The sequence below is a fragment of the Euleptes europaea genome, chromosome 4 (genome assembly GCF_029931775.1).
Source record: "Euleptes europaea isolate rEulEur1 chromosome 4, rEulEur1.hap1, whole genome shotgun sequence".
NCBI classification, from domain to species: Eukaryota; Metazoa; Chordata; class Lepidosauria; order Squamata; family Sphaerodactylidae; genus Euleptes; species Euleptes europaea.
The window spans coordinates 70,250,959-70,354,508 of NC_079315.1; the positions used below are offsets into that span (position 1 = coordinate 70,250,959).

At 42.0% G+C, this 103,550-nt stretch overlaps 2 protein-coding genes across 4 annotated transcripts; both read left to right on the forward strand.

The window, feature by feature from the left end:
• The first annotated feature begins 19,664 nt into the window (after positions 1-19,664).
• On the forward strand, positions 19,665-33,933 carry CCDC112 (coiled-coil domain containing 112). The gene is made up of 9 exons (XM_056848266.1): positions 19,665-19,776; positions 20,532-20,653; positions 22,809-22,898; positions 23,748-23,823; positions 25,246-25,630; positions 28,195-28,608; positions 30,286-30,381; positions 33,696-33,814; positions 33,890-33,933. The coding sequence occupies exons 2-9, from the start codon at positions 20,536-20,538 to the stop codon at positions 33,918-33,920; spliced, it is 1,329 nt and encodes a 442-aa protein (XP_056704244.1). The 5' UTR covers positions 19,665-19,776; positions 20,532-20,535; the 3' UTR covers positions 33,921-33,933.
• Positions 33,934-36,492: 2,559 nt separating this feature from the next.
• PGGT1B (protein geranylgeranyltransferase type I subunit beta) lies at positions 36,493-80,726 on the forward strand. Of its 3 annotated transcripts, XM_056848269.1 has the most exons (10): positions 36,496-36,611; positions 41,559-41,677; positions 54,059-54,126; positions 61,586-61,737; positions 65,540-65,672; positions 69,853-69,898; positions 70,721-70,905; positions 71,716-71,824; positions 73,494-73,553; positions 80,255-80,391. In XM_056848269.1, exons 2-9 carry the CDS (start codon positions 41,596-41,598, stop codon positions 73,517-73,519), a joined length of 801 nt encoding a protein of 266 aa, XP_056704247.1. In that variant the 5' UTR covers positions 36,496-36,611; positions 41,559-41,595; the 3' UTR covers positions 73,520-73,553; positions 80,255-80,391. The 3 variants fall into 3 exon arrangements, with proteins under 3 accessions (XP_056704248.1, XP_056704247.1, XP_056704245.1); XM_056848270.1 differs by lacking the exon at positions 73,494-73,553 and having other exon boundaries at positions 36,493-36,611; positions 80,255-80,726; XM_056848267.1 differs by lacking the exons at positions 36,496-36,611; positions 73,494-73,553 and having other exon boundaries at positions 41,573-41,681; positions 80,255-80,726.
• The last annotated feature ends 22,824 nt before the right edge of the window (positions 80,727-103,550 follow it).

Below are 103,550 nucleotides of genomic sequence, written 5' to 3' on the forward strand. Positions count from 1 at the left end.
ATATATTTCCTTAAAGAAAAGCAGGGTATGCTGACTAAGGGATTACTGATGATCTCTGAAATTCATCAGTACTACCAGTAATTGTAAGTCATGACAGCAAAATAATGCCCACCCACCCCCAGCTACATCTAGTTAGGAAGCTGACTGACTATTTGTAGAAGTCTGACCTGGCCATGCTGATCCATGCGTCAGTAAACACAAGGCTAGATTACTGTAACATGCTGTACAAGGGGCCGCCCTTGAAGACTCTCCAGAAACAGTAGCTCATGTAAAATGTAGCGGCTTATCTGTCATTGGGGCTAGATGGGACCATGTTACTTCCATCTTGAGGTCCATTCGCTGGCTACCATTTAGTTTCTGGGTCCATTTCAATGTGTTTGTATTCACTTTTAAAGTCCTTCATGACGCAGGGCCCACATTTTTGAAGAACCACCTCTCCCTGCATGCTTTTGTGTGGTAGCTCTGATCTTCTCAGCAAGGTCTTTTATCAGTTCCCTAGTTGTCTAAGAGCCTGACCTGGGTGGACCAGGCTAGCCTGATTTCATCAGATTTCAGATGCTAAGCAGGGTCAACCCTGGCAAGTATTTGGATGGGAGACTTCCAAGGAATAACAGGGTCATGACATGGAGGCAGGTAATGGCAAACCATCTCTGAACATCCATTTCCTTGAAAACCCCACCAGGGGTCGCCATATGTCAGATGTGACTTGACGACAAAAAAAAAAGTTGTCTGGGCATGTCCTGCCACAGTCTGGGCTTAGGCTTTTTCAGTGACTGCCCCATGCCTCTGGATCAGCCTCCTGTGTCAGGGTCCTACCCTTCCGGCTTTCTGGTGAGGCTATAAAACAGTTGTTCCATACAGTTTTGGGGGGCAGCCTGTGTCTGAACAAAGGGGGGATATTTTGCTGGTTGGGGAGTAAGTTGTTTCAGTTTTTGTTTATCATGTGTTGTTTTTAACATTTTGTTTTATTGCAACGTTTATATTGTTTTTACATTGTTACTCACCTAGGGTCCTGGGATGCCTGGGAGAAAGGTGGGTATATAAATATTTTAAAGAAAGAAAGAAATGTTTCACTGTTAAGACTGGCACACTGAAAGATTCCCATGTAGTTTTCCTGTGTGGGCAGAAGCACAGCTGCAGTCAATCAGGAAACACAAGTGCAAGCATGCTGTGCTCATTGGCAATAGCATTTGTACTAATGAAAGGATGAGTGGCAGACTCCACTAGTGTGCACGTATGTATTTTCAACAAGCCATCTCAACTGTGAGTCTTCATAGCACCACAAAGCTCTTTGATATTTTTGTTACAATAGACTACTGTAGCTGCTTCTCTGGAAAATGTTCAGTGGTAGGCCAAGCAGGTAAGAGCTCTAATTTGTGTTTTCATGGTTTTGCTTTAAAAAAAACACACACACTTTTGTGAGGTTAAAAAATAGTGGTACCATCATTGCTTAAACCTCAGGGTAGAACCTGCCTGGGGAAGATCAATGGCCTACAGGCGGGCACTAGTTTTCCGGTTTTAGTACCTCATGGCTCTAAAGGCCAATGGTGCTGGTAAAGAGCTGAAAGCTTGCCTTGAAAACCCTATGGGGTCACCATAAGTTGGGTGTGACTTGATGGCACTTTCACCATCAGCATCTATAGTGAGTGAGAAATCCAAACTCCTTGTTAAAACTGGAAGATAGTACTGGATTTCTTGATTAATTCAGCATTTTCACATTTGTTTCTTCCTTTGAAATTTGTTAGAAGGAGAATCATGACTTTTGGATCAGTGACAGAATTTAATTCCTTCTCTGCTAGTAAGTCTTTTTCCTGATGCTAAGGGCATCTTTTATCTGGAGCTGACCAAAGTTCAAGCCACATGCAAATCAAGTTTAAATTTTTTGAACTAGTTTGAAACAAAAAGAGACTTGGGACAATATAAGCTTTGGGGATCTGGTCTAACATTCTGTTTTTTCCAGGTTGTGGAAAAAGACTTATGGGATCTTGGGGGTGGGGCAGTGTTAAACTGCCTTACTTACTTATTTAAGAAATGTGTATGCTGATTCTCACACAGTCTTGTTTGTGGTGATTTACAAGTAAAAACTATACCATAACTCTATTAATATTACTATATCTAATTCTCAACATGGCCCCATCTGTGGATACTTAAATCCGTGGATTGAGGCCACATAAAAAGAAAGCAGATTTTTCTACGAACTTGGGGGTCCCCCAGGCGTATAGAAAAATCTGAAAAGTTTAAAAAATGGAGGGGGGTTGAAAGCCCCCACAAATAGATGAATTTACCAGCAGAGGGGAGGAGAAGATTGCTTGCCCTGACACAGCCCATCATTTCCTCTCCTTTGGAGGCTGGTTGGCAGGGGAAAGCAGCAGAACCCCCCTTGTGGTGGTGCTGTGGGCAGGAAAGAGAAGGAGCCACCCCCTGCTTCAGACAGCCTGGCAGCAGGCAGGCGAATGCATGGGGGAACAAAAGCTGCTGGACCCACAGGTGATAGCTCTGGAGTTGCCACCCCTTCCCACTGCTGCTGTGTAAGTCGTGGAAGGGTGGCAGAGGAAGGCGCATCCGCTGCAAGTTGTGGAGGAGTGGCCATGGAGGCAGGTGGGAGAGCAAAGGAGGCGCCACCAATACTGCGGCTACCCTACTGGGAGCCAGTGAGTGAGTGGGTAAGCTGGGTGACTGGAGAAGTGGTGTAGCCAGCAGGCGGGCTGCCCAGCAAGTGGCTGGCTCAAGGGGCAAGTGGGGTCTGTGGGTCCCTTCCATGAGTCTTGCAGATCCCAACTTTTTAATTTATATATATGCCATGTGCTGTCTTATTTCCTTATACTGCAGAAACTAAGAATAAAGTCTTAATATACTTTGAGTATTGTAATGGCCTTAATTTTGGTTTTCCTATCCCCCATCTTCAGCTTCTGAAGAGAGCCAGCGTGGTATAGTGGTTTGGAGTGGTGGAGTCTAATCTAGAGAACAGGGTTTGATTCCCCACTCCTCCACATGAGTGGTGGACGCTAATCTGGTGAACTGGGTTGGTTTCCCCTCTCCTACACATGAAGCCAGCAGGGTGACCTTGGGCTAGTGACAGCTCTTTAGAGCTCTCTCAGCCCCACCTACCTCACAGGGTGTCTGTTGCGGGGAGGGGAAGGGAAGGTGATTGTAAGCCGGTTTGATTCTTCCTGAAGTGGTCGAGAAGGTCGCCATATAAAAACCAACCCCTCCTCCCTCTTCTTCTTCTTCCCACTTCTTCTTCTTCCCGCTTCTTGTTTTACCCTGTTGCTCAGCATGTTGATCCTGCTTCTGGCTTTGATTACACCACTCCTTTTTTCTTTCCAAAGAATTTCTTTTACACAGTATGTTAATGTGAAGTGCCATCTTTTGGTCTACAAATGTTTGCAGTCTGCTTTGATTTCTCTTTCTTTCAGCTACCTCTTTGTTACTCTGCCAAATAAGGTTTCTTTGTTTCCCATCACCCCTTCTCGTTTTGAGTTCCCTTTCTTTGAAATTCCCTCCCTTGCAACATCAGATGAGCCTGTCACTCCTTAAGTTTTTTAAAAATGCTTAAAACACAAGTGACTACTCTCATAGCAATTGCAAAGTGCCTGTTTGTAATAATAAATCCTTCTAGGAACAACAGTGCAGCCTTGAATGCAGGTTTGCATTGAGTCTTATCTCCATGAAGAAACACTTCATTCTAGTCTCTCTTCACACAGCCACTGTATGATGGTTATTTCTGGCTGTAATTTCCCCCTCACTACAGCAGAGCTGCTATTCCTGCTTTAGATCCTGCTTTAGACACAAACCACTGTGAATAGGAGCAAAGGTAAAAGGGAAGTTACACAAGTTACAAAGTAAAAGGGAAGTTACACATGCACAGATCTGTGGTTTGGGCTAGGGCTGCACAGAAGGGAAGAAGAAATCTAACCTTTCAACTCGACTCAATCTTGCTAATTGAAACTGGGCACCCCACACTTTTTATTAGCAGTTTAAAGGGGGGGGGAAGATGGAGGTTATTAGCAGGAGCTGGCAAAAGGGGAGCCCCTGCTTTTTGAATAAAAGGATTGTTGCTTTAAGAAAGAAGTGGATGTTGCTTATTGTTAAAGAAATCCATACTGTAATACAAAAGGCATTATAAGTGGTATAGCTATCTAGCTATAGGATGGAGAGAGATTCTGAGAGCTTTCATAGAAATCAGAGAGAGAAATTTCTCTGACTGCCCTTTTAGTTGACCAATCCCCTTTCACTAGTGTACAGTCAGCTCCTGCTAACATGTTACAGGACCAGGAGAATCTTAACAGCTTTCAAGGTTTTTAAAGTTGCTGTTCAAATATAAGGATAAAGGAATGCTGTTTGTGAATGTGGATAACCTTGCTCTAGGCAGGGGGAAAGCCTGTTTGTGCCTTTCAAACATAACAACAGACAATGTTCCCTCTAACAGAGGAGAGGGAATCCATACTGTTTGAAGGGGGGGGGGGAATTTAAAAATAAAGATGTTACTGAAATGGCAAGGCATTACTGTTGGGAAACAAGTCACCTGGCACTTAGCTTTGAAAGAGTTATGCAGGTACATACATAGATAAGTGCTCATCCTTTAAAGATTAAAAAAGAAGCTTTTATGAGCAGTTTCAAAATGACTCAGGATAGGAGCAGAGGTGGAGGCCATGTTTAACTCAGGCTGCAACTAAAACGGGCCCACAACAGTCAGATCTTAATGTCAGTTTGGCCATTGTACCAACATTTACTGTATCCCCATAGTCCAGTGATGGCGAACCTTTTAGAGACCGAGTGCCCAAACAGCAACCAAAAACCCACATATTTATCGCGGAGTGCCAATGCGGCAATTTAACCTGAATACCACCCCCAGAGGGGGCCCAGAGGGAAAGGCTAGGGTTGCCAAGTTCCTCTTCGCCATGAGTGGGAGGTTTTTGGGGTGGTGCCTGAGGAGGGCGGGGTTTGGGAAAGGACTTCAGTGCCATAGAGTCCAATTGCCAAAGTGGCAATTTTTTCCAGGGGAACTGATCTCTATTGGTTGGAGATCACCCGGGGCGGGGCAGAGCCGGAAAGGCCAGCGGCTTGGAGGAACTGCGCGTGCCGGCAGAGAGGGCTATGCGTGCCGGAAGTGGCACTCGTGCCATAGGTTCGCCAACACGGCCATAGTCTATTTGGGCAAATGACCAGACACTATAGCAGGACAACAACAGAAAAGAATGGAAATGATGAAGTTGACCTTTATAACCAAATATGTTGTTTTTCCGTTCCAGTAATGTGAAATTAAAGTGAGCACGTTCCAGCCAAAGTTAAGCACCTTGAAACTCTTATTAATTTCAGTGGAAGAGAGTATATGGAAATAATCACAAGAACAAGATAAATGATCATTGTTTCTATGTGTCTATCATATACCTTTGCCTCATATGCCACACTTTTACAGTGTAGAGCAGGTGTACCATGCGAAAGACAGGAATATAACAATTACAATAAAAACATTGGAATATTGTTGATGTTGATCATTTGGTTATGTATGAATATTTTAATATGCAACTTATATCTTTGGTTTGTCTTACATATACCATAGTATGGATAGAGACAAATGTGAGTGGTGTTCACCTGCTGTCCTTCCCCTTCTTTCAGTTGCTTTGGGACTCCCTGCCATTCCTGGGGTTTGAGGGACCCTTGGAAATGACAGGAGGTTACACTCTGGAGGATTGCTATCAGAACAAGGAATCAGCAGAAGTAGTGTTACCCTGGGCACCAAGGAGAAGAACATGTATTGTGCCATTCACACATACACCTCCGATTGTGGACCTCTTGAGACCTGAGCCTTTGTATACACAGGCTGCAGACTGGCATGGTATTTTCTCATAAATTAACGAGACCATTTTTAAAGGGTTTTTATTAATTATAAATTGATAGACTGAAGACTCTAAGGCAGTTTTCAATCAAAATATCAGCGAATCAGAATAAAAAACTATAACTATCTACTTCGTCCTAATCAAACAGTTATTACAATCTTTGGTTAAGATGCTCAATCATTGCTAGTCCATGAGAGAGTTGCGTGAAGCTGTCAATGTCACTGGAGAACACGAGAGAAGGAAAGCTAGATGAGAGAGGGAAAGGAAACAGAAGATAATGAAAGGAAGAGGCTGGAAGATCTGAGAGAGTGAGTTTTCTGGGCATGGAGTAGGGGTCATTGGGGGTGTGAGGGGGAGGTAGTTGTGAATTTCCTGCATTGTGCAGGACTAGATGCAGGGGTTGTGCAGGGGTTAGACTAGATGACCCTGGTTGTCCCTTCCAACTCTATGATTCTATGTTGGACCGCTGGACAAAAAGGGGGGCTTGTAGGATCCTGAGAACAAGGGGATCTGGACAGGGATGTTGGGAGACACAAAAGTAGGCTCCAAGGCAGGAACCAGGAATGGTGTCAGAGCAATGGGGGGAATGAGTATGAGCCTATGGTTCTAGTGAGAGAAAGGGGGAGAGATTAAGAAAAAGGGAGAAGTTAGATAATAGCTACCCAACTTGAAGAGTGTGCTGTCTTCTTGCTGGCAGAAGTAGGTTAGATGGAAAAACCTGGCCAGAAGTGTATGGCTGAATCTCACATCTTGTATACTTAATTTTTTATCTTTGGAGAAATCATCCTGTGATAGTGGAGTCACATTAAATTAATTTATTTGCTGGTTTCAGGATGGAGGAAACTTATTTCCTTGGCTTATATTTGTTTGGGACAAAGCTAACTATGACCTGAAATTGTGCTGCTATCCTGAATAAAAACAACTGAATGTTCAGTTGCAGATGTGCTGGGATTCTGGAGATGTGTTTTTGCCCTTACAATCAACTTGGGGAGAAGACCCGCTTGCTTTTTTTGAGGTGTTAGTGTCTTTAGAATCCCTTTAGGCCTTCTGTAATATTTGTCCTTTGGTGCCACAGATATTGACCACTTTTTGTGGTCAATATGAAATGATCTCACATAAAGGTGTTTGCTTTTAAGATGAACTTGCTGGTAAAAAGAGTCCTTCACTTTACATTTTAACTAATTTTAAATGACCATTGACTTCTTTGTAAGACTCAAAATCTGATCCATGCTGTTTCTTCTCCTGGCTTAGATCTGCTGAATCTAAAAGTGTGTGTGTATGTGTGTGTGAGTGAGTGGAGGGTGCCTTTAGCTGCCCTTTCCCTACATTCTTGGGTGGCCTGGGGGCCCAGTTGACTATAAGGGTGCTGGTATAACAGTAGTATTTCCTTGCCCTTGTATGAACTATGAATTCTGCTCCATTTGCATCCAAGGGCTTGTGCAAGAATGGTGGTGGAGTTTCTCCCCCCCCAACAATTCATTGCAACTCCCACTTTAAATCCCACTCAGAGGATTCCCTGATCCTCAGGAGTGTGTTTTCTGTTAATGCAAGTGTTTTAATGAGAATTTAGGAAGATCCTCCAGATTCCCCATAGAACTGATCCCATTTCCTTGTGAAGGAACTCAACAGGTGTTTTTTTAACATATAATACAACTTGGGCCTAGAGGCCCTAACTGCAACACCTCCAGCAGTCACCTTACCAACATCAACAGAGCTTCTTCCCAAACCAGGAGGCAGATGGTCTCTCCTCAAACATGTAACTTTAAAAAAACAACCATATTGTCCTTTGTCATGCTTTACTACAGCAGGGAGTTATTGGAAGAAGGAAAAGATAGCAAAAAAAAAATCCTTTCCATGAGCTCTACTCTGCTTATGGTCTCTGGACACACCCCTACATTCTGAGAGAATTATACTTCTACTGGTTCTACAAATTGTTAAACCATTTTCATATGTAAAGCATGGAAGGGAGTCTTGTTGAGAGGGATATCCTTTCTACCACTTTTTTAAAAGACAGCGGAGAAATGTGCTGCAGGTCAGATCTAGATTTGTCTAGATTCTCTGGTGGTGAATTGACTATTTTCAGCCAACTTCTAGACAAACGTATTCCCACTATGTTATTTCAGATAGGCCAATTTGAAATAACCAGTGTCCAAAGTTCTTTTTGTTATTACAAAAGAAAATATGTTCATTGAAAAAGTTTTGCTGCACCTATGAAATTTCAGAAGTTTGGTTTTGTTAAAAAAACGTTTTGTTGAAATACAGCTATTGACTGCCATAGGGACATCATATACAATCTCCTTTTAAAGATATTAGAATGTTTCTGGCAAATCTCTTTTGATGCTGAAGACAACCTTTGCCTGCCCCCTTTCTTTTGTAGGAGGAATTATTTTCTGGACTTGGGTTCCTTTGTTCTTTCTGTAGGAATAGCTTTCTTTAGCTATGTAGGAAACCAGCAGCCTCCTACTTTCATTCTCCCATCAGTTTTAAAAAGCTCAGACCTTGCAAGAGTTCACTCTTTTATGGTTTCCTTTGAAAATACTGAACATTGTAAAGGAGCAAGAGGAATGCTGGTTGTAGCTGCCATCGTTATGATTCTTTGGAAGGCATCTCTTCTTTTGCCGTTACAGTAGATAAATGTGTTTGCAAGTTTATTTGAAACTGAACACAAATTAGGATGAAAAATCCTCAGTGCCTTAAAACTGTCACTGGCAAAAAACATTCCAGTCCTTCCCAAAAGGGATGCTGATCCCCCACTTCAACATGTCCAAGAAGCTTTCTGTGAATTCTGTATTCAGAATTTTAGATGCTCAAGTCCTCTCCCTGGAGAATTTGCCACTCTTGTTTACTATTGGACAGAGAGAACGTGTTGAAGTTGAGTGTGGAGGGGAAACAATTCCAAACCAGTGGAAGCAGCTCTCAAAGGTCATACAAATTCATCAATTTTTGGATAAGATGCTCAAGCAAGGGGTGACTATGTAACAACAGGTAGTCTTGGATGGTTTATCTAGATCTATTGCAAACTGGATTTAACCATTGGTTTGGGATGAAAACAGGTCTCCTTGACTGACAATCAACAAGGAGTGTGTCCCTGTTGATTTTCTTGGACCTCTCTGTTTTTTGATACCATCAACCATGGTATCCTTCTGGCTGGGTTATGAGAGGAAGGGTCTGTGCTTCCTCTTACTTGGCTGGGTGGTTCTGGAAAGTGCTTTCTAAGGGATTGTTGCTGAGCAGGTTGTACAGGGATCTACCTTGTCCCCTCTATACAAGGAACTGCTGGGAGAGATCATCTGGAGATTTGGAGTAAGGTGTCAACTTGCAAAGGGCACCCAGTTCTGTTTCTTCCTAACAGCTGAGTTGGCTGGCTCTGTGGAACTTGGCTGTGCTGCTGGATCCTGGCCCACATCTGGAGGTCCAGTCTCCTCGATGGCACACATTGCTTTTTATTAGCTTCATCTGATATGCCAGATACAGTCGATCCTTGAAAAGTGTAATCTGGCCATGGTAATCCATGCTCTGATCACACCCAGGTTAGATTACTTTAATGTGCTTTATGTGGGGCTGCCTTTGAAAACTGTTTGGAAACGTCAGTTGGTTCAAATGCAGCAGTGAGACTGTTGTTGGGGGCTGGGTGCAGGGATCATATTACTCCTGTGGTGAAAGATATGGAAAGAACAGGAGTGCAGTTGCCCACAACAAGAAAACACAAGCTCAGACTGTAAGCTTCCAGAAACAATGACCATATGTTCTTGGACCAGTGTTCAGAGGCAGAGATCTACCAGAGAGAGGGCCTTTTCTGTGGTTGTGACCCACTTACAGAACTCCATCTCAAAGGACGTTCATCTGGAACCATCTTTGTGATCTTTAAGACGCCGGGCAAAATTGTCCTTTAAACTAGAACATTTGGGGGTGTTTTTTTTTTACTGTTAAGAAGCACGAGAAAAACTGTTTCAATGTTGCAACCTTCAAGGATATTTTTAAAACACTTTTATTTTTCAGATTATTCTATTCCCAGAATTCAGAGACAGATTGGGTAAATGTGGGAGGGAAAGAAAAATAAAGTATCAATTAGTAAATTAGGATTTTAATAAGGCCATTTAATGTCTTCATTTCATTTAACATATAAAAACAGGCTCTCCTTTTTTTTTAATAACATGCAGAAATCTCTTTAAAATCCTAATGATGAAGCTGAAAGGAATGTTAATTGTGGAGTTAATTGGTTGCAAGCATAACATCACGTTATACTGCAACTGACAAACTAGAATTTACTCTGTTTCTGTTGAAGACATTTGCCAGTGAATGAATACATATAATTACTCACACATCCTGCAAGACCCACTGTGTATCTAAGAAACCCTCTTTCATCGACATCTGTTAAATGACTAAAGTTGTAAAAATATATCTCCCAAAGGCATTCAGCAGAATTCAGTATATTCCTTTCTGATCAGTTTTCAGTGCAATAAGTGTGTGATTGTGTTGTCCAGTTGTGACAGTCAGTCCAGACATCCTCCTTGCAGGTTGCACAGAACTTCTCCTTCAAGCATATCACTGTCTGCTTCCATTCCTCATTTCCCACATTGGCCAGAGTGGTGGTTGCATCCCCACACTTGGAAGATGTGTGTATTCAGGAAGTGACATCTTTTAAGTGTGTGCACGTATGTGTGTCAGCTGTATGGGGAGCCAGAGAAAAGGGGTGAAAAGCCCCCACCCCCCTTTCTGTTGGCAAATGTGTGGTGGGGGAGAAACCAGAAGCTCCTTCTCCACCCACACAGCATTCCTTTGCAGCATCAAACAAACAAGCACTTTTTAAGGTATTTCTTATGATGTATGTCTGCAAGCCTAGTAGTACACTCAGGTTCCAGCAAATTATGCCCTAAGACAATACATTTTGGGTGATGTTCTAGAGCTGATAACCCTAACCCTTTCCTAAAATGTGGCAATGATCCAGAGCAGATTGTGTAAACTTTCATCTTGTAACTCTTATAGATGGATCCAGAGGCACAGAATAGCATGTTATTGGTGTCTTTTATGGCACTGTCAGTGAAAGAACAAAAGGGGAGGCACACTGCTAAAGTGCAGAAAACAGAAGGACTAGTCTTTAGATGCTACGAAGTTTCTTTAACGACACTGTCTTCAATTTATCTACACATCAGTCAATATTTGACATGACTTATAGAAGATTAAGAAGAGTTGGCTTTTATATGCCGACTTTCTCTACCACTTAAGGAAGAATCGAGCCAGCTTACAATCACCTTCCCTCCCCACAACAGACACCCTGTGAGGTAGGTGGAGCTGAGTGTGACTAGCCCAAGGTCACCCAGCTGGCTTCATTCGAGACCTTTTAGCTAATTCTGTTTGTTTTATAACGGAAAGCAGCCAACAACCTCAACAAACTTTTGAAGCATCATTTAAAAACAAAATGCAAGCCCTAAACAAAGGAAAGGCTGTTGACAAACAGCTACAAACCTCCTTTATCCATTTATTTCAGCAAGCAAGGCTATCATCCTGCAGTGGCATTGGAAGGTTTCAGCAACTGGCCTGCCTAATGGTTTCATAGGCACAGACTAGCCACACCAATTTGGGCTAAAGCCCTTGTGGGCCTGGACTGCCGGAATCAGAAGCCCTGGACCAGTCAGCCCGTCTGTCAGGAAATTCACTGTGTAAAAGAGCCCCTGGGATTTTGAAATACTGTACAGAGATGTTTAAACATTGTTTCATTCTTATTCAAGCCCTTTTCCCGTTCTTTGTAAATATTCAGTTTAGTAGAGAAAATATCTCTATGAAAAAACTTTAAAAGCAAATATGTGGGTACCAACTGGTATAGTATTTTCTCAATGACATCTGCTGGTCAAACCCTAGAGAGGCAATTTGAACATTAGCACATATTTTATTTCTTTCATTCACTATACAAATGACTGGTTCTTAAATGTAGATTGTCACTTGAATTGCTTATTCCTAACTTCTTCTTCTTTTATTCCTCCCCCTTCTTTATGAACATAATGCTTAATGCTTCAACTATTATCTGTGATTGATTGTGAGTTTCCAGTGAAGCAACAATCAGTGGCGGAACAACAAAGATACAAAAAGAAATGTAAGGGAATTCAAAGAGGGGGAAAACAGAAAAGACACCCAAGAATGATCACGTGGATTATGTATTGCACCTATAATCCCTTCAAATTAATGACACCGTGTTATAGTACTACATACGATAAATGTATTATAAAAGGTGGCTTGCTACTCATGGGTTGTTCATAAAAAATCCTGGGTTCTAGGCAACTAAATCTATTCTTACAGCCTTTTCACTTTTAAAAAGTGCATGCTGTCATTTAGGCTTCTTCCACACAGTTGTTTTCCTGCACCTTGATTTCCTTACTGCATTACTTGATTTAAGCTGCATCCACATAACGTCGCCCTCTTCCTGTCCTGTTTCTGTGTTTCCCCCCTCTTTTCTACAACCTTTCCCAAATCCTCAATCTATTTTGTAACACCACATGGACAGGAAAAGGCTTGTTTTTGTGGGGCCTGCCCACATCAGGGCCACTTTCCTAACCTGAGCCCCCAGCCACTATCTTTACCACACACACCATTCCCTCTCCACAAAGCTGGGAACTAGTACCTTGTGGCAACAGATCATTGGAACAACGTTGCATTACGTTTTTAAATACAGCTAGAAAAAAGGCTCCTAGTGACCCATGGGGGTGGGTGGCAGTTGTCGGGGACTGAGCCAGAGCAAGCGTGGGGAGCACAACCACAGAGATGCTCCACTGCCAACGTAAACGCCTGTGTTCACAAGGGCACTGAAAGCTCCACGGAGTATCGTCACCATGTGGAAGCAGCTTGCATTGTTTTGTTTTAGGTATAATATCCAAGAAGGCTGTGCGGGGAGGGGGTTCTTCCTGACATAGCAAGGCTGATTACAATGAGGTCTGAAAACCCTTGCAAAATAGTAATCTTAGAATAGAATGCTTGATGACTCAGTATGAAAAATAAAGCAAATGCATCAGAGGGTACAACATGTTCCCCTGGCATTACAGCATGGCAACTTAAGAAAAAGAATTAAATAACACTGAAGGGAACAAATAAAAAGATATTTTCAATCCCTTCTGGGAAGTAATCAATAAGAACAATTCCCTAGAATGTGCCCTGATGACTATTTGCGGGCTTTAGAATGCTCCATACGACTTGCTAATTCCTATTCAAATTGAGCTACATAAAAATCACTAGCACAAAGGAATAAAAAATAATTGCAGTCACACAAACAAAAGGGAAACATACTGCAGGAAAGTACTCTGAAAAAATCCATTAGACAATACAATGTCTAATTGGCCGTGAACCTATGAACACTTTTTGTGTTCTACAGCTGGGAAGACTATAATTCCCTAAAATGTTTTCCAGTAAGTCTCTCTTCTGAAAGCTCATCCTCTTCAGGACGTTTGGCTGATAATGTTTTACAAGCTTGGTTGAGCTAAAGGAAGTGAGGCAAAACAAACAAACAACAACAAAATCCTGAACCTCTAGCCATTCACTAGAAAATGAAGAGACAATATCACAAGATCTGTTCTCCTCCCCCTGCCCCCGTTGGTTCTGCACTGTATACATTTATATTAATGATGCTGCTGACTGAGGACAACAGAGCAAAGGGAATACAACATGTTGTGTGGTGGTTAGAGCATCTGACTAGGATCCAGGAGGCACAGGTTCAAGACCCCGCTTTGCCATTGAAGCTTGCAGGGTGACCTTGGGCCAGCCACACATGCTCAACCTAGCCTCTCTCCTATGATTGCTGCGGGGATAAAATGGAGGAGGGGAGAGTGATGTAATCCACTTTGGGTACCCCCTTTGGTGAGAAATTCAGGGTCTAAATTAAATAAAATACAACCTGTATTTTTTCTTACAGCACCACATGCTTAGAGAGCCATTATTGGGTTCCTATCCTTGTTGACCTGCAGCCACTTCAGAAATTTTGAAAAAAGGTAGACGGTGCCAACACAAAATGGCTGCCACAAGGGAAGGACAACTACAGAACACTGGGACAGTCTGCAAAATGTTGGAAAATTTCAAGCCAAGCATCCTCTGTAGTTAAGGAAGCTGCTTCTGCAGGGATGCTCCCTGCACACACAAAGAAAATATTATATATTGAACACTTTCTTGATAGATCTTTGTGTGTCTTCTTAAGGAAAATGTGCCTTTCCCTCAGAAGCTGGCATTATGATGCTCAGAGGACTGAAGTGCAGTAGCTTTGTAGTAAAGGCTGCATGTCAGGCACAACATGAGACAAGCCTCTAGGTGCTGGGCTCCCACAATCTGCAAGGTAAACAAGGTGCTGAGCCAGGAGTATTGCAGCTGGGAAAATAAAACAGGCATGTGAAGAGGAGAGCAATCTTTCAAAAGGTACGCACTTAACCACCTACACAGCAAGCACTACTAAGTGTGGCAGCTCAGTGACATTAATACACACAGAGGGATTCAATTGTTCAGAGAAGCAGTAGGATGCTGAAAACAGACAAGCCGTGACAGAGAGCTCCAAAACACGTTCACCGTCCTTTTCAGACTACAATAGAATCAGGCACTCAGGATGCTCTGTGAAAATGGAACAACGAATTCCACAGTTTTGTGGAAACTAAATCCATTATTCTATACAATTCGCATAAAATCTCAATTGTGTGGGCTTATATTTTTCTTATTACTATTAATAAACATGTCAGTCTTCTTTCCTTGGGGTTATAATTCACAAGCCACTTACTGTGGAGCAGAAATGGAGAATTCCTTTGACCAGAACTGCAGTTTCTGTGTGGGAATTGGATTTGTATACTACATACTGGATTCCACTTCCTCTAGATCAATGTACGATTAGATGTAGGTCCATTTCTAAACACAGTGGGGTCTACAGGCTTCAACCCACAAACTATTTAAGCTGGAGTTAGTTCTATGTATCTCTTGGTGGGAAGGAATAGGATTTTATTAAGGCTTAGGCAGGGGAGGTTCTAGGCTGCAAGCCTCTTATCACAATAGCATAGTTGCAACTTTTTTGAAACAAGGAAGACATTTCTCTTTCATAATGCGTAAAACAGTATGGACAGATTATCTATGTGCAGTGGCCTGTGTTGTAAGTCTGTGGAACAGAGAAATTATGTGAGTTTGTGGTGTGATGAAGGACTAGATGCCCAGAGTGCCTCAGTCAATGACTAAATACAAATGACCATTTTTGCCACACAGCAATTTACCACAGCGTACATGTAACTACTCAACAAGTTGGTGGATTCTTTTACCCTGCCAGGGTGTTGCAATGGAGCATTTACACAGCAATCTTCTCTGTATTTTGTTTGCCTCACCTCCTTTTTGCTGTTATTCCTCCACTACTGTTGGAGGGCTTCTTCAGTGGCAATTCAAAGACTGCCATACAGCAAGAATGTAATAATGATCTATTGCAACAATGTGCAGGCTGCACATTTCCCCTTATAACTTCAAACAAAAATACTGGAAACTTACTGTTTAAAGTGGAAACCAGCACATTGTTGCAATAGATGCTCAATAGTGATGTATCAATTACGGGTTTTAAAAAGCTCTCAAAAGACTTTTGGTGGCAGGAGAAATGGCAGACATGTGGGGAGGTGGCTAAGGAAAATGGTACGGGCAGTGCCTGCAAAAATGTGTACATTTCCATACACATGGTGACCAAATGCACTTTGACTACAATCTTTCAAAAAAGACTATCTTGATTTAGGAAGATTTGCAGCAAAGCAGGGGAAACCCCAGAAACAGAACAAATGGAAAACGTCATGAGGCTGCTCCTCAAAATTTCCATGTGGAAACAGCCCTGGTTTGCTTTGATCTTTTTGGAAACATTGTCTTTACACACTGTGTAGATGGGGAAGTACATATTTTTGAAGGTCCTACCCACACTGGCACTATGGTCCTTGCCTCCACAGCAATTAACTCCCCCCACACACACACCAGAGGGCTTTTAAAAAAATCAGAAACTGGTGGATCATTATGCTATGGTAATATTGTAACAGTCTACTGCCATTGCCTTCTAGCACCTCTAAATTCACAACTTTCTTTTTAAAAGTCTCTAGCTGTCTTCCCTGTAGAGATGGTGTAATCCCAAGCAGTTATACCCTTCTAAACCCACTGATTTCAACAGACATAAAAGGGTGTAACTCTGCTTAGGATGGTGCTGATAATGTGTACACCAGGGGTCTCCAATGTGATGCTTATGGGCACCATGACACCCACCAACACCTTCTCTGGTGCCTGCCAAGTGTTTTTTAGGAAGTGGATGGGGACAGGTAAGCCTTTTGCCCAGCAAGGCTTCTTATTGACTACTGGAGATTTGCTTTGCTGTGCAGATTTTTAAAAAACTGTTGTTTTGGCAGCAGCTGCCATCACAAGAATCTGCACTGTTTAACTGAAGTTAAGCTGTGGCGATCATTTTGTGACTGGCTCCGCCTCCTTCAGCAGCCATTTTGTTGCTGCGCCCACCATGCCATGTTAGAATTCCAAATGTGCCCGCAGGCTCAAAAAAGGTTGGGGACCCCTGGTGTACACTTTCCCCATTATATATCAGGAACAAAAAAGGGCTAGAGATTCACTTTTGAAAATTAATGCTGAGAATCTAGAGAGAACAAATCTGGCAACAGCGCTCTACGTTATTGCTCAACAGCAATCTAGCAGTTGCTCATTTTTAAAAAGCCCACAGTGAGTGGGAAATGGCAGCTGCATGGGGCTGAGGCAAGGAAAGTGGGTGGGGAAACTGTCATGTAGACAATCCGTTGCTGCTGTGAATGATTCTAGGCTTTTTTTTTTAAAGCAGCAATTACTAGATCACTATAGCACACTAGCATTATAATGATCTATTGCTACAATCTACTCACTCCTCTGAATTCCCAGTTTTCCTTTCATTCAAAATGGCAACCAGAGCTACATGGAGGCTTATGGCAAATTACCACAGCGAACTGTCACCAATATTCAACCAAACTTTAAGAACTGCAAGAAGCAAAGTGCTAATATAAGAAAATGACCCTGAAATGAATAAAAACAGCTGATTTTTCCTAAAATAGAAATACAAAGCACAACTTGTGGAAACCATTACAGAAATGCCTTATTTTAATCTCCTGCAAACATAGTCTTACAGAGCCAGCGTGGTGTAGTGGTTAAGAGCAGGGGACTGAAATCTGGAGAACCGGGTTGGATTCCCCACTCCTCCACATGAAGCCTGCTGGGTGACCTTGGGCCAGACACAGTTCTCTCAGAACTCTCTCAGCCCACACAGAGGCAGGCAATGGTAAACCACCTCTCAACGTCTCTTGCCTAGAAAACCCTTCAGGGTCACCATAAGACAGCTGTGACTTGATGACACAGACACAAACATAGCCTTAATACCTTATCCTATACATTGTTACTATGAAATAACGTAAGTACAGCAAGACATATTCCCAAGTAAATGTGTCCAGTATTCAATATGTTACTGTCTTCCATGTTTATTTTAAGTGGCCTTTTTTGTTTCTTTTGCATCCAGTATTGTTTTATCAAGGAGAATGGTGGAGAGAAGAACAGACTTAAAACCTTTTGTCCCCTATCATTTTCTCACTGAGAGCTGAGCTGCTTTTATTTCTAAGGAGGGGGAGAGCCCTAACCTGGATGGCCCAGGCTCGCCTGAGCTCAACAATTCTCCAGTCGGCCCTGGTTAGTGTTTGGATGGGGGAATCACCAAGGAAGTCTAGGTTCGCTAAGCAGAGGCAGGCAGTGGCAAACCACCTCTGTTAACCTCTTTCCTTGGAACCCCCATGATGTCGCCATAAATTGGCTGCGACTTGAAGGCGGGGAGAGGGAGGGAGGGGAAAATATAGCTACTGAGGGAGGAAAGTGGCCGGGGTGGCTTTTTCTAAAAAAAGGCAGGACACATCCTCCCCACACTGTTCTCGTCTTTCATAAAGCAACCCCAAGAGAACCTGTAATGTGTAGGTGTGTGTGTGTGTGTCAAGTCGCTTCCGACTCATGGTGACCCTATGAATGAAAGTCCTCCAAAATGTCCTATCTTTGACAGCCTTGCTCAGGTCTTGCAAATTGAAGGCTGTGGCTTCCTTTATTGAGTCAATCCATCTCTTGTTGGGTCTTCCTCTTTTCCTGCTGCCCTCAACCTTTCCTGGCATGACTGTTTTTTCCAGTGACTCTTGTCGTCTCATGACGTGGCCAAAATACGACAGCCTCAGTTTAGTCATTTTAGCTTGTAGGGTCAGTTCAGGCTTGATTTGATCTATAACCCACTGATTTGTTTTTTTGGCAGTCCACGGAATCCGTAACCCTCTCCTCCAACACCACATTTCAAAGGAATCTATTTTCTTCCTATCAGCTTTCTTCACTGTCCAGCTTTCACACCCATACATAGTAATAGGGAATACGATGGCGTGAATTAGTCTAGTCTTGGTGGCCAGTGACACATCCTTACACTTCAAAACCTTTTCTAGCTCCTTCATGGCTGCCCTTCCCAGTCTCAATCTCCTTCTGATTTCTTGGCTGCAGTCTCCCTTTTGGTTGATGGTGGAGCCAAGGAACAGAAAGTCTTGAACGATTTCAATTTCCTCATTGATGCGTAGGTAGAACAGCGCAATCCCTGAGGCTATCCAGCTTATTCTCCAGGAGGCCATTTTCTTGACCAAGAGAAATCCGGGGGGGGGGGGCGCTACCCTCTCTGAGCGGCGGGAGAGGACGAGGAGGACGAGCCCCCCCCCTCACTCCCCGTGTGTCCGCCCGGCACTCTGGAAGGGCTCCAGAGGACAAAGCCACGCTGAATTCGACGGAAGCTGCTTTCGTGTAAACAAGCAGGATGAAGCTGCACCCAACAGCCTCCCGGCCCGCTGCGCACCTTTGATGAGCATCTCGCGCGACCTCTTGCAGCAAAAGAGGCCCACGGCGCGCCCTCGCGGCCATCAAAGAGCTGGACGAGCACGTGCTGGACGGAACCGGAAAAGGGAAGCAACGAGCTCCGGCGGCTCCGGCAAGGAGTCGGTGCGTCCGTGAGGTCCGCCCGCCTCGCTTGTCGGCTTCCAAGATGGCCGCCCTGGCAACGGGGGTCACTGCGAGGAGATCCAGGCAGCGGGAGGTAAATTTCTCTCCCACTCGGTTCCTTTCTCCATATTATGGATGGATGGATGCACGTTCTAGCTGTATCTGAAGAAGTGAGCCTGCGGCTCACGAAAGCTCCTACCCTGCCAGAAAATATTTTTGTTAGTCTTTAAGGTGCTGCTGGACTCTTGCTCTTTTCTAACTATTACAATGAAGAGAAAAACATAGCATAACTTTTTGCAGATGTGTCCATGGGCGAAAACGCACGGGAGGTTTTGCTTTGGATTTGCCGTTCTCGAGATGCACATTTTCCCCATCTGAACTCTGCATGGGGGCTTATTTTTGAGTTTTGAGAATCTGGCTGGGGAAATGTGCGTTTAGAGAGTGGCAAATCCAAGGCAAAACTTCCCATGCGTTTTCGCCCCATGTGTCACCAGAGCCCTCTGGATCCCTGAATATTAGTATCCCATTAATGAATTGTGCTTTGTTGCTATAGCATCTTTGGGATATGTTATAGCGATGAAAGTATTTGTAAGATGTGTTAAGGCTTTTAATGGGTGACTTCTGCATAATCTATTTCTATATTCTGTTGCTACGCTTATGTGATGTCATTACAATGAACAACATTGCTGTGAAATGTGAATAATTTTAAGCCCAAATGAAGATTTTAGCTGTTCCTTTTCCCTGTTGTAATTACCCTGTACACATTAATGCATTGTTTCTGATTCAAATAAGTGATCTTGTGTTCTTTGCAGAATGAAAACTGTTTCAGTACTCCAGGGGTTGATCAAAATATTTGGAACTGGCAGAAGAAAGCTGAACAGATTAAAAAAGCTGAATTCATAAGAGAAGGAGAAAAACTAAAAACCCAGTAAGTTTAGATCTTGTAATGAGTGAAGAAGATCCAAAGCAGTAGAGAAGCACTATTAATGTAACAAGTTAAATATTTTTCTCAGATGAGAAAGTGCCTTAGAAATACATAGGGGTTGGAGAGGGGAAATGCCTTAGTTTCCTCTCTGGCCACTTCTTCTAGCGTTCCTCTCTCAACCCTCTGCTCTGTTGCCAGGCAACCACTCACCCTGCCTCCTCTGTAGGAAGCATGTCCTCTAGAGGGCAGTGTTTCCAGGCTAGGGACGACTATGCAGGTGAAAACATTTTTACAAGGCTTACACATGGTCCCTCGGAATTTAGGCAGTGGATATAGTGGAAACATTGCCTTTTGGGAGATGCTTAGCCAGGTGGTTGGCAGCTGTTTATAAATGCTGCTGCAGTCGATTCTGAAGGCTTGCAACTACTTGCTAAATTTTCCTTGTGCTTCCTTTAATTTAATTAGGTTGTACTATGCCTATCAGGCAGAATAAAGACAGTTTTATGTGTTATTTTATTCCCCTTTTTTCTCTTGCTTGTCTTCTGTGTTATGTGTGATATTTGTACAAAAGAAGCATTTAATAAGACTTCTTGAAAATAATCTGATATTTTCATTTAATTGCTATAAACAAATATTAGTATAAAATGGGGGGAGGGGAGGGAACCGTTTGTGCCACCTGGAGTTCCTTGGAGGAAAGATGGAATAGTTGGATGTGGTTTGTCGAATATGCTTTTAAAACCTAAACTGTGTTTTCCCAGGTTTATGAATATTGAAAAGGATAAAAATAGCCTTCTCTTCCACAAGAAAAGTGACTTTAGATTGGAGTACAGCACACTAGAAGAACTGGAATACAAACTGACTAAAAACCGGAAAGAAGAAAGTAAAAATATTCCTTTCTTTATTCTAATTTCTTAATCTGTCATTTTGATAATTAAATTCAAGTAAAGGATTTCCTGCTATATTACCGGTATATGTCTCATGAACAAACAGACCAGAGCTATATCTTAACACTGAATATATAATCTTTTTGCCATAGAGTTTAAAAGAATGAATCCTCCCCTCCCCCCCACATTTGAGAACAGACATTGACATTATAGGTATCTTGACACCCAGATGTATGTATAGTGAATCAGATTTGAAAGATCGTCTTTGGAAGTGTTTCCATTTGAGTAACATAGGTCATTTATTAGAGGCAGAGGGAATTTAAACACTATAACTGTGCAAAGGTTGCGGGAACAGGTTATTGGAGCAAACTGAAAGTATGTATATGTACTGGACTATGAGTACAATCCTGACATAGTCATGGTTAAAACTCGGAGGGACGTGTAAATGAGCATAGGATTGGGCAGCATGATGGATAGTTGCATAATACTGTTCCACAGGCGGTGCTCCATATTCTAGATAACATCTTGATCCTAAATTATTGTTCCTTATCCACTCCATGTACATTCAGATGTGTCCATTGAGACATTCTTTTAATTAGTTTCTCTTTTTATGTTAATGGAGGGGCAGCTCTACCAGTGTGTGTGTTGTGTGATCAAGTTGCTTCCGACTTCTGACAACCCTGTGCTAAGGTCTTGCAAACTGAGGGCTGTCGCTTCCTTGATTGAGTTCATCCCATCTCATGTTGGTTCTTCCTCTTTTCCTGCTGCCTTCAACTTTTCCTAGTGTAATTGTCTTTTCTAGTGACTCTTGTCTTCTCATAATGTGACCAAAGTATGATAGCCTCAGTTTAGTCATTTTAGCTTCTAGTGAGGGTTCAGGCTTGATTTGATCTAAAACTCACTTATTTGTCTTTTTGACAGAAAATAAAATCATGCAATCTAGTAAAGAAATTAATGTTCAAAAGAATATAAAATATAAATGGCATGTAAAATTGCTTGTGTGGGTCAAAATAAAAAAGGAGGCACAGGGAAGAGAAAAGGGAATGTGGTAGCAACAATGTGATGCTTTAGATATGTATGCATTTTTGCTGGAATTTAAAACAGTGAGGCTTGTGGCTTCAGAAGAACCAGTCAGGTATCCTTCCATCATGCCTGGAACCAGCTTGAACTAAGAGCTCCCTCCTTCCAGTCAGGTATCTTTCTGTCATATCACAATTGACTGGAGCTGGTCAAAAGGACCATATCACTCCAGTCTTGGCCTATCTACATTGGCTTTCAGTTTTTTCCAGGAACAGTTCAAGGTGCTGGTCTTAACCTTCAAAGCCCTATATGGTTTGGGACCAACATATCTTAAGGACTGCCTAATCCCTTATGAACCAACCCAGCCATTATGGTCATTTTAGGAGGGTATGCTTTGGGTGCCTCCACCTTCTGAGCTTAGGCAGGTGACAGCTTCAGATAGGGACTTCTCAGTCATGGCACCAAAGCTCTGGAACTCTCTCCCCAGGGAGACTAGTCTGTCCCCTTCTATTGCCATCTTCCATCAGCAGTGAAAACTTTTTTATTTTGTTTGGCATTCCCTCAATGATCCCTCCTTCCTAAGCAATGTTTCAATTGCTGTTTTTGTGTTTTTTAAAATGTATTTTAATTCTGATTTTTATTTTTAAAAATGGTTTGGCGGGGTTGATTTTAATTGTTTTATACTGTAATTTTATCAGGTATGCTTTAAATTGTTAGCTGCCTTGGCGGCCCTTGTAAAGGCAGAAAGGCAGGATACAAAATTTGTAAATAATGTTTGAATCAAGACTGCATTAAAATTATGCTTTAATTGATAGTTGTATGTTTGTATGCTTTAATTGCTTTAAGCTGTTTTAGCTATCATATTGTAGGGGCTAAAAAGTAGTGTAAAATGTAATAAATAAAAGTGTTTCAGAAAATAGTGTTTCAGTATAGAAGGAGAAATGTCTCTTATTATGTGGAAATTGAGCAGAAGTTGCTGCCAATGATAAAGAGGTATGTGAAGGAAGATGAAACAGTTAATCAAAATGATCAGACATGAGTAGATAATATAGAGTTCCTAAAAACAGTATAAAAGGCAATACATGCAAGTGATAATGACATGGTTAAAATTAAACCACATTTTTTCCATAGAAGTTAAAATCCAGCAACAACTGACAAAAATTCATAATAATGTTAAGGGACTTCAGCGGCAATTGAAAGATGTGAAACCAACCCCAGAATGTAAGTCTTATTAATGCTTTTGCAAGTTAAAAAAAATCCTGTTTCCTTGTGTTTTGAGTGACCCTTTGTCTGTGTTAGCAGTGAAGTGGTATTGACGTTTCCCTGGTCTGTAAATCAGAAGGACTTGGATGACTCTGACTTAAATTAATTTGAACTGCGGCTGAACCTTCAAATGCTACAGGACTGTGCATATTTTTTTTTATTTTATTTTTTTGCTGTGAAGTAGACTTCTGGTGATCCCATAGGGTTTTCAAGGCAAGAGGTATTCAGAGGTGGTTTGCCATTGCCTGCTTCTGTGTAGCAAACCAGGACTTTCTTGGTGGTTTCCCATCCAAGTAGTAACCAGGGCTGACGCTGCTTAGTTTCCAAGATCTGACACGGTTGGGCTAGCCTGGGCTATTCAGGTCAGGGCTGTGCACACGTAGCAGGGAGAAAATCTCACTGAAGACAGAGGGTGATTTCTCAGTGAGCGTATTTAGGATCACTCTGAATGTAATTTTCATCTGCAGAATGTTGCCCACCTGTTATTTTTAATGAGGATTGCTAATTTGTATCCATCCTTGCTTAGCTATCATGGAAGAGTTACTTCTTTATCTAAATAATTCTGACATGATGTTAGGTTTTCTGTTGTTGATGACAATATAGCTGTCCTTAGTGTGAGTTCACTGGATGCTAGGATATTAATGTTCATTGAAGGATATTAGGAACAGTGTGGGATGTTCGTGTAAACAGAAATTTCCTGTTTGTCTAGAACTTCCTTATTCTTTAAATTGAATTATCAAATACATTTGCTATCTCATCTTACATGAAAAATGCTGTACATTATTAATGTTTTCTTCTGTTTTGCAGTTGTTGACAGACTCAAAGAAATTATGGAAGAAATTGAAAATGCAATAAACAACTTCAAAGAACAACAACGACAAATGTATTCTGCTTTCTTTGGTTCTAAACCTGATTGTGGTTAAAACATAGCAATTTGTTTGCAAATACATATATATGTATTTGCAAATAAATATGCATTTGTCTGTATAGTTTTCTATTTTTTCTCTTTAGTTTTACTGTTTTGTTTTAAATGTTTTGATGAATGGAAGAAAGCTCTCTCTGTGTGTGTTTATCCATAGCCATAGGAACAGGTCTAAATTTTTTTGTGTTGTCTCTTAAAAATCACACTAGATTATAGAATTTATTCCACCCTCTTCTGAAAATGATTAAGTTTCCTATGGAAAACCGTGGAATAGTGGCTAAGGATGAGCTTGACGCGGAAGCCAAGCGGATTAGCAGTCTTGTCCAGGATACCCATCAGAAAGTCCACGGCCACATAGAAAAAGTGTAGTTTATTTGTACAGTGCAGAAATATATACAGATACTCCTTTCACACTCTCCGCTCATAACATCCCGCATAGAACTGCGGTTTCACTTCATTATATACACCTGGTGGACGCAGCCACCAATCACAGTAGATATCCAATTATCCTGGTATTGCATCAGCATTGCATCAGCCACCTGGCTCTAACTGGATCAGGCCAGCTTTCTCTAGCTCCCCAGGTACTTTCCAGGCTGATTACATCATCCTTAGATCTCACTGATCTATCCTGCACCTGTCAAACTATCTGACAGACTTGTAATCTTGACAGAGCTGTGAACCAGGACATATTTGGTCCATCTGTTACCTCTGCCAGGAAGGCTACTCTTTGTCTCAGCTCCCTATCTGCAGCACATGAAGTCTGACATAACTTGCAGGATTATTGTAAGGATGATATATGTGAAGCACTCTGAAAGAACTATGTAATTCTTGATTTGTTTCCATATTTCAGGATTTTTAGCTTAAATTTATACTTTCTTGATTTCTTTTTTCAGTTAAATCTGTTTCCCTGCACTTTTATAGATAAGAGCTGTACATGATCATTTAAAAAGCAATAAAAAAAACCTCCTTTGGCATACATAGTATCTGAATCCTGAATATTTCAAACGTTTATTGGCCAGGATCCACAGTGCATTCCTAAGCAGAGTTATATCCTTCTGAGTCTATTGAAGTCAATGGACTTTGAAGGGTATAGCTTTGCTTAGGCTTGCACTATCAAAAAATATGTTAAATATACTCAGAAATCTTTGTGATCTCAGCGGGATTTTTGACTGAACAGCCAGTAACTGCTATTTCAAATCCACTTGGTTTTAAAAGCATTTTGTGATGCAGTATACCGAGCTGCATTTCGTGGAAAACAAGACACAACTTTGCAGAATTAATTATACGTTTCTTTAGATTTTGACCCCAGTTGTTAGGACTATTAGATAGTTATTTTGCTAATCAGTGGTTGGTTTATTGTGTTTTGTTTGTTTTATTTTACAGCTATGAGGAGCTTATAAGAGAGGAGAAGACTTCTACTAATGAGCTTAATGGCTTGGAGAGAAAAATTGAAAGGTGGACACTGGGTACTTCAGCAACAGAAAAAGCTTTCAGGCAAGGCACAATTCCAGTAGATAAAGAGATTCAAAATCATCTGCCTGATGAGGTACTAGAGCTTGAAAGGTTTCTTCAGCAAACAGGAGGAAGATACGGAGGGTGGGATGAATATGATCATCAGGTTTTTCTGAAATTGTGGACAAAGCATAAAGGAAAACCATCATATATTGAGGAAGCCCATGATTATTTTCCTGAAAGAACAAAAGAGGATATTCAGCAGCATGAGAAATGGTATCAAGAATTTCTAATTTTAGAAGCAAGAAAAAAGGAGGTAAGAACTTTGCTAAGCTGTACTTGCATTTTAACAGCATATGTTTCAGAAATTATACAGAAAGGTTACACTTTGTCTCATCTTTCTGGCTCTGTATGTTGCAATGGGTTTTATACTTTACCTGTACCATTTTGTTAAGGGAGCATAGTATTATGCCCTTGCAGTGACCAAGAGCATGAATGAGTCTTTCTTTGAGCTCTGAAAGATCACACTGCTGCCCCTCCCAACCCTGTATCTATTTCCCCATCTCTATTCCCACAGAGAACACAGCTCACCAGGAACTGAACACTCACCATTGATAGGGAGGTTTTTGGTCTTTATGTGCATCTGGGGTGCATCTCTGTTGAGATGTCGAGCCTCAGGTAAATGCCATTTCTTGCTTCCCTTCATACCTGTACCTCCAGGAAAGTCAGCCATGAGGGTTCATTGTTTGCCATTTCAAGTAAAGCTGCTGAGCATTGGCAAAGTACAGATGCATAGGCAGGCAGCCAGGAACTGTAGTTTCTTCACTGGTCTGTGCTTCCTTTGTTGACCCCCTTTTGCTTACTGTGGGGTCTAATGATGAAATGACTGCTGCTACTGTGGTTACTGATAAACCTTTGATACCTCCCCCCCCCCAAGCCAGGAGGGAGCTCAGTGTGGCTACTGCTCTGTTTCTGCTGTTTCCCTAATACTTCTGCCTCTTTTATAGAATCATAGTTGGAAGGGACCACCAGGTTCATCTAGTCCAACCCCCTGCACAATGCAGGAAATTCGTTACTACCTTTCCCCCCCCCCCCCGAGACCCCTACTACATGCCCAGAAGATGGCCAAGATGCCTGCCCTCTCATCATCTGCTTAAGGTTATAGAATCAGCATTAATGACAGATGGCCATCTATCCTCTTCTTAAAAACCTCCAGGGAAGGAGAGCTTACCACCTCCCGATGAAGCCTGTTCCACTGAGGAACCGCTCTGTTAGAAAATTCTTCTTAATGTCTAGATGGAAACTCTTTTGATTTAATTTCAACCCGTTGTTCTGGTACGACCTTCTGGGGAACAGAAAACAACTCAGCACCAGCCTCTATATGACAGCCCTTCAAGTACTTGAAGATGGTTATATCCCCTCTCAGTCTTTTCTTCAGGCTAAACATACCCATCTCCTTCAACCTTTCCTCATAGGACTTGGTCTCCAGACCCCTCACCATCTTTGTTGCCCTCCTCTGGACACGTTCCAGCTTGTCTACATCTTTCTTAAATTGCTGTACCCAAAACTGAATTCAGTATTCTAGGTGAGGTCTAACCAGAGCAGAGTAAAGCGATAGGGCCATTAATCAGTGCAGAAGTGGCTGTTGCTTATCAGTGATGAAGTGCCACCATTTCTGGCCACCTGTGTTTACTTGCATCTGGGTTAGCTGAAGCTGGGATGTGTCACATGGTCCTACAAAGGGCCATACCAACTCACAGCCTTCTTACTTTGTACTAGTATATTGGTAAAATGTACCTGATTAAAAGAGCAGGTTGGTTATTTTGTCAGTGGAAACAAAAGTTTTGAAAATGAAAAATGTTTAACCAAAGCATCATATTTGAAAATATTGCATGATACAAAGTATATGCACTGTTTTGTGTAATAAAATTGTTATTCTGATCATGAACATTTTCACAGGGATTAAGGGGTTTTCTGTATATCATAACTACTGCCTTACTTTGGGAATAAGATACATTTAATATGTAAAAGGGTCAATCTGATTGTTATGCTTGTGAGCACAAATATATATAAGATCTGTGCTGATATAGAGAAAACTGTCACAACCGCATATTACATTGTTCCCCATAAATGGCTTGCCATATGCAAATGTTCACCATGCTGAACAATTTACAAAAACCTCTGTTAGACGTGCAGTTAAAGTAAGGCAGTACACATTCCATATGTTTAAATTCCTGCTGGTTGTCTTTGCCTGTTCAAATAGGGGCTGGAATAGAGTCATTTGCAACAACAAAGTTTTGGACATGAGAAGGGCACTTTGCAGAAGTAATAAGACTGTAGAACTTGGAGGAAAACAGTTGGTGGAAAGAAGAAGAGAAACTGTAGTGTGGGGGAAGAATTAAGGACTCGTCTATGCTACAAATCATGCTCTTCTTTCCTCAAATTGCCAAGAAGCAGTAGCTGGGCTTTACAGCTAGTGAAATAGAAAGCATTGTTTTGCTTTAAGCTAATCATAAACTCATGTGCAACTTATGTTACTATAGCCCTTCTTTAAAAAGTGAAGAGCACTACAACCATGTGACCAATCACTAAAAAGCCCCCTAAGTGGCAGGTGCTCATAAAGTGCTGGTAAATACTACCTTCATTTGATGCATGAGGCACAAAGATGTTAACTTAGCAAAGAAAAACCTCTTAGTAAAATTCTGTCAACCTGTCCTCTGTATTTAGGGCTATGCAAATACCTAAATGCCTAGTTGCCTGCATTCCTTACAGTTTGAAGAATTTGAAATAGTTTCTTCAGTCCTGATATTATCTTTACAGAAAATTAGAATTAGCATGACAGTACATGAAATATAATTTAGTTTTTATATTATAATCTAGTCTATTAAAAAGTGGAAGACAAAAAAACAACAAGAAAGGGACAAAATCTTAGCCCCAAAACAGAGCCCAGAAAAAGCACACTCCTCAAATCTTCAGTGGGAAAAAGCTCAGAAGCAAAAGGCTGAAGAAGAAAGGAAAAAGCATTTGGAAGACCTTAAAAGATGGAGAAGACAAAAAGCAATAGAGCATGCAATGAAGCAAGCTGCTCGACTGGAAGAAGAAGAAGAGAAAGAGAAGAAAATGCAGAGAGAACGAGAGCGGCAGTTCCAGATAAAGTTGCTGTTGGAAGAGTATGGTAGGCAGAAAAAGGAGCAGGAAGAGTTTGTGAGGCTTGAAAAAGAGAAAAGAGAGGAAGCTGAAAGGGAAGAAAGGAAAAGAACTGCTGCAGAAGAAATTCTTAAATTTCAAGAGCGAGTGAGTAGTCTTGTTTGAAATTTGTATGTGTGTCTATAAATGTACTTTATATTCTATCTGTGTGGTACCACAAAACTGTTAGATATTTAATAAGATTTAACTGTCTATATCGCACACTGGATATCAATAAAACGCTGCCCCATGCATTCACAATTCTTGGAAGAAAACGGGACTTTCTGCACTGACTGACGTAGTAAGGCAGCAATTATCTGAACTGTTTTGCTGTTCATGGCACAAGCAACGGTGGGGCTGGAGTGACAGCTTCTTCCTTGCCTTGCTCACGAGCTTCTGCTGCTGACATAAAAACAGATTATGCTGTAGAGGCTGGATCTCAGAGTTGTGTAGGCAAGCTCTGCAATACCTAAACAGTTCTGAGGTTCCTGAGTGCTGTTTAGGTGGACTTGCGCTCAGACGTACTTCTCCCTTCAGATGCATCGATTCATACGAGGTTTTTGGATCAAGCAGCTAACAAAGCACGGAAAAACATTTCTCATCTAAAACTTATGTAATCTATTGCCTGCTGGCCTGGTAGTCTCCTCTGATAGTACAGGACCACAAGAATAATTTGTTTCTGTGTGACTGGAATTAGTCACTTTTAGTTTATGTATCTAGGTCTAAAGTGGCCACCCACTCTGTAGTCAGTGATAGCTGTACACAAATTGTAAATATGTTTACCCTGAAGTGACTCCTGTTGATTTGGTTGCAGCGCATTTCCAGGTGTGTTTAGGATTGCAAACAGTGAAAACAAACTAAAGTGGGAGGGAGAGAGAGAAATTTAGTTTGGTTTACATGTATTTTATGTTATTTATAATTGTACCTAGTTATAAGAAAGATACTTGTAAGTGTGTGACATCCCCAGATGTACAAGTGCTATTTTACTGAAAAGGTTTTTTTTTTTTTTTTAATACTAGGGGAAGGTACCTATATATGTAACCAAAAATTGATGGATGCAGAGTTTTTAAGATTTATAATTTGAAGTTTTTGGAATATAATGTTTGCTTTTTTGTTATTAACTTTTATAGTTCCATATATATGGTTTTTTTTTCTTTTTTGCAACATATGTTTAGGATTGCAGCCTGCTCCTGAGCACTGATTTTGGGTGGACTTTATAGTTAGCAGGATTTCAGTCCTAGGCTGCAATTCTGCACATGTTTGGGAGTAAGCCCCAATGAACACAGTAGGACTTTAGTCACTTTGTTAATGGAAGCAGAAGTTAAATCATCCAGATATAGAGGAATATGATGGTAGTTTCTGTATGGCAAATTATTCTTAACAAATTTAATTATTGCAACTTAAGAAGTAGCTAGGTATTAAAGCAAACGAGTGGGGGATGCATGAGGATGAGAGGGGCTAATTGATTTGAAAATCTTCCCCGTGGACACCCCCCCAAATCTGTCCTCATCCAGAACTGTATAAGCTCCGAAGGACTTGAGCAAACATGAACTATATTTAGACCAATTTTTAATTCTTATTTTGAAAATTAAATTGCAAAGTCATATTTTTTTGCATAGCTTAGTAGTCCCCTGAGTAGATAGAACCCCAAACCTTGCCTGTAAGTGGTCTAGTGTTGCTGCTTTTGTGACAGGCACAAGCCCCCCACTGTACCATTAAATACAGAGGGTTCCTTTTATTGTTATTCTTAGAAATAAATGTTTCTTTTGTTGTATTGTTTTCTAGGATCTGCATAAACTTGAGCTTCAGATTCTAGAAAAACAGAAGAAGGAAGAAGAAAAGATGGAAAAGGAAAAAAGATTGTCCAAGTTGAGAGAGAAGGTAACACTAATTTGTCATGCAGCCGATCCTATGCATTATTTCTCAGAAAGGCACCCTAAACTTCACATTATAAGATCCTTTCCATTACATTTCATTTAAAGAGTTGGTTTGGTTTACATGTATTGTGTTCAGTTTTGGACACCACAATTTAAGGAGGTAGGCAAGCTGCAACGTGTCCAGAGGAGCGCAACAAAGATGGTGAGGGGTCTGGAAACCAAGTCCTATGAGAAAAGGTTGAAGGAGCTTGGCATATTTAGCCTGGAGAGAAGGCGACTGACAGGTGAAATGATAACCATCTTCAAGTACTTGAAGGGCTGTCATATAGAAGATGGTGCGGAGTTGTTTCCTGTTGCCCCAGAAGGTCAGACCAGAACCAATGGGTTGAAATTAAATCAAAAGAGTTTTCAGCTAAACATTAGGAAGAACTTTCTGATAGAGCTGTTCCTCAGTGGAACAGGCTTCCTTGGGTGGTGGTGGGCTTTCCTTCTTTGGAGGTTTTTAAGCAGAGGCTAGATAGCCATCTGACAGCAATGCTGACTCTGTGAACTTAGAGGGAGAACAGGCAGTGTTGTGTCAGTGCTTGGCTCTTGTGGCCCTTTCTTACATGCCCAGGGAAATGCCTATCGCCACTTCGGGGTCACAGAGCAATTTTCCTCCAGGCCAGATCGGCCAGGGATCCTGGAGGGTTTTTTGCCATCTTCTGGGCATGGAGTAGGGGTCACTGGGGGTATTGGGGGAATTAATTTCCTGCATTGTGCAGGGGGTTGGACTAGATGACCCTAATGGTCCTTCCAACTCTGATTCTATGTGATCTAACTTGCAAACATTTCCTTGAGAAAATATGAGATGATTAGGCTCTTTGAAGGGACCAGATTCACAGTATGGGGTATTTTATACCCAATCTTGCTGCTTAAATAGCAGCTTGTAGAGGGATCCAGGAGCATATATAATGAGCTTAGGGTGGTTCTGCAGCTAATGTAAAATTATGTGGGAAGAGTCACAAAAAAGAGAGAACTTTTAAAATGGTTATTCTTGCCACTTTTTTCCCTCCGAAGGAAAGACAAATGTTCGCTCTACAATGGAACATAATGTTTTTCATGAAGTACAAGAACGAACTCTTCTTGTTTTCCTCTTGCTGCAGGCCTTATTTTGAAGGGGTGATATAAAAAAATCACAATGGTTTCTTTCATTCCATGATGACTTTAATAACAGAAAGTCAGAATCTTGTTTAAAATATTTGCAATCATTTATTAGATACAGTGTTTTGAAAAAGTGTTTATTTGTGAACTTGCTTAAGGAGTACTGATTGGAATTTTTAAATGTTCTAAACTGACATTTGAGGATCAAAAGGGGCTGGGGAAGAGCCTACAATCCCCTAAAACTAAACAAAAGTTAAAAAAAGGTTGAGGAAAAAGGTATGGCTAACCTTAAAAAAAAACTTAAATGTAATGAACGTAGCACTATCACAGAATTAATAAATGTGTAAAACTAATTATGTAAGAGTAGTTACATAATTAGTGGTTTACATATTCTGCTAACTCTTTTTAAGGATAGACTTACATTGTTCTCCACCTTTTTTCATTTTTCTAAACAGATATTACACACCAATCCTGGTTAGAATTGCTAGGTCTCATGCTTTGGCCCTCAAGTTTTGGGGCACAGTCTTAAAGTTCAAATCTCAGGGTCATTAACTAGCCCACATTCATATAATTCTTTTGTGTCTGCCTGCTTTTTGTAATTACTGCATCCGTAAACTGAAGATGGGAGTCAGTAATCTGGCATTAACACCATAGTAACTTTCTAGTGTTTCTTCAAAGTCACATATCTGTGTCCACACACATTAAGAAATACCATATGTTACAATTCCTAGTGGTGAGTGGAAGCATTACCATTACTAATGCTATTCAATGTGACATTACTGGCTCCTGCCTCAAATGTGTGTGAGTTTGGCATGCTGGGGACTTGGCATCCCTAATTCTAACCCAGTGAGGAAAAGTTTGTGGGTAAAATCCTATTGCCAGAGGTTCTTGCGCAGCACAAAATGCCTTTATTCTGATTGAGCATGTAGTATAGGGAGCTTTCTGCATATTCATGGATATACTTCACCTTGTTTTTAGTTGATTTCATGTGTACATGTCCTAATTATATCTTTCTTTCTCCTGCCACCCAGAACTAATGATTAGCAGAGGGCTCCATAAGCACTGCTACTCTCAGAGATCTTTTTGGTTTTTGCTGTCAAGTCGCAGCCAATTTATGGTGATCATGTAGGGTTTTCGAGGGAAGAGAGGTTCAGAGGTGGTTTGCTATTGGCTGCCCCCATGTCACAACACTGGATTTCCTTGGTGGTCTCCCATCCAAATACTGAACCAGGCCAACCCTGCTTAGCTTCCGAGATTTGAGGGTCAGCCTGGGCTATCCAGGTCAGGGGACAGAGAGAGACCTATTGGATGGGTTAATCACCTTCCCCTCCTTTTTTTTGCCCTTGGATCACAGAAAACGTATGGTGACCTGCATGAGCTTATTCAGGCCAGGGCTTAATCACCGTAGCTGTTCCTAAAACTAAATTTTACTTTTGAACTCTGTGTATCTAATAGCAATGAGTAGCCCCTATCAGCAAATATCTAAATCTGTGGATTGGGGCCACACTGGCAGTAAACAGTTTTCCCTGCAAACTTGGAAGACCCCTAGGTTTGCAGAAAAATCTGAAATCTTAAAAAAAAAAACATTGGGGGATTTAAACCCCCCCCCCAAATTAGTGCTGTCTGTGCATATGTGACAACATACTTGCCTTGATTCTTGGGAGCTGGCGGCAGTGGATACCAGGAGCTGCTCCAGGCCTAGTGGCAGACAACTCAAAGGTGGGTGGTGGGCCTGGAGCTGCAGTGGGCTTGGCAATGCAGGGGAGGTGGGATTCCTCCCATGAGTTTCACAGCCCCCAACCCTCCCCCCCCCCACTTAAGTTCTATATCTGTCTGTCTGCTTAGGGAGCATTTTGAGCATGTCTACTTGAAGTAAAACCCATTTTATTCAGTGGAGCTTATTCCCAGGAATATGTTCTTAGGATGGCATTGTGAATTACTATCATAGCAAGTTTTTCCTCAGAAAGAAGAAACCCTGTGTTCCATGCTTTAAAAGATCTGGAAACTGTACATCTGCTCAAGTGTACAAAAATCAAATGCATAACAAATTGATTGCTACATTTTTGGCTTCCAGAACAAAGTCAGCAGTGCCATGCTAAGCCTGTCTACTCAGAATCTTTCAGTTGAGATACCAAACATTACATTTTCTGATTTTAAAAAAATAATTTCAAATAGGTTGAAATCAATGTACTGCGAGACCCATCTAGGCTGTACAAACTCACAAAAGTTTGGGAGGAACGAACAAAAGAGATTGGACCAGTGGGTACAGAGCCACTTATGCATATTCCACACAGGTAAGGAATTCTATTAAAATAGACAAACATCTTTTCATTCCATTAGAAGATACTCACTCTAATTTATTTTTATAGGGCTGTCCCAACCTGGCGACAAGGGCTATAGCTGGATGTCTGCATTAAGTTTGGATCATTTTGTGAATTTCATTACAGGATGAAGGGATTGCATTTTGTATTTAGGATGAAGTTAGGTAAATGTGAATTGTATGTTATGCTAAACAAAATGATCAAACATGCAAAAAGTAAAGGCTGTATATAAAAATAAAACCAGTTATTTCTTAGATCCTTTGCATATTGCTTTATTACTATTAGAAACCAAAGTTAGAAATGCAGTTCTCATTGGCTGATACTCATGTACCTCTGTTTAACCATAGAAATGCAAGTTGCTGATACATTTGATGTTCAGAACTCAGACTTGAGGTAGATCACCCTAAAGGTGAAAATATGAATTATTTTCTAATCGCCCATCCTCCAAACCACGTTTTTGCAGTGAAACCAAGTATTAAGTTGCCAGTTTTGACTTCCACATTCTAGTCTTTATCAAATAGTTATGTGCTGTTATACTTTGAATAGTATAGTGCAGACAGTTTCTCATATTTTTCTTTAGGGTTTTTAGTTCTGTAGAGCAGGAATTCTTAAACTGTGATTTATGGTGTACTTTCAAGACAAGGGTTGAATCCAACAGTGGCCTACTATTATCACTATTATTGTTATTTGGCTATTTATATTCCACCCTGCTCTCTGAGACTCGAGGCAGATAAGCAAAAACCACTTCTGATTGTATGGGATGGGTGGGGACTGATGGCCACACACCCTCTCCCCTATCTGCAACCCCTTGTCACGCTCAAAAGTATTCCAGAACCTTGATTATAAGGGCTTCAGGAGGGAGGATGCAGGGAAACTATGTTCGGCCAATAGAGCTGAGTTCCCGTATGATATATCCAAGTCATCAGAAGCATTCAGCAAAATACAGAAGGCGTTTCCCAGAACAAACACTGTCAAATACTGAATTAAAATTGAAGTCCTTTTGCACTGCAGAAAAGCTGGCCTCAACATATGTGAGAAGAGAAAGGGGAAACATTGCTAGGCACTGGCCTACTGTTTCTAAGTGTGCACCTGTTTTATGTCCAGGCCTTTAGCTACCCTTCTTCATTAGCTGGAGGTAAAACAATACACAGCTAATGGTGAAGTGCCCCAAATAAAGGTATTTTTCCTGTGGCACTATAAACTGCCCCTGTGTACATAAACAGGTGCAGGAATCCTCCTTTTAGACATGACATCCGTGTAGATAGATGCGTGTCAAGAACTGCCCCCCCTTCCTCTCCTTTCTCTTCCTTTCTGTTCAGTCTGCATAAAGCACCCAACATTCCTCAGTCTGCAACATCCCAAAACACTGCCGGTTTTTCTCTGCTTTGCTAGCTCATTATCTCATTACAAGGACCTTTGTGTCTCAGCAAAAGCACTTGCTTTGCAGAACTGCTTGTTGAAAATGACACCATGGGAAAATTAGAAAATGTATCCTTATTGTTAGAAGTCTATAAAGCTTGATCAATTCTAAATGACAAGGTGATTCTTTCTGCAGTATGATGCTTTTGGTCTCGGCTGGAGAAATTTGAACCCAGCTTGTACATTTAAACTGGTACCATTAAATAGCATAAGCAGTAAAAGCAATTCCTGATCTCCAGTGCGTTATCCTTGATCAGATCTACCTGGGGTAACGTTTTTCTAGGCACAACAGTGGGGGGAGTGGAAATAGTCTATGGTGGATTCAGAAAGGTGATTTAGTATTGGAAAGTGCTGCCAAATTGCAGCCGACTTATAGCGACCCCACAGGGGTTTTCAAGGCAAGAGATGTTCAGAGGTGGTTTACCATTGCCTGCCTCTCCATAGCAACCTTGGACTTTTTCGTGATCGCCCATCGAAATACTAACCAGGGCTGACCCTGCTTAGCTTCCACGATTGGGCTAGCCTGGGCTATCTGGGTTAGGGCCGATTTATCCCTCTCCAGCACCTTGCTATGTTTGCAGTCATAGTCGGTTAATTATTTAAAAAGCAGACATTTAACATTATTTTATTGGGGCAAGTGAAAAGCTTTTTTTTTTTTTTTTACAAAGTGGAGGGGGGGGACCAGTGGTGCAGGTGACACATTATACTCGCTGGCCACTCTAGGAACAAGTCTAGAAGAGGACTTGAGTCCAGATGAGTTTGTGGTCTATATGACCGTAAAGGATCGGGCTGCCGGCGAGACCTAAGTACATACAGCTTTAGTCTCTGTTATGCTATATTTTCCTACAAAGATGCCTCTCTATCCCCTGAAAGGCTCACAGCTGGTCTGGCCTCTGTCCTATCACTTATCTGAAAAGATGTCCAAATTCGGCTAGTGCCACCTGTGCCGAAGGGCTTGCATTGAAAGCGCTGAGATCAGACGCCCGCAACCCGCCCGGGCAGCTTCGAAGGCCCTTCTGGGTCAGCGCCGCTAGCGCTAGGCCCCGCCTCCCCCCTCCGCAAGGGGCGGGGCCGAGCTCGCCTCCTCTGGCCGCTCCTCCCCGAGAGCGCGGACGCCCCAATTAGCATAGCGCCTAGGCCGCGTCACGTGACCGGGTGCTGCCGGGGACGGCGCCGCGCGCGAGGGTAGGGAGCGGTTGGCCAACATGGCGGCCGGCGCTGTGCGGGAGGAAGAGGAGGAGGTCTTCGGCGATGGGGAGCGACTGGATTTCCTCAAGGAGCGGCACGTGCGCTTCTTCCAGCGCTGCCTCCAGATCTTGCCCGAGCGCTATTCGTCCTTGGAGACCAGCAGGTATTTGCGGGGCGGGGGAGATCCGCGAGAGCTTCCAAGCGGTGCCTCTGGAGGGATGCAACGAACGATGGGCTCGGAGGCACCCGGTGATTGTGACCTGAGATGACCGCGCATCCGGTCATACGCTCTGGGAAGGGGGGGGGGGCTCCATTCTGCCCCTCGCGGTCTGTGGTGCGAAGGCGGCAGCAGTCGCGGACTCCGAGCGGGGTCTTCCGCAACAGGATCTGTGCCTGGTTCCGAAGAGAAGCCTCCCTGACCCGCAGGCTCTTGATCGCCTGGCCCTTGGCGTTGCAGGGCAAGATGTGATCGCTGCGTCCTGACGGAGACTCGCTCCGCGTCGGCCTGCAGGACATCCGAGCCCAGGAGCGCCTTACAGGCCGACGCGGTTTTCAGGGGATGAGCTCTTGAGAGGCAAAGCTGCCTTCGTCATTCTGTAGAAAAGGGCAAGAGTCCAGTGGCACCTTCAAGACTAACAAGAATATTTTCTGGCAGGGTAGGGGCTTTCGTGAGCCACAGCTCACTTCTTCAGATCATCATCATCTTTTCTAAGCAGATAATCTGAAGAAGTGAGCTGCGGCTCACGAAAGCTCACACCCTGCCAGAAAATATTCTTGTTAGTCTTTAAGGTGCTCTTGCCCTTGTTTACTGCTGGTTATGACTGAGGGATCTCCTGGTCTTGCCAACCGTGGCTTCAACCTTAGCTTAAAGACTAACAAGAATATTTTCTGGTAGGGTATGAGCTTTCGTGAGCCACAGCTGAGCTGTGGCTCACGAAAGCTCACACCCTACCAGAAAATATTCTTGTTGGTCTTTAAGGTGCTGCTGGACTCTTGCTCTTTTCTACTACTGCAGACAGACTAACACGGCGACCCACTGGGAATTATCTTCATCATTCTGTGTATGCTCAAAGGTGTTTTTCGTCATCTGCTCTGTAGCAGCTGAAAATAAACCAAGCCCTGGCTGAGTGATGAATAATGGTGGCTGACGTTTTCTGTTACCCTGAATATGTTTGCGCGTTGAGGGGGGGGGTAATCACATGGGCATTGAAGGAAGGCTGAGGTAGCAGGGCTGTGGAACTTCTAGGGAATAAGAACACATTCCACAGGCCCCCCCCAATGTTCAGTATTCCCTTCAGAGTTGTGTACCGCACTTTATCTTGTTTCACTAGAAATAATACGTCATACCTGGAAACTTTCTCATCCTTTTAGTTATTCTTTGTTCTGTGAGTGTTTAGTCTTTTAATTTTTTTTATTATTTTCCACTTAAATCACATTTAGTTTCAACATTCAATTTACATATTTGTATAACATAAACAATCTTTGTCTAACCGCTACAAATAATTCTATCTTATTGACTTCCCCTCTCCCCTCCTCTATCTATTTAATATATCTGTGGTTCCCTTTGTAATTAAGTTCTAATTCACTATAATATTTCATATATAAGTTTAACTATATATCACACTATCTTATAATCTAAATTATATCAGTAATTTTTCTACTTGAATCATTTGAATTAGATCAAAACATAACCTTTAATATTTCTCAAGTTAAATTCATTATTTCTGTGAGCTTTTAGTCTGATCTGTATTGCTCGCTGGAAGCTATAAGGTAAACCCCCTCCGCACACACACATTCACTTTTGTCTCTTTTCTAAGCAGATTTGTTGTTGTTCTGGAAATGCTGTGAAGTAGATTCAGGGGTAATACTTGGGGAAACGGTGGTGTGACATTCATGGCGAATCTGTAGTACAAGCTGAGGGACTTACCAGTGTACCTAGAAGGCCTGTGGCCTTGCTGGCACTGATGGTCAGGGTTACCCTCCTGTTATAACTCTGACAGTGTACCGTTTACTGGTCCTCACAACTAGTTGCAAAGCCAATCAAGACATGGATGGCAAGAACTGGCTGTGTTCAAAAGAATATTTACTGTATATTACTGTCAAGTCACAATTTTCTTATGCCGACCCCATAGGGTTTCAAGGTAAGAGACGTTCAGAGGTGGTTTACCATTGCCTGCCTCTACGGCACACGGCTGGTATTCCTTGGAGGTCTCCCATCCAAATATTTGTCAGGGTCGAGGCTGGGAGTGTGTGACTGGCCCAAATTCACCCAGCAAGTTTCCATGGCAGAGTGGAAATTTGAACCTGGGTTTCCCAGATCCTAGTCAGGCAAATTAACCACTACATCACATTGGCTCTCTTGTATGCTGATAGTGGCCTTTATTTCAGAAGATCCAAAAATAGCCTTTAGTCTGCCCCTTTCACGTAAAGTTTTGATTTGAGCACCTGCTCGCCTGTTGCAAAGGAATTAAAGCTTCAGAATTATGCATGCTTACTTGGGATTCATCCCCTTTGAACCAAGTGAGACTTACTTTTGAGTGAATGTGCAAAGGGTTGAGCCAAAAGCCTTTCTCAGCCGAGAAATAAATTTGGGGTTTTCTTGAAATGCCTGAAAATCTTAAGGGAATACAGTTTTCTGGCAGGAATTTGAGAAAAAAAATGAAAGTGTCTATAAAAGTATCCCTAGAAATGTGAAGTAGAAAAATGCGTCGAACTTTTTCCAGGAAATCTGTTGCGGAGTTTTCCATCCTAAGCCGATGGGCAGCGGTACAGGAATGTCAAAGAAAGTTGGTGTGGGTTTGGAACTTTAAAGACTTTGGTCCCACAGATATCACCTTGTAAAATATGTATTAAATGGATCATGGGGATGGTGATGCAAGAAGGAGATACAAAGAGATGCTGTGGAAGTGGACTGAGGAGTAGAACTGAAAAACGGGGCAGTCTAGAAAAACAGCAAGTAAGGGGAGACATGGTAGAGGTTTATAAAATTTGGCATGGCATGGTGAGGGTGGACAGGGATAAACTTCTCTCCCATGATACTAGAACCTGGGGTTAGCCACTGAAGTTGAAAGGTGGGAGATTCAGGACAGACAAAAGGAAGTCTTTCTTCACTCAGTGTATAGTTAATTTGTGGGATTTCTTGTCACAGGATGTGGTCACTGCCACCAACTGGGAAGGCTTTAAAAGGGGAGTGGACAAACTAGGGCAGCCCCTCCTTATTAAAAGCTTGAAAGCTCAGCTCTGTCTGAGGGATTCATCATTGTTTGAATAATCTCCTTTTTGTTCTACTGGTCATTTTAAAAGTGATGAATTGCTTGCTTAAACAAGAGGAGCAGCCTCACATACTGCCTATTGCGTTTTCTATAAAAGTGTAAAGGACAAGTGTTCTTTTATGTTCTGCCCTATAGATAGGCTGCTACTGGTCAGAAAACACCTATTGGATATTTTATGTCATTCTCCTTGTTAAGATATGTATAGTATCATTCGCTTTTGAATATGCTTTCGAGTATATGTAGCCAGCTGTCTATAGAGTTCTACTGCTAAGGCCATAATGAGGCACGTAATCTGTGTTTTTTTAATTACACTATGTTCCTTAATAATTATGCAAGGAATGTAATCAATACTGCATTTCAAAAGTCCTTTAGTAGCTTTTGTACTTTGTTTTAAACGTTCAGCATAGCGCAGCTATGTAGTGTAGACTTTCTGTCTTATGCTAAATGTGGTCCCAGTGTTGAAACAGAAAAATGGTTTTAAAGGAAATATGTACACCAGGCATGAATGTGTGTGGAAATTATTTGATTATCACATTGCAAAATTTTGGTAGATAAAGCTACACCTACTTCTAAGGTAGCAAAGTGAAGGGTAAATCATGTTTAATTAATTCTGAGGCTTTAATGATTCCTTATCCAAACATTAATTACTTGCTCTATCTCATGAGTACTTGTAAGCCTCCAAAATGAAAATAACCTGCACATAAACGCCTACAGAGAATTGATGACACTCTATTGATGTGTTTCACAACTCCTTAGTAGGAGTTTTGTTGAACCTGTTGTGTAGTTAATTAGATATAATCTTATTAGTCTCAGTTTGCTTACTGGGCCAAAGGATCTTAAGTGGTATGATTTCTGCTGTAGTTGACACGCAAACAACATAATCCCTATATAGTGAGTGCAGAGCAATGTCAAACAGGTATGACAACATAATAGAAGAAATAGTCAGAGAATTAAGAGTACATCACAGTGCTATGCTATTTATTGGACAATTCAGTTTGTGCCGAGAACTCTGGTGAATGACATGTAAAGGCATCCGGAGTTCCTCAGCCATTTGTGGGTCTACCGCTACCATCTGAAATAGTGTCCCTTGCTCTTGCTGTTGTCTCCCATGTGACTTTTAAGTGATGGTACCACATTTCAAAAGTCCTTTTGTATAGTTTTTATTTTGTGTTAAACCTTGAGCAAAACAACTGTGTAACGTGGTCTTTCTGTCTTATCCTAAATTAGATGTGCAGTCACATGAGCCACTTCTCCTTGTAATCCCCTGTGGCTGTACAGTTTGCCCCATTCATATGGCCGCCTCATTCACAGGTAGTTAATTGCATGTTGTTCAGCACATCACAGAAAAGTAGCTTTCATGTCAAATATACTGTCTTACTTTTCAGTACATGTATGATTTGAAGCTCTAAAAAAATGGTGTAAGATATATACATTAGTTGTCTTTTTGTCTTATGATATTTTTGAAACAGTTCCCAGTGCTGAAGAAGCTGCTTCCCACTGTTCAATGAGCCATTCATATGCAGCTTCCTTCGAGCGCTATGTGTTTCACCTGTCAGGGAGATGCTGCTGCTATCAGTTTTCCACTCTTTGGCTGAAAGTAGACTTGATCAGCTAAGCCTAACAGCAGCACAGCCACCTTCTTAAAGAATTGTGTGTGAGTAATTCCCTGTGGCTTTGTGTCAAATTATAGCACTGCCATTTGTCTTCGTTCATGCTGGAATTGACATACATATAGATACCTTTTATGTGGCTCATACTGTTCAGAACTATGAGTTTTCATATGTAACAATCCATTTATTATTGATGACAGGTAGTAAAAGCCTCTTTTTCATTTTCAGGTTGACAGTTGCTTTTTTTGCTCTCTCTGGTCTGGATATGTTGGATTCCTTAGATGTGGTGAACAAAGAGAACATAATAGAATGGATATATTCCCTGCAGGTCCTTCCCACTGAAGACAGTGAGTGAGTTTAATTTTTCTTTTGTAGGCATTCATTACACTCATTTGTACCATTTCTTGCTTTTGAGACTAGAGATCTGTCTCTGGTTCACAGAGAGACTGAGCAATTGCAAATACGTATTTCAGTGATAACATCAATACATGCTTAGGAGTTCTAAAATTACTGTATCCTGTGGGTGGGAGCAACATTCCACAAGAGTGATGAGCTTTGCTGTAGTATATGGATGTGTTCATGTAGAGGAAATGTCTTTATTGTTTCTTTAAAACTTCAGAAGAGTTTCCCAGTATCGTTTGTACTCTGTGAAGCTAGAAGGTATTTTTTCTACTCCCATATTTTTTTAAATTTCATTACAGTGTGTAGGTTATTACATTGTTTTCCTGTTGAATATGTGCCCTTGTTAGACTAGCTTTACAGGAAATATATGTAACTTGCTGATGTGATCACTTGCCAGAGCTGTAATTAATTACCTTAATTAATGCTAAGCCAAGCTTTTTACTCCTGTAAGAAGTCACTGGAGAAATATCAAATGAATTCAAAGTGTTTTTGTTCAAAGTTAATATGGTGAGATGTAGGGAGAAAAACATTCCTGTCAGAGCTCAGGGTACTCTCCATTCCAACATTCAGAGGCAAATATCTTGGCCATCCCAAACCCTTACTATCCCAAAGAATCATGGTTAGTAATGATATGTTAAAAACATTGAGGGGGGGAACCGTTACAGTTAAAAATTCCAAATCTCAGTAAATGCATTCACATAAAAATACATATTTGTGAAGAATGCAAAAATCCGGGAAGCTGTTCTGGCTTAGGAGCCAGTTGGTTGTGACAGGTAAGGAATTCTGGGAGTGGCCAATGAAATGGTGGCATTCAGAACTCAGGGAGGGAGAGAGAGAGAGAGAGTCAGTTCAGCACCGGATATGGACAGAGCTTTAAACAGCTAGTGAGAGCTGTGGGCTGTCTGAGGAGGATTTGTCCTCAGGAGTTAAAATCAAAGGAACCCTATTTAAGTTGTTTGACCAAGACGTTAACTCTGAGTGTGTAGAGTGCATCTTGGTATTGAAATTGGGAGACTGCTCTGAGGGAAAGAGAGTTCTCAAAACCAAGGAGAGGGAAGTCAATTCAGGTGTATTGAGGAATCCCTAAAAGGGTTGAGGAGAATTATTCTCTAGAGTCCGAAGTGAACCCAGTCCAGTTTAAGGATTAAACTGGTGGAGTGATTCGTGTAGTTCCTTACTCCAGGAAACTTAAGGAACCTTATGTTTTAAGTAAACTCCAGTGAACAAGTAACTGATGAACTAAAGCAAACCTCTCAGTGAGAACAAGCATCCAGCATTTTTGAAGTGAATTAAGTGTTACTATCTGAAAACAACCAATTCTCTCTTGTACATATATTTAAGCATAAAGTGCCTACTATTGGTTTATGACCAACCTATTACCATTCTGAAACCAAGTTTACCTGTTTGACTCCTCACCCTACGTTGCTGTTATTAATAAAATCTGTTTTGAACTTTTACCTCACCAAGCCTCTGTGTGCCATCAATTTCTGACAGACATAATTTAGTTGAAAGATCGTTCTCCCCATCAATCCATGATAATACTTAGATTTCTATAAATCCATGGGACAAGTTAAGAGGGTTGCTGTGCAGAGGAAGGCACTGGCAAACCACCTCTGTTAGGCTCTTGCCATGAAAACCCCATAAGGGGTCGCCATAAGTCGGCTGCGACTTGACGGCACTTTACACACACAACAGAGGCATGTATATATTAAATAATAGTTCTTTCTGGTTACTTTCAAAACAAATGAATTTTTATATTGATGAAAGACTTCTGCTTCATCTGTTATTCTTGCATTTTTATAATTTTGCAGCTGTAAGAAGTGAAACCATTTGGCCCCTGTTCTTGCGTTTAAGACATTCACCTTTATACATGTGTGTGAACACATGAACACACATGAAGCTGCCTTATACTGAATTAGACGATGGGTCCATCAAAGTCAGTATCATCTGCTCAGACCGGCAGTGGCTCTCCAGGGTCTCAGGTCTTTCGCATCACCTACTTGCCCAGTCCCTTTAACTGGAGATACTGGGGATTAATCCCCAGTGTGTGTGTGTTTGTGTGTAGTACAATTAATATTGATCTGACTTACAGTGAGGGAAAAAAGTATTTGATCTCCTGCTAAATTTGCTCGTTTGCCCTCTGACAAAGAAATGACCAGTCCATAATTTTAATGGTAGGTTTATTGTAGCTGTGAGAGACAGAATAACAACAGGAAAACCCCCAGAAACCCAGAAGACAAAAGTCAGAGATTGATGTGCATTATAATGAGTGAAATAAGTATTTGATCCCCTATCAACCAGCCAGATTAGGGTTAGGGTTCTGCTGTCGACAGAAGCAATCAATCCATCAGATTCTAAACAAGCCACCATGACCAAGACCAAAGAGCTGTCCAAGGATGTCAGGGACAAGATTGTAGACCTGCACAAGGCTGGACTGGGCTACAAGACTATTGCCAAGCAGCTTGGTGAGAAGGTGTCAACCCTAACCCTAACTGTCAACCTCCCTCAGTCTGGGGCTCCATGCAAGATCTCATCTTGTGGAGTTGCAATGATCATGAGAACGGTGATGAAGCAGCCCAGAACTACACGGGGGGAACTTGTCAATGATCTCAGGGCACCTGGGATCATAGTCACCATGAAAACAGTTGGTAACACACTACGCCGTGAAGGACTGAGATCTTGCAGAGCCCGCAAGGTCCCCTTGCTCAAGACAGCACATGTACAGGCCCGTCTGCAGTTTGCCAATGCACATCTGAATGACCCAGAGGAGAACTGGGTGAAAGTGTTGTGGTCAGATGAGACCAAAATCGAGCTCTTTGGCATCAACTCAACTTGCCGTGTTTGGAGGAGGAGAAATGCTGCCTACGACCCCAAGAACACCATCCCCACCATCCAACATGGAGAGGGACATATTCTGCTTTGGGGGTGTTTTTCTGCTAAGGGGACAGGACACCTTCACCGCATCGAAGGGATGATGGATGGGACCATGTATCGTCAAATCTTGGGTGAGCACCTCCTTCCCTCAGCCAGGGCATTGAAAATGGGTCGAGGATGGGTATTCCAGCATGATAATGACCCAAAACACACGGCCAAGGCAACAAAGGAGTGGCTCAAGAAGAAGCACATTAAGGTCCTGTAGTGGCCTAGCCAGTCTCCAGCCCTTAATCCCATCGAAAATCTGTGGAGGGAGCTGAAGGTTCGAGTAGCTACACATCAGCCTCGAAATCTTACTGACTTGGAGAGGATCTGCAAAGAGGAGTGGGACAAAATACCTCCTGAGATGTGTACAAACCTGGTGGCCACCTACAAGAAACGTCTGACCTCTGTAATTGCCAACAAGGGTTTTGCCACGAAGTACTAAGTCATCTTTTGCAAAGGGATCAAATACTTATTTCACTCATTATAATGCACATCAATCTCTGACTTTTGTCTTCTGGGTTTCTGGGGCTTTTCCTGTTGTTATTCTGTCTCACACAGCTACAATATACCTACCATTAAAATTATGGACTGGTCATTTCTTTGTCAGAGGGCAAATAGGCAAATTCAGCAGGGGATCAAATACTTTTTTCCCCTCACTGTATTCAGGTTGTTATTGTAAAATCTTTGCTGTGAATGAATGATTGTAGTAACGAGATTTGCAAGTTCACCATCTCTCCCCCCCTCCCCCCTTAAAAAATGCCTGCCACTCTGACCCCCTCAAAAGCCCTGGCAAACAGGCCGGCCTTGCAGTGCCTCCTGAAGATCTCCAAGAAGGAGGCCCCTCTCACCCCTTCAGTGGGCCCATTTCACAGAGCTGGAGCCGCAACAGAAAAGGCATAGGCTCTGGTAGATGCCAGATGGGCCACCCTGAGTGGTGGGACAGCCAACGGATGGCTGCCTGGTGACTGTAGCTGGTGCACAGTGACATGTGGAAGAAGATTGGCCTTGAAATATTTGGGTTCCAGGTGATAAAAGGGTTTAATGGTTATAACCTGCACCTTAAATTGAACTCAGAATCAGACTGGCAGCCAATGTAGCTGTTTCAAAAGCAACATATGTTCCCAAAATAAGCAACAATAGTTGAGCTGTCACATTCTGGACAAGTTGTAGTTTCCAGGTTGTCTTCAGGGGCAGCCTGATGTAGAGCATATTGCAGTAATCCAACTGTGAGGTTACAGAAGCATGGATCAGCATGGCCAGATCAGCTGAGCCTAGGTAATGAGAAAGCTGGCGAATCAGATGCAGCTGATAGAAGGTGCTCCTGGCCACCATGCCAACTTGCTTTTTCAAACAGCAAGGCAGGGTCCTTGAGCACCCCCAAGCTCTTAACCTGCTCTGAAAAAGCCAACTTCACTCCATCTAGGACAAATGGATTAATTTCCTCTAGAATTTCAGCCTTCCCATCTAGCATTACTTTTGTCTTGTCTGGATTTGGCTTCTGTTTGTTCTGCCTTAGCCATCTGACCATAGCCTCAAAGCATTGGTTCAAAACCATTCAATCAGGGAGGAATTGACAATTTTCACTAATGGCTTCAATACCTTTTCTGGGCAGGCATGAGTTCAGAGCACAGGTGGTAGCCCTCACACTCCAAAGGACTCTGTCACCTTCCATAGGCAGGATCAATCGGAAACTATCCATAACAAAAGGATGAGTTGGCGCTTCTGCACCTCAGGTACTGGATCTGCACTCAACTTGGCCTTCAGGTTGGAACGGATGAGAGAGACTTTGTCAGCAAAGAGCCTTGAAAAGCATCACAGCTGGGGCCCAGATTTTCATTGCCAGCAGGGTCGGACTTAGGTGTTATCAAGTTGTGAACCACTTTAAACAATTGAGCTGGACGAGACTCTGCTGATGCAGTGGTGGCAGAGAAGGTCTTCTTCACTGCCATCACTGCTACCTCATAAGTCCACAAATGGGCTCCATGGCATGCTCTGTCTGATTCATCCCAATCGTCTGACAATGTTGCTGGAGTTGTTTTCCAGTCCACTTATTAACCAGCTCCCTGGTTAATAAAGAATCTGGTGGCCTTAGAAAGCATGGAAGTGGATACTAAGGAACAATTCTGTTTATGGCCCCCTCAGCCCATCATTCTACACAGCTACAAGGACCTCCTCGGAGTCACCAGGGAGGCACTCAAAATCCCCCAGAGTCACCTGGAAACCAACAGGATCCATTAATCTCCAAGGGCAGATGGTGCGAATTGGTCCACCACCCCTGCAGGGAGGAGGCAGCAAGCTCAACCATCCCTCCAGAAGATAGTGATCTGACCATGACAAGGGCCAAATGTGAGGGCGATCTGTCTGCGACAAGGGCCGAACCTCCAGCCGCCTAATCTGATCACCGGCAAATTGCTGGGTGCAGAAAAGAAGGTCCAGCATATGCCCTTTTTCATGTGGTGGGCCCCTTACAAACTTTTTTTTTTTTATATAGATTTTATTGGATTTTATACTAAAAATTTTCCATTGCATTAAACAACATCTATGACAATATAAAATTTCAATTCTAACCTAAAGTTGTTATAGTTCCATAACATATAATAAAGAAAAAAAAGAAAAAAAAAGAAATGGAAAATTTTGACTTCCCCTTCACCTCTATCTTCCTCTTAATAAAAAGTTCATCTCGTCGTAGTTAATCTAATCTTAATAAACTATCAATATCCTGTATAAAAAAAACCATAATCTGTTAGTAAATATAATTATGCTTATTCATTATAAAAAAAACCCAAAAATAATCCTCTGGATCAGATTAGAAAATGTTCTTCCATTCTTCCCAATTTTAACTCATATTCACAATAATGCATCCACGCCCCCCATTCCCCCAGAAACCGAACGTCATTTTCTTCATTTAGAATAGCTGTGAGTTTTGCCATTTCTGCCACTTCAAACATTTTAACAATCCAGTCTTTTTTCTCAAGAATTTCTAGCCCTTTATTCCCAAAATGATGTCTTAATCTTAATTCCACTACATCATTAATAGCCATGCCACCCGTCCACACTATCAAAGCCTTTGGATCCAGCAATCATATTTAAATCAATCCTTTAACCATGGTCTAATAGTTCCTTCTGTAACTGAAATAGGCCAGTCAGGTATGGGAACAGGATTTCTTTGTTCTCTCTCATTTCCTCAGACAGGATACGTATCCAAAAATAACTCTTTCTGGGCTTCATCTCCATCGTGGCTTCAATCTGTATTCCTTGACCTGCTCTCTTCTTCCTTATATCCACACGTCGTTCCATGACTTTTTTAAATGAAAAGTCTATTTCTTGTATGTCTGATCTCTTTATCGCCGGCTGGTTGCTTTCTTGAACTTCTGTCTTCTTCTTTGTATCCTTGTATTCTTCCATGACTTTTTGGGCAGAAGAGTCCATTGCTTGTATGTCTGTATTTGTGGTCATCGTTTGAATTTTCAAGACTTTTATGTCTTCTATAACCAGATCCAACTTCTGATTGCCTACCTGTGATGATTGGTCAAGAGTCGTCATCATTGAAATCAGTTGAGCCATCTGTGTTGAAATCTGTTTTAATTGTTTAATTGTCGCCTCAGAATGTTTAGCAAGCATATCCTGTATTTTTTTTCCATGTTTGAATTCTGTGAAATTCCCTTTGATTTCATAGGAGCAGGGCTATGTATTAAGCCAAAAGAAGCTGGTAAAATACATGTCCACAGACAGGGCCTTTAAAGTTCTAATTAAAAGATAATAATTCAAACATCAGCCTTATAATTTTTTCGGGTTGAAAAGAGTCGAAATTGGCTCTAGAATTGCGTTTTAAAGTTTTGAAATACCAGTGAGTTTTTTTCGGTCGCTCTAGGTCGGGCTGATCAGGAAGTATACAGGAAGTTGCTAGTGCCGTGGACCTTCTACCGCCTCTTCTCGATGGTTGTTCCTTCAGGAATGATTTCCAAGTAACTCGAGTGCGACGCGTAATCGGTCCTACAACTACTTCCTGTTATTTTAGTTCCGATGATAGATAGGTTGTTATAGAGGGTCTTCCGTTCCAGGCGCTCCCTTACTGCAAACGTGGCAGGATATTCTTCGCCGGAAAATCAGGAAGAAAAATCACCCTCCCCTTCCCTTGGACCCATTGGTGATAGTTCTTGTCAATCAAAAGGTATCCTTCCGACTCTTTATTATGGTTTAGGCTGATCGGATAGATAAGGCTCCTGTCGCTAATCCCGATGGCTAACTCAGATCAAACTTTTTCAGTTCGGATTAAGGAGGAATGGGGGTCCCAGAAATATTCTTATCAGCCCCCCGTCTGTTCAAGTTTCCAGTAAGTAGACGAAGAGTTCTTTTGTACTCACTTGGGTGTCAAGAGGTGAGGTTCTTTTCTTTATGTAGTCCTTATGTTGGTATTAAGGTGGTGGAGGGTGGAGCTTGATGCCTAAGTTGCGTTTTGGCGATGTCCTTCCCTAGTGCCCTCGCAGGACCGGCGTCCAGGACTCCGAGGGGCTTAAAAAGCCCCCTCAGAGTACCTAGGAGGTCAAACCGCGTTTGCGGGCTGCAGGGAGTTCCTGCTTTCCAACCCACTTGCAAGGGTCGGATTGGGGTATCTATGTACCCCAGAAATAACGCAAACTTGGATTTCTCCCAGGACAGCCTGGGGAAATGGAGTGCTCTCCCCAGCAGCACCACCGGAAGTCTCGGCCCCTTACAATCTGAGGCAGACCCGTTGTTGTCAAGGTGACCATGAAGTCCTGAGCTTGACTCGACAAGGCAGCCTTGGCATGTGCATTGAAATCCCCAAGGACAGTCATCCTTGGGGTACTCAGCACCAAGCCTGTCCGTTCGGCCAGAGGCCCTGCTGGTAAACTAGTCGGGTGGTACACCAGAAGGATCCCTAATCTGCCCCTGGTGCCCAACACAAGGTGCATACAATCAAAATCAGCCTCTGTCTGCACCAGGTATCTAGTGATATATAAAGACTCACGGAAAATAAATGCTATCCCCCCAACCTCCTGTTCAAGGTTGGTGAAGGACTTTATACCAGCTGGTGTGAGCTGTGTTTAAGTGACCACATTCAGTCAAGGAAGCCAGGTTTGAGTTTTCCTCATTCAACAGGTCAGATATTGGTGAGATCTTATTTTTCACTGACATGGCATTGCACAACATGTAATAAAGACCATCTTTTCAAATCTAACTTGGTTTGCTTGCATAATCTTAAAGGGCTGCTTTTATATAAATCAATTGTACTAGAAGGCAACCATTTTCCTAAGTACCCTACAGCTGAACTAGACCACTTGAAACTATATTTGTCTGAGATCTTTTGTATGTGGCTTCATTGATATTTATGCCAATTAAGTGTGTTTTATTTTTTATTAATCTTTTATGCTGATAATTTACCATGTTTCTCCAAACTCAGCAAACTTCTCCACATCAGATTTTCATGGTATTCAGTGCCACTAAGTTTACTGTTACGAAGTCCATATTCATGTAGTAAGAGCTCTAATTTTTGGACACTTGCTGTGTAAATCCTAGCCTTCTTTATAAAATAAAACTCCTCCACCTGAAATATCCTCAGAATAATGTCTGATGCGAGTCATTGTTCTGTTTGTGAACATTTCAGACTTTTCAGTAGTCATATCATTTGTTCAGAGAGCTGACACTAGATGGTGCTATTCCATAATTGAATTTAAATAAAATACTTCCAATGACAGCAGTCACAGGAGTACTTTAAATCTAACTTTGACATGTCTGACTTTTGTGACTATGCTGGCCAATGGCCATAACAATAAATGAATGAATGGGAAAAATGACTTTTGTGAGAATTTTATTTTGTAACTGTGTTTGTGTGTAAAGTGTCGTCAAGTCGCAGCCGACTTATGGTGACCCCTTTTGGGGTTTTCATGGCAGGAGACTATCAGAGGTGGTTTGCCAGTACCTTCCTCTGCACAGCAACCCTGGTATTCCTTGGTGGTCTCCCATCCAAATACTAACCAGGGCTGACCCTGCTTGGCTTCTGAGATCTGACGAGATCAGGCTAGCCTGGGCCATCCAGGTCAGGGCTTTGCAACTGTACCTGTCTTTAAAAGTTAACTGAGTGTCAGATTGGTTTTTCTTTATGTTGGCTTTAATTTCTTGATTTTTAAAAAATATGATTTTATGTGGCACATATTTTTGACATGCAATATCATTAACAAAACTGAAATCTCTTTACTTGCTTTCTCTCATCCCAAAAATTGTTTTTAAGTCCAGGAACTTCATTCCAGCATTCTTTCTGCCTCATTGCTCTATAACCTCATCTCTCGCCATTGAATTCTGTTCATTGTTTTAAAACTGCCTGATAATACCCATGATGTTTACTGATTGTGTTGGGAGTATGTCATTTTCTTAAATTCAGTATGATGTCCTTCGTGGTAGTCCATGCTGTTGCCTGCTGTAATTAAGATCTAAAAGATTTTAGGATGTAATTATAATGTCAAGTCAGTTCATAAAACAATGTTTAAAGGCATCTCCAATGATGGATATAGCTGAGAATATTATAGCGCAATCCTGAAGGGGGGTAGTTGGGCTGGGGATGGCGCAGCTGCGCCTCCTGAGCAGCTTCCTGGCCCGAAATAACAAGGCAAAAAGGTAATTTTTACAAACCCAGTGAAACCCCACCATAGGGTTTCATGGGGCTACGGCTGCCTTTTTGCTGGCACAAGTTCGCGCCAGCTAAAGAGGGCGTTCTCGGGGCAAAAGGGCTTTGGGAGCTGACTAAAGCCAGTTCTACCCCTGAGAACGTTCTCTTTAGCTGGTGTGAGCCCTTGCACTGGGGAAATGGTGCCGTGGTGGCAGCAACGGTGCCTGAGTATGGTGCTGCTGTGCTGCTCTCCGGCGCCATCGTAAGTGGCTCTGCGCCGGCCTCCATGCCAGTTTAGCCAGCACAGGTGGCATTTACGCCAGCGCAGGGGCCACATCATCTCCTGAGCTGGTTCAGCCCTCCCACTCAGGATTGCTCTGTTAGCCTCCTTAAACAACTTCAACAATGATTTACAAAACATGGACAATGAGATAGACATCTGCCAGTTAATGTGCTCATGTTGAATGGCTTGTGAAACCAATCAAGAAGCCTGTTTTTATAAGAGCCCAAATATAATATGAATAGTGTGTTGGCTGTTGTAAATGGATCATTCCCTTCTTACGTGGTATGTATTTGAACTCTACATAAAAATACTATAGCTACTTTGTGGCCTTTTAGCTTTTCAGTTGTTAAAAAAACACCTTTTATTTATATATGTAAATACTTTGCCAACGAAGAACAATGGTTAGTGCATCAGCCAAAATAGGTTCTAGCCTGAGAAAGCTTATATCATAATATAGTTGTTGGGCTTAACGTGGCACACATCTTTGTTTTTGTTGCAACAGACTAATATGACTGGCTTATGTCCTTGTATCATATCTTAAAGTAAAAGCATCTCCACATAAGTACAGTGAAAATAAACAGGTCTCTACTTCAAAGAGTTAAGCACAGTGTTCTCATCCTATTCCAAGGCTTCCCGGAGACATCACAAGATTAACCAATGGTTCAACAAGTCAACAGCCCCTGCTGATCAAGGAACATTAGCCTTAAACAATATAGCAGGCACAAAGCTGCTCTTCGCCTGGCCAGGAAGTAGCAATCCTGGACCAATACTGTGGTGTCTAAAAATTGTGTAAACCTTAAACCCTGAAGAGAAAGTGTTGGGAACTGGTTTGTTGGCAGCATAGGATGTGAAGTGGCTCAAATGTACAGGAAATGTTGCATCTCTGAAGCATGCTACAAACTCATGTCAATTAAACCCTGCATCTAAAATTAGATTTTATGTATTGAATTTGCTCTGTCTGCATGTGTTCTTTGAAGATTGCTTCAGTGGGGTTTTTACTGGTACTGTAATATGAATAGTAGAGGCTTTGTCTTAAAAACTGTAAGTAAATTGTGAACTGGAAAGATTAGAACAATTACTTGGTATATGTGCTATAATAGAATTGCTGTAGTAATTTGATTCTTTGTATGGAGAGGGCTGTATATACTGCTTCATGCTGTACCTTCTCGATTCAGTAGAGTTTCATTGTTAAAACACTGCCTTTAATTTAACTTCTTAGTGTTGGTTACTGCACCACTGAAACGATGTTGATTCATAAACATCATGGGATTTGAGCTGGTAGCAACAGAGCAAGAAAGTGACCTTGGGGTGGTAGTAGATAGCTTGATGAAAATGTTGACCCAGTGTGCAGCTGTCGTGAAAAAGGCAAATCCTTTTCTCTAGCCATAATTAGAACAGGAATAGAAAATAAAACTTCCACTATCATACTGCCCATAAACAAATCCATGGCGAGACCACATTTGGAATATTGTGTACAGTACTGGTCACCGCACCTGAGAAAGGATATTGTAGAGCTTGAAAAGGTACAGAAAAGAGCAACCAAAATGATTAGGGGGCTGGAGCACCTGCCCTATGAAGATTGGTTAAAACAATTCAGGCTGTTTAACCAAAAAAAAAAAAAAAAGGTAAGGGGAGACATGATAGAGATTTATAAAATTATGTATGGCATAGAGGGTGGACAGGGAAAAACTTCTCTCCCTCTCCCATAGCCAATGAAGTTCAGTATGAATCAGCAAATATTCAAGATCAGTTTCTCAAAACACAATATACTAGTCTGACTAGAGCTCTGGTAGTGTATTTACTAAATAGTCCAATAGCTGCCACCAGATTTCAGCACTGTGCAGAAGCAGAAACCTGGAGTGCCATTGGCTATCTTGTGACAACTCAGAAACGTCAATATAAAAATAAGTGACCAAAGGAAATAATTTTGAAAGTGATAGGAGCAGTAAAACTTTAAAGGTGAAGTGAGGAAGGTGCTTTGCTCTAGGCTCTAGCCTGGACAAATGTAAATAAGTGAACAACGTGGTCAAAGGGCCCACCTCCCCCTTACCGCCATCTTGCAACTTAGCACCCTATAGATAAGTCCACCCCTCCAGGGGACGGTACCGCCCATTGTAGAACCACTGGTCTTAATGATAAAGAATAAAACAAGTTTTAAAGAATTCACAGGAAATATGCTTCAAGGATTTCCTCTCCCACTCCCATGGTGATTCTTGTCTTTCACCACCACCATCCCTCTCTCTTACATTTATAAATAACACATTGGACAGGAGAGTGATCAGTCACCAGTAACACTGCAATAAAGCTTTAAATTTCAGTTGAAATGTTAATGCTGATGCTGCAAACCTGTGCACAGTTACTTGGGAGTGAGTCCCATTTAATGTAGTGGTACTTCTGAGTAATGTAGAAGATTAAATACAAGTAGATTTTATGGTTAATGCATGTCTTGTGTCAATGAATGTGCAATGAATGTGAAATTGTACTTTTTTTAATCTCCAGGATCAAACTTTCATCGCTGTGGATTTCGTGGTTCATCATATCTGGGAATGCCATTCAATCCATCCAAGGTTAGTTAATTCTGTATTGGGGGTGGGGGTGGGTGGGAAGAGAGTTTCTGAATGTTTTCTCCTTGACCTTTAACAGATACTTACAAAAGCATCATATAAGCCTGTGAGGTGAGTATTGGCCCAGGATTCATCCTGCAAGCGAAAAATGTTCTTGTGTTTTTTCTAACTGCTACCCATAAAAAAACCCTAACACATTGCAAAATTTCTGTAAAGAGGTGGGGAGCAATATTCCTTAATGATGAGTAAAAAAGAAAAAAGCTAAGAGGATGAGTAAAAAAGAAAAAGCAGTACCCAGCTTCCTAGACTTTAAAATCGATCAGCGTGGGAGTTCAGAACGCTAATAGCAGCTTCTGTAATACTAGATCATGTGTTACATTTACCATGACTCGGAAGCCAAATGATTTGTTTTCCAGAATCTCAGGCAAATCTTAGTTCACACTTCTTGCTTCCTTACTTGCCTTCCTCCAGTTAATTTCCTCTCTCAAGCATAAATAATAAAAATCACAATAGTTAACACTGAAGAAGTTTATATTTTTCATTTTTAGAATTTATAAATATATAACATTATTAAGTGACTGGGAGTATTTCACAGCCATGCCATATATTATATAGAGGCAAACCCAAATTTTCCATCAAGCCTCCCCAAACATCTTTTCCCAGCTAACTTGTTCAATTGCTGTACTATTGGCCTAGAAGATTTGGGGGCGAGTGGTTATAAATGTTGCTGTGTAACTGAGGAAGCTTTTGATTAATAATGAACCACTGAATGTCTTTGCCACAGTCATTTGTATTTCTATCACCCTTAGTGTTGCAGGCTAATTCTGCAAACTATTTTTTCTGTTATTAAACTGAGTGGATCTATGCATTGCTTTAATGCACAGAATACTGAAGTGTTGCCTGAAAACTTACTTTAATGCAGTGCTCCAAATCAGGGTATGCTCCACTGGGAGAACATCACTTTGATGACATCAGCTATGCAGTTGTTCTGCTGATGTCCAGGGGAAAAAAAGCTTTGATGCTTAAAAGTGAAATCTCAGCCTTTTTGTCAAAGTACATCTAAGAACATAAGAAAGGCCCTGCTTGATCAGATCAAGGCCCATCAAGTCCAGCAGTCTGTTCACACAGTGGCCAACCAGGTGCCTCTAGAAAGCCACTAACAAGACGAGTGCAGCAGCACCATTCTGCCTGTGTTCCACCGCACCCAAAATAATAGGCCTGCTCCTCTGATACTAGAGAGAATAGGTATGCAGCATGACTAGTATCCATTCTAACTAACAGCCATGAATACCCCTCTCCTCCATGAATATGTCCACTCCCCTCTTAAAGCCCTCCAAGCTGGCAGCCATTACCACATCCTGGGGCAGGGTGTTCCACAATTTAACTATGCGTTGTGTGAAAAAATACTTCCTTTTATCTGTTTTGAATCTCTCACCCTCCAGCTTTACCAGATGACCCCGTGTTCTAGTATGGGAGAGGGAGAAAAACGTCTCCCTGTCCACTCTCTCCAAACCATGCATAATTTTATAGACCTCTATCATGTCTCCTCTCAGCCGCCTTCTTTCCAAGCTAAACAGCCCTAAGCGTCTTAACCGCTCCCCATAGGACAGTTGCTCTAGTCCTCTAATCATTTTGGTTGCTCTTTTCTGCACCTTCTCAAGCTCTGTAATATCCTTTTTGAGGTGTGGTGACCAGAACTGTACACAGTATTCCAAGTGTGGTCTCACCATAGATTTGTACAAGGGCAGTATGATATCAGCAGTTTTATTCTGTATTCCTCGTCTAATTATAGCCAGCATGGAATTTGCCTTTTTTACAGCAGCTGCACACTGGGTTGACATCTTCATTGAGCTATCCACTACCACCCCAAGATCCCTTTCTTGGTCTGTTGCTGCCAGCACAGATCCCATCAGTGTATATGTGAAGTTGGAATTTTTTGTCCCAATATGCATCACTTTACACTTACTCACATTGAATCTCATGTGCCATTTTAATGACCATTTTTCCAGTATGCAGAGATCCTTCTGGAGCTCTTCACAATCCGATTTTGTTTTAACCACCCTAAATAATTTGGTGTCATCTGCAAACTTGGCTACTTCACTGTTTAACCCCAACTCCAGGTCATTGATGAACAGGTTGAAAAGCACCGGTCCCAACACAGATCCCTGAGGCACCCCACTGCTCACATCCCGCCATTGTGAGAACTGACCATTGATTCCTACTCTCTGCTTCCTATTTTTCAGCCAGCTCTCAATCCATAAGAGGATTTGTCCTCTTATCCCGTGACTATGAAGTTTGCTTAGCAGTCTTTGGTGGGGGACTTTGTCAAAAGCTTTTTGGAAATCCAAATACACAATATCCACAGGCTCATTCCTGTCCACATGCTTATTGACGCTTTCAAAAAAAAACTAATAGGTTAGTGAGACAGGACCTACCCTTACAGAAGCCATGTTGGGTTTTGCCCAGCAGACCTTGCCCTTCTATATGCTTGACAATTCTATCTTTAATCATGCTTTCCACTAATTTACCCGGAACAGACGTTAAGCTAACTGGCCTGTAATTTCCTTGGTCCCCCCTGGAACCTTTTTTATAAATGGGTGTTACATTGGCCATTCTCCAGTCCTCTGGTACAGAGGCTGATCGAAGGGACATATTACATATCTTTGTTAGAAGTTCAGCAATTTCCCATTTGAGTTCTTGAAGAACTGTAGGATGAATACCGTCTGATCCCTGTGACTTGTTAGTTTGCAGTTTGTCTAGACGTTCTAGGACTTCCTGCCTTGTTACCACTATTTGCCTCAGTTCCTCATTTTCCCCTCTCCAAAATCTCTGTTCAGGAGAAGGAATCTGCCCTGTATCTTCAACAGTGAATACAGATGAGAAGAATTCATTTAGTTTTTCAGCAACGCTTTATCCTCCCTTAGAGTTCCTTTACTCCCATTGTCATCCAATGGTCCAACCGCTTCCCTAGCTGGTTTCCTACTCCTAATATACTTAAAGAATTTCTTATTGTTTGTTTTGATGTGTTTAGCCATATGCCTCTCAAAATCTTTTTTTGCATCTCTAATTATCTGCTTGCATTTCCTTTGTGCAAGTTTGTGTTTGCTTCTGTCGCCTCGTTTGGGCACCCTTCCAGTCTCTGAAGGAAGACTTTTTTTCTCTAATGGCTTCCTTCACCTTACCCGTTAGCCATGGTGGTGACCTCTTGGACTTGTTACTACCTTTCCTGACCTGTGGTATACAAGCTAGCTGAGCCTCTAGTAATGTGGACTTGAGTAACCCCCAAGCCTTTTCAAGAGATTTAACCCTCCTAACTGTTCCTTTCAACTTCCTCTTTACCAGTTTTCTCATTTTAGAGAAGTTCCCTCTTTTAAAGTCAAAGGTAATTGTGTGAGATTTCCCAGTCACTTTCCCATTTGCATATAAAGTAAATTTGATGCCATTGTGATCACTATTGCCAACTGGCTCAACTACATCCACATCCCGCACTAAATCACTGGCAGCACCACAGAGTATTACATCCAGTATCGCCTCCCCTCTGGTTGGGTCTATGACCAACTGTTTGAGGGCACAGTCATTTAGGATGTCTAAAAATTTTATCTCTTTGGCTTGACTGCAGCATACACTTATCCAATCAATATGAGGGAAGTTGAAGTCTCCCATTATTACTACTTCATTACCTTTACATGCTTCCCTAATTTCATTCTCCATCTCAAGAACACCCTGAGCCATTTGGTAGGGGGCCGATAGAACGTCCCCAGTACTAAATCTCCTTTGGGGCCCGGAATCATCACCCATAAGGATTCTGTGGACAAGTTTGCCCTTTTTATGGTCTCTAGCTTATTAGACACTATGCCTTCATTGATATACATAGCAACACCCCCTCCAATACGCCCCTCCCTGTAATTTCTATATGGTTTGTAACCAGGGATGACTGTTCTCACCCCTCCACCACGTTTCTGTAATGCTCACTATATCTATGTTTTCTCTTAAAACCATGCACTCTAATTCCCCCATTTTTGCTTGGAGGCTTCTAGCATTAGCATAGAAACACCTCCACACTGTTTCTCTCTTTCGACTTGCCTGGCATTTGCCTTTGGGCATCTTTAAGTGGCTATCCATCATTTTTTTGCCATTCCCTTTCATGTCGAAGTAATTCCCATGTGGGCAATCTGAAGCAATTTTCCCTTTGTCCATATGCACTGAGTTTGCCCGAACCGGATGCTTCTCAGCTCCTGTCGGCTTTCCCCCAGGTTCAGTTTAAAAGCTGCTCTGCCACCTTTTTTATATTACGCGCCAGCAGTCTGGTTCCATCGTGGTTCAAGTGGAGCCCATCCCTTTTGTATAGGCCCGGCTTGTCCCAAAATGTTGCCCAGTTCCTTACAAATCTAAAGCCCTCTTCCCTGCTCCACCGTCTCATCCACTCATTGAGACTCACCAACTGTGCCTGCCTAGCTGGTCCTGCACGTGGAACAGGTAACATTTCTGAGAAAGCTACCTTGGAGGTTCTGGCTTTTAGTTTCTTTTAGGTTACAATTTGCCTGTGCTGTAAACTTTGTAACAGAAAGGACAAGCAGGGTTCCCTAATTTGTGTTCTTTTTGTATGTTAGGGAAGAGGGCTAAGCAATATTCGGAGGTCTGTTTCATCAAGAGCGGCATCTGAAGGGAAGGGGCATAGGGTTTGGGGAAGGGAACAATAGCATAGATGCTAGGAGGTTAGAGGCCAAGGCATAGTAGCAACAGCCAGGATCTCCTCAGTGATAAAGTTCTTGGTAGGATGTAAATAAGTGGAAGCAGACCAGGGGTGGACTGGCCATTGACCTTACCAGGAGAAACCCCAGTGGGGTGCTGCCCTGGACCCCCCCCCCACCTCCTTCTCCCTATGGGGCCCTCCTTACCTTGTGGGCTGCTCTTATCAGTGTTGTTGTTTTCTGCCACGCAGCAGCCCTTCCCCATCCATGTTGTGTGTGTGTGTGTAAAGGGCAGGGAGTGGCCAGCTGGGGAAGAACTGGTATGGTATCGTGCTTAGGGTGTCAGACTAAGACCTGGGGTAACCAGGCTTGAATCTCCACTCTGCCACGGAAGCTTGCTGGGTGACCTTGGGCCTGTCACAATCTCTCAGCTTAACCTACTTCACAGGGTGGCGGTTGTGAGGATGAGGTGGAGGTGAGGGGAGGACAATATGAGAAGCTGCTTTGGGTCCCCCATGAGAGAGAAAAGCCTTGCAGGCAGGTGAGCTCTTCTGCAGGCACTTGTCCTTCCCCACAGCCATGCTTGCACCTTTAATGCTTGGGCTGAGTTGCCCAAAAACGGGGCTGGGACATAGAGGAAGGCGGCTTTTGAAGGGGCACCCTGGCACACCACTTTTTTCTGCTACAGCAGGAGCATGATGCACTGGAACAGCGGGTGCAGAGGGTCCCATCCTGCACACGGCCCCTCAGTACCTCAACTCCCTGGTAAATAACATGTGTAGAATTAGAACCTCAGTTTATAATCAGCTCAAACCTCTTGTAGAACAGCCTTTTAAATATGGAAACGGAGCCCCAACTCTTCCTGCTTTCCTTTGCCTCTAGGATGCCTGTGGTCAAGCTCCTGGACCACTCCGTGATGCTTTCCTCCGTGATGCTTTCCTTTAAAGCTTGGACTTGAGGCATCAGCTGTCCCTTCCTCCTTCAGTTCTTTCTGCTACATTGTGTGTGTGCTTGTTGTGTGCTTGTTGTCACTGCAGGCTGCAAAGGGGGAGCAGGAGATAGCTAAGAACAGCTGGGACAGAGCCCAGCCGGCACTGTGCTCCTGCTGGGCTCCTCTCCAGCTGTTCTTAGCCATCTTCTGCTTCCTCTTTTCAGTCTACACTCTCAGTCACAAACACAATGAATAGAATGAGGGAGGGGCCAAGACAACGTGTCTGTTTTGTTTAATGTTATCTAGTTAATGTTCTCACAGGCCTTGTACTTTTCCCATTCTGTGTTCCTACAACAGTCCTTCCCTTCCAGAGTGGTCAACAGATGATATTTTTTGCCCGTTGTAAACACAGCATGATTAGCCTCGCATGCTTGTGAATTAAGTAGATACATTATTTTGCATAATGTTTTTGCAAGTACTCAGAAAGTCGTATTGCCCCTTTTCCATTAGGAAAAATGAAGGAGCACATCCTAAGCCCATACCGTGGGAGCTGCTTTTTGGTGTGGTTGTGCTTATGCTCTGTAGGATTTAGGGGCTGGGGCTTTCAACCTGCTAGGCTGTGCCCTTTCTTTGTCTGCTCAGAAACACGAAAAGGAGCAATTACCATGCTCATTTCTAAGGCTGTTTTAGCTTCCTAGACTTTCCCTGTAGCAGACCCAGGGAACAGTTTAGGCTTGGCTGTGGGATGGAAAGTAGGCTAGAGTAGTGCAGAAAGGAAATACTCCAATTTACAAGGTCAGAGGACCAGCTGGGCCTGCCATATCAGATACAGTATGTTAGCAGGTTGGTTCATGAACTAAGATTCCATTCCAAACATTTCTGCCTTACTGTGATACTCCCCTGAAAAATACAGCTTTTGTGAGTGACATACAATATAAATATCCTTACGATAAAATGACCCTGGCTGCCCATCATGTTAATGTGTTCACATTTTTCTTTACATTCGTGAGCATTACAACATTTAAAAAGACAAGCTAAGTTTTCAGCCCCCCTCATGTGTTAGATGCATTGTATATTTGCATAATAATAAACTCATGGCCGTAAGAGAGAAAACTGTGGTGTTGGGTGTGAGACAGTCAGCAACTCTGGTTGACTTTTAACTATTCTGTAAAACAGCACAGAGTTTTAGGACTTCAGGTTCTTAATATGTGATCTTATTTCTAAATATGTTGTGTCCTAAATAAACTTGTAAAACCCCATTTTATGTACGGTAAATCTCGGGGAGTATTGCAGGAAAATGCCTTTCCTGTGTACTTAGCTTACTTTTTAAAATCTTTGTTTACTCGAGTCTCTGTGGATCCCTGCAAAAACTGAGAAGTCAGTTTTGCCAGTTTCAGTCAGTAGACAGTCCAGTGATGCAGTTTATCTATAGCTGTGCCACTGACAATTTTTTCTGGTAAATTCTTTGCAGAAGGCACTCCTTAAATTACTATCTAGACATAAAGGATTTTGGTGATTGAGGACTTATAGGACTAAATGCAAACTGCCAACAGTTTGTAAAAAACTATGCAAAATTCTTTTTGTATCAGAAACTTACCCTTGTCTTAAAATAGCTGTCATGCTTCCTATAGTCTCCTTGCGCAGCTGCTGATCTGTGTGGGTCATGTTGAGGGGGGTATTTATATATAGACTTTTCAGACAAGTCTCTTTGGATGCGTGCCTCATGCCCAGAGATAGTTCCAACAAATGATCATGGTTTGCCTCTAAAATAGACTCTGATATTTCTGTGCAGTCATTATTCTAGATAGTAAACTGAAACCTGCATTCTTTTGTATTTCAGGGTCCTGGTGTTTCCCATCCCTATGATAGTGGGCACATAGCAATGACCTATACTGGCCTCTCCTGCCTAGTAATTCTTGGCGATGACTTGAGCCGAGTAAATAAAGAAGCCTGCTTGGCAGGACTAAGAGCTCTCCAGCTGGAAGATGGGAGGTATGGTGGATTCCATGGTGCAGGGAAATATATATTTTTAGAAAGGAAAAACTGGATCAAAATACATAATGCACTCTACTTTGAAGTAGGAATTAGTTGAGCTAAATCTAGTTTGAACACATAAACCATTGAACACCTGAAACTGCCTTATACTTAACCATAACAATGGTCCATCAAGGTCAGTATTGTCTAATCAGACTGGCAGTGGCTCTCCAGGGTCTCAGGAAGAGAACTTCCACATTACCCACAATCTGATCCTTTTAGCTGGAGATGCCAGGGACTTCCTGCATGCCAAGCAGATGCTCTACTACTGAGCCACAGTCCCTCCCCTGGGGGGAAGCAGTGGCATTATAAACAAGAGGAGGAATCTTCTTATTCACATGCTTTATTTCTTCCTCCCTTCCTTCTGTGGAAGGCAAACTGAGACCAAGGCACTCCTCTGAGAGGAGTGGTGGTTCTCTTTTTGGCTTTTAATTTTAAGTGGCATAGAGAGGAGGGAGAAGATTTATATGGAGCAGAGGTACATTGGGGCTAAATATGTTCAGTCTGTCTTAGCTTCCCATTGAGTCTGTCTATGCTAAAGCTGAAAGGTCCGTGTGCTTCAATAATCAGATTCTCTAGACATCATGAACAATTATGCTAGCTTCAATATGTGCAGCTTACTGTTGAATATGCTTTAGCTGGATTGGTGTCTTGGTAAGCCATGCTCCCTGTTTACCCACATCTGGCCCTGATCTTTTGGCTTGTCTTTCAGGCTGACCAACCCTTTCTTGTTGTTCCGTCTGCCTGGTGTTATCTCCTTCCACAACAGGGCTTCTTTCACAAGCTATAGATTTGGTTTAGCTATAGATCTTTTCCCCCATTACTTGAATTGCCCCTCTTTTTATTTCTCAGTCTTTAGTACTTCAGCAATAGGCAAGTTCTCTCACTGACAACAAAGCAGGTGTTTGGTAATCCAGTATTTTGCAGGAAATGCCTGCTTCTGAAGAAAGCTTGAACTTTATTGAAGAGAAGAATTACCAAGGCAGAATGCATGTTTGTCTTCTATATTGTGCTAAGTGAATTCCTCCCATTGTCTCTGTAGAATGCTTTCCTGCCTCTGGAAATATTAGAAAAGGGCAGGAGTCCAGTAGCACCTTAAAGACTAACAAAAATATTTTCTGGTAGGGTATGAGTTTTGGTATCTGAAGAAGTGAGCTGTGGCTCACGAAAGCTCGTACCCTACCAGAAAATATTTTTGTTAGTCTTTAAGGTGCTACTGGACTCTTGCCCTTTTCTACTACTGCAGACAGACTAACACGGCTACCCACTGTGAATTATCTTCTGGAAATATTGTGGGGGGTTTTCGTTTCATTTGAGTCTAAAGAGAGTTTACTTCCCATCAAATGGTACGCTTTTAAGGTAGTGTTTTATGTATGAAGAGGGGAAAGAGGATTCTAATTATTCAGAAGTCTAATTTTAGATCTAGTTTTTACTGGCGATTAAAGAAAGCAGTTGAAGGGAAACTGCACACATTTTACTTTAATGTATAAAGGTCATTAGGTTACTTTGCCAAAGTGCTTGTAATGCTATAGACAGAGATTGGTGCATCAGAGGAATACAGGCCAGTTATAAATTATTCAAGTTAAACATCCAAATGTAGATCTTAATCTTCTCACATGTGGGTTTTCTTTGTTATGGTACTTGCAGGTATACTTGAATTGTTTTCATTATGTACACATGGAAAGATTTTGACGAGCTTGGAAAGTCATATTTTTAGGTTGACTGGCCAGTTTGTTGATCAGTTTGAACACATTTTGAGCAGTAACTACTCCATAAAAATGTAACAAAAGACTGGTTTTATAGAAATCATAAAACTGCCTGTATTCAGCCACATATTCTAAATACTGAAGGATATGTGTTCTTAAAAAGGGGAATGATCTCCCTGCCCCTGGGCAGATCCTGAGGACCTGTTGGCCCGACCTATAACAAATATTTTGAGGGACTCAGTGGGCAACAGCGGGAGGGGGAAATGGGTACTGCATGGTTGGGTAGAGGCCAACATTAATTTGCTTCCGGTCTCCCATTGATACTCTGATTTGTGTTCATTCTGCTGTGGCTCTAGCTGCATTAACCTGTGGTAATTTGAATATCGTAGACACAGATGAGACAGAAAGGGATGGGTAATATCAAGCAGGAATTAGTGGGCAGGAATTAGTGGGCAGGGGTAGGGGTACACAGGGAAAAGAAATTTTCTCGCAGTCTGGCTGATTAGATAATTTGGTTGAGATGGGGCTTCTGTGTGTTGTTATTTACTAGCCTGTGGGCCTCCAGTAGTATTTGAAAGCACTTGAGAGAGAGTATAATAAATGCTACTAAAGCTACTAAAGAGCTAAAAATCTTATTTTCAGTGTTACATACCATAACAATTACGTATTGAATACTTGTGGCTTCCTCAGGGCCGATTTAGACATGGTGGATGTGTGGCTACCATGGTAACTCTAGAGCAGATGTGTGCCAGGTGTTCCCAGGCAGTTGGGGGCTTGATTCAGATTGGAACTATAGCATGCCAGGAGAAAGTTTTTAAGCCTTCCCCCGTACCATTTTCCTCACCTGAAACATCTCTGGGGAGCCCTGTTGTGGAAACTTGCATGTAGCCTTCCATACACGTAAATTTTTCCAAAAGGCAAAGAAGGGCACTTTTCTTTGAGTGCTGTGGTGGCCCTGATCTGAATCAGGTCCACATGCATTTGAGACTTAAATTCCCAGAGGGGAAGCTCCCAGAACATCACCAAAAGTCCATATGAATTTCATAATGTGTGAATCAACCCTAGTTTTTTACATACTGCCTGTATAAGTGTGGTTTCTCCATCTAATGTTTAATGTATTCTTGAATTTGATCAAAATGGGAGCATTTGTCACCAGATGTAAATTATCACTTGTATTTCTTTGAAGTTATCACAAGTCGCTGGGGTAAATTGCTGGGTGAGAAATTCTGCTGAGGATTGTTACAGTAACTTATCTGTAGCAATGTGATACAACAGCAGATGGAAGGATACATGCAATATAACCTTTCATTAAATATTGAAAGAAATAGCCAGATATTTATCTGGATAAGTTGTATGAGCTTCTCTTTCACTTCTGTTTATGTGTTGTGCAGAATACCAAAAAGATCATAACTGAGAATTATAATGCACATTCTTGTAGTGTCTTCATATGTGTGTGCTGATATTAACTTTGAACATTGGGATGAATTATGCCACTTTTCCTTTGGATGGGACTGTAGCCATGAAAAAGAGGCACACCAGTTTCCCCCAGGACTTTGGAAGCTTCTCTGATGGGTGCTCAATTTCCCTAAAAATGGGTATGTGGCCAAGGTTAAAGACCTCCTTGACTGGATGGAGATGAATAAAGTCACAGTTTTTGTCAGTGATTTAGTGTGGAGGGTCACCTTTATTTGGTTTAAGCTTCAGGTGCTTGATCTTACTACCTCCATTGATGGAGGTCTTTCATTGGCCTTAGAATCAGAGAGCATAGAAATGAGGAAGACACAAAACCATGAGGAGGCACTGCCATTCTGCTGAGCAATGGGCCCTATTACAAGTCAAAACAAGAAGCCTCTGTATCTTGTAGTGAGGGGAATAGGCAGAGGATCTGGCATTGTCCTGTAGCAGGTAACTTGAGAATTATCCCTTAGAAAACCACACTGCATTTTTCTCTTCTCTCCCCCCCACCATGAAGTAAAGGTGTCCAAATATAATTACTTTTAATGCTGCAATAATTGTTGCAAGCATATTCAGTATAACTTCAATATATTTTTCAGTTTTTGTGCAGTCCTTGATGGAAGTGAAAACGACATGAGATTTGTGTATTGTGCTTCTTGTATATGCTACATGCTCAACAACTGGTCAGGAATGGATACGAAGAAAGCCGTAGAGTACATTAGGAGAAGCATGGTGAGTTTTGTTAAGAAATGCAAGAATGCTTATTAGGAGCTCTATCCTGCTCTTGTTGAAACCACAACGAGATAAGATTGTTTTACTTGCGCTTACTTGTTTGTAGACTTCCATGAGGGAACTAAATAGACCATCCATGGAAGGATATTCAAGAAACCTGGGGTGGAACTGAAAAGGTTCTACTTCCTGCAGAGGCTAATAGTTGCAAAAATGGTTGAAGTTGGATTTGGGGGGTGGTTGAGGAAAGCCAAATTGATGACAGAAAAGGAGGCAGTGGGGCAGTGCATGCAGGTGTGTAACCCAGTCCTTATACTTTGTAATTTGCTTACACTTCGAGCCATTTGTTTTAATGCAAGAAGGTCAAAAATAGGTGTTTGGGGAGCATTTGGATAGTGAACCCCTTGCTTGCTGCCAGTTTGCTGGGGGAGAAGTAGTGGGCAGGGGTGCATGCTTAATTGTTTCCCAATGCACTGTTTTTTTTTTTAAACTGTAATCTCTCTCCTTGCCCTAAATCACTTTTCTTCCAACTAAACATTCAGAATACAACTTCTAGGCCAGTAAGGAAAAGGGTCAAGCAGGGAAGGGCTAAACCCCTCCAAGCCATCTCTTCCCTGTAGATTACCCATTGCCCTGTTTTCACATGTCAGTGGCACTTACAGGGTTGGAGATCCTGTTTACCAGTGGACGTCTCATTCCATCCTGACTTGTCATGTGCACTAATGCTCCATCTGTTTCCCAGTACAATAGATTAGAATGTATAATTGGATGCCCTTGTTAGAATTTTCATTCTCATCTTCTTTGGAGTACTGGACTGTTACATCAATATGTTTTGTTTGCAGTGGTCATTTTTATGTTGAGGTGCTTGCATTGGTAACAGTGATATTTGAGATTTTTCATTTCCTGATACTTCATGACTGAGGTAGTGCAGTTGCTGTTGAACTCAGTTATTGCAGTAATATGTTATTATACTGGGATTCCTTATAGCAGATGCCCTGAAGCCTTGGAACCAGAGCTTTTTTCAGCATAAGGCAGTACAGATAATGGAAAATGAAAAATAATTCTGCTCAGAGCTATGTTTCTGAATATCTGAGGGGTTTGTATCTCATTATAGTGCAGACTAAATATAACATTGATGCAAATGATGGTGTTGGTCTTTCTGCAGTTCTAGATTGTTCTGATATGTCCCTTTATTACAGGCAAAATGCACATCATTGTTAGGAAGCTGCTACTAAACAAAGATATGGTTTTGTTTCTCTATATCTTACGTCACTATTTTGCAAGAAAATGAGACTTGTCAGAACTTTCCTTGGTAGTGCAAATTTGCATACTGGGGAACTTCATGTGATTTGGTTATGCAACAACAATTCTGCAAGTCAATAAATACATAGTATTGTACCACTCAGAGTCAACCACCGCAGAGTTAAGATTCTCTAGACTTTATGCCATCCCAAAGAGAAGCTTATCAGGTCTCCTTTTAAAACATCCTGAAAAACGTCTCCTGATTGCCATGACCATTAGATTGTGTGGTAATTTGAAACCCTTTGTGAAGTCTTAAATTCTGAACCAGTTGTGGTACAACACGAATCTAGTTTTGCTTGCCTTTTTCTCAGTGACTGTGCTGGATAGCTGTTCTCCCTCTTGATGAAAGTATTTTATATATCTCAAAGTGCTGCTGGTTCCTTACCATGAATCTTTTCTTGAAGTTAGATGTGCCCAATTCAGTAAACATGTCCAGTATATCTTGTCAGAACTTTCCTTGGCAGTGCAAATTGGCATACTGGAGAAGTTCATGGAGTTTGGTTAGGCAACAACAATTGATGTTTCTTCATTGTCTGCTGAATCCTTAGAATGTTGTTCTACTTAACATCTGTTTACTAAAATTGAACACAGTCTGCCTAACTAGCATGAAGTAAGGAAGATGTTAACTCAGGAGTTCTCAGCCTACTTGCTGTGTTAAGTGCCACCATTTTTAAGTGCTTGCTGCATCACTGATTTATCTGAAATCGCCAGCCAACTAGTCAGATCTCATCTACACCTTCTGCTGCAAAATACAGAAAGCAATACTATCCTATTGATTTATGGAACTTGGGTTTGAGTGATGTGTATTTTCTTCCAAAGACCCACTTCCTCTTTGTGAAGAACTGCTTAATGGCCATATTCTAAGTTTTCTTTTTTAAGCTTTTCTCGTATTGTTTTCATGTACTCATGAGTCAGAACTCTTGAGTCATTCCCATGTTGACTGTGTTGACCATGGTTCCTCCTGGGATGGGAATGTTATATAAAATATGCGTGAACAGTTCCAAAAGCAGTGAAAGACTTTTTATCTATCTATCTATCTATCTATCTATCTATCTATCTATCTATCTATCTATCTATCTATCTATCTATCTATCTATCTATCTATAATTTTTTTATTTTTATAACATAAAACATAAACAAAAAATAAAAAATGGACAATACAAAAGGGTACATACAAATTATTAAAAGTTCATAATACCCTCTTGTGTGGCTCACACACTTCTGTTTTTTTCCTTGAATTTGCTGTGTCGGATAGTATTGGGGCACATAAGCTTTAGCACTGTGATGTTCCACCTAGTGAAAACTTCAAGCAACAACATAGTTTGCAATGTGAGACATTTCAAAAAATGTTAAATTATTCAGCCTGTTTTAAAGATTTCCAGTACTGTAAAACATCAGGCTTTAGTTGTCCTTGATTGTAGTCTGATCACTGAATAGAAGGTATAGTTATCTATCCACACACGCAATTTATGTCTCTATACAATTAGACTTGTATAATAAGGCTATGAAGTGCATACCAGCAGTACTGAATTGAAGTCTGCTTTTGGTTTGGCTTTTCATACTTCCTAAAATGCTATGGGGTCACCATAATTCAGCTGCAACTTGGCAGCACTTTCCACCATGAGGCATATGATTGCAGTAACCTCTAGATGGTTGGAGGCTTGCACGCCCACATTTTAGAAGCTCTTAGTTCTCTATCAAGGATTGCAATGGACAGTTATCATACACAGATGAACATTAACACGGTTTCTTAAACCTTTAGGCAGATTAGTTTTGCACTTTTTGCTAATAGATCTGTTAGGTCTACCCTACAGATTAACTCTGTTCTTCTTGGTGTGGGTTTGATTTTATTCTTTTCCATATATCTCATCTTCTGCATGTCCTTTGTATGCTTCAGATTATCATAGGGCAGCTGAGTGACCTTTACGGAAGGGTAGGCATTATTCGCTGCTCCTCTTTATTCTTTCCCAATGCTGCCCTCAAGCAGCAGTCACAGTTGTTTGTAAATCAGCAGCTTTTGTGTCACTTTTTCATAATGGCAGTTACCTGGACCACTGTAACTGATTAGGAAGATTGTGTGTTTACACAAAGTATAAGTAAACCAAACATCTCATACGCTCAAAATGTCACTCTTTTCAACAATGCAGTTGTCACAATGGTAGGGGAGAGGAGGGCTATGGTATCCGAGACTAGGTTTTTTCATTGCCAGTAGTACAATGGAGGTCAGATGCGAACCTTGAATTGGCACTGGTGTGAGCTAACCACAGTAAGTACAGCGTAAGAACCCGCCACTTCCATTTGGCACAAATGTGCAGTACTCCACTGTGCATGAGCTTGTGGATAGCTGAGAACAGATGGATACAGTGTATCCGTGGTTCAAAAAGCAACTAGGATTTTAAAGCACACAATGCTGCATTTTCACATCAGATCATATTAAGTGGTGATGCTCTTTGGAATCAGAAAAGCATTGTACATATAGAAGTTTCATTGAAAGTATAAAGTGGTTTTGAAATTACCTGTGCAGGGAAGTCAAGTAAAAAGGCAAATCAAAAAGAAATGAAGCGGATAGGAAAACAGTTTTTAACATAGGCACATGGAACATCCAATGGAATGTATGTAATACTCAAATACTTAATACTTAAAATGCTCTGTGTAATTCAGATTGTGGAACAGGATGCAAGAGGAAAAGCCATACACCAAAATCCCTTCTGTTTCTCAGTATAAAGCAGTGGTACTCATTCCATGGTTTGAGGAGAGTCACTTTCACATTTACCATCAACCCAAGGAGCTACGCTTATTTCCATCCAAGCTTAAACAAAACTTGTGCTAAACGTTCATGTGAATAATTATTTATGTGTTTATTTGCTTGCTTGCTTTTCAGTCCTATGATAATGGGCTTGCCCAAGGAGCTGGACTTGAATCACATGGTAAGAACATTAATGTAAATATCAGCCTCTTTACAACATCAGCAATTCAGTAGAATAATTTTTGGATCAAGGTTGCAAAGAGAATGTATCTTTTGAGAAGCTCTAATGTTGAAATGCCAACTAAATTTTTGAATCTGCAGAGACTTGCTCTTGTGAGAACAATAGCTGGTGTCCGGGGTTGGATGAGGCAGCCTCCCCCACGGTCGCTGCCAACGCTGCAGAAGGTGGTGGGGCCCTGGACTTAGGAGGGGCTGGGCGGTGTGCTGAAGTTTCCCTTCCCTGCCTGGGAATCTGTAATACATAATTACATTACTGAGTTTATAAAAATAGTTATTTAGTTAAAATTATACATTTTAGTTAAATTTATACTGTTTTTATAAAATCAGTAATGTGATTACATATTATATATTACAGATTCCTCTGAAGTAGCCTCTTGGGCGAAATGCTTGGGGAATTTTTATCTGAGCAATAAAATATTTATTACTATTATTATTTTACCTGTTTTGCACCATTGGCCTTGGTCTTATTTTTTATCTCCTGTGACTGGTGGGGCCCTTTTATTTCTCCTTAGTAACATTTGAGCAATTTACTAACCCTTCTGTTTGAACATTAAACTGTGTTGGCCAGCCATCTGTTTTTTGTTTCATGTTGGCTTCTCTGCCCAACTGAATGGCGTTATAGTGCTACATTGCAAATTTCAGATTGTCCTATTCTTCTTGATGCTTGTTTGTATACTGTATTTTGTATATGGTAGGGTTTTATATACTGTTCAAATTGAGCCTCATTAGTAACTGTGTAGACTAAAACACTCAAATCTTACAGGGGGTTCCACTTTTTGTGGTATTGCATCACTGTGCCTGATGGGTAAACTGGAAGAAGTCTTCTCTGAGAGAGAACTTGACAGGATAAGAAGATGGTGCATCATGAGGCAGCAGAATGGCTATCACGGCCGGCCGAATAAGCCTGTAGACACCTGCTATTCATTTTGGGTAGGAGCAACTCTTAAGGTAATACAAAAGTAGAAATAAACACTAAAATCCTTAGTATACAAGTCAGCTCATTTTCCATTTGCATAGTTCATTGTTACTTCATGTAAATCTGACGTGCTACTATATAATAAAATATTATTTTATAATTCTAATAATATTTTTCTTAAAATAGTTGACTGCTTTTCCACATTCAAAGCAGTTACCAACAATCTGGTGCATAAAGAACAACCCAATAAGAGCAATACATTTTCAATTAAAGCAATCTACACATCTGTAAAAGCTAAAATAATTACCTATTGGTTAAGAAAAATAAAATCTTGAAGTCCCTCTAAAAAGACAAAAGTAATGTTGTTGTCATCTCTTGAGGAATGTAAATGTAGTTCAATAAAATGGGCTGCTACAGAGACATCCTGCAATATCACTGCCTCAGTTCTAAATAGTGGGTAGCCGTGTTAGTCTGTCTGCAGTAGTAGAAAAGAGCAAGAATCGAGTAGCACCTTAAAGACTAACAAAAATATTTTCTGGCAGGGTATGAGCTTTCTTGAGCCACAACTCATACCCTGCCAGAAAATATTTTTGTTAGTCTTTAAGGTGCTACTGGACTCTTGCTCTTTTCAGTTCTAAACAGTTGTGTTGAAAGTATCACCAACAGGCCCTCATTATTCCTATCTAAGACAATTGGCATGCATAGCTGGGATTATTCTCATGGTACTCGTGAGAGGTCAAGGTATAAAATGCATTAAAGTGATGCTCTGCTTTACTGCTAATTCCAATAAAGCTTGATAATACTTTTATGGTAATTTTTTAAAAAATTGGCTTCTTTTTCAGCTTCTGAAAATGTTTCAGTATACAAACTATGAAAAGAACAGGAATTACATATTATCAACCCAAGATCGCCTCGTTGGTGGATTTGCTAAATGGCCAGATAGTCATCCAGGTAAATTGCCGGGGGGGGGGAGGGGAGAGAGAAAGATATCCAAATACTTAAAACATGAGAGAGGAGTTTTCTGCTTTTGATAGGTACAAGAAAGAGGTTTCTGTAAAATATTCATGAGCTCTCAGTGACGCTAGTGCTTATGAATAATGGCTGAATATGTGATTTTGGTTTAGCAGACCATGCTAGCTGCAACTCTAGTTGCATGGCAAGCAGCAGAAGTAGAGTAGTGAAAAGGTGGGGGCCGGGTTTGTGGGCCATAGCAGATTATTCTGAATAGTGAAACCCATGCAGATTTTTAAGAGCTCCAAAAGGACCTCTACAAACTGTGTGAATTGACAAGAAAGTGGAAAACGGGTTCAATGTAAGTAAATACAAGATGATCCCAGTTTCACTCATACACCTCAGGACTGGCTGAAAGTATCCAGGAAAAGAATTTTGGGGGTTGTGGTGGATGTCGAAGCCCATTAGACACAATGGTAAAATGGAGCTTTTGTGAATAGAATACCAACTTCTGTAGACAGTCACGGGAGAAGTGGTGACTTTGCCCTGCCCTGTATTTCCTGTGGAAGCATCTGGTTGGGCTTTGTTGGAAACCAGAATCTGGACCATATGGACCAAAAGTACGATCCAGCAGGACTAATATTCTAACAGATATTAAAAGCCCTGGTAGTACAGTATACTACAGTATTAATAGCTGTACCCGTTGTTCTAGCTTCTGTTTAATCTTGCAGTTTTCTGAACTGGAGTGCCATGGCACTTATCGGTAGAGTTCCCACTGGGAACTTGCAACTGTGATAAGACTGCGAGTCTTTGGAGCAGACTTGTGTATGTTGTACTGTATAGTTTGGCCCTCAGTGAGGCTGTGCTGGCATATTACCATTTTCTGATTTATAGCTATGTTTATGAACTATATAAAATGTGGAGTACCATGTATTGCTGTAAGAACAAAGGCACTCTTTTTCCTTCCTAATCTTGATTGTTTTTTATTTATCCACACACACACACACACACAAACACATGCACACAGAGCTGTGCAAACACTCAGTTTTATGAAAGGTTTAAACTACTTGGAATAACCAAAGCTTTGACAATTAGGTTAAGATTTGAGTCTACTAAATCTGAAGATTAATTATCTACTTTGATTTTAACTGAGTAAGAGTACATTGTATTCCGTTTCAATTGGAGTACCTGGAATGCCCTTGAACAGCCTTCAAAACTCCAATTAATTAGAAAAAAGAAAGGGAGCCTTCCAGAAACGGACTGTTAGATGTCCCTTGGTTCTCTGTTTCCAGAGTGTTTTGCTTTTTCTTTGAATGCTGTTAACTCTCTGTTTAGAATTTCGGATGTTGAGATATCCTCAAAGTGAAAGCTGAGACCCATTTTTCCAGACCATGGATTGCATTTTGGCATTCATGCTCATTGGGGTTTATATCTGTAGGCAAAATGGACCTCCCATACATGAAGTTGAACACATCGATTGCAAGGCTGGGTGTGCTTCTTAACATTATTATGACCCACCTGCCCAAGGCTTGTGTTACTGGAAAAGATTTTTTTGCACAACTTACTTTGTGCCAGAACTTAGCTCTGGCATGTGGTTTCACTTGCTAGGGTTGAGCCCTGGAGCCTCTAAAGTCTATTAATTCCTCTGTGTTGATATCTCCTACTATAGAAGGACATTCTGCCAGGTCCAGGTAGCATCTTTTCCAGACTTCTGCTATTCTACAGGAAGGTAGGACAGAATAAGTTAATTTAAATAAGATAGTTTTCAGAGTTAGAACAACAGCAGTAGTCAGTTTCATCTCTGTTTCAGCCAGTGTGTTTTGGTGCCCTGCTTTGAGCCAGTATCTTCTGTACAGGATATTGCCTCAGTTATATAGCATGTAGTCTGGATAAATGGTATATTTTCCTTCATTGAGTAATTACAGCAACCCCTTTTTACAGAGTCCCCTACCTTCAGAATTTCAGGGGACTCAATGGACTACAGTGGGTAGGGGGTAGATAGGAAAAGCCAGTTCTGCTTGTGGTACTTTGTATCCTGCCCATTGATAACCATTAACTCTCCCCTTCCCTTCGTTATGGTATCCTAATAGCCCTAGGCTTCCCTGGTACACCCCCGCAAGGTGTTCAGGACTGGAGCTGGTGTGCAAGGATGGAACACTGCTGTGTAACCAGAGACAAACAGGAGTCTCCTGGCATCCATCTTGTTTGTGCCAGTGGGGCAGAAAGCTGACTGGGCAATGTTCAGACTTGTTTTACCCCGCTTTCCCCTAAAAGGAGCACTGAAGACAAAGAAACAAAGGACCTTTTAGCATTCCCATGGCCCTCCTGCAATAGACCAGACACACCTAGCCAAATCTCATCAACTCCATTCAGATGGACACCAGCCTCACCCTCATTTCCAATTCTCAACTCTCAAGTATCCAGACATTGTTTCTGATCTGCCTTACCTCCTGGTTCTATTCTACTGCACCTTCCTAATCCAATCTAGAGTAATAAAGCCTTTGTCACTGGCAATGACCAGCCATTCCCAGCCATTGCCAGGCGCTGTGAGACATAGCCTCCAGCTACATTTAGGGGTATAAATATAACCCCATTTGCCACAGCAACTTGCTACTACTTTTCTTAGATCCAAAGGGTGAGCCATGATACTTGTGTGTATCGTTTTCCTTTCCAGTAGCGCTGGTCGTTACTAGCTTTTCACACAGCTGCCTCTATCTGGGACCTTGCACTTCAGAATGTAACAGTAACCCCCCTGGGACCCTCTTATCCATGTGACTACCCCCTCAAACCTTTACTTTCTGAGTTTCTGTATGTATTGGTAATTTTGTGTGTATGTGCAAACTAATTTGACTATTTTAATAAAAACCCTTAAAATTTACAAAACTCCTCTTTATTGGAGACTTTCCACTGGTGTGCTCATCTGGTATATAAATTGGTTCAAAGATACCCACTCCATCCTCTTGCAAAGCGCTATCAGTCCCCAGCTAATTTCCCCCAATAAAAGGAGACCCCTGTGTTTGGAATAACACCTTCCTCTTTCCTTCCCTTTCCCTTTCTCCCCTATTTTCTTCCTTGTTTCTTGATCACTCCTCCCCTTTTCCCCTCTCTGTCTCTCCCATACTATTCCCTTTCCAGCTCCACCCCCCCCATGTAATGACACCAACCAAACTTGATGAAATGACAGCCACCATGAAACCATCTCTCCATGCAGAGAAATATTAATATGGCGCCATTTATAATTATCATATAGCTATGGGTAAAGTTATTACATTCAGCATTGTTTTAAAATGTTTTAAATTGTTATGTATTATAATTATGATGTTAGCCGCCCTGAGCTCAGCTTTGCTGGGGGAGGGCAGGTATTATTATTGTTATCATTAATTAATAACAATAATTAATTAATAACAATAATAATATTATTAATATAACAACAACAATAATTTGTTATAGAATAAGGTGGAATCTGCACAGAAAGTTATTTTGCTTTTTTGGTTTGAGTCATCTGAGCATATCCCATGTTAATTTACTTGGCGTTTATGTACTATGGCCACTAAGCCAAGACCCTTTTTAGACCTTATTTATACATTGTCACACTCAAATTAAGAAGGCAGTTGGGAATGCCAAGAGATGGGTCTCTGCTTTGAAAAAAAATCTGTACTAGAGGAGACCAATATGTCTCTTCAGCTATTTGTGTCTTATTGGCCAAGGTTATTATATAGTTGCTATATGGCTTACATACATACGTCAACTTTAGACTCTTGAAAATAATTTAGACTAAATTCCTGAGCCATATTTGTGTGTGTCCCGTCCCCCCGCTGTGTTCCTAATGCAGTTTTGCATCTAGAAGAATGTTTAATTTCCCTGGAAGCTTGTGCATGTATACTCAAGACCAATTACTGGCTGAAGCTTGTTTCTCTCCTGTGAGTCTTGCACCTTTGACATTAACAGACACCTTTCAGTCAAAATGGAAAAGCCCCCATTCAGAGAACTTATGATCCATTGGATATTCTCCTAGTAGCTTAATAACCTTGGAGGTTATTCCAAAGCCAAAACTGAAATTAAGCAAATGATTTGGGACATCAAACTTCAACGCCATTTAAGTTCTGCAAAATACCATAACTTTAGGAACAAGAATTTGTGTTGTCAAACTTTCTAGGTAATTTATTGATTCCCAAACACAAGGTAGCTTTCACTCTGGCCCATCTCAGTGTCCTTCCTTCTGCTTTATTAGAAGGGAGATACTGTGCTGTACCACTTCAGAAGTATTTATGTCCTTGTGCTCCTGAAGAAATTGAAATGGTTGGACATATGTTGCTGCACTGCTTCTCTTATAATGACCTTAGATACACATTTATTACACCTATCCTCCAAAAAATAAAATCCCATTAAGACTGGAGGAATGGTATACCTCCTTTCTTCTTGCGTTTTATTCTGCTGGTCTGTGGTTGTTATAAATGAATGATTGATTGAAGGAAACTTTGAAGAATTAAAGATCAATTCTTTTGCCTTTCTAATACTGTCCAGAATTATTTTTGTAACTATGGCTAAAACCTTTGACAGCATGTTTGATGGTTGGAAGTTACTGTTGCACTTGGCTGACCAGCTCTAGTCTGTTGGGTGGGAAAATCAGAATTGGTCCAGTGTGCTTATGGGCACATATGTACCCATGTGTTATGGAAATTATGGAAATTAATGTGCCTTACGTAGATTGTTGGGATGTGGAATGGTATAATGGCCCAATCTTGGAAGCTAATCGGGGTTGGTACTTGAAAGGGAGATCTCCAATGAAGACTCTGCAGAAGAAGGCAATGGCAAACCACCTCTGCTTAATCACTTGCCTTGAATTCCCCCCAAGGGTTCTTGTAAGTCGGTTATGACTTGATGGTACTTTACACACAGAGATGTAGATTGTTAAACAAATTTAACTGCAGGAAGCTGTCATTTTTTTATTAAAGCCTTTGAGATTGAGAAGAATTTTTAAATGAACATGTGGGAAACAATTTAAAAGCTGACAATGATGTGGGGAATTATGCATTTATGTGTGATTCAAGGAAGGAAAGCAAATGTAACTTGTTCAGTCAGCAACAGAAATCCCATGGCTTGTAGACTACAATAAGTAACGTCCTAAATGTTGTCTGAAGTAACTACTTCCACCTTCACCCGGCATGCTGTATTTGCAGATGGCTCTGGAGTTTTCTTTTTTAAACTCTGGAGGTTTAATTGGAACAAATAAAAATCGATGTATAGTTCAAGTTGCCTAAATACAGTGATTGACAAAGATATCAGTATTGGTCTATTTACATCTTTACTGTTCACACAGTTTAGGTCTGTGTTGGCGAACCTATGGCACGCGTGCCACTTCCGGCACGCGTAGCCCTCTCTGCCGGCACGCGCGATTCCTCCAAGCTGCTGGCCTTTCCGGCTCTGCCCCTCCCCGGATGGGGGAGGCTGTAGCCCAAGGGTGGGGAACCTCCGACATCACTGGCGGTGGCCCCCGGACTCTCCCACAGAAGCCGCCGCCATTGCCGCCGCTGGAGGGAGCGTGTGCGGCCGGCTAGGTGGGTGGGAGAGCAGGGAACAGAAGCCGGGCGCCCACACTCGGCATGGCCGGCGGCTTCTCCGGCGCCCTCTGGGCCTGTGCAGGCGGAGGGGCGTGGCTGGCCGGTGAGCGTGAAGGAGGTGCCCTCTGCCCTACTTCGCTCGCCTCTTGCCGCATCCCCCCTTGGGGCAGGCAGGCTGGGTGGGAGATCCCCTCCAGGCGGGGGGCTTAGGGGCCTGGGCAAGGCAGGCAGGCAGAGAGGGGCGCTGAGCTAGGCTGGGCTCCCTCCCTCCTTCCTTCCCTCTGCGCCAGATGGGCCTCCTTTCCGCCGGAGCTCCACTCTGAAAGGGGTGGGTGGAGGCGGTGGCGGCGAGGCCCAGCCGGGCAGGGGATCCTTCTCCTGCTGCTGCTCAACCCGGGCACGTGGGAGGTGGCCGGGGGGGCCCAGCCCCGTGCACAGGCGAAGGGCGCAGTGGCAGGGCTGGTGGCTGGCGAGCCACGGGGCGGGAAGTCAGGCGGAGGCTCTGGGGCGCCTCCTTCCCCTCCCTCGCTGGTGGCGGGCCCGGCTGGGCGGGGGCAGCTGTCAGCAGGGCAGGACGCCGAGCCTCTGCAGGAAGGGAAGGGTCTCCCGGCGCCCGTGCTCTGTGGGCTGTTCTGCGTGCACGCGCCCCTTCTCTGCTGCGGGCTGAGGGAGGAGGGGGGCATGTGTGTGTGTGTGTGAGAGAGAGAAGCGGGAAGGCTTTCCTTTCTCTGGCCATTCATGCATGGGATGTTTTGCCTTGGATTTGCCGCTCTGTAGATGCACATTTTCCCCATCCAAATTCTCAAAACTCATCAGTAAGTCCCCATGCAGAGTTCTGAGAATGCGGATGGGGAAAATGTGCATCTGGAGAGTGGCAAATCAAAGGCAAAACCTCCCATGCATAAATGGCCTCTTTCTTTCTCTGTCTCCCTCTGCCTTTTTTTCCGCTACTTTTCTTTCTCCCCCTCGCTCCATTTCTTTCTCCCTTTCTCTTTTTCTTTCTTTCTTTCTCTCCCTCCCTTCCTTCCCTTTCCCCCTACCTTCCCTTCTTTCCTTCCTTCCTTCCTTCTTTCCCTCCAGCGGCCTCTCCGACTCCCTCTGGGTCTGTGCGGGCAAAGGGGTGTGCAGTCCTATTCCACCTTTGAAGTGCCCCCTCTGGGGGTGGTATTCAGGTTAAATTGCCGCATTGGCACTTGGCGATAAATAAGTGGGTTTTCGGTTGCAGTTTGGGCACTCGGTCTCTAAAAGGTTCGCCATCACTGGTTTAGGTTAACCTAATACAGTGCCAACAGGTTTGTAAGAGAGACTTTTGAATATGTTTGCAGGGTCTCTGATATTGCTGGCAGGCTTGTGAGGGTTTGTGTGCATGAACAATCTTTGGTTGATACGCTTAGGTGGGTTAGGTAGAAGGAACTTTTAATGTCAAATGTTTTCTACTTGTGCAGTGATGGGGTTGGTTTGCGCTTTCAATAAGGCTGGAATAGATGAAAGATTCTTGAAAAATATTTTGACTGCCAGATTGCATGGAAAATGAAACTGCTTTGAAGCACTGAGAAGTAGAGATTTGTGAGCTGTAATCTGTCTGGTCTGGACAGTTTGGTAGTGAACATCAGTATGTAAACAGCAAGTTGTAGGCAGGGTTATGCAGGGAGAAATTTTCATATGCAGATGCATCTGACCAGAGGCAGTCACATTCAGAGAGCTCTTATACTTTCTGAATGCCACTGAATTGGGCTGGCATGTAAGCGCTTGTGTTGGCTTTAGGCAATAGTGTAGATTTTTAGTTATGAGAACAAATGTATGTATTTGCATCAGGAGAATAATATGGGGATTGTGGCTAGAATCTAAGGAAACAGAGGGAAACATTTTCTAAATCTTTTGGCACTGTAATTTTTTCTATTCTTCCTTCCCCCCCCCCCCCGTGAGCTTAACCACTGAGTACATTTCCTGCAGTTTTGAGACCAGTGCTATGTAACGTGAGTAGGTGGCAATTGTATGTTTTAGACAACTGCTTCCCCCTTATACCCTTTTCTGCTGAGAGGTTGAAAATATATTTGCATGTTCTTCTGCAGGATTGTGTGAGTTGAGTATGCAGTCAGTATGTAAGAGAAGAACATTTGCTTGGCAGAGATTTGGGGATTCACCAGGCAGGCCATTAAAATTATATTCCAATGTGAATTCAGTAACTTCTGCAAACATTTGCAAGTGAATTCAGGTGCTTTCACTACCATTCATGTTCCCTTGGCTAGCTGGTAATTGCAGTATCTTTTTTTCTTGTTCAGCAAAAATGCTGGAAAACAAAACAAATGTTCTCATCTTGTTGAAATATTCAGCTCTTCCCAACATAGAGGCTGAGACAGAAAGTTTGTAGAAAAGAAAAAAAATGTAATTACTATAATTAAAATAATGATGTACAATATACTTTTGGATTAAAACACAAACAAAAAATTTAAACTTTTTATTAAGTGTGTAATTGTGACATTAAAAAGTTCTTCTGAGCTGGGGGAAATGGCCAACACAGGGAACTGGGGCAGGGGAGAGGTTGCTGATGTGAGTGGGTTTGAAAAAATCTGGACTTTCCCATCCACATGGGTGCTACTCTGGCTTTGTTATGATCTTCACAAAGCATCATAGCAAAGCAAGTTTGGGAAAACATCACAGGAAAGGTGGGAGAAACACAGGACGTGCAAAGAGGCACCACAATGCTATAGAATACTGGGGGGCGGGGGTCATTTCCCAACAGCATCCAAGTCAGGGCTCAAGGCAAACTACTTCTTTGTAAGTGACCAGATCCTAGATGATGGGAAAATAACCCAAATGATTGGTTTCTATTGTATAATACTCTCTCTTCTGGTTTCTCCTTTTCCAGATGCTCTGCATGCATACTTTGGGATCTGTGGTCTGTCATTAATGGATGAGTCTGGTATTCGTAAGGTTCACCCTGCCCTGAATGTAAGCACAAGAACCTCAGAACGCCTTCAGCACCTTCATCAGCTCTGGGCAACCAAGGACTCTATACAGTGTTCAGATGATGTGCACAGTGCCACATGACTGATTCAGACTCCAGTTGAGCTTGGTAGCATAATTGTAGCCCAAGGTTAAAGCCATGTATACCCAATGTGCTCTTTTAAGTGCTGGAATCATACAATCAAATTCACATTACTGGCATCATTTTGACATGCAGCTGGCCTTTATCCAATTATTCTGGACTTGGATTAAGAAGAAATTGCTTGCCCCTACAAATACTACAAAAGAATCTGTTTTTAAGAATCTCTTCAAGGCAGAATTAATGACTAGTTATATCGTCTTACTTCAGACAGTGCAATGGCAAAGTGTATTAATAATGATATCCAAAATGTATTTACATATTTTCATACTTAATGAGTTTAGTTGACACAGCCTTCATATACAATCTTATCAATTAAGTATGGATTGCTAAAGGGTGTCCTTTTAAAGTAGATAACAACTCTATAACCTTTGTAAAAAAAAAAAGTAAATTAAAATTATTTTATTCGTTATATAGTGGACCGGTGTGTTGCATTATTTTGTTGGTGCCTTAATTGTTATAAACTATTAAGGATTTGTGGTGACAGTTGTACCAGTTATATGGTCTAAAGCAAATTTTAATAAGGCATGTCATACTAAACAAAATATCAGTGAGGTGTAGTATAGGCATAGAAAAGAAATAACTAGCAGAAAAGAAGCTGGTGCTTTGGAGATTTATCTGGTGTGGCCGTTATTGAACTTTGCTACAGAGAACTGCAGATAGGAGTGGCTCCACCAGTAGTGCTTTCTGTGAGCCAATATGATGCAGAAGTTACAATGTCACACTAAGACTGGTTTTGAATCCCCATTCTGCTATGGAAAATCATTGGGTAATCTTGACCAAGTTAGTGTCTCTTGGTCTAACCACCCTCGAGGGTAAAACGGAGAAGGAAAGAGCCATGTACACCACCCCAGAACTCCTTGGCAGAAGGGCAGGATGTAAATGCAACAGATAAATAGACCATGATCTCTTGTTCTGTACTGACCAACGTGTTGTAACTCACTGAAAATCAGCACATGCCTGTGCTATAGAGAATAGGCTTTAGTTCCACCTGGAATTTCTGCCTGTGTGTGTGTACATTTGCCACAAAACATTCCACAATATGCTGCTCCTGGGGGATGTGGACAGCAAGGTATAGCTTGGTGGGAACCACAGTTTTCCTGCAGAAAGCAGAAAATGGCAGAAAGAGTCCCCCTCCTTGCTGCACCTGTGGAAATACTGGGCAGGATCCAAGCCACTGGTCTTCCCCCACCCTTCATGCTGAATCTTGTCCTCCTGCCTTTTCTCTTTCATTGATGGAGGCATTTTCTGTTTTTTTCTTTCTTTCTCCTTAATGATGAACTTGTGCTATTATTTCCATTGTCGTCTTCACATAATTTATTACTTCGGTTTGCCAGTTTCTCTATTGAACCAAAATTCACAGAGAAAACATATATTCAAGCAATTTCAATATAATTCCATTACTATCATAGTCCAAAAATCATGTCAAAGCACTGGTCCCAAATTACAAAATCTCAGTGTATTCACAAGTAAGTATATAAATACAGGTAAGTATACAATTCTCTGTTTCTAAATATAGGTAGGTAAACACATCTCCATATCAGTCATTTTCCTAACAATAATTCTTTTAGCAATAATTTCCTCAGACGTCAGACAGGCGAGGAAGACGGCCATTTCGTTCTTCATCAGTTCCTCAACCTATCATCAATAAAAATTCATACAACAATGTATTCTGCCTCTTTCTGACTTTTCCCATATAATCATATAAGAAAATAAACTGTTATTACTACCTTAATCTTTACAATTGGTATGTATTCCTTATTGTCTTACAAGCACAAATTTAAACTCCCCATGGGTAGAAGACTGATCCTATATTGGCAAAAAGTATAACAATAAGAATTTTATATATTTATATATCAAAAGTTCCCTTAATTATTGCCCTTATCCTACAGTTTCTTCATATTATATCTTACATTTGCCTAACCAGGCTAGTATATTCAGTCCATTTCAGTCTGACGTCTGAGGAAATTATTGCTAAAAGAAGAAGAATTATTGTTAGGAAAATTACTGATATGGAGATGTGTTTACCGGTACCTACCTATATATATAAATAGAGAATTGTATACTTACCTGTATTTATATACTTATTTGTGAATACACTGTGAGATTTTGTAATTTGGGACCAGTGCTTTGACATGATTTTTGGACTGATAGTAATATTGGAATTATATTGAAATTGCTTGAATATACGTTTTCTGTGTGAATTTTGATTTAACTACTGAGTAGACAGAAGTGTCTATATACCAGTTTCTCTATTGAAGCAGCCAGGTTTCACATTTGCTGTCTCGTCTTAAATCTCCCCCTCCTTCTGCAAATTGCATCAAATCTTTTTTACAGTTTGGGGTTCCCGGGGGTGTGATTACATAAACCCAGCTCCTGTATAAAAACAAATTCAAGTCCCCATTTTTGGAGTAGGGAATCCATATGAGCACGAATTGCACACATTAATTCTGGAGTAGTGAAAGATGAAAGTAAACTGAAATGTGACTAGAATAGTGACAAGTATACATGCACTGTTGTATGTGGCAGGCCAAAATGTGAGTTCTGTTAAATGTTATTGTATTTCATTTACAAAATGTTTCTTTTCTCCCCCAGACAATTCTTTATGAGGGAGAGGATAAATGATTTTCTGTGTGTGTGAAGTGCCGTCAAGTCACAGTTGACTTAGGGCAACCCGGTAGGGTTTTCAAGGCAAGAGAGTAACAGAGGTGGTTTGCCATTACCTGTCTCTGCAGAGCAGCCCTGGACTTCCTTCGTCTCCCATCCAAGTACTAAACAGGGCCGACCCTGCTTAGCTTCCAAGATCCAATGAGATCAGGCTACCCTGGGCCATCCAGGTTAGGGCAATGATTTTCTGGTAGTATGTAAATGTTAAACTGGAAAATAAACTCCATTGCAATTTTTAAAAATCTGTTTATTTACCCTTTTTGAGTGAGAATCTAGAGATTTGCAGTATTGTCCCAGTTTGTATGACTGAAATAATGTTTGGGATTCAAGGATGTGTTCTAATGTTTGAATCTGATTTCCCCCCTGAATTTTACAAAACTATGCACAAACATATTATTTTAACTGGTCTGCTATATGCTGGTTAGCAATCTGGTGACCCAAACTCATTATTTCCTTGGGCTCTTCATCTGTCTTGGAAGAATAGAACGAGAAGGCTGCTTTCTGTGCATAGTTGGAAATGTGATCCACGGTACTGGCTTCTGTTCTTCACAGAGAATGCAAAGAATAGCACTGTGTCCTAGCAAAGCAGTGGCAGCCCCTTCCCAAACACAGGAGGTGACTGGCTCCACAGCCTGCTGCACCAGCTCAGAGGGGAGCTTACAAAGGATGCTGCAGTTGAGCGCAGGAGAGAAGCCAGACGCAAGACGTGGCACTGCTCTTCCAAGCACAGCCCCTCAAGTGGCCTCAGCATCTGTTCTTGTGCCGCATGGACAAAACACAGCCATCCCTCTTGCTTGTAGCCACAATCAAGCTGAGGAGGAAGAAAAGTCTTTTCACAGACAGATGGAACACATCTGACCAGTCGTAACCCCAAGTGGTTCTTGTTCTGCACTAGGATGCAGGGGCCCAGAAGATTCTGCTGGGCTCCATAGGATCACTAGATGAGGTGGCATATTCAGAGGGCTCTGTAGCCTCTTCTGACAGGTAGGCGGTAGAGGAATCAGGAAAGGTAGGAGGTATTGTTATCAGGAAACATTCACTTTCAGGGAAGGTGTTTCACTCTGAAGTTTTCCAGCCTTGCTCAGCAAAGCCATTTGGTTGTGACAACTCAAGAGCAATCAAAGATCTCTGCGGGATCAAATTTCTCTAAAAGTTCAATAGACGTTTTCCCCGTGGTGGCAGGGGGACACGTTATTCCTTCCCCTGAATCCTATGATTCTATGATTTTGGGGGGGAAAGTCCACCCATTCATCCCCAAAGAAAACTTGTAATTTTACCAATAAATATGTGTGCTTTTGTGGCTTCTGTGCAGTCCCACATGGGACTTTGGTTGAGTTAGTTCTCCACACGTGGATCGATTTTTCTTAAACCTACCAAGGTGACATTTATGAAGCTACTAATCCTTAAGGCCTCTTTCCTAGTGGCAGCTGTGTTAGGTCTTCCTGTCATTTAAAAATACTACTACATATTTAGTCGTTGTATATTTAGATGTAACTGTCTAAACTGCAGGCTGTAGGAGGTGAAGGGGATAGCTGCTGTGAAGCTCCTCATCTTATCTCCTGGCAAGAACTCTCTAATGGCTGCCAGGAAATCTGTGAGTGGTTGCCACCAAAGACTGCTCTTAGTTGTGGGAATGTGACTTGTAACTGCTGCTGCTCCCAGAGTATGGGGATATGTAGGAGAACTATTTTTCTAGCTTTTTCTTGTTGGGTTAGATGTGAGGGATGGGCATAGCAGCATCTTGTGGGCATTAGCCAATTTCTTTGACAATGTGTTTTTAAAAAAGAAAACAAGGACTTGCATGGAACATGTGCAAATCCCAGTAGCCCCTCTGCTACTTCATATTGCTTCTTTTCCTTCACCTCATGTAGTACAGCTGCACTGGAATACAGCCGAAGCTGTGTTTTAATCAGCATTAATTTGTGTGTGTTCTGGAAAAGACTTTTTAATATAGTTCTGTTTTGAGGTGTTGCACAGGCTTGGATCCAGAGCGTTGTTTCCGTGGGTGCAAGGCCTTTCACCTGCAAAGCATGATTTTCTTGCCTACCCCCTCCTGTCTCAATTCCAGATGTCTCCCAAAAGCAACATTTGGGGCTGTAGTGGGAGAGGGCAGCAAGAAAAACATGCTCCATGGGAGTAACTCCTTGCAGTGCCCCTAGAGAAACAGTCCTCTGGATCCTAGCCACACGTATGCTATTTGGAATTCAGGCTACAGTGCTATTAAAACATTAGCTGTGCATTTCTTTCACTATGTGTCTCCAGGCCACTTGGATCTGGCCATGGGTTCTCCCTTGCCTACTCCCACGTGACAGGCAAGGAAATTGCATACTTACACGAGCCTGTCTTCTGCCTAGTTCATAGAAAGGATGTGGTGGCTATTACACTGGGCTTCAATTTGCAGAATGTTTGACATTAAACTCTGCTTAAGTATGGTAGGAATGTGCAGCTGTGTGTTTAAGGCCTTTTTTTAAAATGAACTTATAGTGTATGGAAGTAGCAGACAAGCAAAGGCAATCTCCATACCAAAGATTTTCTCCTAACTTGTTCTCATTTAACAAGTACCCTTGGGTCGTTTATGCATGGGAGTTTTACCTGAGATTCATTGCTCGCTGGATCCACACTTTCCTGTTGGGAGATCTATGCACCAGCAGTCTCCAAACTCAAATCAAGTAGCATTTGAGTCCCTGCTTCTTGAAATGCTGCTTTGTAATTGGCTGTAATTGTGAGAGAAAAGCCCCCCCCCGAAACCCAATTGCAGCATAAAAAAGCATTTTAAGAACAAAAACAAAAAACGGAGCTATCTGAAAGGAACGGGGGTGGGGGAGAGAAACCCAAGCCTCATTTTTAAAAGCCTTTCCTCTCAGAAAGAACTCTGAGGAAGCAGGAAGCATTTGAATCCCTGCACCTTGATCCATTGCTTTGTAATTGGCTGTATTGCTTGCTGTGAGAGAAACCAAGCTTCCGTGTCCCAAGCTTTGCCTTACACATGGGAATTTCATCTGGGCTGAGCTCAGGGGAGATGGAAGAATTGGGTAAACAGAGGAACAGGAAGTCCTGGGATTTGTGAGGGCTGGCAGCAAGGTCATCTCAAATGGATGGAAAACTCATGCATAACTCCAAGGAATAACCGAGACAGACCGGGGGTGAACGTGAGTGAAAATAGCCATGCATAAATGACCTTGGTAGCTACCAAGGGGATAAAATCCAGTAAATGTATGTAAGTCTAGCATGAAGTAAACTGCAGTATAGACAAGTAAGTGTGAATAGTCATTTAATGGGGCACCAAGATCGGGCTGGCATCAGCATATGCTGAGGTAGGGAAGTAGTCAGGACCAGTGCTGCTGACCCTCTACTGTGCACCTTCCCTGTCCATTTGCTTGCAAGTGCTCCACCAGCCATGGTCCTAGCTTCTCAATGCTGATGGGGAAATGTATGTGGGTTGTACTCAGTGGCAGTACTCCTGGTTTCCCCAGCAGCAGCAGAATTACCAGCTATACACACCAGACAGTGCTTTTGGGCATGAATGTGGTGCAGTTGGCTATGGGCGCAATCAGTCAGAGTGGAAAGATGCACAGTCCGTTGGGGGGACATGCAGGTGGGTGGGTGGGTGGAAAGGTAAGCACGATAAGAAGAGCTGTTCCCGCTCTGAAGGAAGGTCATCTTGCAGTGTTGGGTGTTTCTCATCCCATTGCTTGGAGAGGCAGGACTAAAATTAAACTATTTCCTGTCTCGGGATGAGGAACGCCCACACACTTCCAGTTATTCTCCTGCCTTGCTGGAGAGAAGACGTTCCAGCCATAGCTGGGATCTTTTCTCTATCTTGAAGTCTCAAACAGCTTACAATCACCTCCCCCCATAACAAACACCTTGTGAGGTAGGTGGGGCTGAGAGAGTTTTGAGAGAACTCTGACTAGCCCAAGGTCACCCAGCAGGCTTCATGTGGAGGAGTGGGGAAACAAACCCAGTTTACCAGATTAGGGTCCGCCACTCTTAACCACTACACCACTCTGGCTCTCATGGTGGAGGTGGTGGGGGGCTCATGGTAGGCAGAAGAGGGGCCCTTGGCATTGTCTGCCCAGGACCCCCAAAACCTAGAACTAGCACTGAATCAAGGAAATGGTCTGTGTAGTAATTTCTTCTCTCTGCATTTTTTTTTTTTTTTTTTTTTTTGCATCCAGCTTGAACCTTTACACACTGTGGATCTGTATTTTTCCACAAAGTGACAATTTAATGTTTGCAACATGAACAATTTAAAAACTCAATAAAAAGATTTTATTTTTAGTGACATGTCACTAAATTTAGGAAAAGCAAGCAGATGGTTCTTAATGGATCCTTTGACTTCTTGGGCAGTTAATCATATGAACCTATTTAAGCGGTGAATACTGGCATGGTATTTAAATAACCCATTGCTTTCACTTGAAGTATTGGATAAAATTCCTACTTACCAGTTGTTATTATTTTGGGTTTTGAAAAAAATTTGGAGCTTTAGAAGCGTTTGCACGCATTTTTCTCTTTTGCATGCATAATGAAATTAATATTTCAAAAGAGCATTTTATATTAATATTTAGAGTTTATTTAGGATAGTTTATTCTGAATGCTGTACTGACTCAACTTCTGTTGCTTATATGTGAAATGAAAGGCAGAGATGGCATTATGAAAACTGTAGGAGGATTCAGCCCAGCAAATTGCAGGCTCTGAAAGTTCATCAGCTTGATCTCTGATCTCTCGGCATGTGTAATCCTCCCTCTGTTCAATTGCAAGCAGCTCTAGTGTGTCACTTTCCATGCAGCCTTTTAACAGCCCCTAAAATACACTGCTGGCAAGGACAAGGCTTGAGTAGGATATACCGGTAGGTTTCAAGTACGATCTTGAGGATTTCCTGTTATATTGGTGACAGATGGATGTTGCAATGTAGCTTAAAGAATCTTAAAATATAGCGCAAGGGTGTTTTCCAAATTTAAACGCACAGGCTGCCTCATTTTAAAAAATCGAAGCTGGTAATCAGTAATGCTGTTAGCAAGCACCAGTCTCTCTTTTAGGTGTATGTAAAATGCTAAACTGGAAAGCAAGTCTTGACCTTTGTCTCCTGGTCTGTCTAAGGAAAAGGTCTTCAACCTTGTTGAGACCAGGGTCACTTTTGGAATTTTGAGAAAACATGTTAGGTGCAACCACAAAATTGCTGCCACCATGGGGTGGGGCTAATCACAAAATGGTGAGAGGTTTCAAGTCCAACATCCTCCTATGATGGAGACATCTCTTTCGGAATAGTTGCTCCCTGCAGACAAAGGTGCAGGGAGGCAAAGGTGCAGGTTGCAGACAAAAGTGCAGTGAGACAAAGGTGCTTCCTTTTCTGAAGCACCTCCTTCTCCAAAGAGAAGGAGGAACACCAAACACCCAGGGCACTTTCACACATGCCAAGTAATGCACCTTCAACCCACATGCCAAGCAATGCACTTTCAACCCACATGCCAAGCAATGCACTTTCAACCCACTTTCAATGCACTTTGCAGATGGATTTTACTGTGTGAAACAACAGAATCCACTTGCATACGATAGTCAAAGTGGATTGAAAGTGCTTTACTCAGCATGTGTGAAAGCGTTCCCAGATTGGGGAAGGGCCGTAGCTCAGTGGTAGAGCATCTGCTTGGCATGCAGAAGGTCCCAGGTTCAATCCCCATCATCTCCAGTTAAAGGGACTAGGCAGGTAGTTGAGGTGAAAGACCTCAGCCTGAGACCCTGGAGAGCCACTGCTGGTCTGAGTAGACAATACTGACTTTGATGGACCAAGGCTCTGATTCAGTATAAGGCAGCTTCATGTGTTCATGTGAAGTGGGTGTTGGGAAACACATCTGTGGGCACCATGGGAATTGCTTCCACATGAAGCTGCCTTATACCGAATCAAACCCCTGGTCCATCAAAGTCAGTATCGTCTACTCAGACCGGCAGCGTCTCTCCAGGGTCTCAGGCGGAGGTCTTCCACATCACCTACTTGCCTAGTGCCTTTAACTGGAGATGCTGGGGATTGAACCTGGGACCTCCTGCATGCCAAGCAGATGTTCCACCACTGAGCCATAACTTCTTCCCTAATAGCTTCAGGGATTCCTTAGTGTGTGTTTACTTCTTTGCAAGCAAATAATTATACAGAGACAAAAGTTTTTCAATGTGAGAAACTCATTGAGAGCTGAAGTCAATAGGAAGCTACACACCCATATAGGATGTGTTTTAAAGCCTTAGAATCTGAGCCTCAAGCACAGTGAATATCCTGTGTGAAATTAAATGCCCTCTTCTCTGACAGCATGCCATGAATGAGGCCCTCTAGATGCAGATGATTTGAGCCGGCTTGGAGCTGTTTGGCCGAAAGGGACAGACAACACAAGCAGCTTGTAAGATATGTGTGCTGAGGACAGGAATGCCGATTGCCAACTGCCAGGCTTGCATTTGAGAATTCCAGCCTTTCTTTGCACGTACCAGAAATTTTTGTTTTAATGCCTGGCCTGATTTTCGACAGTACCAAAATAGTAACCTTTGGTTTTACAATTGCCCATAAATCTTAGTACTGTCATGTTAGCTCTGACACGGGATGGTGCCTTGGATTTGGGATATATGTAGTGTGGGCCTCTTGTATGTCTCTCTCAAAAGCGCATGCAGACTGTGGAATGCTGTTAGAGACCCATGGTTCCCACGACTTTCCTTCTAAAAAAGGCAACAAAATTGTGCTGCAGCTGTTGATCTGATACCAAGTCTGGATTGGATTCCCTCTGCTTTTGCTTTCCCTTTCTTTCCTTCTTGCCTTCTCTTGGCAGCTGCCACGGCTTTGCCTGCTACCAGTGAATGCTGGAATTTAGTGTGCCCTCTTTTCTTTATTCAGGGCTGAGTTGTACTCTAGTACAAACTGAACTATTTCTTATAGGTTTGCAGGCTTTGGACTGACCCGTGTGATCAAATGTGCATGCTGAGAGTGTGTGGGTGGGTGTTTTGTGTGTTGGCAAGATGGCTGAAGCAGTTATGAGTGGCCAGAACTCAACCCACATTTATGAAGCGAAAATAATTACATGCCTGATTAGTCACCAAACACCTGCCAAATTAAAAAATGCTTTAAATTACTTGTGGAAGACATCAAAGCTTATAGCTGAAGGGAATGTCAGAGTTCCCTTTGAGAGCTCTATCAAGAAGCTGTCTATATCCAGAGGGCTGTAGAGATTGTGATGCACTAAGAAGGAGGAGGTGGTCATGGGCTGGATGAGGGCCAGTAACTGAAGCCAGCGTGGTGCAGTGGTTAAGAGCGGCAGACTCTGATCTGGAGAACCGGGTTTGATTCCCTGCTCCTCCTTCACCTGCAGCCTGCTGGGTGACCTCGGGCCAGTCTCAGGTCTCTCAGAACTCTCTCAGACTCACCTACCTCACAAGGTGCCTGTTGTGAGGAGGGGAGGGGAGGCCGCTTTGAGACTTCTTTTGGTAGAGAAAAGCAGGGTATAAAAACCAACTCTACTCAACTACTACTACTACTTCTTCTTCTACTAGTACTAGTACTATGACGACGACTGCTAGGACTGAGGGTCTGTTGGCCAATCAAATTACCAGCCAGAAAGTAAGGAGACAGCCTGTTCTAGATGAGGTTCCTGAAGAAGCAGGGCCACATTTTAGGGTGCTGTTACATCTGTTCTTACACATGGAGGCACAGTTCTTATCTGTGGTTCATAACACCTTTAGCCAGCAATGGTGGATGCTGCCCTTCCATAACAGGTTTAACCTGGCAACAGTTTTCCATGTTCTCATCACATCCATGTATGCTGGATTACTGCAGTACTCTAAAAGTGGGATTACCTCTGAAGATTCTGCTGAAGTGTCAACCAGTGCAAAATGCTGCAGCAAGCTCACTTGTTGGTATGAGCCGTTTATGAACATATCTTTCTTATTGTGAAAGATTTGCTTTGAGGCAAAATTCAAGATGCTGGTTACTATAAAGCTGTAAAGGAACTTGCTCCAAGCCTTTTGAGTTTTAGTTGCTGGGCAAAAACTTTTCTCCTAGGCCTTTAGTTAGTAACTTTTGGTAGTTTTCATACTTTTTGTTGTTGTATGTTTCTCTTTGTCTCTAGCTCAGTCAGACGTCTTATTCTCCCTCCCCCACCATTTATAGTCCTCTTTTGAATATTGTAATATGCTATTGCATTTGTTGTAAACTGTATTATATTTGGATACTGTAATATGTTCTTCTAGTAGAGCTGATTTTGATGGGAAAGAGATTTTTTAAAGTGCTGGACATTTTATTGTTGGCCTTTTAAACTTTTGATATTTGTCCTCTTATTGTTTTAATTTTTGCATCAGAAAACGCCTCATGGGTAAGTTACACTGGCATGTATCCTATTACTCTGTGCAAGGAACACAGCGTTTTCCTGCATTATTTACTATTTCCACAACCCCTTCTGACCTCTGGAAATGCCATTTCCAAGGTGGTGGGACCTGTGCTGGTTGGGTGTGGCTACAGCAATGAGGGGCAAAGAGGGTGAAATTGCTCCTTTTCCCTCTCCTGCAAACACATCCCCTTGTCTCCCCTCGCTCCAGATAATCACAGCTCTTCCTCCGCATGAATTTTGCAACCTGAGGAATAATCTTTCTGGGGCTCGGAAGGTGATGCAGGAACAGAGAGGAATGTGGGAAAACATTGGAGCATGGAAGCCTGAATATAGGCCATTGTGTGATTAATGGAGGTCTTTGGGGCAGTTGCTTCCTCTGTGCCCAGGCCTTTTGCTCTGCTGAAGACTGCTTGCCATTTCCTTTCATAGAAGAGTGATAGGGTTGGATCCCTCTGCTAAGTGAGATTCTCTGATGATGCAAGACTCACTCAGGGAAAGAGTCTTTGAGTTCAGTCCATTATCTAGTGGCCTTTTCTTACATATGAGGTGTTGTATTTTTTTGAATACGTCTTCTTAATCTTCTTTGAGTTTTGAATAGTTTTCCTATATCCCTTCAGAAGCAAGTGATATAAACTGGGGGACCATTGTAGGAAGGGGGGCAACAACTGGAAATCCCCGATACCAATCATTCAGTCATTCCAGGAACTTTGAAGGGCTTGAGTAGGCTACTTTCCAACATGCCCTCTTTTCCCCTTAAACAGACGCTTCATTTTTATGGAGCATACCAGGTTGGGTTTCAAGGGTATATTTCTTTTCTTTTGTTCATTTACAAAGTCATTTTGTGTGTGTGCATACCTGAGTGCCCCAAGTTTGTAGAGATGCCTGCCTTATTTGTGGGTGACCCCGTTGTGCTGTTTTTACCATTCACTCAGGGACAACAAGAAGAAGTTGTTGTTTATATCTGCCAACTTCCTCTAGCACTTAAGGGAGAATCAAACCAGCTTACAATCACCTTCCCACAACAGATGCCCTGTGAGGTAGGTGGGGCTGAGAGAGCTGTGACTAGCCCAAGGTCACCCAGCTGGACTAGTCCAAGTCACCCAGGCTTCATGTGGAAGAGTGGGAAAACCAACCTGGTTCACCAGATTAGCATCCGCTGCTCAACTGGAGTAGTGGGGAATCAAACCCGGTTCTCCAGATTAGAATCCACTGCTCCAAACCACCACTCTTAATCACTACACCACACTGGCTTTAGTGTTAGACATAGGCTCCATTCACACATCATTGGATTTTGTGCTTACTGACCACTATGGTCATCGTTGGAAGCCGTGTTTTGGGTGCCTCCATCATCTGAAGTTAGACAGCAACCTGAGAATGTGCCTTCTCAAGTCATGACACTGTAATTATGGAATTCCCTCCCCAAAGAGATTTGGTTGTCCCCTGTTGTCACCAGCAGATGAAGACTTTTCTCTTTTGTTTGGGTGACCCTTAGTGACCCTCCTCGATCATTCTTCCTGTTTTGTGTTTTTGTACAGTTGTCTGTGTTTGTATTATGTTGTATTGTTTTATATATTTTGTTGTATTGTTTATACACATGCACACACACACATTTTAAAAATTGTTTGAATGTTTTGAGTATTTGCCAACTTAGGGACCCTGAAAAGCGTGAAAAGTAGCATAAAAATGTTTGAAAGGATTTGTTTGTTTGTTTGTTTGTTTATATCCCTTCTTTCACCCTAGTAGGGACCCAAAACTGCTTACATCATTGTCCTCTGCTCTGTTTTATCCTCACAACAACCCTGTGAAGTAGTTTAGGCTGAGAATGTGTGACTGGCCCAAGGTCACCCAGCTACCTTCGATGGCACAAGTGGGGATTAGAACCTGGATTTCCCAGATCCTAGTCTAACACTTTAACTACTACACCATGCTGGCTCATTGCACTATAGCAATCAATCACTGAATTGAATTGTCTGCACAGGAAAACCCAGTTGCAAATATTTTCTGTAGTATGAATACACAATGTCCAATAATGTGTGGATGCAGAGAGTAGTGACTGGGTGGTATTCTACCAGTCTACTCAGTTAAGAGTGATGCATTCCATCAGCACAAGGCTGATGCAAAGTGTTCTTCTGCAGGTGAAATGTGCTTTATGCTAATGGCATGTGCAACTCTCAGATTTATGGAATGGTAGGAGTATTCCACTAAGTATCTGTTCAACTGCTCTAAATCAGGTTAATAATGTCTATTGCATCTTGCTAGGTAAGTACTATGTTAAGAAGAATGGAAGTGGGGGCGGGGGGGCGGTATAATGAAATCTAGTCAATAAATTGCTTTTTTAAATGTTCCTTTACCCTCTGGAGATATCTAGAGAGGCCCTGCTGTTTGGTGCATTTAAAAGCAGAACTGATTAAGCTGGAAACCCTTCTGAGAAGCCTTGGCTTGGCTCTGGGGCACAACTTAATTGCCCAGCAGTACTCATCTCCTTCCCATTTCCATAAATCTTTGATTATTGTGTGTGTTTGTTCAGCCAAATTAGTATGCTCAGCCAACCCTTCTAGCCCCAATTAATTTTTAACGCTTGCTGTATATGCAGTTGTCTGTTTCCCACCTATCTACATCCCCACCCCATGCATGTTTACTCAGATGTAAGTGCCGCTGTGTTCAGTGGGATTGGTTTCTGGGTAAGTGTGCCTAACAATGCAGCCTTAGTTAACTCTGCTACCAAGAGAGGTTTGCAGTGGCGTTTCATATTTATGGTGTGGACTTGGAAATGTTGCTTATAAATATGTAATAGCGAGTTGACAATTTTGCATGAAATATTCATATTGTCTACATACTTAACCTATATTTCTGCCATGAACTCTCTCTCATGGGTACGTGATAGATGGAAGGAGATTGTTTCAAGGAGTATCTAGAAAGAGAGAGATCAAAAAAGAAGTGAGTGGCTTCAGTGCCAGTAGTTTGGTTGGCTTTGTACCGAGTGGAGTTTTCGTTACTGTACCTGACCTTATACACTCAGGGCCCTCTCAATTCAGAATCCTTCGGCTTCTTTGTAGCCTTGAAATTAACAAGGATCTTGCAGTTACAATTTGGCACCTATCTTTAAGACACATTTTTGGACAGCGAGGCACTGGAATCAGCAGGATTTAATTGTGAGCAATTGTTTCAATATGCTGCACAGCTCTTCTTGACCCAGTTCCTATTAGCAGTTGGTTTTGTTGTGCTTATTGTGTGTGTGAGTGAGTGAGAGAAAGAGACAGGGCTGAATGCCCTGAGAGCCAAAGAATTGTAGTTGGGTCATCTGACAGAAGGCCCCAAACTGCCTCTCACCACAAAAATGCTGCACCTCTATGCCTCTGCTGGGATACAGCAGATCAAAGATTCATGGAACTAGGGGCCCTACAACAGCCAATAGTTTAAAATGTTATCAGTTATGTCGTTTGATCTTGTGTAAAGTTCCATACCTGATGATTGGTGGAGGGCAGGCATACTAATCTGAGTAGGGTTGCTAAATTCAAGGTAATAGCTGGAGATCTCCTGCTATTACAACCTATCTCCATCTGATACAGTTCCCCTGGAGAAAATGGCCACTTTGGCAATTGGATTCTATGGAACTGAAGTCCCTCACCTCCCCAAACCTTGCCCTCCTCAGGCTCCACCCAAAAAGCCTCCCGCCGGTGGTGAAGAGGAACCTGGCAACCCTAATTCCACCCCATGAGCTCTCTTGCTGCCTTCAACGGCCTTATATTTTCTTACATTTGTTTTTCAGACTTTATAGCTCATGTGACCACTTTCATAATTGCTTCAGGAGGTTTGTAGCATGGACAACTAAGAAATGGTTTTACCTTTCTCTATCTTTGCCCTGAAGAAGAATTATCTAAGGGCTGAGATATTTTAAACAGTTAGTTGATCTAATGCAAAGGGGTCGAAGATAGTAGGCAGCAGAAAGGAAAGAAAGAAACTGAGCATGGGAAGACTGAAAAGGATGACAGCATGTGAATGAGGGGTGCATGAAGGGCAATGGGAGGGCAAGGAGGAGCAAAGAGAGACCCATGGGAGCAAGAGAAGCAATTTGGTAAATAGTGCAGTCAGGGTGGGCCCATTACCCTTGGGGATATCTGCCTAGGGCAGGGGTGGGGAACCTTTTTTCCACCAAGGGCCATCTGGATATTTATAACATCGTTCGCGGGCCGTACTAAATTATCAACTTAAAAATTAGCTAACCGATCCCCAAGCAGGCAGCTGCCCCAGATGACCCCCCCCCGGCAAGGGCAAGCAGGTAGGCATTCAACTGGTGGCACGCTCACCCACCTGGTGGCAGAAGATGGTTGCCAGTCTTAGATCCTTCTGAGAGAGAGCTCTGCCAGGACCCACGAAGGGCCAGACCAAATAGTTTTGCGCGGACCTGACGTTCCCCACCCCTGGCCTAGGGGCTAGGGATTGATTGTATCTTCTGTAGCTGCCATTCCAATGTAGAATGGAAGTGAATGGCCTCCAGGGCCCAAGATCCCAAACAGTCGAGGTGGCACTCTTAGCCTTAGCAAGTTTTAGGGTTTCTGTCACAGTCTTAATTATTTTTAGTGTGGCTATGTTGTTCTCAATTGGCTTTGCCTTGGGTTATATTGTCGTGGTTAGAGTGTTGGACTAGGATCTAGGAGACCGAAGTTCAAATCCCCACTCTGCCACAGAAGGGGGGGGGAAGGTACTTTGGGTCCCCTTGAGGAAGAGAGTGTTGTATACATGAAGTAAATAAATAAAATTATTTATTTTATTTTTGTATTTCTGATGTAAGCTGCCCAAGAATGCTTCAGCTGAAGCAAAAGAGAGAAAATTGTAAACAAACAAACAAACAAACAGAGAGGCTAGAAGATCACCTGAAGACCCATATACAACCTGACCTGTTTTCCTTAAAGCATATATGGAATATACATAGAGCAAAGAACTATACATAGAGCCTTAGATGTCCCTGCGCCTATAAAAAGCAACCTACCACCATATCCTTGTTTCTTATAGTTGGGTTGAAATATGTACAGCACAATCCTGTGCATATTTACTTAGAAGTTAAATGCCATTGCGGTCAATGGGGTTTACTCCCAGGTAAGTGTGCATAGGATTGCAGGTGAAATCCAGCAATGTAATCTTGCCAGGTTGCAGTGCCAATGGCAAAGGGCGGAAGGTAAGTATTGTACTATCAACTACAGCAGCAAACTTTCCAGTGAGAAATGTCCCCCTGCCTTCATTAATCTCCTTCTGAGTATAATAAGAAGAGGATTTCCCTGTGGCTGCTGACAATTTCCATCAAAGGCCCTCCCTAAGGATGGAGAATAATTTATGTACAATTAATTAACTGCTAATGTGAATTCAGTCTTGTTCTGAATAATTTGGGTCCAGGAATGTTAAATGTTTCTCTTAGTGCATTTTAAAGAATAAAAGCAAATCTCATTTCATTTCAGAGTAAAATGCTGACAGATATTGCTTTAAACTGATTCAAATGCTTTTTAAATTTTATTTGTTATATTACATTATTTATAGTTCGCCTTTCTTACTAAGCCTCAAGGCAGATTACACAGAATACAATGAACAGAAGGGGACATCGGATAAAAATGCATTAAGATTTGGATTGCAGAAATTTGAAAACAAGCAGAAATTTGAAAGAGAGTTGGAACAAAGCTGAAACAAGGCATAAGCATATAAGATGATACAGGAATTGCATAGTTGTGTTTAATACAAGGCAGTGCTAAACTAAGGAAGGTAGATCGCACGTGAAACCTTTTGCTGATTTGTTTAATCAATTATTTTTGCCTTTTTTAATCTGACTAACAGTGTAATCCTATGAAGGGTTATTCCATTCTAAGACCACTGAAAGCAACATGCTTAAACTGGAGAAGGTTTGTACACTATTGCACTGTTAGTGTTGCAATACAAGTGGACAATAGAGATATTTGCTTATCTATAGGAATCTCTCTTTTGCTTTGACTGTGTATGTATTAGCACCTTAAAGACTAACAACATTTCTGACAGGGTATGAGTCACAGCTCCCTTTTGTGAGTCACAGCTCGCTTCTGTATCTGAAGAAATAAGCTGTGACTCACGAAAGCTCATACTCTGCCAGAAATTTTGTTAGACTTTAAGGTGCTTCTGGACTCTTGCTCTTTTCTATTGCTACAGACAGACTTACACGGCTACCCATTGTGAACTATCTGTGTGTATTAAATTTTATATCCCACACTTTCTCTAAATAATTCAGAACAGCATATGTGGGGGTTACCCCTATTTGATTATCATGCCAATCCCTAGAGGAGGTAGGTTATGGTGACACACTAATCAGCAAGAGGTGAGATTTTTATTTATTTACTTGCTGAGTGGTGATTTCTATCCAAGTATTTCTAGTAGTGTAATGCCTGTAATCATTATTATTATTTGAATGTATGCTTTTGTGTTCAGTCTGCTCTTATGGAAATGCTAGGCCTAAAGTATAAGAGCTGGTTTGAAACACTATGTATTCATGTGCACACACATGAGGGCTTTGGGAAGGTGGCACCCGGGAGTCATGAGTCAGTAAATCAGGCTCTCTCTGTCTGGTACAGCCTTCCACCAATACACGGCCCAGAATTACCTACCGCTTAAGGAATGTTAAGTTTCGGTTCCCCGTCCCAGATCATGTAGCCACCTAGATCCCCGCCTCAACTCCCACTGATAGGCCTATGCTAATCCAAAGGTGTCCATCACTTGGTCTTTGTGGGTCTAGGCTCTGTATTACGTATATTGTAATACCCCTGACCAGAAGTTATAAATGTTGTGGCAATCCTTTGTTCTAGTGTGTAAAATTGTCCTGCGCTTTAGGACAATTGCACCCGATTGTTAATCTTTCAACCTCCGACTGTATTATTTATCATTGGCTACTAAGTAATACAGCAGCACTTCAGTAGAAAAGGGCAAGAGTCCAGTAGCACCTTAAAGACTAACAAAAATATTTTCTGTTAGGATATGAGCTTTCGTGAGCCACAGCTCACTTTTTCAGATACCAAGTATTTCTAGTTAAGGCCAGTTTTTGATCCATTCCACCCCATGAGCTCTCTTGCTGCCTTCAACGGCCTTATATTTTCTTACATTTGTTTTTCAGACTTTATAGCTCATGTGACCACTTTCATAATTTCTTCAGGAGGTTTGTAGCATGGACAACTAAGAAATGGTTTTACCTTTCTCTATCTTTGCCCTGAAGAAGAATTATCTAAGGGCTGAGACATTTTAAACAGTTAGTTGATCATTCTAATGCAAAGGGGTCGAAGATAGTAGGCAGCAGAAAGGAAAGAAAGAAACTGAGCATGGGAAAACTGAAAAGGATGACAGCACGTGAGTGAGGGGTGCATGAAGGGCAATGGGAGGGCAAGGAGGAACAAAGAGAGACCCATGGGAGCAAGAGAAGCAATTTGGTAAATAGTGCAGTCAGGGTGGGCCCACTACCCTTGGGGATATCTACCTAGGGGTTAGGGATTGTATCTCCTGCAGCTGCTTCACGACCTAGTCTTCCCAACCTCCAGATGGGGCATGGAGATGGGGCACAGAGATGGGGCACGGAGATTTACAACTCACCTCCAGACAACAGAGATCAGTTTCTCTGGAGAAAATAACTGTTTTGAAAAGTGGACTGTAAGACATTATACTGAGGTGCCTCCCTTCCCTGGCTCCATCCCTCAATCACCAGTAGGGTAGCCAACCTCCAGGTGGTGACAGGAGATCTCCTGCTATTACAACTGATCTCCAGCCGATAGAGATCAGTTCACCTGGATAAAATGGCTGCTTTGGCAATTGAAGTCTATGGTACTGAAGTCCCTCCCCTCCCCAAACTCTGCCCTTGTCAGGCTCCACCCTAAAAACCTCCCACCAGTGGTGAACCTCCCACCTGGCAACCCTAATCTCCAGGCTTTTCTTAACCTGGAGTTGGCAACCCTAGCTGCCTCTCCTCCAGAGTTGTTGCCTACTTTGCCTCCTCTTACTTCTGAGCAGTAGGCCCAGAAGGAGCAGGACCTATTTCAGTAATGCATGATGGGCCTAGAGCTGGGCAACTGGCTCCGAGCATTACCGTAGGAATGAAGTGACAGGTCTTTGGCACAGGGAAGGCCTCATCTGCCACAGGGGGAAGAGCGACACTGATCTGCTTTGCTGTTCAGAGCCATTCAAATCGAGCAGTATAATGTTACCACCTTTATGAAGATGACCTCTTCTTCATAGCTTGATGACAGTCCTCATTTTTACCTAGGCTCATGTCGTTAATCTGTACTGTTTGTCACAAAAACAGAAGATGGCATTGGATAAAGTCCAGGAGATGTGCCAAGAGATCTGAACAACAAGCTATTTAGCTAATGAATTATCTGATGGAAGTGCACAGTCTCCAGTAACAAAAGACCTTGATATCTTTTTGTGTGCTCTGTTTCTGGCAGAATAGAAGATATTGTTTCAGGGATAACCTGAAGAAAGGAACTGGAGTAGTATTACTACAGTAACCTTAACCATTGAAGCCAGTGAAAACAGCCATTCTGCTGTTCTAAAGTAACTTGTGGACAGACTGTATGGGGAGGCACAATGAAGTTACATAATATGGTAGGGTCAGGTTTTCAGCAGATCTTAGCTCCTAGTTTCTCATGATGTGGTATTCTGATGAAAATTTGAGTTATGCAGGCATTCAGACTATCACCTATTGGGATGGTTCCAACTTCGGATTTACTGGACTCATGCAGTACAAAAGAGGATTATACCTAGAAGATGCCCAGAAATCCAAAGACCAGAGTTTGTTTCTTCAGAAGAACAACAAAGAAAATAAACCCACTTTTTGAATGAAACACCTGCTTATTTGAACAAGATAAAAGAAAACAGCCTAGAAGTATATTTCATCTTCCATAAACAAAATGATTATGCTGAAGGATACCCAATATTAACAGGTTATTAGTTATAGGAACAGAAATATTTCTGAAGCTCGCCCTGCCTTTCTACCTTTCCCCACACAAATTAGAAGCAGAATGGAGCACTGAGCTATCGTAATAAAATCAAACCCATGAATAGCACATACATTCTATGTATCATACTTGATTGACATTAAAATCTGCAACAAGTTTATGTATGAAGCAAATAGTACTTTATAGACTGCTGCCCAACACCCAGTTTAATGTGTTTAAGCTCCTTGAAAACTTACTGTGGACATAATCCTAACAGAAATAGCAAACATATTTTGTCCTAAATTACATGTATGAACTCCTTGAGTGAGCGGAATGGCATACAGTATTCCAAATAAGGCCACATTGTAGATCTATATGGGGCATTATAATATTTGTTGTTTTATTTTCAATTCCTTTCCTAATAATCCTTTGTATAGAGTTTGATTTTTTTCACTACCATGGCACATTGGATTAGCACTTTCATTGAGCTATTCACTACGACCTCAAGGGCTCTTTCAGCCTCAGCAAATTCAGACCCTATTAGCATATACTTGAAGTTGGATTTTTCCCCCCAACATGCACTGCCTTACACTTACCTACATTGAACTTGATTTGCCACCTTGTTGCCCATTCACCTAATTTGTGGTGATCCTCCTGAAGTTCTTCAGTCATTCTGAAAATTTTTGTGTCATCAGCAGACTTCGCCACTACACTGCTCCCCCTCAGTTCCAGATCATTTGTGAACAAATGAAATAGCACCAGCCACAATCCCGATCCTTGTGAGACCCCACTGCGTACCTCCCTCCATTACGAGAGCTATCCATTTATCCCTACTCTCTGCTTCCTGTCATTTAACCAATTTTTAATCCATAAAGGGACCCGTCTTCTTATCCCATGTCTGCTTAGTCTTTGGTGAGGAACCTTGGCAAAAGCCTACTGAAAATCCAAGTATATCATGTCTACCGAGTCACCATTATATACATGTGTGTTCACTACTCTCCCAGGAGGAATGGATTATGCAGCTGTGAAACTGCCATGGAGACATCCTGGTGTGATACTTTAGGGCTCTCTCAACATATGTTATAATTACGTGGAACTCAAGATGGCTTCCACAGTTCCCTGGAGGTCTCCCATGCATGCACTGACCACTCCTGCTTAGCTTCAGTAAGGTCAAGTCAAGTTTATTAATACGGTCGACTGACCAATCACGTGCCAACACATCAAAAGGCTTCAGTAAGGTTTCTTGCTGTACTTGGTGTCTACCAACCACGCTTGGGGTGACTCTAAGGGCCAGCTGCACAGCATCAAATATTTTGAAGGGATAAACTGTGTGTGAGGTATAGTTTCATGATACTTCCCCCTACTTTTTCTTTAAAGAAAAGAATCCATGGAAGGCTGCAATTTTGAGAGGAGGCCCGGAGGGCAGCGGTACCTATCCTTTCCTTAATGAATAGAAAAACAGTTGGGGGAGTATTTTGAGTAGAGTGCCAGAAGATTTTATAAGCCCCTCCCCCAACATACCCGACATCCCTAAGACCACAGCCTCTTGCATGGTGTGATTGTCTCCTTAAAAACAAACCCGAAGCTATCAATGAACATTACATGTCTTAATTCTTACTCTTTTTTTATTTTTTTTGAAAGAGGATCAAAATGTTTGGCTGTGTTAGAAGCTATTCAGTATTGTCCCATCTAAGTCTAGTCTACATAAGCAATAGACTGAGGTGGTAGAATTTTGAGGTGATACCATGGATCACTACAGACTGTAATTTGTGTACCACTACAGACTGCAGGCGGAGGATCACATTTTTGAAGTGTGCTCGTGTTTTTAAAAAAACCTCATTGCTAGTTAAAATATATAAGAGCAGACAGAGGACTGGGTTAGAATCTTTCTCCTCAATATACTAGAGTGGTGATGGTGTTTATACAAAGGGCTTATTTTATGAAAAAGAGTGTTAAAAATAGTATCTCCCCACCACCTTCAGCCTGAAGTAGTGCAGTCCCCCTTTAGAAAAGAACAAGAGTCCAGTGGCACCTTAAAGACTAACAAAAATTTTGGCAAGGTATGAGCTTTCGTGAGCCACAGCTTACTTCTTCAAATACAGCTAGAATGTATCTGAAGTGGGTTGTGACTCACAAAAACTCATACCCTGCCAGAAAATTTTGTTAGTCTTTAAGGTGCCACTGGACTCTTGCTCTTGGTTACTGCTCCAGACAGAATAACAGGGCTATCTGTCCCCATTTAGAATTGCAAAAGCCCTGGTGGCCCAGGGAAGGGTGTTGGTGGCTGCTGCTGGGGGATTAGAGCAGGGAAACCTGCAAGGTGGAAGCCCCCTTATTGCTGCACTTTATCAGCAACAGGGAAACCATGCAAGCTGGCCCAGTGTGGCAACCACCATATTTACCTAGCAATTTTAGCAATGAAAGCAACTGTTAATTGGAGAGTGCAATCCTGTGCAGGCTTGCTAGGGAGTCCATCCCAAGGCAATCAAGTGAGACTTACTTCTGTGTAAGCATGGAGAGGATGGGGCTTGTAACATTATTTTCTGCATCTGTCTTTGGCATATAGACAAACCCATTAGGTTCAGCAGCAGATATTCAATAGAGGCCATTGCTGACTTTTTAGGTTATTAAAGAACCACTCTCAGCTCCCAAGCATTAAAAGGCGCCGGATCGATACAACGCTGGTTGGCCTCACTGCAATTATATGCCTGATATTTGGCCATTACTGTTTGTATTTGTTAGACCTGACTGCCACCCACACAGCCTGGAAATCTGGAAATAGGAGGTTGGGGCAACCGCGGGCTCCCAAATTAATCAGCCCTGGGAGAGGGGCCGATCCTGAAAGCACTTACTCGGAACAAGTGCCAGCGGAGTTCACTTCCAAGTATCTCTGCCCAGGGCTATAGCCCAAATGCATTGAAAAGGATGAGATGTCTATTTCTAAACATCTCATCCTTTTCAATGCATTTGGGCTCTATGTTGATATATTAAACGAAGAAAATAATAAAAATTGTATAAAAAAAGAACAGAAAAGAAAAGGATGAGATGTGAGAGAAATGCACTCGGCATTGGAAAGGGACTTGGCTGAATGCGAGGTGGCTCCCG

Coding starts and splice junctions, on each gene's coding strand:
- CCDC112 (XM_056848266.1), top strand. CDS start 20,536: ATGAATATTGAAAAGGATAAAAATAGCCTTCTCTTCCACAAGAAAAGT. Junction 20,654..22,808: donor TAAAAACCGGAAAGAAGAAA/GTAAAAATATTC, acceptor TTTTTTCCATAG/AAGTTAAAATCCAGCAACAA. Junction 28,609..30,285: donor TTCTTAAATTTCAAGAGCGA/GTGAGTAGTCTT, acceptor ATTGTTTTCTAG/GATCTGCATAAACTTGAGCT.
- PGGT1B (XM_056848270.1), top strand. CDS start 41,596: ATGTTGGATTCCTTAGATGTGGTGAACAAAGAGAACATAATAGAATGG. Junction 41,678..54,058: donor GGTCCTTCCCACTGAAGACA/GTGAGTGAGTTT, acceptor TTTAATCTCCAG/GATCAAACTTTCATCGCTGT. Junction 54,127..61,585: donor TGCCATTCAATCCATCCAAG/GTTAGTTAATTC, acceptor TTTGTATTTCAG/GGTCCTGGTGTTTCCCATCC.